This window comes from Triturus cristatus, chromosome 5_1 (assembly GCF_964204655.1).
Source record: "Triturus cristatus chromosome 5_1, aTriCri1.1, whole genome shotgun sequence".
NCBI classification, from domain to species: domain Eukaryota; kingdom Metazoa; phylum Chordata; class Amphibia; order Caudata; family Salamandridae; genus Triturus; species Triturus cristatus.
This window is the reverse complement of record NC_140587.1, coordinates 48,007,161-48,151,339: the sequence shown is the minus strand read 5'-3', so window position 1 is coordinate 48,151,339 and position 144,179 is coordinate 48,007,161. Positions and strand designations below refer to the sequence as shown.

Below are 144,179 nucleotides of genomic sequence, written 5' to 3'. Positions count from 1 at the left end.
CAGCAGGCAGAAGGAACATGAAATGTTGGCTCATTTTGGGCTCGAAGTTCCAAGAGACCTTGAGTTGAGCCAGAGCCCAGCATCTGGATGAAGCCTGGCTCGACCTACAAGTGGCTCACACACCTATGGGCAAATGTTCTTTAAAAAATACCTACTCATGGGACCAACTCTAGATTTATTAATCGGGCAAAGGCCAATGGTTGAAACCAGAAAATGGCACAGTCTCAAAGAGCAGAGTTTGAACTTAAATTATTTTTTAAAACTCTGCCTCAAAGAATTTGACAACAAGAAAAATATGCTAATAGCTTTATTCGGCCTTGCCTAACTCATCACAACATGCTGCATTTCGAAAAATTACCTGGTACAGATCTTTGCGTATCCAGTGCATTCCCGGGCATAATGGCACTTTAAACAACACACTTCTGTAAAAATTAGTAAACTTAAAAAAAAAATCTTTCCAAACTTAAAAATATCACTACAAAGACTGAACTAGTGCTACACAATACATCACACCTTACAAATTTGTAACTCGCCTCTGTAATAGTGTTGCAAAGTAACAAATATCAGAAATGCCTGTAAAATGTTCTTTCTCAAACAATAAATGTAATGCAGCACTCTCAACTAGGTAAAACCAGTAATGGCAAACTTTCCCTCTCTTTCTGCACACAAATAAATGTAACTAACAAATCAAATTCGTTCCTTCATTATTTCAGATTGTAAAACACATTTCTATTGGTTACTCATATTAACCCTTTCTAACTCCCTTTTAAAAGTGCCCAAACTGGTTCTGCACCGCACTGCTGCATCGCCATGGAGCCGCGAGCCCTTACGAGAGTTCAAAAACCTATCTCCAATAATACTACTGGTAATTTTGAACAACACACTTCTTCTAAACATACTACTGATTTAGAAAAACTAACTTTAATAGCTTTTCACTTGATTTTAAATCTGCATTTCATATGTTTATACTACAGATGTTTTAACCCTTCCCCACTCTCCTTAATGCCAGTTTCCATAGTAACAGTTTCTGCAACATTCAACTGCAGTGGCAGGTCAAAAGTTCACCATATTTTTATGTTCAGAACAGTAGCTTCCAAATGCAAATAGCAGGTGTGGTTGATTTTTGCAACAGGTTATCTTATCCTATCTACTGTAGCTTTCAAACATATTTTATTTCCCAATCAGGAACATGCTTTTTCACGAAAGTAACATGCATCCTATTTTTCAGTGCACAATGTTGATCATCACCTAATCAGTTATCATTTTCTCAAAAAAAGCTTGTTGTCCACCTTTTTACATATCTCTGATTCTACCAACTGACTACATCAGCTACATAAATCTTTTGATTCCTTCCAGACATCCCTTCAAAATGCTTACAGTATGGATTGTAGGGCACAGCTATGTTTTCTGGTACAAAAGGTATGCTGAACACAGAGGTATTGACAAAGACCTAGGTTTGCTAAATGTGGATATTAAATGGTAGGCACAGAGAGGATTAAAGTGGCACCAATTGATGCCTTTGGTTGAAAACTTTTTGCATCACCAACCCCCTGACCTCATGATTATGCACTGTGGTGGCAATGACCTCGGCACATTGACCGGGGTTGGGCTGCAAATGTTAATGAAGGATACCTTTGCACAGTTCATGTTCTTTTGCCTCAAACGTTTGCCTAAAAAAAAAAAAAAAGCTGTCTTTGTATACTCTAATATATGGTAAAGACAGAATTGGGAGTGGTCAAATCAATGCTGTCCTCAGATTGAGAAAGCTAGGAAGAATGTCAATAAAGCAGTTTCTGCTTACCTCAGAGATCATAGAATGGGGTCAATCAATAACAACAATCTACGTTTTGATATGGATGATATCTACAGAAGTGATGGGGTTCACTTCAATCAATCAATCAATCAGGTGTTTGTTAAACGCAACTACTCACCCATAAGATTCTCAAGGCGCTGAGCGGTTGGGGGGGTCGCAGGTTCTAGTCCATCAAGGTGGGGTCTGTCGAAGAGCCAGGTTTTGAGGTTTCTTGCAAAGATGGGGAGCGATGTTATCTGTCTGAGGTGGAGTGGAAGGTCGTTCCAGGCTCTGGCCACATTGAAGGAGGAGGAGTGGCCTCCTGTTCTGGTCTTTCTGGTGCGGGGGACCACGGCGAAGGAGAGCTGGGCTGATCGTGTGGTCCTTTGGGGTGCATGGAATTTGAGTTGGCTGTTCAGGTATGCTGGTCCGGTGACGTGGAGGGCCTTGTGAGCATGGGTTATCATCTTGAAGGTGACTCTAGCTTCGATGGGGAGCCAGTTGTGTGTGCACAGGTGCTGGAGATGTGGCAGTTTCTTGGCAGGTTGAGGACCAGTCTTGCGGCGGCGTTTTGATGTTCTCTAGCTTGCGTTTGAGGTTTTTGTTTATTCCGGCATGGAGTGCATTGCCGTAGTCGAGCCTGCTGGTGACCAGGGCATGAGTGACGGTCTTTCTGTGTTCGAGGGGGATCCATTTGAAGGTCTGACGTAGAAGGCGGAGGGTGTGGAAGCAGGAGGACGAGACAGAGTTGATCTGGCGGTCCATTTTGAGCTCTGAGTCCAGGATGATTCCCAGGTTGCGTGCATGGTCCGTGGGGGTGGGTGGACTTCCAAGGGCAGGAGGCCACCAGGTGTTGTTCCAGGCATCAGGGTGTGGGCCCATGATGAGTACTTCTGTTTTGTTGGTGTTTAGTTGTCGGCAGCTGTTTTTCATCCATTTGGCGACGGCTTCCATGCCTTCTCGAAAGTTGTGTCTGGCGGTGTTGGGTTCCTTGGATAGGGAGAGGATGAGTTGGGTGTCGTCTGCATAGGACACAATGTTGAGTCCGTAGGTTCTGACGATGGGGGGAGCAGAGCCATGTAGATGTTGAAGAGCATAGGGCTGAGGGAGGACCCCTGGGGGACTCCGAAGGTGGTATGTGTAGGGTGTGAGAGGAAAGGGGGAGTCTAACCCACTGCGTTCTGCCGGAGAGGAAGGAGTGGATCTATTCGAGGGGCTTGTCTTGCATCCCTGCGTCGTGGAGTCTGCATATTAGGGTGCGGTGAGAGACTGTGTCGAACACCGCTGAGAGGTCGAGGAGGATGAGGGCTTCTGTTTCTCCTTTCACAGAAAAATTCCTAGTTTAATTTTTCTGCAAACAGCAAATTCCTTTATACTGTATGTTTAAAGTAAAACTATTTAGAAATGCATTTTGCTTTATGGTTTATGTATTTCTATCCATATATCACCATACCTTAAATTATTTAAAATGTAAGAAAATATTACACCTTTTTAAAGTTCTTTTACTACACTTCTTTATTTACTAAACTATAAAAACAACACTGATTATCAAAAATAATTACACCTTCAATAAAACTATTCTTATATACATAAAAAACAGCATCTAAAAAGAACCCCCTCCTTCAGCCCTAAGCAACAAACATGTAACTAACTATCCTAATACACACAGTCACCTATTGAAGTACATTATCGCTCACTAAAACTTACATAATATGTAAGAGCTAACACACATATCCAACACTAACCCGCCACTAACAACCATGTCATAAAAAATATAAATTTTAAATAAATGATGCATTTAAAAATTGTTGCGCAATCAGATAAAGTGCTTTGGTGTATCTTCTTAAATTAGTTATTACTCATATCTTGTGTCTATTTAATTTTGGTAAATATATTTCGATATTGCAGAATCTTCTTGACTTGTTCATTTCTATTCTTTTGCCTTTGTCATATTCTTTGTGCTCTATAAGGTTATTGTTGCGCTGCGGGTGGTGGTGGTGGTTAAACGATGTTTGCTCGTGTCTGTCTTTGTTGCTCTCTTGCCTGCAGATATATATTATGTCATCTTTAAAAAGCCTCTTGCCATAGCTGGAGGGACTTGTGCCCCGCGTGCCCGAACGCCCAGTTACATTGGAATTGTAGAATAATTCATTACATTTTCATTCAATACATGTTAATACTTTTTTGATATACATTGTTCAATCCTTATATTTGAAATATTTGAACTAATAGACCTGCCTTTCAAAGTAAATGCTAGATAGACTATTTGTATTTAATTGTTATTAATAAATGTAATATGACATCTTTCTAGACCCCTGTCAATCTAGTTCATGTCAGTCACCAGTGCACCAAATCTGCATCGATGACAATGATGCAGAAACTCATGATGAAAGTTTGTTCTTGGAGGCTCCACTACACGGATCCTACTAGAAGTCTCCATGGTTGTGACGGTGCTTCACATAAATCCTTATAGTAGAAATGGCAAATTCAAACATTACCAAAATAACTTTTAATTTACTCACAACATTTCAGGCAAATATAATCAGGACAGTTACTTTCCCTGCCGTAAAGAGACATATTTACCCTTAAAGTTAAATATTTACTTAATTCAATGTCTTGTATAACATAGATAAAGACTGACTATATTTAAAAGTGACATCTCACCATTATCCATCTCAGCATGTCCCTTTATGGTGATAAATACACTTTACACATACAACAATCAAATACTTCTGTTGTTGTAGATATTTTTTCTAAACAGAAGGGAGCTTAAAGGTTTGCATGATGTCTGTCTCCAAGTAGATGAGTCACAGTTATTGATAGCTCCATTGCTACATAATTCAGGGAAAGATATAGGTCAAAAACAAATTCGGTCTATTCTCCAATGTGGTGTTCCGTGCATGTTTTACACCCATCTAACTATGTCATTTTTTTGAAAAAACACTGAGACCCTCATTATGATGTTGGGCGGATCGCCACCAACTGGCTGTCAGTTGCAGTCCGCCCGACATCTAGGGCAGCAGTCTGACTGGCGGATTACAATACTGGCAGTCAAAGTGCAGAGGGCGGGGGATAGACCGCCGCCTCCGACAGGCTCAAGGAACCCTTCGGGACAGCGGTCCGACTGTGATCTCTACAATGAAGGTGCTGCCTGCACAGGCACACCCATAGGGATTACGATCTCCATTTCCGACAGCCTTTTCATGGTGGTCCCACCACCATGGAAAGGCTGTCAGAAAGGGCGTTTGGGGGCCCCTAGCAGGGCCCCCATCCCCTGTGGGCCACTGCTATGTGGCGGGGGTACATTTGCTGCCCCCCCAAACATCCATGCACCATTCACCAGGCACCACATGGTGCCTTCCACACAGTGCATGGATGTTTACAAACATTCATTTTTCAATTGCAGCTTGTGCTACACGCCGCAATAGAAAGCAGCATGTTCACGACCACTTAAACGGCAGTCGTATCATAATATGGCAGATTGAACCACTGACTACATGTCAGACGAACTACATCCCGCAGCGATGGCATTAGCACGCTCGTCTGACTGCCATCGTACTGAAGCCTTTCATATTTGTGACAAGAGTTCATAATGAATAGTGCTTACATGTTAAATAAAGCAAGTTAACCGTACGTAAGCCCTCTGTTTGAACCAAACGTGATCTCCAAGGTCTTGTTGGCTTGCCTTCTGTTTTTAAAACTCCGGGATATCCAAGTCTTACAACCTGCTCTTGCGCCTGCTCCACTGGAAGTGGACCCAGGCACCTGCTGCAGTCAAATCGACGCATCTCCTGTCTTTGTGTAGCAGAACCGATGCATCATCGCTGTTGCAGGAGCTGAATCAGCGCATCGCACTCGGAACCAGAGCACCGCCTTGAAGAACAAATGCATTGGAACTAAAGCATCACCGCTGCTGCAGTGTGGGAAGATTGATGCATCCTCTCGACGGCAGGAAGAAAGCCGGCACATCGTCTATGGAACCAACGCCTCTCGGCTCCGTGCATCGTCTCAACTGCAGGTTCAACACTGAATCCTCACCCAGCTGAACCCCGCATCTCACTGCTGCGACCAGGATCAAGGTACTTTGATCAGATGGCCTTGAGTGCTCCATCGCAGTCTGCCTGAACTCCTGACTTTGCCCCGGTCCAGCACGTACAGATAACACCAATAGGGGCCTATTGCTAATTTTAAATGTAATCTTTAAAAATTCATATCTCAACTTCTACTTATGGGATGTGTATCATTTTGGTCTTGATTTATTTATAAAATCATTATCTATGTTTCTAACCTGGTGTGAAGTCTTTTGTGGTGTTTCATTGTGTTGCTGTTTAAAGTGTTGCACAAATATTTTACTCATTGCCTCTTAAGTTAAGTCTGCCTGAGTACAGGTTATTTAATGGTGTGTATCTGACTTACCCTGATTGTGGTTTCTGCTTGGACAGGGTGCATACCTCCGTCAACCAGAAACACAATTTGTAACTTTGGGGCTCAGTGGGGTTTGAGTCAGCTGAGAGGACTTGTCTCCGAACTCATGCCTTTGACGCACGGCTGTACGTAGCATGGCACTGAGTACACTCCATACTCTAGAGGGAAATATATTGGGACACATGTGCACACATGTGGATGCAATCAATCAATCAATCAATCAAACAATTTATAAAGCGCGCTACTCACCCGCTAGGGTCTCAAGGCGCTGGGGGGGAGGGGTCCGTTACTGCTCGAAAAGCCAGGTCGTGAAGCAATGGGTTTTAAAAATTGAAGAAAAGCTGTTTCACGGTAGCCAGCGAAGGGTATGCATGTATTGTGATGCATTATTTGCATATGTCATGATGCTCCAGCAATTATTTGTGGGATCTGAGCACACGGGAGCTCTAAATACCAGGCCTGGGTGAAGCATAATTTCCTTTGCATAAATTATGTGAAAAGCCCAAAAACATAGGCAAAAATAAACATTATTGCAGGAAATTCCAGCTTCAACATTTTGCAAAATATTTAGAGGAAATGTGCCCGTGCATCCATTAATGGAGTGAGGACACATTTCTCACAAAAACTGCATAAAATGGGGAGTGCCACAAACAAAACCTGCTCACATTCGATTGATTTGCATTTGTCCACAGTCCTGCAATAGTCTCACTTATGCAATGCAGCATAATGGCGTAATCTTAGGAATTTTGTGTAACAATCATGACGTGAATTGTAAGCAATTACTAATGTTTACGACCAGGCCCTTTAATATCCTGGCAGCTAAGGACGCAGGGGCTGTGTGTGACCATTGGAGGATAGCACCGCAGTATCTCACAGCGCTGGGGCACTGACCATCTCCAGAATCAGAATCTATGTTTAAATAGCCCTTCGACCATTTCTAAGTGAAAAAATAACAGGTGCTCCTGTTACACCATGTGATGTTGTTCAGTTTAAAGACCCCAGAAGGATGGAAGGCTGTGCTGGGAATGTATGACGTTACAACGCATACATTTACAATGCTTGCCTTTACAACGCAGTTTTTACATCGCAACATCCTTTACAACGCATTCTTTTACATTGCATGCCATTACATCGCATTTTTAGAAACTACCTTTACAACGCATTCCATTTCATCGCATTATACCATTACAACGCATACCATTACAAAACATACCATTACATTGCATTTAAGGTAAGTGTTGGATAGTGCAGGGGTAAAAATTACTATTCTAACTCCAGTGAGTGCAACAGTAGGGTAAGTGTTGGATAGTGCAGGGGTAAAAATGACTATTCTAACTCCAGTGAGTGCAACAGTAGGGAAAGTGTTGGATAGTGCAGGGGTAAAAATGACTATTCTAACTCCAGTGAGTGCAACAGTAGGGAAAGTGTTGGATAGTGTAAGGGTACTCTGCGTTGGTATGGTATGCATTGTAATGACTTGCGATGTAATGCCTGCGTTGTAGTGACATGCGTTGTAATGACATGCGTTTTAGTGACATGTGATGTAATGGCTGCGTTGTAATGACATGCGATGTAAAGGATGTTGCGATGTAATGACTGCGTTGTAAAGGTTGTTTCCCCTGTGTTGGTCCTGCCTTGATTCGAACTTGTACCCTTCTGACCACTCCAAATGACCTGCAAGTCGCCGAGCCATCTTTCCTTCACCAGGTGTCGCCCTGTCTGTCTGCCAATCTGTCGGTCTGTCGCCAGCCCTCCTCTAACTCGGTTCTAGTTTCAGACCCTAACTAGAAACGAACCTCAACCTGGGCTCGAATAAATGTAATATCCATTTCAGGTGCAAGTACAGCTCACCGGTAAGGCTTGCTGTCTCTCTTTTGATGCCTCGAGGCCCAGGAGGGGCTCTCTCCAATCACAGACTCACCTTCTTTACGGAAGGGAGATGCCGAGTGTGTTTTTACAATATCAGGGTCTGTAGCAAACCCAATTCATCACACTAAAAAGCTCCTTATTAGTGTCAGGTCATGGCGCTTCCATGACGAGGAGCTCCAGGGCATATCTACCAGGCAGAAGCGCCTCATCACCTGTGCAGAAGGAGGCGTCACCCTCCGCCTCGACAGGCGGATTCATTGATGCATTTGCATTTTTAGGCCCGGCTGTTTGTGCGTCGTAGCATCACCATTAAAAAAATATGTGGAGTGGGCTTTAGATCTACCCTGAGGAGGATATGCCTCTCGCCCCATGCTATTGGCTGTTGGGTGTATGACTCCACCTTTTAGGAAGTGCTTCAGCTGGAATGGATGAGGGACTATTTTATATCTGAAAAGTTCAGCTGATCATCCCTCTCTTTCCCACACTGACTCACTTCTTGATCTCCTAAATGCATTCTAGATGGAAAACAGTGCTGTTTTGCTGCTTGTTGTCGCGCATTGGCAAAGCCAGAGAGGCAGGTTTACATGTGATAAGCAGCATGCATGCCACACCTGCAAGGGCACACACTAGCCAAGCAAGGGTCCAGGGTGTGGTCAGTGGTGGGGGCGGAGATGAGCTTGTGCTATTGGTGGATTTCATGTGTGATTGTCACATATAGGAGGAAGCCCTCACCCCCCATGTCTGAGGTTTGTCTTTGCAGTGCCTGTGGGTCTCACCTCTGTGCGCTCTATAAGTACCTTGACATTTACATTTCCTCAGAATGTGGTAAACTCAGTTTTCAGTGGGTAAACGTTTGACTATGCTCTTGTGGCTGGTGGGAAGGCTTCCAAATCTTTACACTTTGAGGCTCAACCTCTTTAGGTTGTCGAGGGAGCTGCACAGCATCGAATCGAAGGCTGGTGAGCTGGTGAGCTGAGCCTAACATAACATGTGTGCCTTGTAAGGTGCACGTTCACCCTAAAGGGTATCTTGGTGCTTGGTGCTGAATAACAGATGTTTGTTAGCTAACTCAATTGCATTCATTTTATCGACCTCGGAAGGATGAAAGTATGAATGGACCTTCTGGGATTTGAACCTGTGACCGTGAGGTCGAACACAGGCCCCACTGTGGACGAATTAGTCCACTAAGCCACCCAACCGGGTCTGGCTCCAGAACCTGAGCTTGGGTGTGCCTAGTGAGCGCCTGCCGGAGATCACCTGTAAATATGGGAGCTGAGGTTACAGTTTTAAGAAGTGTTGTGCGCAAGTACAGGTGAGAGCCGAAGTAACAGTGTTATACGGATCTGTGAGCACGTATGTTTCACTGTGGGTGCACCTGTACAGGTGAGTAAGTAACTGACAGTGGGTTATAGACCTGTGTGTAGGCACAGCAGCTCAGGTGTGTCTAGCTGCGAGGGCACTTTAGGTGGGAACTTCCATAACAGTGTGGAGGTAAAGCCCCTCCGGTGCTCCTCGGTGTGAGTGTATGTGCACAATCCAGAGCCTCAGTACCAGGGTTGTATAGATGTGTATGCAGTTCAATTCTCTCAGGGGTGCCTCGCTGTAAGTGTGCATTTCAAGTATGAATCCCATTACCTTCTATTGTAGGCCTGTGTACGTGTGAAGCATTTCAGGGAATTCAGAGGGGCGCTTGAGTAACAGTGTTATAAAGACATTTGTGGCAGATTTACAAACATTTTGCACTGAGTATGCACACAACAGTGACACAAACCTGTGCAAATGTTTCTTACTTTCCAGTGCAAAACCTGTTTTACTTTGGAAAGTTGCCTCAAAGTAGGGCAAAGCTGCACAAACCGCTGCTTTGCATTGCTTTGCATCAAGGGGGTGTTCCATGGGTGGTACACAGTGCTTTAAATGGAAACAAATAAGTGCAGGTACTCACCAAAAATAGGCAGTTGATTGGGGTGGAGTATGGGGCGGGGCAAGGGGCGGGACTATGTTTTTTACTTTTCTAAGCTTTGTATGAAGAAAATATGCATGCATTGTAAAAATGTCCAACCATTTACATAGTACTTACCAATAAGCCCTTAATATTAACGAAAGTAACCTTTTTCTAGCAACCTTATTATAATAAAATATTGAGGAAAAAAACAGCACGTTTCCTAACGTTTGCCTTGTAGTTTGCATGCATATTCTTGATGCATGGTCACGCATCACTAAACTATAAGGCAAAGATTGTAACGTGTGACCTGCAGGTAATACAATGATGTCTGCAGGACAAAGAGTAACCAGCAGAGAGCGCTCTCTGTATAAACAACAAATCTGTGATCCTCATGTCGCATGCTGTGCTTTACAGCACCCACATTGATCCTCTATGCAATTGTATGTTCAGTCGAACCTTTGATTAGAAGAATGCACACAGATATTTCCAGCAAGTGCATTAACCACCAGAGTTATTAAAGTGCATTATGCCCGGGAATGTACTGGATACGCAAAGATCTGTACCAGGTAATTTTTCGAAATGCAGCATGTTGTGATGAGTTAGGCAAGGCAGAATAAAGCTATTCGCATATTTTTCTTGTTGTCAAATTCTTTGAGGCAGAGTTTTAAAAAGTTCAAACTTTGCTCTTTTAGACTGTGCAATTTTCTGCATCCAACCATTGGCCTTTGCCCCATTAATAAATCTAGAGTTGACCCCATGAGTAGGTATTTTTCAATAACATTTGCCCAGAGGTGTGTGAGCCACTTGTAGGTCGAGCCAGGCTTCATCCAGATGCTGGGCTCTGGCTCAACTCAAGGTTCTCTTGGAACTTCGAGCCCAAAATGAGCCAACATTTCATGTGGCTTCTGCCTGCTGCATTCGCTGTACCCTTATGCACAAAGTTATTCATAAAACATTAACATCTGACATGAAAAGGAGAGATAAATAGATACCCTTTTAGTGGCTGATATGCACAAAGTAAAACAAGAAAACCTTGGATTTATCCCGGCTTCTCCACTCAACCAAACTCTGTGATCTTAGGCAAATGATGTGTTTTACAAATGTGCCTTTTTCTTCATTATTCCTCAATATTGTATAATGAGACCTATTAATGTCAAAGCTGCACCAAATATGATTTTTTATTTTGAATATACTTTATCCTATTTTAAGTGATGTTTGTTGGATGAATTGCATTGCAAGCATTTCAGGGCTCGGCTGATTCAAGGTCTCTAAGAGCCCAGCCAGACACTTGGCTCTAATTTGCAGGGTAAGAGAGTTCCTAGCCTTTGCCGCTCCAATTACAAAACTCCTTCCACCCCAGTAAGATCATTTAAACCTGAGAGTGTTCTACCTGGGACATACCAGATGAAACAATTTTTAAGAAAACATGGCGGCAAGAGCTAATGCTACGTCTTTAAGTCTGCCAGGACAACTTGCAACACTACACACTTCGAAGCTACAGAGGCAAGTACACGGACTACAACGGACATTCCATCATAGGGGAATATTCCCCCATAATGCATGCAACACCTCAACTACCCTAACCAGAACCTTCTCAGCCACAGCATAGCCCCACACCAGAGATCACACAGACTGCCAATCTGACAACACCGTGATTTTCATACAGAGTCCACCTCGCGAGGAAGTATAGACATGGTAAACAGGACAAAACATCTTGGAAATTCTGCAACCTGTCCTGGAGTTCGCTCACTATACTTCAGATGATCTGACACAGGTACAATTCAGATCCCTGATGGGCAACACATCGAAGGAATCAACAAGAGTCACCTGGAAGAATTGCGCTCTTGCCCAAAAAATACTGGCAGAATCGATGTTCCAGCTCAAGGATGGCCCCTCCTAGCAATGCTTTCCCTAACTTGAGAATACGGTGCTTCTCCCTAAAGAGGCCTGCGGCAGCACAAAGAATCATAGCTGAGCTGTTAGATTCAAAGACTCACACTGGGGCTGGCTAGCTACCAACCTGGCAGGGAGGCATCCAACCTTTGCCTAGTGTCCAGAGAACAAACTGGATGACAACTCACAATAAATCAATTATATCCTGGAACGTATTTGGACTCAAGGCTAACCTAAACAACAGTGAAACACTGAATTTGATGCAGAGTGGCGACCTGCTATGTCTACAAGAAACCTGGACACTATCACCACTACTAATCCCAGGCTTTGCAGAATTCCAGCATCCTGCCACAAAGAAAGATATATTCGGCAGACGATCTGGAGGTCCATCGCTCTATGTTCATTTGGCACTGGCAGCAACTGCAGTAAAAATCAACCTAACTACAGGCTTCACACAAGCCGTACTACTTCTGGGTCTGAAGTTGAAGGAGCACAAAACACCAATACTGTTAATAAATCAATCAGGATTTATAAAGCACAGCTAATCACCCGATCAGCTATCCAAGTGCTTGCAGGCCCCAAGGCTTAATCGAACAGCCAGGTCTTGATGGCCATTTGGAATTCGCGAAGTGACGTGATGGACTGGAGGTGCGTGGGGAGGCTGTTCCAGGTCTTTGCTGCTCCGTGGAGAAGGAGCGTCCTCCACCTCTGCTTCGGTAGATGTGAGGTGTGGGCAAGTGATAGGGAGGCAGAGCTGAGTCTTCTCGATGGTTGGTGGAAGTTCAGGCGGTGGTTAATGTAGCCGGGTCATTGGTTGCGTCGAGCCTTGTGTGTGTGGGTCAGCAGCTAAATGTGGCTTCCTTTCTGTACAGGGAGGCAAGGGAGTTTCCTGAGGTGGGATGAGCTGCTTCAACACCCTCCGCATCCTCCGCAAATCCTTCAAGTGGATCCCCCTGAATCAAGGAAGACAGTCACCCACGCACTCATCACCAGCAGACTGGACTATGGAAACGCACTCTGAGCCGGCATCAACAAGTCCCTACTCTGCAAACTCCAGACAATACAGAACACCGCCGCCAGACTCGTCCTCGGCATCCCCCGACACAAACACATCAGCCAACACCTACGAAGTCTCCACTGGCTCCCCGTGGAGAAAAGAGTCACGTTCAAAATCTTCACTCACGCCTACAAATGCCTACACAGCAATGGACCCAAATACCTCGACGACAGAATCAACTTCCACGTACCCAAAAGAAACCTCTGACCTTCCAACCTCGCACTGGCTGAAACCCCGCACGTCCACAGAGTCAGAGCAGGTGGAAGATCCTTCTCTCACATTGCAGTAAGCCCTGGAACGAGCTACCGGCAGACATCAAACGCGCCCCCTCCCTGAACACCTTCAGGAAAACCCTCAAGACCTGGCTCTTCAGCTAAACAGATCTGCTGACCCCCCCCCGCCATCCTCAGCGCTTTGAGACCCTCACGGGTGAGTAGCGCGCTTACAATCCCCTGATTGATTGATTGAGTGATTCATTGATGTGCGATAGGTAAATGTGTACTTCAACTGCAAAGATAGCCCAAGGCTTGGCAAGATGAGAGAATTGGCTGGGATCCTGGAAGAGCTGTTTCAGGCCTACCCTTCCAGCGAGGGGCAAACATAAGGAGGGATGGGGCCCCGGGTCCGAATGGGCTCCCCGGCCACCAACTAAAGGAGAATTATGCATTCTGGTCCTTCGTTCTTGCCACCCTTTAACTGTCCTGCAGTGTAAATGCCACAGTCCCTGAATCTTGGAAGGATTCGATCCTACCACCTATACACAAAAAGGGTGATAACACGGATCTGACCAACTACAGAATGAATGTCCAAAGGCTTCGTGGCACTGACTTTGACACTATCAAGAAGAACCAAGAAGGTGGAAATGAGACTCATTCTGCATTGAACAACCAGGTTTTCAAAGCCTTCCTAAACATCAGTAGATTAGGCATGGCTCTAAGTTGCAGGGTAAGAGAGTTCCTAGCCTTTGCCGCTCCAATTACAAAACTCCTTCCACCCCAGTAAGATCATTTAAACCTGATAGTGTTCTACCTTGCACATACCAGATTAAACAATTTTTAAGAAACACTGGGCCTTGGTTGAGTAAATGTATAGATGGTACATAAAGCCTTGAAAGTAATTATCTGTCTTACTCGCAGCCAGCGTAATTTCCTGATCGATTTTGACACTGAATGTTATTTTAGGATCTTCAACGATATTCATTTTGCAGCGTGTTGAAGTGTTCGCAAAATTTGTAAAAGCAAATCCGAGAAAAAGAGAAGGAAATTACCAGCTTAAAAATACATCAGGGCGACATTCAAGTTTTACTGTTGGAAAAAGAGGAGGCTAAACAAATGTAGCTAGCATATTGGAGGGTAAGGTCAGAAAGAGATGGGAGGCCAGTAGGCTAGCTCATTTTGAATAGGGGAAGAAATGACCGGATGAGGAATTTGGTTAAGGAGATTAAATGTAAGCACACTGGGGTTGAGCTGAATAGCAAGTAGGAGATTGAAGGAAGCTTCATTAGGTAGTTCGAAAAAGTATATCAAGAAGAGATAGAGCCAACTGAAGAGGAGGTCAGAAATTGGCTAAGGCAGGAACCGTTTGAAGCCTTAACGGAAGAAAAAAGTACGATTTTAAAAGAGAAGATAAACAGGATGGAAGTAGATCAAGCACTGAAGTTCCAGATGGCCTGCCTCATGAAATTTACAATGTACTGGCAAAGTACTGGCAGGAACTCTAGCACCAATCTTAACTAAGGTATTTAATGAGATATTTATGAAAGAAGCTAGCATGCCTGAGTCTTGGAAGGAGGCCATCATCACATACATTTTGAAGCCAGGGAAGTGTTTAAAAACTGTGACTCATATTGACCGGTGTCGTTATTAAATTGTGACTTTAAAATCTTTGCAAAGATTCTGGATGAAAGACTTAATGGGGTTATGAAAGATCTTGTACACGAGGATCAGAAGGGGTTTATACGAGGCAGATCCTTACACAAGCGGACATATCCCTTATCGGTTCCATAGATCTGGCTACTATATATGAACTCCCCTTAGCAGTAATTGCGTAAGACGCTACAAAACCTTTCGACCGTGTAAATTGTATCTTTAAATAAGCAGTTATGAAATCTCTCAATCTGGGAACAAAGTTCTGTGAGACACTTGCTGGAATATATACCTCCCCATACGCAAGGGTTTTGGTAAATGGCTCACTGGCGGACCCTTTTAGAATAACCAGAGGAACGAGACAAGGTTGTCCTTTGTCGCCCTTACTATTTGACCTATATATTGAACCTCTAGCAAGGAAAATCAGAAATGACCCGGTGATTCCTCCTTACAGATTTAAAGTCTGGGAGAAGAAATTAGCCTTATACGCTGATGACCTTTTAATTTATACGACACATCTGCAGAAGACCATGAGTCAAGTTATGGTATTGACAACGGACTTTGGTATGGTCTCGGGATATTAGATTAACAGAGCAAAGACTGAGATAATGGCCTGGAACACGTAAAAAGTAAATGAAAAAGTTAAGAGGGAGATGAGGTACGTAGGGATTAAGTTTATACAGGATATCACCAAGCTTTCTGCAAGAGGGAAATATGTAACTTGATGGCGAATTGGTAACATCTGCCTCTAACCATCTTTGGCCGAGTCAATTTTGTAAAAAAGGTCATTCTTCCAAAGTTCACTTTTTTATTTAATTCAATCCCTGTACCATTCAAGAATGAGTGGTTTGGAAAGTTGAAAGGCCACATCAGTAGTTTTATCTGGTCCTCTAAGTTCGGAAGAAGTTGAGAAGGAAATTAGAGAAAGGGTGTCTAGCGTTACCAAACCTGCAATTCTATTCTTGTGCGTTCTTGCTGAAAAACGGGAAAATGCTCCTGGATAGACCTGTGTGCTCAGAAATAGGTGGAATGCTTGCGGAGATGTTAAAGGATGTGAATGGAGGGGAGTTTAGTTTTGTGCATAAGAATGCAGATCCCAAATATTTTAAGAAGTTCAGACTGAAAATATTACAGGGCATGGCAGAGACATGGTACAGGTTTAAAAAGAAATTTAACGTTACCTTATTGTGGTAATTTGGCCCCAATTTGAGACTCACCTGGTTCCCCGGACTGGACAAAGTATAAGTTAGCGAGTCCACTGAGGGAAGTGGGCATATTGAGATGGGAACATTTAAAGAACGAAGGACATTTGATAACATGGGAAATGTGCAGAGAAAGGACGGCCAACATGGTGTCAAGATTCAAATTCCTTCAAATCCAGAGCTGGTACCAATCCTCCAGCACGATGATAGGGGGACCAAATGAATTTAAAGAGAAACTGATGTCGGGAATACTCATGAAGAAAGAAATATCAGTCTAGTATTGGATGATGATTGACATGACAGATGGGGAGTTCACATTGCCGCTGGAGCTGTGGGGAAAATCATCATAAGAACAATAATCGTATTGCAGCGTTCTGAAGAGTTTGCAGCCTGCTCAGTAAATGCCGATGTAAATTCAGACACAGTCCATACAGTAGTCTATCTTAGTAAGGCCAGTGAACTGACTACCGTGGTTTGAAGATCTGAAGGCAGAAAAGGTAGAATCTTTTTTATGGTCCTTAAAGTATGAGATGAAGAGGATGTCATTCCATTGACTTGATCATTAAAAGTGAGTTTGTTATCGATCACGATCCCTATATTCTGGGCCTTGGTGCCCGGTGATGGCAGAACATCTAAACCCTGCAGACACCCGTTAGGGGTCCAAAAGGATGCATTAGCACCAAGTAACAAAACCTCACTTTTTCCGGAGATTAGTTTCAGGCAGCTCCTACTCATACCTTCATCTAATCTCTTCAAACATATTAACTGAAGTCCACACAAGACAGACTCCCACTCACAACAAGGCCCTGGTCGTGCAACAATACCTCAACATTGGACGATGTGTTCATGAGCATTCCCCTCTCGGAACAACTTCTGGACTTCTCTATAGCACAGCGGGTGTCCAGCGATCACCTCCAATTTACCTCAGTGAGGTCCCTGCAGTCACTCAGCCCTCACACCCTAAAAACTCTGGCCTCCCCACGGGGGAAGAAATTCACGCACTCTTACGAGGAGTGAAATGGAAAAAAACAGACACCTGGAGTCTGGCAGACTGGAAATCAGCTGGCAGTGGGCGAACACCAACTGTTCTGGGGCGGATCCATTCTTCCAATGGCCACCAATAGCAGTACACATGCACCAACCGCTTCAAGGAGGACCAATCAGCATGGACCCGGGGATCAAGGAAAAGGAGTGCAGCCAGCGACAACACTACAGCCAACAGTGAAAGAGGGCACATTAGCTCTCGCAGAGTGAGCACCGCATGCGCGCTGCAACGCTAAGCGAGACCTAAAAACTACAACTAGACCTTCAATGTAGACACGTACACAGCCTCCTGAAACAACACATACAGGCTTAATTCTGGTGATATGTTGATAACCTCAACTGTAACCCTTAAGACAGACATAACTGTGCCCCAGCTGACACATGGATCAAGCACGTCCAGACACTCTATTGTACGTCTTCCTCTAGAGCCACCAAAGCCAATCCTCTAGTGCCACATGACAGCACTGTGCACAATCACTCGCACACCAAAAACAGTCATTCAACAACCCCAACGCACTGGGACCGCAACCGCTTGATTAAAATCCTCCAGAACCTAAGGAGGGATGGGGCCCCGGGTCCAAATGAGATCTCAGGCCACCAATTTAAGGAGGATTATGCATTCTGGGGTTCTGTTCTTACCACCCTTTACATGTCCTGCAGTGTAAAAGCCAAAGTACATGAATCTTGGAAGGATTCAATCCTACCATCCATACATGAAAAGGGTGATAACATGGGTCCGCCAAACTACAGAATGATTGCGCTGCGGGACATTGAAACCAAGACATCGGCAAGTCTCCTACTGAACAATCTAGACAATAGGGCCAGAGATGAGAGCATTCTCCCCATCTATCAATCAGGCTTCAGGGAAGAGGCTTCAACTACAGATAACATCATTGCCTTGGCTTACCTGTTCGAGCAGACTACCCAGTCAAACAACCATCCGCTTTTTGCATGCTTTGTCAATTACTCCGCAGCTTCAGAGGATGTGGATAGAAACATCCTCTGGGAAACAATTGCTAACCTAGGGAATCCCTAAAAAGCTACTGAAGGTTATAATCTCAGTTTATTCCCAAACCCGGGTCTGAATCAAGACCAAACAAAATACGGAGACTGACAAAGTGTTCACGGACCAAGGACTTTAAACCCATGCAGGTAAACTTACTATTAATAAAGTTACTAGAAGTAACGTTACTACTAGTAAAATTAATAGTAGTAACTTACTTTTGTGAATACCTAAAAGTAGTAAAGTTAGACTTTTGGTCTAAGTTAGACTTTTGTTCTAAACTTAGACTTCAGGTCTAAACTTAAACTTCAGGTGTAAAGTTAGACTTTGGGTTATACTTAGACTTCAGGGGCCGTATTATATACGGTGCCCCAGGAACGTAATGGGCGTTTGTGCCCACTTAGCTTGCCCTTGGGGCACTTTGATATTACAGGAGGGGCCGCAGATGCTTGTGCATCCCATCCTGTACTACTGAAAGCGCTGGCGAACATACAGCACCACTGCTTCCTCAGGATGGCGTCCCATCATTTGAATGGGGGCGTGGTCCCATGCAAATGAGGAAAACCGTTTACATTTGCACCCGCGCCGTATTTCCGACGCGGGCGCAGAGGCAAAGAAGCTCTCAGGAGGCACACTGACAGTGCGCCACCCAAAAGGTGGCACACTGTCTATGTGCCCCCTGATAGCAGCCCTCTGAAGGGGGAACGGGGGTCCTATGAACTGCCCAAACATCCCCTTGCACACGGGTGCAGTCACTGACTGCACCCACCTGCAAGGGCATCTCTCATCCCTTTAAAATTGCAAGCTGGTTGCCGCTTGCACAGTGAAACACTGAGCGGCTGCTTGAAAGCTGCACTGTATTTCACTTGAATGCGCTGCCCCAGGGCAGCACGAGTTCACGGCTGCCCTGGGGGCGGCACATTCAGTGTAATAGGACGCACTTTCCCTGTTTGTGCCAGGCGCACATTAAAACAGGAGTGATGGGTGCAAACAAGAAAAGTGTGCCCTATACATAACAGGCCCCCTGGACTAAAGTTAGACATTTGGTTGAATTTTTTCCTTTGTGAACTGGAACAGCTGGGGGCTGTGTCTGTCAGTCTTGTGGTGCATTTGCAGAGCTATGTGTATGTCCAGTACTGGAACAGTCAGAGGTTGTGTATTTCAGTGTTGAGGTGCATTGACAGAGCTAGGGGTGGGTCCAGTACTGGAACAGTTAGAGGTTGTGTATGTCAGTGTTAAGTTGCATTAGCAGAATCCTATGTGCGTGTCCAGCACTGGAACAGCTGCGGGTTGTGCATGTCAGTGTTCAGGTGCATTGGTAGAGCTATGTGTATGTCGCTACTGGAGCAGTTGGACATTGTGTATGTCAGTGTTGAGGTGCATTGGCAGAGCTATGAATGTGTCCAGTACTGGAACTGCTGTAGGTTGTGCATGTCAGTGTCCAGGTGCATTGGCAGAGCTATGTGTGTCTCCGGTACTGGAATCGCTGGAGGTTTAGTATGTCAGTGTTGAGGTGCATTAGCAGAGCTAGGTGCGTATGTCCGGTACTGGAACCACTGGAGGTTGTGCATGTCAGTGTTGAGGTGCATTGGCAGAGCTATGTGCGTGTTCAGTACTGGAACAGCTAGAGGTTGTGTATGTCAGTCCTGGATTGTACTGACAGAGCTGTGTGTGTGTCCGGTACTGGAACAGCTGGAGGTTGTGTATGTCAGTGCTGGATTGTACTGACAGAGCTCTGTGTGTGTCCGGTACTGGAACAGCTGGAGGTTGTGTATGTCACTGTTGAGTTGCATTAGCAGAGCTATGTGCGTGTCCAGTACTGAAACAGCTGGAGGTTGTGTATGTCAGTCCTGGATTGTACTGACAGAGTTGTGTGTGTGTCCGGTACTGGAACAGCTGGAGGTTGTGTATGTCAGTGCTGGATTGTACTGATAGAGCTCTGTGTGTGTCCGGTACTGGAACAGCTGGAGGTTATGTATGTCACTGTTGAGTTGCATTAGCAGAGCTATGTGCGTGTCCAGTACTGAAACAGCTGGAGGTTGTGAATGTCAGTCCTGGATTGTACTGACAGAGTTGTGTGTGTGTCCGGTACTGGAACAGCTGGAGGTTGTGTATGTCAGTGCTGGTTTGTACTGACAGAGCTCTGTGTGCGTCTAGTACTGGAACAGCTGTGGGTTGTGTATGTCACTGTTGAGTTGCATTAGCAGAGCTATGTGCTTGTTCAGTACTGGAACAGCTGGAGGTTGTGTATGTCAGTCCTGGATTGTACTGACAGAGCTCTGTGTGTGTCCGGTGCTGGATCAGCTGGAGGTTGTGTATGTTTGTGGTGAGGTACATTAGCAGAGCTATGTGCGTGTCCAGTACTGGAACAGCTGGAGGTTGTGTATGTCAGTGCTGGATTGTACTGACAGAGCTCTGTGTGTGTCCGGTACTGGAACACCTGGAGGTTGTGTATGTCACTGTTGAGTTGCATTAGCAGAGCTATGTGTGTGTCCAATACTGAAACAGCTGGAGGGTGTGTATGTCAGTCCTGGATTGTACCGACAGAGCTGTGTGTGTGTCCGGTACTGGAACAGCTGGAGGTTGTGTATGTCAGTGCTGGATTGTACTGACAGAGCTCTGTGTGTGTCCGGTACTGGAACAGCTGGAGGTTATGTATGTCACTGTTGAGTTGCATTAGCAGAGCTATGTGCGTGTCCAGTACTGAAACAGCTGGAGGTTGTGTATGTCAGTCCTGGATTGTACTGACAGAGCTCTGTGTGTGTCCGGTACTGGAACAGCTGGAGGTTGTGTATGTCAGTGCTGGTTTGTACTGACAGAGCTCTGTGTGCGTCTAGTACTGGAACAGCTGTGGGTTGTGTATGTCACTGTTGAGTTGCATTAGCAGAGCTATGTGCGTGTTCAGTACTGGAACAGCTGGAGGTTGTGTATGTCAGTCCTGGATTGTACTGACAGAGCTCTGTGTGTGTCCGGTACTGGATCAGCTGGAGGTTGTGTATGTTTGTGGTGAGGTGCATTAGCAGAGCTATGTGCGTGTCCAGTACTGGAACAGCTGGAGGTTGTGTATGTCAGTGCTGGATTGTACTGACAGAGCTCTGTGTGTGTCCGGTACTGGAACACCTGGAGGTTGTGTATGTCACTGTTGAGTTGCATTAGCAGAGCTATGTGTGTGTCCAATACTGAAACAGCTGGAGGGTGTGTATGTCAGTCCTGGATTGTACCGACAGAGCTGTGTGTGTGTCCGGTACTGGAACAGCTGGAGGTTGTGTATGTCAGTGCTGGATTGTACTGACAGAGCTCTGTGTGTGTCCGGTACTGGAACAGCTGGAGGTTGTGTATGTCACTGTTGAGTTGCATTAGCAGAGCTATGTGCGTGTCCAGTACTGAAACAGCTGGAGGTTGTGTATGTCAGTCCTGGATTGTACTGACAGAGCTCTGTGTGTGTCCGGTACTGGAACAGCTGGAGGTTGTGTATGTCAGTGCTGGATTGTACTGACAGAGCTCTGTGTGTGTCCGGTACTGGAACCGCTGGAGGTTGTGCATGTCAGTGTTGAGGTGCATTGGCAGAGCTATGTGCGTGTTCAGTACTGGAACAGCTGGAGGTTGTGTATGTCAGTCCTGGATTGTACTGACAGAGCTCTGTGTGTGTCCGGTACTGGATCAGCTGGAGGTTGTGTATGTTTGTGGTGAGGTGCATTAGCAGAGCTATGTGCGTGTCCAGTACTGGAACAGCTGGAAGTTGTGTATGTCAGTGCTGGATTGTACTGACAGAGCTCTGTGTGTGTCCAGTACTGGAACAGCTGTGGGTTGTGTATGTCACTGTTGAGTTGCATTAGCAGAGCTATGTGCGTGTTCAGTACTGGAACAGCTGGAGGTTGTGTATGTCAGTCCTGGATTGTACTGACAGAGCTGTGTGCATGTCCGGTACTGGAACAGCTGGAGGTTGTGTATGTCAGTGCTGGATTGTACTGACAGAGCTCTGTGTGTGTCCGGTACTGGAACAGCTGGATGTTGTGTATGTCAGTGCTGGATTGTACTGACAGAGCTGTGTGTTTGTCCGGTACTGGAACAGCTGGAGGTTGTGTAGGTCACTGTTGAGTTGCATTAGCAGAGCTATGTGCGTGTCCAGTACTGAAACAGCTGGAGGTTGTGTATGTCAGTGCTGGATTGTACTGACAGAGCTGTGTGTGTGTCCGGTACTGGAACAGCTGGAGGTTGTGTATGTCAGTGGTGAGGTGCATTGGCAGAGACTTATATGACTCTTTATGCAGCAAAAGGTTAAGGAATAAAACAGGCACAACCCAGCATAAGATGTTTGTAAAGAAAGCGAGAAAGGTCAGGAGTTAAGGCACCTACAAAAGGAACCTGCAAATAGACCCCATGCACCATGAAAGAAAACAAGACATCATGCACTATGAAAAAAACAGAAGACATCATACATTATGGGAGAAAGCAAAGCACAGCATGCACTAGGAAAGAAAAGAAAAGGCTTCATACAATATGGGAGAAAGCAAAGAACACCATACACTGCAAAAGAAAACAGACCTCATACACTATGGGAGAAAACAAAGCACCTCACGCACTACGAAAGAAAACAGAAGACTTCATACAATATGGGAGAAAACAAAGAACACCATACACTGCTAAAGAAAACAGAGGACATCATACACTATGGGAGAAAACAAAGCACACAATGCACTGAGAAAGAACACATAAGACATCATACAATATGAGAGAAAACAAAGCACACAATGCACTAGGAAAGAAAACAGAAGACATCATACAATATGAGAGAAAACAAAGAACACAATGCACTAGGAAAGAAAACAGAAGACATCATACACTATGAGAGAAAACAAAGAACACAATGCACTATGAAAGAAAACAGAAGACATCATACAATATGGGAGAAAACAAAGAACACCATACACTGTGAAAGAAAACCAAGGACATCATACACTATGGGAGAAAACAAAGCACAGCATGTACCACCAAAGAAAACATAGGACACCAGACACTATGGGAGAATACAAAGCACAGCATGGACTATGAAAGAAAAAAGAAGACATCACACAATATGGGTGAAAACAAACACACCATGCATTACGGTAAAAAGCAGAAGAGATCATACACTATGGGGGAAAACATAGCTCAACCATGCGCTGCGAAAGAAAACAGAAGACTTCATACACTATGGGAGAAAACAAAGCACAGCATACACTACGAAAGAAAACAGAAGACATCAAACACTATCGGTGAAAACAAACACACCATGCACTACGAAAGAAAACAGAAGACATCATATACTATGGAATAAAGCAAAGCTCAGCATACACTAAGAAAGAAAACAGAAGACTTCATACAATATGGGAGAAAACAAAGCACATACAGAACCAGAGGTACCCCTTAGTAATTGATTTGTGCGGTCTGGGAGAAAAGGGGAAACACAAATATAAATTTATACACAACCTCCAACTCGACCAACATCTATTATGCAATGGCTATATTAAGCTCCAACTGGCTGTCCCTTTGCTATAAGTATCACTAAATACAACAAAGATGCATTAATTCATATTTTTATTTTTAATCTTCCTTTGTAACACACCATGCACCATGGAAGAAAACAGAAGACATCATATACTATGGGAGAAAGCAAAACACAGCATGCACTACGAAAGAAAACAGAAAACATCATACACTATGTGGTTGTTACAAATTAAAACAGCAGTTTTAACCTGCCTGTGATGGCATAATTTATCACCTGTTTTTGTTTTTAAACTTGTGGTTTTTCCTGCCCATGACTTCTTCCATTTAACCTGTTGAAATGTGGGATTTTAAGTTTAAACTCTGTAGTCTTTCCCTCTCATTCCCCGTGACTATCAGTTTTTCCTTCCAAATTTCTCATTTGCTTTGTGCTAAAACCTGTATGTTAAGCAGTGCATCCCCAGCCACCATTTTGTGTTAACAAGTCAGTGAAACCAGTCCCCCCTTCCGCCCCCAGCAACAGGGATATTCTACATCAGAGGGTGCTCTGAGACAGCAGTAATCTGCTGTGAGCTGTTTAAACTGTGTTTAATAGGGACTGTGCACTTCGTTTTTTGGCCTGGAGAGGGAGTAAAGTTTTATACAAACAATATTGTTAGAGGACAAGTTTGTTAGGCCCTTACATGCAGAAGTCCAAAGTGTGGATTGAGCCTGCCTGTCTCCTAGGAGATTTCTGAATAGTGGAGCAGCTTCCAACTACCTGGCTAGAAAATCTTGTCTGAGGTAGCTGGGACCTTCTATAGTCTGCTGATGTTTGGTACATGTGTACACTGATTGGCGGTTGTATCTGATGTTTCTATTGGATTAGGTTTAGTGTCCTTATTGGTTGGGTATTTGAAAGTTCTGATTGGTTTCTGGGTCTGTGACTCAATTAATGTAGGGTTGGGACTGGGGCTAGGATTAGGATTTCTATTGGAAGTAGGAACTAGGGCTTCCTGTGCACTAGGAAAGAAAACAGAAGACATCATACACTAGGGTAGAAAACAGAACACACCATGCACTACAAAAGAAAACACAAGACATCATACACTATGGAATAAAACAAAGCACAGCATACACTACGGAATAAAACAGAAGGCTTCATACAATATGGGAGAAAACAAAGGACACCATAGACTGCGAAAGAAAACAGAAGACATCTATAGGAGAAAACAAAGCACACTGTGCACTAGGAAAGAAAACAGAAGACATCATACACTATGGAATAAAACAAAGCACACAATGCACTGTGAAAGAAAACAGAAGACATCATACAATATGAGAGAAAACAAAGAACACCATACACTACAAAAGGAAACAGAAGACATCTATAGGAGAAAACAAAGCACACTTTGCACTAGGAAAGAAAACAGAAGACATCATACACTAGGGTAGAAAACAGAACACACCATGCACTATGAAAGAAAACAGAAGACATCACACACTAGGGCAGAAAACAAAGCACACCATGCACTACAAAAGAGAACAGAAGACATCATACGCTTTGGGAGAAAACATAGCACAGCATGCCCTGAAATAAAACAGAAGATATCATACAATATGGGAGAAAATAAGGAACAGCATGGACTATGAGAAAACCAAAGACATCATATACTATGGAATGAAACAAAGCACAGCATACACTACAAAAGAAAACAGAAGACATCATACACTATAATAGAAAACAAAGTACACCATGCACTAGAAAAGAAAACAGAAGACATTATGCACTATGGGAGAAAGCAAAGTACAGCATGAAAACTGAAGCTGCCATTAGCCATGAAAAAAACAAAAAAAAAAGAAATTGAAAAAAAAATACATTATACACCAAGAAAATAACTAGGCCTGGGCAACATTTTAATTACACCGGAGTAATTTCAGTAATTAACCATTACTCTTGTAATGCGAAATTACTGAATTTATGCGATTACTCCAGCTTGAGTAATAAGAGTAATTTGGGGCAAATCCTACCGCAGGAGCACAGGAAGAACAAACTAATGGCCTAATTTAGGGGGAATTGGTGTTGGGCAGCGCCGTGAGCCTTCTTGCTGCGCTGCCCTACCCTACCCTAATGTGAAAGGGCAGGAATGCACCGTATTCATGAAATACTGTGCATTCCTGTGCTTTCCCCAGCGCTGGTGCAAACTTTGCTGTGTAGCGCCAACGCAGGCACCATTGCACCATGGTGCAAGCATTGTTCTGTCATCTTCCTGCAGAAACACAGTCCTGAGAGGCATTTTCCTCTTTCCATGTGTGCTGCAGAAGGCAGAACACAAGGAAAAGGGAAACACGAGGAGAGAAATAATATTTCTTCTCACTACACCTGCTCTGGGAGGAGGAAGGTTCTAGCCCTGCCCCAGGTTTACGCGATCAAGTAAATCTGGGGCAGCGTCGAAGCCCACGGGTGTTGCATGGAAACCCACTGCGACGCCCATGGAATGCCTCCCTGGCGCAAAGTAAGTCAACGCAGCGACTTGTGTTGCTTTGTCATACACCATCTCTAAGAGGCCATGCAGAGCCCTCAAAGTGGCTTTGCGTTGCCTCATAGATACGATTGAGAGGTTTGCGCCGCTGGATTGTCAGAAAAATTGATGCTCCGGTGGCGCCAGCGTCTCATAAATACGCCCCTCAGAGTGCGCGCCGCTGCGGTTACAGCTGTTCGTCTCCTGTAGCACTTAGTGCTATGTGCACAAAGTGCACCCTCAGGCCCATTTTGGACACAAAGCTGCATTTTGTACTAAGAAAATAGCGCTACATGCTGGATTGCGCTTGTCATGTCCTTACGCATAATTACGAGTCATTTCGCAGTATTTACGAGTAATTAGGCTGGAGAGAATTACACCCACCCCTAAAAAAGAAGGACACCATGCTCTATAAAGGAAAACAAATGATTTGAGGTTAAAAGTCGGAGCTTATTGGTGAAAAGCTGGCAGGCAGTGGGCGGGCTCTCATACACTGTGGCTGAATGTCTCAATCATGGAGATGTTGAGCTCAGATTGATGTATGTAATTCAGGAAGGGGCACCATTTCCCGTCATGAGGGCGTAAAGTGGAATGTCCCTGGTGCCATCCTTACACCCTTCCTTCCATCATTTTTCTCTTCTACCCTTCATTCCACCCGCCCACGGCCTTGCACCTTTTTGAAATGCAAGTACCCTTCCACCATGCTTTTCCTCAACCCCACCCTTCCTTTCCCCAGCCTCCACCACGCTTTTCATCCGCGCATGCTTTCATCCTCCCACCCTTCCTTTCATCCTCCCACCGTTCCTTTCATCCACCACATCCCTTTCATTCTTCCACCCTTCCTTTCATCCGCCCACCCTTCCTTTCATCCTCCCACCCTTCCTTTCATCCTCCCAGCATGCCTTTCATTCTTCCTTCCTTCCTTTCATCCTCCCACCCTTCCTTTCATCCTCCCACCATGCCTTTCATTCTTCCACCCTTCCTTTCATCCTCCCACCCTTCCTTTCATCCTCCCACCCTTCCTTTCATCCGCCCACCCTTCCTTTCATCCTCCCACCATGCCTTTCATTCTTCCACCCTTCCTTTCATCCTCCCACCCTTCCTTTCATCCTCCCACCCTTCCTTTCATCCTCCCACCCTTCCTTTCATCCTCCCACCATCCCTTTCATTCTTCCACCCTTCCTTTCATCCTCCCACCCTTCCTTTCATCCTCCCACCATCCCTTTCATTCTTCCTTCCTTCCTTTCATCCTCCCACCCTTCCTTTCATCCTCCCACCATGCCTTTCATTCTTCCACCCTTCCTTTCATCCTCCCACCCTTCCTTTTATCCTCCCACCGTGCCTTTCATTCTTCCACCCTTCCTTTCATACTCCCACCCTTGCTTCTATCCGCCCACCATACCTTTCATAGTCCCACTCTGCCTTTCTTCCTATTCTGCCTTTCATCCTACCCCTCTGCCTTTCGTTCTTATACTCATCATTTAATCCTTTCATCCTTCCACCCTTCCTTTCATCTTCCCACTTTTACTTTCTTCCTACTACTCTGCCTTTCATTCTGCTCCTTTGCCTTTCATCCTACTCCTCTGCCTTTCGTTCTTATACTCATCCTTTCATCCTCCCACCCTTCTTTTTATCGTCCCACTCTTCCTTTCATCCTCCCACTCTTCCTTTCATCCTCCCACTCTGCCTTCATCCTCCCACTCTTCCTTTCTTCCTACTACTCAGCCTTTCATCCTACTCCTCTGCCTTTCGTCAGTACACTCTTCCTTTCATCCTCCCACTCTGCTTTCATCTTCCCACTCTTCCTACTACTCTGCCTTTCATCCTACTCCTCTGCCTTTTATTCTTACACTCTTCCTTTCATCCTCCCACTCTGCCTTCATCCTCCCACTCTTCCGTTCTTCCTACTACTCAGCCTTTCATCCTACTCCTCTGCCTTTCGTCAGTACACTCTTCCTTTCAACCTCTCGCCCTGCCTTCCATCAACAGCTGTTTAACTCTGATCCATCTACAAAGCTAACTAACTTTGCTTGAAAAATTAAATCTGCCCTCCAGACCCAAGCCCAGCTCATCAGATGCACTTTTTGTGTCTCTTGATCTTCTCCAATCCGGGTCATTCGGTGCCTCGAGGACTTTTGTTGTTGTTTGAGGAGCCAAACCCTGGAGGTGCGCCTGTGTCCAATCACAAATTCACCCTCTACAGAAAGAATACAGACAACACGAATATATCACGGTGCAGGGTCTGTCACAAATGTAATTTTCCACACTTGAAAGCTGCTTATAATTATCTTGGTTGTGGCACCTCAGAGGCGACCCCAAGGCATCCTCCTCAGGACAGACACACCTTGTGTCCTGTGCAGAAAGAGACGTCATCCTTGGGGCTGTAGGCTGACTGGAGGATGCTCGACCTCTTCTGGGTATATAAAGGACTGTGTCTTGGGTCAACAAAGCATCCCTCTGAAGGAAGAAACATTGTCCGGTGGTGACCTGAGCACTGCTCCAGAACCAGAGAATGGACACCCGAGCATGGACCCTTGTGGCAGTGTGCCTGATGAGCACCTGCTGGAGCTTACCTGTACAGGTGAGACCCCCTTTAACAATGGTATATAGTGCTGAGTGCAGACACAGGTGAGAGCTGCAGTAACAGTGTTATATGTGAGTATGGTTGACTGTCAGGTGTGCATCACTGTAAGTACACCTATGCAGGTGAGAGTAGAAATAATATTGGTATATATGGTATATGGTACTGTGCAGAATCTCAGGTGTGCTTCACTGTAAATACACCTGTGCAGGTGAGAGCCGGACTAACAGTGTTATATATGGATCTTTGTAGGTGTAGACTGTCAGGTGAGCATCACTGTGAGTACACCTGTGAAGGTGAGAGCTGAACTAACAGTGTTATCTATGGTTCCGTGCAGGTGCAGACTCTCAGGTGTGCATCACTGTAAGTACACCTGTGCAGGTGAGAGCCTTACTAAAGGTGTTATCTATGGTTCTGTGTAGGCGTAGACTGTCAGGTGTACATCACTGTAAGTACACCTGTGCAGGTGAGAGCCTTGCTAAAGGTGTTATCTATGGTTTTGTGTAGGCGTGGACTGTCAGGTGTGCCTCACTGTAAATACACCTGTGCAGGTGAGAGCCGAACTAACAGTGTTATATATGGTTCTGTGTAGGCATAGACTCTCAGGTGTGCATCACTGTAAGTACACCTGTGTAGATAAAAGCCGAACTAACAGTGTAATATATAGTTCTGTGCGGGCTCTCAGGTGTGCTTCACTGTAAGTACACCTCTGCAGGTGAGATCCGAACTATCAGTGTAATATATGGTTCTGTGCAGGCTCTCAGGTGTGCTTCACTGTAAGTACACCTGTGCAGGTGAGAGCCTTACTAAAGGTGTTATCTATGGTTCTGTGCAGGTGCAGAATCTCAGGTGTGCATCACTGTAAGTACACCTGTGCAGGTGAGAGCTGAACTAACAGTGTTATATATGGTGCTGTGTAGGCATAGACTGTCAGGTGTTCATCACTGTAAGTACACCTGTGCAGGTGAGAGCTGAACTAACAGTGTTATATATGGTCCTCTGTAGGAGCAGACTCTCAGGTGAGCATCACTGTAAGTACACCTATGCAAGTGAGAGCCGAACTAACAGTGTTATATATGGTTCTGTGAAGGCTCTCGGGTGTACTTCACTGTGAGTACACCTGTGCAGGTGAGAGCCGAACTAACAATGTTATATATGGGTCTGTGCAGGCTCTCAGGTGTGCTTCACTGTAAGTACATCTGTGCAGGGGAGAGCTGAACTAACAGTGTTATATATGGTTCTTTGTAGGTGCAGAATCTCAGGTGTGCATCACTGTAAGTGCACCTCTGCAGGTGAGATTTGAACTAACAGTGTTATCCACGGTTCTGTGCAGGTGCAGACTCTCAAGTGTGCATCACTGTTGGTACACCTGTGCAAGTGAGAGCTGAACTAACAGTGTTATATATGGTTCTGTGCAGGTGCACGCTCTCAGGTGTCTATCACTGTAATTTCACCTGTGCAGGTGAGAGCTGCAGTAATAGTATTATATGGACCTATGTGCACATAAAGCCTCTCAGATGTACCGCACCTGACTGTGAGGGAACCTGCAGACCCATGAAACGCAGTAACCATAATGCATAGGTCTGCAGTGCACCTGTACAGCAGAGTATATGAGTGACAGTATTACACAGCCCCATGTACATGTAATGCCTCTGCAGTGTGCTTCACAGAGCGCACCTGAGCAGGAGAGTGTATCAGTGACAGTATCACACTGCCCTGTGTACATGTAAGGCCTCTCAGGTGTGCTTCGCAGAGAGTGCATCTGAACTTGAGAGTGTATCAGTGACATTATCCCAAGCCTTCAGTACATGTAATGACTCTCAGGTGTGCTTCATAGAGAGCACACTTGAGCAGGGAAGTATGTCAGTGACAGTTTTACATATCTGAGGTCTTCACATCTCCTGCTCCAGTGGAGACGACATGGCGGCCGCAGCTCCTGGCACAGCTGAAGGAGCTTCCTGTAAACTCACAGCTGGGGTGACAGGTCATCGCCACCGACTTTTAAAGGTACAGTTTTTACAGCACTTTGAGACCATGAGACAGGCACTGCAATGTCAGCGGCGTAGCAAGAGTGTCATAGGCCCTAATACAAGCCAGAAAAATTGCCCCTCCTGTGCAGATGTCCCGTAGTATAAGAAGGCAGTAGGAGTAAAGTAGGGCTCTCACCTGTTGACCCTAATGCCGCAGCACCATTGTGAACTACGCCCCTGAGCCAAGTGCCTACACCGAGAGTAATGTTAGAGGCACTTCACAGGCGCAGGAGGGTCTTGATTGATTGATTGATTGATGTACTTTTAGAGCGCAGCTATCACCCTACGGGCATCTTGGCGCTTGCATTGGGAACCCGTCCTGGTTTTTCCCTGTAAGATAACCCGCACTGGGCATCCCCAAGGTGAAAGCCAGGCATCCCGCCGCGGGGGCCGTTGTGGAGATTAAGCAGGCTTGTTGCCCAGAGCTGCATAGTGTGAACTCGTGCTTAGAGTGGGCACCGAAGCGAGAATTATCGAGTCCGTGGACGATTGGGCTCTGCGTCGGGAATCGAACCCAGGTCCCGGGTCTGATCTCTGCTTCAGGGTATGCCTCCTCTAACCAGTGAGCTACACTTCTCCACTCCATGTGCACATCTGAGGTATTGGTCCAGTAGACCGGGGTCACCATAAGGGATCGAGCTGTGATTAGAGGTCACCTTAACTGCACAGGTGGTAAGTGTCAATCAAACTTGAAGTGACTTTGAAAGTATGATTTCCACCTGGGCTTACTTTACAAATCCTATTAGAAGTAAGACTGTGGGAAGGGTGGTCGTAGTGAACCCCCCCAGGACATTTTCCAGTGCCTAGGACCTCATTCTGGGCCTGCATCCCAGCCAGGATTTTTTTTGTGAAAATATTTTAGTGAGGTTTTCCAACCGTCGAACCAATAAACCAATGTTGCATACAATAGCATCCTATATAAGACCCAGTCAGCAATGCACATATCAGGAGAAACCAGATCGTCAACATGTACTACCCTAACTCCCCCCCCTACCACCCTCTCTACCCATCCCAGCCAGAATTGTACATGTCTCTGACTGGGCCGTGTATTTCGGGGAACAACCTTTACAACGCAACTGTTACAACGCACTACCTTTACAACACATTTTTTACAACACATAATCCATTACAACGCATGACATTACAACGCATGACACTACAACGCATTTTTAAAAACTACCTTTACAACGCATTCCATTACAATGCATACTACCATTACAACGCATACCATTACAACGCATAATATTACACTACACTATCCAACACAAACCCTACTGTTGCACCCCCTGGAGTTAGAATAGTAATTTTTACCCCTATACTATCCAACACTTACCCTACTGATTCACCCCCTGGAGTTAGAATAGTAATTTGTACCCCTATACTATCCAACACTTACCCTACTGATGCACCCCCTGGAGTTAGAATAGTAATTTTTACCCCTATACTATCCAACACTTACCCTACTGTTGCACCCCCTGGAGTTAGAATAGTAATTTTTACCCCTATACTATCCAACACTTACCCTACTGTTGCACCCCCTGGAGTTAGAATAGTAATTTTTACCCCTATACCATCCAACACTTACCCTACTGTTGCACCCCCTGGAGTTAGAATAGTAATTTTTACCCCTATTCTATCCAACACTTACCCTACTGTTGCACCCCCTGGAGTTAGAATAGTAATTTTTACCCCTATACTATCCAACACTTACCCTACTGTTGCACCCCCTGCAGTTAGAATAGTAATTTTTACCCCTATACTATCCAACACTTACCCTACTGTTGCACCCCCTGGAGTTAGAATAGTAATTTTTACCCCTATACTATCCAACACTTACCCTACTGTTGCACCCCCTGGAGTTAGAATAGTAATTTTTACCCCTATACTATCCAACACTTACCCTACTGTTGCACCCCCTGGAGTTAGAATAGTAATTTTTACCCCTATACTATCCAACACTTACCCCACTGTTGCACCCCCTGGAGTTAGAATAGTAATTTTTACCCCTATACTATCCAACACTTACCCTACTGTTGCACCCCCTGGAGTTAGAAAAGTAACTTTTACCCCTATACTATCTAATACTTACCTTAAATGTAATTTAATATTATGCGTTGTAATGGTATGCGTTGTAAAGGTAGTATGCGTTGTAATGGAAATGCGTTGTAAAGGTATTTTTTAAAAATGCGTTGTAGTGTCATGCGTTGTAATGTCATGCGTTGTAATGGATTATGCGTTGTAAAAAATGCGTTGTAAGTGCATGCGTTGTAAAAGTGTTGCGTTGTAACGTCATACATCCGTGTATTTCCTGCATCAAACTGAGCTCATGGTAAGCGGTGGTACCCTGTGGTGTGGTATTTAGTGTAGTGTTCACACGATGTATGTCAGGGCACAAGTCATAAAAAAAGAAGTGGGGGGGCTAAGCTAGACCATGACCCAAAGCAACAGAGAAAGACATCCAGAGACAATAGGAGAGAGATAGGAAAACAATGATGAATGCATAAAAGGGGCTGGAAAAAGAACCTGCAAGAATAAGCCATGTTATGGGAGTGAAAGAAAAAGGTTACTGCAACCTTGGCATTCAACAATAGGACCCTAAGAAAAGCTTGGCACAAACTATCCCATGAGGCTATTTGGATGCGTGCTGCAGAATGCAGAGGAAAGAACGAGGAGACATGGATATATTTCTTGCTACGCCAGCCACAGGTAGACTCACCAGTTTGGTGCAAACCTATATTTACCAGTCTTTGTAAATATGGTTTGCATCAAAATACATCCATGGATGCATAGGGACACCCTAGCCCCATCCATATAATGCCTACCTGACGTAAGGTAATGCAAGGCAGGGCAGTGCGTGGAACTGTAAATCCCAAAACAGATTTTGCACCAGGGTTGTGCCAGAAAAGTGACTTAACCCTGACGCAAAATCTGGGCCTCAGCCCTCAACTTATACATTTAGTTTTAATTAAACTCTTCCATAAAGAAAGTGTCAACAAGAAGGAAACTGACAGTAAACCTGCTCTGGTTAATTGGTTGCAAAGACTCGGGGTAGTAAGCGCTATATAAATGCTATTTATTTTGTGTAAATACTGGGAAAGACCAACACATCTGACATTATGACAGCGCGCGCATATCTCGAAACCCGAGCCTGTTTGCATCAGGTGTGAGTCTCCTGACTGCTGCCAGCCAGGAGACTCGAACAAAGGGAGGCCTGATGTCCCCTCAAATTCCTGTGTTATGGGCCCAGCAGGAGTCAGACATGAGAAGGCCCCGTCCCTGCCTGCACGTTGTTGCGGATCGAAAGCAGACAACAACGTGCGGTGCAGGCCCGGCTGAATGTGTCCTGGTGTTTAAAAACTACACCAGAACGAATTCAGCGCATCATTCAGTGGCGCCCAGCCTCTTGGCACGGTGGACGGCGTTCACCCTGTGACAATAATGGGTGGACGCCGTCCACCGCGTGTACCCCTGACTTGTGCCTGCACAAAGTGCTCTATCTTTTGCATTTGGGCTCTCAGAATGCGGGGTGAGGCCTAAATCGCACGTGCTAGAAGATGTCAATATTTTTGGAAACTCAACCATGGGTTTTGGGGAGTGTGCCTGCATGATTTCTGGCACTTTTTACCAGGAAGAAATCTTGCTTGCTAAAATCCTGTGGGGATGGAATTAGCAGGCACATTTGAGCGCAAAGAAGAGTTTGCACCCAAATCAGGATTAGTGCGGCCATTAGATGGTCCTACTTGAGATAGCACAAGGATAGCTCCATAGACACTTCTGTTACATTGAACGAGCTCCTGTACATACTCGAACTCATCTGTGCTGCTGAAGGCCATTTGTTCTTGTGACACTTTTTACCGAAACGTTCCTTCAGTAGTGAAGTCAGCATCCAGATCGGTGCATGAACCACTGACTTCACACTTGACATCTGTGCAACCCTGAGTGCTTGACACAAGGCGCCAACCCATGCCAGGGGCCTCAGTGTTCACCGCCATATGGGCTCCTCAGTATCGACCCGCAGCAATATTGACAGCAAGATGTCAGCTGCACAGTATGCACAAGGACAGTCAACGAGGGGGCAGGGGAACAGGAGGTCCCTGCTCCCCAATATACCCTTACCTTGAGGATATGTGCAAGGTGAGGTCCTGCAGCCCATACCCATGCAGCTCGAGGTCTGTCGTTTCCATGTTTTGACATACAACCCAAAGAACATCTTACGTCATCTTTTTACACACGGCTTCAGGGTTCCCTAAAGTTCAAAAGTTCTCAACTTACATTGACTGATTGAAATGTAATTTTTCTCTTTTGCAGATTTTCTATGAACTGGAGAAAAATCGTAAGTACATTTTTAGTCGGGATATCTTTGCACTTGGGCATAGCTCCTGTACCTAACGAGGCGCTGTACTCTGGGCGCGGGTGGTGGCTGCATCGAGCGCTATCTACTTAATCCCTTTAAATCAGATTGCGTGTTTAAAAAGGGATAGAGAGGAAGAAGTGCGGCCCCGAATGAGGGGCGTCGTGTGCGGGTGCGCCTTGTGCATGATTGTAATGCTGCTTTGAGTCACGAGGTATGAGGATGAAAGGAGGAGCATTCACACCACTGACTGTACAGGCAAAATGAAGTGACCAAGACCGGGAATTGAGAATGGGAAAAACGTCCGCAGAGAAGCAAACCCCTAAGCACCATATTGGCCAGTTGAAAGAAATGGAGCGCTTTATTGATCGACTCGCTCCATTGTGTATTTGGAACCGGTATTTGGGAAAGGATTTAGAATGTCACGCATTTTAAGAGCATCTGACCCATACCAAGGTGGGCCTGCACATTTTCCCAGTTTGCAGCATATTTACAAGCGCCTACATGGCTCTGCGCATTTCTCAAACCTCCATCCACACTGGGCACGAACACTTTTGCGAGTTGGCAGAAATGCACACTTTGTGCACAGACACAGATGTACATTTGGGCCCAGTGAATATTTAATCTTTTATAATTGCTTTCTAAATCTGCCTATTCCTGTGCACGAGCTGCTAATGTGATGCTGGGAATGTGCCTTCTCTTCCAGACACCCGGCACTCAGAGGAGCCCCTGATACCAGACGTCTTCGAGATCATCACCAAAGAGAACCAAGGTAAGAGACAAGCTCGGGCTTCTGGGCGCTAGACTTTATTACACGTGACCCTGAGCCCAGTCGTCTTCGAGATCATCACCAAAGAGAACCAAGGTAAGAGAAAACCGCGGGCTTCTGGGCGCTAGACTTTATTACACGTCACCCTGAGCCCAGAGGTCTTCTATTACACGTCACCCTGAGCCCAGAGGTCTTCTATTACACGTCACCCTGAGCCCAGACGTCTTCCAGATCATTACAAAAGAGAACCAAGGTAAGAGAAAACCTCATACTTCTGGGCGCTAGACTTTATCACAGGTGACCCTGAGCCAAGCCGTCTTTGTGATCATCACCAAAGAGAACCAAGGTAAGAGACAAGCTCGGGTTTCTGGGCGCTAGACTTCATTAAACATTACCCTGAGCCAAGCCGTCTTTGTGATCATCACCAAAAAGACTAGACTTTATCACACGTGACTCTGTGCCCAGACGTCTTCCATATCATCACCAAAAAGAACCAAGGTAAGAGAAACCCGCGGGCTTCTGGGCGCTAGACTTTATTACACGTGACCCTGAGCCCAGTCGTCTTCCAGATCATCACCAAAGAGAACCGAGGTAAGAAAAAACCTTGGGCTTCTGGGCGCTAGACTTTATTACACATGACCCTGAGCCCAGACATCTTCTATTACACGTCACCCTGATACCAGACGTCTTCCAGATCATCTCCAAAGAGAACCAAGGTAAGAAAAAACCTTGGGCTTCTGGGCGCTAGACTTTATTGACAATAGCCAGATATGATGCTGAGCCCAGACGTCTAGCAGATCATCACAAAAGAGAACCAGGGTAAGAGAAAACCTCATACTTCTGGGCGCTAGACTTTATTACACGTCACCCTGAGCCCAGAGGTCTTCCAGATCATCACCAAAGAGAACCAAGGTAAGAGACAAGCTCGGGTTTCTGGGCGCTAGACTTTATTACACGTGACCCTGAGCCCAGAGGTCTTCTATTACACGTCACCCTGAGCCCAGAGGTCTTCTATTACACGTCACCCTGAGCCCAGACGTCTTCCAGATCATTACAAAAGAGAACCAAGGTAAGAGAAAACCTCATACTTCTGGGCGCTAGACTTTATCACAGGTGACCCTGAGCCAAGCCGTCTTTGTGATCATCACCAAAGAGAACCAAGGTAAGAGAAACCCGCGGGCTTCTGGGCGCTAGACTTTATTACACGTGACCCTGAGCCCAGTCGTCTTCCAGATCATCACCAAAGAGAACCGAGGTAAGAAAAAACCTTGGGCTTCTGGGCGCTAGACTTTATTACACATGACCCTGAGCCCAGACATCTTCTATTACACGTCACCCTGATACCAGACGTCTTCCAGATCATCTCCAAAGAGAACCAAGGTAAGAAAAAACCTTGGGCTTCTGGGCGCTAGACTTTATTGACAATAGCCAGATATGATGCTGAGCCCAGACGTCTAGCAGATCATCACAAAAGAGAACCAGGGTAAGAGAAAACCTCATACTTCTGGGCGCTAGACTTTATTACACGTCACCCTGAGCCCAGAGGTCTTCCAGATCATCACCAAAGAGAACCAAGGTAAGAGACAAGCTCGGGTTTCTGGGCGCTAGACTTTATTACACGTGACCCTGAGCCCAGTCGTCTTCGAGATCATCACCAAAGAGAACCAAGGTAAGAGAAACCCGCGGGCTTCTGGGCGCTAGACTTTATTACACGTGACCCTGAGCCCAGTCGTCTTCCAGATCATCACCATAGAGAACCAAGGTAAGAAAAAAACTCATACTACTGGGCGCTAGACTTTATTGACAATAGCCAGATATGATGCTGAGCCCAGATGTCTAGCAGATCATCACAAAAGAGAACCAGGGTAAGAGAAAACCTCATACTTCTGGGCGCTAGACTTTATTACACGTCACCCTGAGCCCAGAGGTCTTCTATTACACGTCACCCTGAGCCCAGACGTCTTCCAGATCATCATCAAAGAGAACAAGGGTAGAGAAAACCTCATACTTCTGGGAGCTAGACTTTATCACACGTGACTCTGTGCCCAGACGTCTTCCATATCATCACCAAAGAGAACAAGGGTAGAGAAAACCTCATACTTCTGGGCGCTAGACTTTATTACACATCAGCCTTAGCCCAGACGTCTTCCATATCATCACCAAAGAGAACAAGGGTAGAGAAAACCTCATACTTCAGGGCGCTAGACTTTATTACGAGGGACCCTGAGCCCAGACGTCTTCCACATCACCACCAGAGAGAACTAAGTCAAGAGAAAAGCTCGGGTTTCTGGGCGCTAGACTTTATAACATGTCACCCTGAGCCCAGATGTCTTCCAGATCATCACCAGAGAGAACCAAGTTAAAAGAAAACCTCAGGTTTCTGGGCGCAAGACTTTATTACACGATAGACAGCTGAGACCCTGAGCCCAGACGTCTTCCAGGTTCATCACCAAAGTGAACCAGAGTAAGAGAAAACCTAGAGCTTCTGGGTGCTAGACTTTATTATACGATAAGCTATGATCCTGAGCACAGACGTCTTCGAGATCATCACCAAAGGGGGAACAACCTTTACAACGCAACTTTTACAACGCACTACACTTACAACGCAATTTTTACAACGCAACATCCATTACAACGCATTCCATTACATCGCATGACACTACAACGCATGTTTAAAAACTACCTTTACAACGCATTCCATTACATCGCATACTACCTTTACAACGCATAATATTACACTACACTATCCAACACTTACCCTACTGTTGCACCCCCTGGAGTTAGAATAGTAATTTTTACCCCTATACTATCCAACACTTACCCTACTGTTGCACCCCCTGGAGTTAGAATAGTAATTTTTACCCCTATACTATCCAACACTTACCCTACTGTTGCACCCCCTGGAGTTAGAATAGTCATTTTTACCCCTATACTATCCAACATTTACCCTACTGTTGCACCCCCTGGAGTTAGAATAGTAATTTTTACCCCTATACTATCCAACACTTACCCTACTGTTGCACCCCCTGGAGTTAGAATAGTAATTTTTACCCCTATACTATCCAACACTTACCCTACTATTGCACCCCCTGGAGTTAGAATAGTAATTTTTACCCCTATACTATCCAACACTTACCCTACTGTTGCACCCCCTGGAGTAAGAATAGTAATTTTTACCCCTATACTATCCAACACTTACCCTACTGTTGCACCCCCTGGAGTTAGAATAGTAATTTTTACCCCTATACTATCCAATACTTACCTTAAATGCAATGTAATATTATGCGTTGTAATTGTATGCGTTGTAAAGGTGGTATGCGATGTAATGGAATGCGTTGTAAAGGTAGTTTTTAAAAATGCGTTGTAGTGTCATGCGATGTAATGGAATGCGTTGTAGTGGATGTTGCGTTGTAAAAATTGCGTTGTAAGTGCATGCGTTGTAAAAGTATGCGTTGTAACGTCATACATCCTCACCAAAGTGAATCAGGGTAAGAGAAAACCTCATACTTCTGGGCGCTAGACTTTCTTACACGTGACCCTGAGCCCAGATGTCTTCCAGATCATCACCAAAGAGAATCAGGGTAAGAGATAACAAGGGGCTTCTGGGCGCTAGACGTTATTACACGATGGTCCGCTGAGACCCTGATCCCAGGTGTCCTCGAGATCAATATTGAACCAGCATAAAAGCAAGCCTCTGCGCACTAGACTCTGTTACACCATAGTCAGCACAGCCCTAGATCACCAAATAGAACAGAACTGAAACTAAGAGATAAGTTCAGACCTCTGGGCGCTGCACTTTGTTGCAAGATAGTCAGCTGGGAGCCTGAGCCAAGGTGATGCACGTGGCCCTCTCTGCAGGGTCACTCCACATGTTTGCCTTCCTCTGCCGTCCTGTTCTGAACTCATTGGCTTTTATGACTCCGCGCACTTTTTCCTGCTGACCAGTGGTAAAGTGTTTCTGCTCTCTCCCTAAAACATGGTCATATTGGCCTACACCTAATTGGCACGTTTAACTTACTTGTACTGGTGCTAGGTGTACCCAGAGCATGTACAATAAACTCTACCTCTGGGCAGCCGCACTCCTTGTGGTGCCCACTAAAGTACCCTTTTAAACATGTTTCGGGCCTGCCACTGCAGCCTGTAGTGCAGATTGAAGCAGCCACCTCAACCTGGTCTCAATACATACTCATTGGCTCACATTTTACAAACATAGAATATCTGGGAACAGGTACCATCCGTTTGAAAACATATAGAGGAGTGGAATAACACACTTAAAAATAAATGCATTCTGGGAAATAAAGTCCTGCTGAATACAATTCAAATTCATAGCATAGAAACATCTGGAAACAACATGCAGAGATGTATCATGTCATCACCACGGAACTACTATTATTAATCAAAGCATACGACTGGCCCACAAAAGTATATATTTTGAAGGATTGTCGGAATACAATTATATCAATGAAAATCAAATAACCTTTGTGTGCTACAAAGTGAGTAAATTGAACCTGCTCGTTGGTCAAGTTCAATCAGTGAATATTCAAATAATTCTAAATATTGGTTAATACTTGTATGTAACAGGGATAATGACGTGTACAGGCCTAATTTAGATTTAAAGACGTAATACAAATGTGTGGAAAAAGAATTACACGATAGGGACAGGGTGAAAGAGCTGCCTCTGACAACATGTGTGACGTCACAGCTGGTGTTTGCTGAAAGAAGTCATAAAGCGCTTAGAAGGCAGCTACCCATCGCAGCTTTTAATCTGATTTTTCTGCCTTAATATTCCTGATCTTATTATGGCAAGTCAGTGAAATGCGTTAAGTGGTGCCATAAATCACTCCGGCTATGACAAGATGACAACACTATAGGAATGTAAGACACAGGAAGCCACCCCCAGTAAACATTCACAGCTGCCATCACTCTCTGTGCATGCCTGTGTGCTGAGGCCTTTTTTCGTCCTTAGGGTAATTCGTGTTCCTAAGTAGGCGCTGAGGCCACGGTTTGGGGTTTGACCGGGAACGACACCTCCTCCTCGGCCACAAATGGTTCTTGTGTTTGTCCTTTAGGTCTAAAATCCGCTTCCTTCCCTTCCGTGTGCTCTTGCTTCAGGCACTGACTACTCTCTCTGTGTTTCACTGTTGTAGGCAGCTCACAGCTGATCCACGAGGGGGACATTGCCATCCGCCCAGGCCGCAGTGCCCTCGTATGTCCAGACAACAGCTGCTTCTGGCCGAAATCCAGTGATGGGACTGTCCCTGTGCCCTACACCCTCGATCCCACTTACAGTGAGTTCACTTTTATACCAAGGCCCAACCTTGTCTTGAACTGAAACCTTTCCAGGTTGCTTCCCCTTATGTCATCCTCTCCTTTCCCCTGTTGTCCCTCAGGTGCTGAAGATGTGGCTACCATTACAAATGCAATGAGTGAGTTTGCAACAGTGACCTGCATCCGCTTTGTGACCCACACGGTGGAACCAAATTACCTGCAGATCCTTCCTGATAGTGGGTAAGAGCACATGACACCCTAAGGACTGACCCTACATTCAGCACCAAACCAGGTAGGGGTCCATCAGATAGACTCATTACCTCCAGACCCTGCCTGTGGATGGGTAAGAGTACAGGACACACCAAGGACAGACCCTACATTCAGCATCACACCAGGTAGGGCTCCATCAGATAGACTCAGTACCTCCAGACCCTGCCTGTGGATGGGTAAGAGTACATGTCACCCTAAGGACTGACCCTACATTCAGCATCACACCAGGTAGGGCTCCATCAGATAGACTCAGTACCTCCAGACCCTGCCTGTGGATGGGTAAGAGTACATGTCACCCTAAGGACTGACCCTACATTCGGCATCACACCAGATAGTGCTCTCGCTGAAAAACTTTCCATGGGCAGTGGACTCTCAGTGAAAGATTTTCCATGGGCAGTGGACTCTCAGTGAAAGACTTTCCATGGGCAGTAGACTCTCAGTAAAAGGCTTTCCATGGGCAGTAGACTCTCACTAAAAGGCTTTCCATGGGCAGTGGACTCTCAGTAAAAGGCTTTCCATGGGCAGTGGACTCTCAGTGAAAGATTATCCATGGGCAGTGGACTCTCAGTGAAAGACTTTCCATGGGCAGTAGACTCTCAGTAAAAGGCTTTCCGGTGGCAGTAGATTCTCAGTGAAAGACTTTCCATGGGCAGTCGACTCTCAGTGAAAGACTTTCCATGGGCAGTAGACTCTCAGTAAAAGGCTTTCCATGGGCAGTAGACTCTAACTGAAAGGCTTTCCATGGGCAGTAGATCTCAGTAAAAAGCTTTTCCTGAACAGTAGACTGTCACAGAAAGGCTTTCCATGGGCAGTGGACTCTCAGTGAAAGACCTGCGATAGGCAGTAGACTCTCAGTGAAACACCTTTCCGATGGCAATGGACTCTCAGTGAAAGATTATCCAATGGGCAATGGACTCTCAGTGATAGACTTTCCATGGGCAGGGGACTCTCAGTCAAAGGCTTTCCATGGGCAGTAGACTCTGAGTGAAAGACTTTCCATGGGCAGATGATTCTCAGTGAAAGGCTTTCCAGGGGCAGTAGACTCTGAGGGAAAGACTTTCCATGGACAGATGACTCTCAGTGAAAGGCTTTCCATGGGCAGTAGACTCTGAGTGAAAGACTTTCCATGGGCAGATGACTCTCAGTGAAAAGCTTTGCATGGAATGGGCAATGGACTCTCAGTGAAAGGCTTTCCATGGGCAATGGACTCTCAGTGAAAGACTTTCCATGGGCAGTAGACTCCTAGTAAAAGGCTTTCCATGGGCAGTAGACTCTCAGTGAAAGACTTTCCATGGGCAGTCGACTCTCAGTGAAAGACTTTCCATGGGCAGTGGACTCTCACTGAAAGACTTTCCATGGGCAGTAGAGTCTCACTGAAGGGCTTTCCATGGGCAGCAGACTCTCAGTAAAAGGTTTTCCATGGGCAGTAGACACATAATAAAAGCCACTTATTGGACCCTATTTTTTCTAACATTCAATCTCTGATTGCCTCTCAACCTATCCCCTTACCCTGGTCCGAACATTTCCTGCTAACATTCACGTGGGTTAGGCAGGAAACAAATCCGCTAGTGAAGAAAACAAATAAGCTCATCCGGACCTGGTCCAATCTACTGTGGAATGTGTGGGAGAATGAATTGGAAACCCCTAGACCCACACTTCATCAGAGTCCCACAATTGCTAATGACTCCTTTAACAGCTGGCTAGAGTCCTCGTTAGATATCATTCTCCCAAAAAAACAGACACAGATGAAAACTGGTTCCAAGAAAACCCCTTGGTACTCTTCGGGACTCCGGAAGCTCGAACAAGAGTGTAAAGTACTCGAAAGGAAATGGAGAAAAGGCTTCTCATCTATCAATAAAGTTATATACAGGGAAGCTATTAAACGCTACAAAGTAGAGATACAATCTGCGCAAAGTAATTACTATCAGGCGAAAATAACATCAGCGGTGAACTCTCCGCGTGAAATTTTCTTGATTGCTAAATCACTTTTGACACCTTCTGCTCCTTCACTGGCCTTAGATAATCCTCAATCTTGGTGTAATCAGCTAGCAGAATTCTTTTCAGTAAAAATTAAAACCATCTATAAATCTTTCCCTATGGAAAGAGATATGCGGCTGGTACATCAAACCGATCCGATGCGGGAGCAAGTTTCACTGGAAGAATTTCCCCTATTGGATGAGGTCTCCTTAGCTGAAATTTTAACTCATCTTAAATCTGGCTCACCCTCTGACTCAGCTCCACCCAATGTTCTTCTTAAGATTAGGAAGACCATTTCTCCAGTCTTAGTTGACCTGATTAATGCCTCCTTCCTTACAGGTATCGTACCTCCCCTTGAAGAAGCCCAATCTGGATCCGGAAGACTGGGCGAATTATCGACCTTTATCCCTGCTCCCTGGCATTAGTAAAATTGCCGAGAAACATGTAAACTCTGTCCTGTCGAGCTTTTTGGAAAACAATGACCTGCTGCATTCCTCTCAAACAGTTTTCAGGTCGCAGCCAGGCACTGAGACCTCCCTTCTGTCTGTTTTGGAGGAAACTAGGAAGATTCTTGACAGCGGAGGCTGCGCTGTAATTATTTTATTAGATCTCAGCGCATTCTTCGATACTGTCAACCAATCGCTCTTGATCAGCAGACTTAGAGGCATTTGGGTTAAAGGTATTGCACTGAAGTGGCTGCAGTCTTTTCTGGAAGATAGAGTTTTTTCTGTCTTTGAGGAAGACTGTACCTCTGATCCGGTACCTCTTACCTGCGGAGTCCCTTAGGACTCTGCATTAAGCCCCACCCTGTTCAACGTCTACCTGAGTTCACTGACTCATATTTTCACCCCATTTGGGGTGCAGATTGTCACCTATGCGGATGATACTGTTAGTCGTGTCCTTGAGCAAAAATGACAACTCAGGGGGGGCTCTTAATTCCTGTCTAGAAAACGTGGCCAGCTGGATGGAAGCCTCCTATTTGAATGGAGCTAAAACAGAAATTATGCTTCTTGGCAAGGCGAACCCTCTGAATATAGACTCTTGGTGGCCTATCAGCCTAGGAACCCCCCCCCCCCCCCACTTCAAAAAAGTCCATAAAAAGTCTAGGAGTCGTACTGGATGTTAATCTAGATTTTAAGCAACAGGCGTGGAAAGTTGCAGGCACCTGCTACGGCCTTCTGAGGATGATCAGGAAAATTCTCCCCCAGAAGACTGTTAGCACAAGCACTAATCCTGTCGAGGCTGGACTATGCGAATGCTATATATCTCGGAGCTCCGTTGTCCACCACTAAAATTCTACAGACTGTTCAAAATTGTGCAGCACGGCTTCTATTAAATGTTCTGAAACGTACCTCAGCCAAATCTGCCTTAGTCTCATTACACTACCTTCCATTCCAAGAAAGGATTCAATTTAAGACTTTGTGCATTGCACATAAATCATTGGCAGGAAAAGGATCCCGGTTGATTCAGACTATGGTTCACCCCTATCAACCCAAAAGAGTCCTAAGATCAGAGGGTAAACACCTGTTAATAGTCCCAAAAGTTAAACGTACAAGATGTGGTGGCCGTATGTTTTCATATTGTGTTGCCAAGCTGTGGAATCAGGTTCCTCTCTATATTCGCTCTCAATTTAACCACTGTCACTTTCGAAAACAGTTAAAAACCTTTCTCTTCCCCTGATATGTTATGAATCGGATCTAGTGCCTATTTAGCGCGGGGATGCCTTCGGGTAACCAGGCGCTCTATAAATGCTTCCTCATTCCTCATTCACTGAAAGGCTTTCCATGGGAAGTAGACTCTCAGTAAAAGGGTTTCCATGGGTAGTAGACTCCTACTGAAAGGCTTTCCATGGGCAGTAGACTCTGAGTGAAAGGGTTTCCAAGGGCAGTAGTCTCTCACTGAAAGGCTTTCCATGGGCAGTGGACTCTCAGTGAAAGATTTTCCATGGGCAGTAGACTCTCAGTAAAAGGCTTTCAATGGGCAATGAACTCTCCGTCATACACGTTCCATGGGCATGGGACTCTCACTCAAAGGCTTTCCATGGGCAGTAGACTCTGAGTGAAAGACTTTCCATGGCCAGGTGATTCTCAGTGAAAGGCTTTCCATGGGCAGTAGACTCTGAGTGAAAGACTTTCCAGGGGCAGATGATTCTCAGTGAAAGGCTTTCCATGGGCAGTAGACTCTGAGTGAAAGACTTTCCATGGGCAGATGATTCTCAGTGAAAGGCTTTTCATGAAATGGGCAATGGACTCTCAGTGAAAGGCTTTCCATGGGCAATGGACTCTGAGTGAAAGGCATTCCATGGACAATGGACTCTCAGTGAAAGACTTTCCATGGGCAGATGACTCTCAGTGAAATGCTTTCCATGGGCAGGGCACTCTCAGTGAAACACTTCCCGTGGGCAATGGACTCTCAGTGAAAGACTATCCATGGGCAATGGACTCTTAGTGATAGACTTTCCATGGGCAGGAGACTCTCAGTCAAAGGCTTTCCATGGGCAGGAGACTCTCAGTCAAAGGCTTTCCATGGGCAGGAGACTCTCAGTCAAAGGCTTCCCATAGGCAGATGACTCTGAAAGGCTTTCCATGGACAGTAGACACTGAGTCAAAGACTTTCCATGGGCAGATGACTCTCAGTGAAAGGCTTTCCATGGACAATGGCCTCTCCATGAAAGACTTTCCATGGGCAGGGCACTCTCAGTGACAGGCTTTCACTGTGATGTGGATTTAGTGGTGGGCATTTCATGGAGTTTCACCTCTCTGTGAGAAATAATACCAAATGTATTTGGACCTCTCAGTGACAGTATATCGTAAGGATCTGTGGACTCTGTGTGATAGATCTGCAGTTCCATGTATTCCCATCTATTGTTTAGGCTCTCAATGCTGTACACTACTGGACTATAAATAGCTTAGAGGGTCTGATGTCTGGGTCCTGTATGTTTTGTTCATTTCCTAGAGATTTCGATGGCTCGATCCTGTGGGCTTTGTTCATTCCCTAGAGGTTCTGATGGCTGTAACCTGTATGCTTTGTTAATTCCCTAGAGGTACTTATGACTGAATCATGTATACATTGTTCAGTCCCTGGAGGTTCTGATGGCTGGATCCTCTGTGCTTTGTTAATTTCCTAGAGGTTCTTATGGCTGGATCCTGTATGCTTTGTTCATTTAGTAGAGGTTGTTATGGCTGGATCCTGTGTGCTTTGTTAATTTCCTAGAGGTTCTGATGGCTGGATCCTGTATGCTTTTCCCTTTCCCTAGAGGTTCTGATGGCGGTAACCTGTATATTTTGTTCACTCACTAGAGGTTCTGATGGCTGAATCCTGTATGCTTTGTCCATTCCCTAGAGTTTCTGATGGCTGGATACTGTATGCTTTGCTCATTCCCTAGAGGTTATGATGGCTGCCACCTGTATGCTTTGTTCATTTCCCTAGAGGTTCTGATGGCTCTACCCTGTGCGTTTTGTTCATTATAGAGGTTTTGATATCTGGATCCTGTGTGCTTTGTTCATTCCCTAAAGATTCTGAGGCTGAATCCTGTATGCTTTGTTCAGTCCCTAAAGGTTCTGACGTCTGGATTGTGTGTGCTTTGTTCATTTCCTAGAGGTTATGATGGCTGGATCCTGTGTGCTTTGTTCATTCCTTAGAGGTCTGATGGCTGGATCCTGTATGCCTTGTCCGTTCCCTAGAGGTTCTGATGGCTGGATCCTGTATGTTTTGTTCATTCCCCAGAGGTTCTAATGGCTGTATCCTGTATGCTTTGTCCATTCACTAGAAGTTCTGATGGCTGGATCCTGAATGCTTTGTTTATTCCCTAGAGGTTCTGACGGCTGGATCCTGTATGCTTTGTTCATTCCATAGATGTTCTGCATGCTGGATCCTGTATGCTTTGTTCATTCCCTACTGTTGTGATGACTGGATCCTGTATGCTTTGTTCATTCCGTAGAGGTTCTGATGGCTGGATCCTCTATGCTTTGTTCTTTTACTAGGAGTTCTGATGTCTGGATCTTGTGTGGTTTGTTCATTCCCTGAGGTTCTGATGGCTGGATCCTGTATGCTTTTCTCTTTCCCTAGAGGTGCTGATGGCTGTATCCTGTATGTTTTGTTCTCTCACTAGAGGTTCAGATGGCTGAATCCTGTATGCTTTGTTAATTCAATAGAGGTTCTGACGGCTGGATCCTGTATGCTTTGTCCATTCCCTAGAGGTTCTGCTGGCTGGATACTGTATGCTTTGTTCATTCCCCAGAGGTTCTGATGGCTGTATCCTGTATGCTTGGTTAATTCCCTAGAGGTTCTGATGGCTCTCTCCTGTGTGCTTTGCTCATAATAGAGGCTTAGATGTCTGGATCCTGTATGCTGTGTTCATTCCCTAGAGGTTCTAATGGCTGGATTATGTATGCTTTATTCATTCCGTACAGGTTCTGATGGCTGGATCATGTATGCATTGTTAATTCCCTAGAGGTTCTGATGGCTGGATCCTGTATGCTTTGTTCATTCCATAGATGTTCTGCATGCTGGATCCTGTACGCTTTGTTCATTCCCTAGATGTTCTGATCGCTTGATCCTGTATGCATTGTTAATTCCCTAGAGGTTCTGATGGCTGGCTCCTGTATGCCTAGTTCATTCCATGGAGGTCCTGATGGCTGTATCCTGTATGCTTTGTCCATTTCCTGGAGGTTCTGATTGTGGGATCCTGTATTCTTTGTTCATTATAGAGGTTCTGATGGCTGTATCCTGTATGCATTGTCCATTCCCTAGAGGTTCTGATGGCTGGATCCTATATGCTTTGTTCATTCCCTAGAGGTTCTGATGGCTAGATACTGTGTACTTTGTTTATTTCCTAGAGGTTCTGATGGCTGTATCCTGTATGCTTTGTTCATTCCCTAGAGGTTCTGATGGCTGTATTCTGGATGCTTTGTTCATTCCCAAGAGGTTCTGATGGCTAGATGCTGTATGCTTTGTTCCTTCCCTAGAGGTTTGTGGCTGTATCCTGTATGCATTGTTAATTCCATAGAGGTTCTGATGGCTGGATCCTGTATGCTTTGTTCATTCTTAGAAGTTCTGATGGCTGTATCCTGTATTCTTTGTTAATTCCCTACATGTTCTGATGGCTGGATCCTGTATGCTTGGTTCATTCCCTACAGGTACTGATGGCTGTATCCTTTATGCTTTGTTCATTCCCTAGAGGTTCTGATGGCTGGATCCTGTATGATTTGTTCATTCCCTAGAGGTTCTGATGGCTAGATACTGTATGCTTTGTTCATTCCCTAGAGGTTCTGATGACTGGATCCTGTATGCTTTGTTAATTCCCTAGAGGTTCTGATGGCTGGATCCTGTATGCTTTGTTAATTCCGTAGAGGTTCTGATGGCTGTATCCTGTACGCTTTGTTCATTCCCTAGAGGAACTGATAGCTGTATCCTGTATGCTTTGTTCATTCCCTAGATGTTCTGATGGCTGGATCCTGTGTGCTTTGTTAATTCCCTAGAGGGTCTGATGGCTGTATCCTGTACGCTTTGTTCATTCCCTAGATTTTCTGATGGCTGGATCCTGTATGCTTGGTTCAGTCCCTACAGGTTCTGATGGCTGTATCCTGTATGCTTTGTTCATTCCATAGATGTTCTGCATGCTGGATCCTGTACGCTTTGTTCACTCCCTAGAGGTTCTGATGGCTTGATCCTGTGTGCTTTGTTCATTCCCCAGAGGTTATGATGGCTGAATCCTGCATACTTTGTTCATTCCCTAGTGTTGTGATGGGTTCTCACCACTAGGCTCTCCGTCCGTCTGTCTATGTGTTCCGGTGTATTTCTGTCAGTGAATCACGTGTCCCTCAAATAGAATCAGCACCAGATGTGTTCCACTCACTGAAGCTCTAACTCTTTAGCTGAAAGAAGTCCTCCTGGACAGTTCTGAGGGTGGCCACTGATGTCTGAATGTGATACTCTTCTTACAGTTGTTTCAATAAACTGTGAAGATTTTAACAAGATTTCTGGGTCAGTCAGTGATTACTGGGCAGTGTCAGTGGTTGGTGCCTACTGTGCCCCATCTTTTACCGCTGGTTTCACTGGACCACAGGTTCCATTGCACCACAACTGAATAACTAAGTTACTCCAGTTGTACCTGTGACTGCTTAAGAGCAGCAAGGCTGAGTAGCCAAGGCTTGCTCCAAGAGGCGGTTGAGGGTTTGGACCTCACAGTACAATAAAAGTGATTGCATATGATAAATGGAAAATCCAGTAAAAAGGCTATTTTGTTAATTTTGAATTGGAATTGTATTTACAGACAGGAAAGCAAGGGTGTTGACATAGAGAGCACCTAAAACACAGAGGTTCTTAGCTGCTCATATGGCCAAAATACAACCTCAAGGAGCACCCTAGCATGCTTCTAGAGTGTCAGTGCAGTTGGAGTCCTTGCGAAGTGTTATCCTATAGGCGATGTTATGCTGGTCTCTGCTACGGACAGGAATGGGTCTTCACGCTGTCAATATGGTGGTGTTTATAATCCTCCTGCTCAAAGGAGCAATGGTGCCAGACTAAGTGCTACAGTGCATCAGCCTGACTTTGATCTGTCTGATGTTTGACTGGCCAGGTCTCTCTATGCAATGTCCATCACAACACGAGCATCAGGGGGTCTCAGGGTCTTAGCGGAAAAGAGATGTACTGTATATTCTAGTCCTACCCATAGATCCATGAGGTCTAAATGCAAATATTCCAGAGGCGGAAACAAGTACACAAAAGATAAAGGCATCCTGAAGGGAATCATCATTTTAGGACACCACTCTCAAGGCATGTGCTTTTACAGGTGCACAACTCACATGTAACATGCCACAAGCAACCAGAACACTGACTGCATTGGAGTATGGATCCCAGTTATGGGGGACTGAGCAGAATTACCCATGGGCAGCTGGTAGATCTGTCCCCCCAGGCAGACAATTCTCACGAATTCAATTAAATTCATGACATTTATAGAGTACACAGCTACCTCCAGGGAGGTGTCCAAGGCGCTAGCGGAAAGCTCATGAAAGTGATGGGAGAACTGTTAGATTACACAGCCATAAGAGAGGTTATCAAACAGAAAGGATTTGAGATTGAGTCTGAAGCCCGATTCCGAAGGGCTACAGCGCAGACTGATGTGGAGTCCACTGGGAGAAAATATCACAGGGTAGGCCAGAAATGAATCAGAATGGTGCAGGATGACACAGCTTTCCTCTAGATGCAAGGTCTTTCATTACAACCTAGACTGCACATTGTCTCTTCCTAGAACCCCTCTTCCCTTGCAGATAGCCACAGTCGGAGAGGAGACACCGAGGCAGATCCCTTGTATGTAGCAGGATTGTAATATTTCTTCTCTAAAGGTGCCATTGCACTAATTTATGGGTCTCCCTGGTCCATCTTCTCCCCTAGGTGCTGGTCATACATCGGGAAGACAGGCGGAGGTCAGGTGGTATCTCTCTCCGGAGGATGTATGTCTAGAGGAACCATCCAGCATGAGCTGAACCACGCCCTGGGCTTCTACCACGAGCAGAACCGCAGCGACCGCGACAACTATGTGACCATCATGACGGAGAACATCGCTCCCGGTCAGTGTCACTCCGGGGCTCTGTATACCACTGAGAGGGAAAACTGAGTACAACTCAGATTCCGGATGGGCACACCTTGGCACTGATTTAGACACCCGATTGGTTCAGCTTAGGTTTGATCACAGATACCCACCCGTTCTACCAATCTGACACTTGGTTACGGTGACCAATATTTGTTACCGTCACAATCTGGTGTCCTTTTTGGAAACGCTACCACTGCTGAGGGCATTAACTGGAGCAATGCTTCATTTGAAACTATATATTCTTTGCCCGCATAAAGATTGCCTGGCACAGGATAAATGGTGACCCCTGTTTAAAATGCATTTTTCTGAAATCGATAATGAGGATCAGAGACTCCCAACAGCAGAGCCCGCTTCAGAGACACGGGGTCCAGATTTACACAGAAGTGTTCAGCCTGAGTTGCTGGGCTGCATTGTGTGAGTGAAATACTATGAAGTGGCGCTGCTGTGCTGCCTCCCAGCGTGGGTGGCAGACTTTAGGCAGGCATGAACCAACACAGAGACCCTTGCACCATAGTGCTAGAATGTTTTCATTGTCTGAAGCACAGTCTTTGTGCTGAAAAGGGTCCCTTTCAATACAAAAACTATGCTTTAAGACTTTTCCAACTTTGTACGTGTGCTGTACAATGCAGCAACATGCAAAGTGGGAAAAACAAGAAGAAATTAAAATATTTCACCCTGTTACGCTTGCCTTGAGGAGGCACAGGATTTTGGCCCAAATCTCTGTTTACAGTGTTTTGTAGATATGGATTTATGTCAAAACCCATGGGTGATAGCATTGTAACACCTGTTGATCACCCATAGAACATCCCCTTGACGCAAAGAAATGCAAGGCAGTGCAAAGCATGACTTTTTGTTACTTTCAATCAATCAATCAGGGGTTTATAAAGCGCACTACTCACCCGTGAGGGTCTCATGGCAATGGGGGGGGGGAGCTCCAGATCAGTTGAAGAGCCAGGTCTTGAGGTCCTTCCTGAAAGTGTGCAGGGTTGGGGAGCATCTGATGTTCACCGGGAGCTCGTTCCAGGTCTTGCCTGCGATGTGGGAGAAAGCTCTCCCGCCTGTTCTGTTCTTGCGTATCCGGCAGACCTCTGCCAGGGCGAGGTCGGCGGACCAGAGGTTTCTCTTGGGTACGTGGAAGCATTCTGGATGGTCTGGAGTCTGTGAAGGAGAGATCTGTTGATTCCAACGTATGAATGGGTGACGGTCTTTCTGCAGTCGGGGGGGATCCATTTGAAGGTCTTGCGGCGGTTGCGCAGGCAGTTGAAGCTAGTGGAAGCAACGGCGTTGACCTGGCAGTTCATGGAGAGGGAAGAGTCGAGGATGATGTTGAGGTTGCGTGCGTGGTCTGTAAGAGTGGGTGGGTTCCCAAAGGCGGAGGGCCACCAGGAGTTGTCCCAGGCGGAGTTGCAGGGTCCGAGGATGAGGACCTCGGTCTTCTCCGAGTTAAGCTTAAGGCAGCGGTCCTTCATCCAGGTTGCCACGTTCTTCATTCCCTCCTGGAAGCAGAGTCTGGTGTCGTCGGGATTCTTCATGAGTGAGAGGATGAGCTGGGTGTCGTCTGCGTAGGACACGATGCTGAGCCCATGCTGTCTGACGATGGCGGCGAGGGGGGCCATGTAGATGTTGAAGAGCGTGGGCCTGAGTGATGAGGCCTGGGGCACTCCGCAGTTGATGTCAGTGGGTTTGGAGAGGAAGGGAGGGAGTCTGATCCTCTGGGTTCTGCCAGACAGAAAGGATCGGATCCAGTCAAGGGCAGCTCCTTGTATCCCAGCGTCATGAAGTCTGGCTGCAAGGGTGCGATGAGAGACGGTGTCGAAGGCTGCAGAGAGGTCAAGAAGGATGAGGGCCACGGTGTGTCCCTGGTCGAGTAGCATGCGGATGTCATCTGTGGCAGCAAGGAGAGCGGTCTCGGTGCTGTGGTTATTGCGAAATCCGGACTGGGAGGTGTCTAGGATGGAGTTCTCTTCAATGAAGGTGGTCAGTTGAGCCTTCGGTGACTTTGGCTACAAAAGAGAGAGAGATAGGCCAGTAGTTCCTCAGGTCCGTTGGGTCGGCCGTGGGCTTCTTGAGGAGGAGTTTAACCTCTGCCCGCTTCCAGTCGTCTGGGAAGATGCCAGACGTGAGGGAGGCGTTGATGGTCCGTCCAAGTTCGGGTGCAATGGCGGTGCCCCTGTGTAATATGTGTGGTGGGCAGGGGTCCGTGGGGCTCCTGAGTGGGTTTTATGCATGGTCGCGGTGATGTGTTCGACGGACGCGGGCTTCCAGGTCGAGATCATTGGCTGATTGGCCGCGATGAGGGGGGGTTATGTCCCTCGTCGGTTCACTGAAATTGTCGTAGAGGTCCTTGATCTTATGGTGGAAGTATGTGCTGAGCTTGTCGTAGAGTTGCTGGGAAGGAGTGACGTTCGTGGCTTCGCTAGGTGGCTTTGCTGGGTGGCTTCGCTGGGTGACTTCGCTGGGTGGCTTTGTGAGCTGCTGTATGATGCTGAACAGTTCCTTGGCGTTGGTCGCGTTGGCCTGGATTTTGTCCTTTATGAAGGTCCGTTTGGTGTCTTTTATATACTGGTGGTATTCCTTCAGGGCACTCCTGTGGTTGTTCCGTGCTTCCGTGGTTTTCTGGTTTCACCAGGTTTTCTCTAGGTGTCTGCATGTGCATCTGGCTTCCTGTAATTTAGTGGTGAACCAGGCGGCCTTCAGCGGACGTTGCTTGGTGGGGTTCCGGAGGGGTGCGAGTATGTAGGCGCAGCAGGCGATCCAGCGGTGGAGTTCTGTGGCTGCGGAGTAGGTGTCAGTCATGGCGCTGGATTACAATTCAACGCAAATCGCATTTTGCATTGGATTGTAAATCTCACCTGAACACTTTGATGCGGGTTTGAATTAGAAAAGTAACATAAACCCATCACAAAGAATGCGTTGTTAATTGGGCCCAGGGCTGGTTGTGATGTACAGCGCCTTGAAACACCACTCTTCTTACTCCACTATCCCACATACAAATAATGGTGTTTCTTTCTACAGTTTTTTCATCCTCCGATTGCACTGCACCACAAAAAGCCTCCGCTGTATTCCCAAAAGTGCATGAAAAACTCCCCTCTCCCTTTCATTCGAATGACTATCTCCTTATTTTTCATAATACGCATGTCTCCTCTCTCTGAGCACAGCCTACTTTACGTCACAGGGATGTTTGCCTTAATCTTTATTATTGCATTACTGCTAATGTCATCATTTTCTTCCAAATTTTGAACTAGATCTTCTTTGAAAGTCATACCTGCAAACTAATAATGCCAAACCTCCTCTCTCAGGTATTAATCCCAAAAATCATCTCCATGAACTCACATACTCAATCCACTTCCTAAATGATCACCACTAACCTCAAATCATTTTCTCTTCCTCAAAGAAACTGTAAATGCTTGGAGTGGTTTTCTCGAGAGCACAAGATGTATCCCAATAACCAACAACCACTGGATTAACCACTAAACCTTGGGTGCCTGGAGCAGCGTGCTCTCCGGCATTAAGTGCTTCAGTGCCTTGTCAAGGATAGTAAACGCTATATAAATGCAGATACAATTCAGTGGTGCTTTTCTTTAAATAGGATTTAAATTTAGAATTTTACAACTTCTTATTACTTGCTGAAGAGATTAAGGGGGATATTCACAAGAACGTGTGATAACTACCGCAAGAGTAGCGTAACGCAACTCTCAACATTGCAGCCTATCGCGGGAAAACAACCCCGTGCCACAACGAGGAATTCACAACAAGGCGGCCCCATGCGATAGTTTTCTGAAAACCGCGGCCAATGCCCGCTATACAACCACCTCTACGGAGATAAAAACACAACGCCAAAAAACCTGCGATGGGCCAAAGCGCGATGAGGAAATCAGCAATAAGCAGCGCCAGGGCTGCAACACACACCTGGCAGGTGGGAAAAATCACCATAAAAGTAGAAAAAACACCCAAACACAAACTGACCAACACCCAAGCACCATGGAGGCAGCTGGAGCAGGCGCAGAGGACGAGTGCAACACCACAAGCACCCCGGACAACCAGCTCGGAACCTCGGGGACAGGGAAGGGCAAGGACAAGAAAAGGAAGACGAAGTTCAGTCCGCAGGCGAACAGGGTCATAGTCACGGAGGTGATGGAACCATTAACAACTGTTCATCACCTCTAAAGTGTCATTGGGCAACAAAACTGGAATATGGCGGGACATCGTGGACAAGGTAAATGCCGTCGGAGAGCACAAGAGGACTATGGATGAGGTCAAGAGGCGATGGAATGACATCAAGAGAAAGACCAAGGAGAAACTCGCAGCCAACCAGAAGGCAGCAATGCAGACTGGAGGTGGGGGCCCAGCGCCACAGCTCGTGCTGGATGACATGGAGGAGCTGGTTTCTACAGTCATCAGTGTGGACACTGTGGCCGGAGTCGGGGGACCGGACACTGCTCAACAGGACACAGCACAACCGGCCACCAGGTACGGGCGGGACGGGTGGAGATGGCCACGATGGCACACATGCACAATCAAGCAGAGCACACCCTCAATTTCTCTGGGTCATCGCCCAGATCAATAGACTGTCACAATGTACAATGCCATGCTGTCTGAATGTCAACATGTACCATGCGGCTACATACATGTGGACACATTGCAATACACCATCTCCCCTTCACATTGCAGGGCCACCGTCAACACCCCCTGCAGAGCAGTCCCAGCCACTCTTCACTCATGACGAGGAGGACAACCCCAGCATCGACGCACAAGCCCTCCCAGACATCATTGACATCATCCGCGACTCACCTCCAGGATCAGGGCTGACCAACTGCATCGAGGAGACTCCACCCACCACACAAACCACCAAGCAGGAGGCACCCACGGCCCCAGCAGTCTCCGAAGACCCCCAGGAATAACACACAGCCTTCCAACGCCGTGTGCTGGAAGCCCAGAGGAAGATGGCTCAGAAGGTGCGGGTGGGGTTCGACCTCATGGCCACCAAACTGGACGCCATCCATGGGTGTCTAGGCCCGCTCCATGGTCTCCAACAAGCCCTGACTGACATCGCTGGAGTCCTGACGTGGAGAGAAGAACGCCTGTCCGCTCAAAGGGGCACCAGCGATCCCAGTCGTGAGCTGGCACACATGCGGAGGCTCATGGAGGACATGGTGCGGATGGAGGCGGAAAGGATGGCAGCCACCGCTGTACATCAGCAAAATGTAGCTGGGATCTACCATGCCATGTAGATCATCATCATGGCATTGCTGCCACAAGGCGTGGTGCAGATGAATGCTGCTGCCCCCACACCATCCACATCTCCGCCCCCTGGCGTGCCATTGTCTCACAGTGAGGCAGACGTATCCACTCCGGCACCCAATGTGTCAGTGGCACACAGTGCCTCAGCCGGTATTGCAACATCCACAGGTGGGGCAGAGCACACATCCGGGGACAAGGACGTGGATGGGTTTGTGATCAGGAGGCACTAGCATTCATTTACGCCACCTGGCTTGTTTTTGCTTGGTGCCGCACATGGCTTCATGACTATCCACTGACCCCCGATACACTCCGATGCACTCACCTTGGACAGCGACATGGACTGCCATATCCTGTTTGATGACCAATGACACGGCGATCAGACTGCGGACTGTACCCTCCCTCTTCCGCAGTACTTGTCATCCCCGGATGGACTCTGGCTGGCACTCCACAGGCCCATATTGTGTAGTGTGCTCAGCATTGCCCTGTCCCGCTCCAGAACTGCACTGGATGTGCAATACATATCCAGTGTCACACTGCTGTGTCATGTCTTTCATCATTCACGTATGAATGTGTGGATGAATGTAGAGACAGTGATTTCCCTTGCGTCAATGATGCTCATCCTGTGGGATGCCAGTCAGAGGTTGCCACATTGCATATTGTGTACCGGGTCCCGTGAATACTACAACAGGGACACACGCATCAGTCACTTCCATGTCCAGACATGGACTGAACCACGCCAGAACCCACGAGTCATTTTTGCAAGCCCTGCGCTGGTCCAGCGTACGGCAGGCCAGACCACTCTGCTTACATTCCTAGGGGGGCCCTCATTGCTACCTGTCGCAGGCATACACACTGGTGGTGTGCAGGTCACTGGTCTAGTTGTCCGCATGTCACAGCCACTCCCTCATGGCAGGTTTGTGTGCACACCACACCCATCCGGCACAGGCGTCACAGCCATGTGACTCCGCCAACATAAGGGGCCGATGACGTCACATTCCCCTCTGCCGGTGTTGACTGGATGACGGACGCTCCACAGTTCTCAATCATAAAGGCCACATGAGTTGTTGCGCACAAGGTTAGTGGCACCCGAGGCCTTGCGGCCTGCATGGGCTACCACCACGTGGCGCTGACTGGCGTTGCACAGGGTTATTGGCACCCAAGGCCTTGCGGCCGGCACAGGCACCCCACCACGGGATGGTGATTTTGGGTGCACTGAGTCAGTGGCACCTTAAGCTGCTTGGCAGGTGTGCAGCCTGTGATGATGCCCTGTCCTGGCGGTCCGGACAGCTCAGGTGTTTTGTGCCCTGCTGGACCTCAGTGTAGGCCAGGGCCAGCGGGCAGCGCGGGCCTACCGCCATGTGGCATCGCTTCCGGTTTCCCAGAGTTGGTGGCACCCATTGGGTTGAGCGGGTGTGCAGCCTGTGATGATGCCGGGTGCACTGGTATGTCCTCTGCCATGGAGTAATCAAGACCCAGCACCAAACGTGAGACGTGGTGGCCTGTGGAGCGGGCCTGCATGGTGTTGGGGGTGCCATGTCCGTGGGCCCCGGGTTTGTGGCTTACAGCGGCACGTGGTGGGACCTCCTGTCTACGCATCGGTGGCGGAAGGTGAGCAGTTAGGCCTGGGTGTGCATGGGCGGGCATGCTCCGATGGGCGGCGGGAGGGCCTGGGGTGCCTTTGCCAGGGTGTACATGGGCGGGCAGGCGATTTTGTCTTGTGCAATTGTGTGTACTGTGCCAATCGTGTATCTGGACTCTGTTTCAGATAAGGGGTCTGTCTCAGATGTGTGGCCTGGTGTACTGCTATACATACCGGCAAGTGGTTGGAGACACACCTGTGGCAGCAGGTGAGCAGTGTGGCCTGGGTGCGCAGGGGCGGCACTCTATCTCTCCCTCCCCCTCTCTTCTTCTCTCTCTCTCCCCCTCTCTTCTTCTCTCTCTCTCCCCCTCTCTTCTTCTCTCTCTCTCCCCCCTCTTCTTCTCTCTCTATCTTCCTCTTCTTCTCTCTCTCACTCTCTCCCTCTCTTCTTCCCTCTCTCCCCCTCTCCCTCTCTCACTCTCCTCCTTTCTTCCTCTCTCTCCTTAACTCTCTCGCTACCTTTGTTGTGCGCAGGACACACCTTCTCATCATGATTTTTGTCTTGCAGGCTGTGACCTATGGATTGTCCAGCGGGTAGCCGCCATGTGTCTTCATTTCATTTCAGTGTTCATGTTAATAAAGTTTCAATTGTTTCTTCGAAAGTGAATGTGTGATGCTCATTTTTGTGATGACACGTGCATGTCACCAGTTGTGTTTGTGCGACATCATGCGGATTATTTTGGACCCGTTTAGGTGTAGCTGATGTGGCATGTCTTTTGTCCGGGGAGTGCTGGGGAGGGGGGTCCTGGGGGTGGTGGCGGCAGGTGGTGTTGACCTTTTGGGCCTCCGGGCTGCATGTTCAGTTGCCCGGGTGCATCTATTGCCCTTCCGATGTGGCTGTGGACTGTGCTCCCTTTTGTGGTGCAGGCTGTGGTCCGACTTTGTACCAGGTCAGAGCAGGTGTTATTTTCCTGCAGCTAACGCGCCTTATCTCCTGTTTTGTGTTCTTATTGCAGTTCTGTCTGGTCGTGGTGAATGTTGTGGAGTGGTGTTGTTGCAGCTTTTGGCACGGTAACGCCTACTCTGCATCTCATTAGCGATAGTTGCAAGGGGCATCGGTGGCGATGTTTTTTGCAGTTGCTATCGCTGGTAAACTGGTGATGTGGGCTGTTTGCACCGGCTTGTGAACAGGGAGGTAAATTTATCACGACTTTGGCTGCGCTAAAGTGCCGTTAAATCGGACATAGATCCTTGTGAATATCCCCCTAAGTGATTAACCTCAAATCACATGCTTTTTGATCTTGTGCCGAGGCCCAGATTTGAACCCCCTCCCTCATGTTCCAAATTCGACAGCTTAGCCATTAGACTACTTTTAACCCCTGCTATGTCACAAGGGAGCACTGCTCACTAGTCTGCTGGGACCTTCTCTTGAAATGTGCCTATCAGACTCAGGTCTCACTAACTCATCTTTACCGTTTGTTCATCTCAACAGACAACCTCGGCAACTTTAACAAAAAGAACACCAACAACCTTGGCCTGGAATACGACTACTCTTCTGTGATGCATTATGGGATGTAAGTCTCCGATGCTCAGCTAAGAAGAGATTTTCTGTTTAAAACTCTGATGAAAGGCTGTTATATATAGGCAGTAACCAGTCGCGGCTGGCATGATTTGCGGGTGGGTGGGATGAGTAGGGGGGAAGGGTGGAGCGGCTTTTGGAGGTTTCGGTGAGGGGCATCACGTGGGTGTTCGCGCAGGGGGCTGTTAAAAAAAACTTACCTTAATGGGTCCCGCGCCACCACCGCTCCTGGCCAGGTTCCACGTTCAGCATAGTAAGAGGAAGCATGCATCCTCCCTCCCCTCCCCTAAGCCAATCACGACGCTGCAATGTAATCTTATGTTACTGCGACTTATAGAGGGTTACAGCTGCCCGAGCAAAGGGATGTCCCGGCGCTAATACCAAGAAAGACTGACATAATCAGATGGAATAGACACGGACTATGGTGCCAGGACGAGGTGGCTCTTGATGGCCCTCCTGAATTCTAGATAGTTGCTAAGGCCACAAATATGCCCAGGAAGTGCGTTCCAGAGGATGGCCGGTCTGCTACAAAAAAGCGGCCACCAGCACGAACCCTTCGTATCTGGGGAACCACCACCAAGTGCTGATCCTGTGAGCAAAGATGTCGTGAGTGGACATATGACAAAAGGAGGTTGGCCAAAATAGAGGGAGTGGTCAGCTTCAAAGCTCTGAAGGAGATACATAAGGCTTTGAATTTAAGTTGCAGCGATGATGGTTACTTTGATTATGCTGGGATGGCTGCTGTCCTGAGGTCATGTCTAAACATGGCGCTGGAGTACTGTAGGGATGGCTTTGATAATGTCCTCCGCCACCCCCACAATCCTCCATCCATCAAACCCAAAATCACACCCAGTGATTCTGATCACATTTTGATGAGATCTTTTTAATTAGCACTGAGATGGCTGGAAATCGGAAGTAGAGGGTGGTTTTTATTTCACCTTTAATTGGGGAACTGCCATAGATGATGAGGGCAAGAAAGTGAAGTTAAGTCATGGCTGTGTCAGTGAACATGATTGGTTAAGATGGACGCTCTGTATGTGAAGCGGGGAATGGAATGATGGCTGTGTTGGTGAATATGGGCACCACAGTGTGGAACTGCCGTAGATGATGAAGTTAGAAAGTGAAGTTGAGTCATGGCTGTGTCAGTGAACATGTTCAAACAGAGTGGAATGTCCATGGATGAGGAAGAGAAGTGCCATCATGACTGTGTTGGTGAACAAGATTGGTTAGGATTAGCGCTCTGTATGTGAAGCAGGGTACAGTATGATGGCTGTATTGGTGAACATGATTGGTTATGATCAATGCTCTCTATGTGAAGCGGGGTACGGAATTATGGCTGTGTTGGTGAACATGATTGGTTAGGATCGATGCTCTGAATGTGAAGCGGGGTACGGAATAAGGCTTTTGTTGGTGAACATGATTGGTTAGGATCAATGCTCTGTATATGAAGCAGGGTACAGAAAGATGGCTGTGTTGGTGAACATGATTGGTTAAGATGGACGCTCTATATGTCAAGCGGGGTACAGGATGATGGCTGTGTCGGTGAACATCATTGGTTAGGATCGATGCTCTGTATGTGAAGCGGGGTACGGAATGATGGCTGGGTTGATGTACATGGGCACCACAGTGTGGAACTGCCGTAGAAGATGAAGGTAAGAAAGTGAAGTTGAGTCATGGCTGTGTCAGTGGACATGATTGGTTAGGATCGATGCTCTGTATGTGAAGCGTGGTAGGGAATGATGGCTGGGCTGGTGTTTAGTGGGCACCACAGTGTGGAAATGCTATAGATGATGAAGGTAAGAAAGTGAAGTTGAGTCATGGCTGTTTTAGTGAACATGTTCCCACAGAGTTGGATGTCCATGGATGAGGAAGAGTAGTACCATCATGGCTGTGTTGGTGAGCGGCATTGGTTAGGATTAACGCTCTGTATGTGAAGCGGGGGACAGAATGATGGCTGGGTTGGTGAACATGATTGGTTAGGATCGATGCTATGTAGGTGAAGCGGGTTACGGAATGTTGGCTGTGTCGGTGAACATCATTGGTTAGGATCGATGCTCTGTATGTGAAGCAGGGTGCGGAATGATGGCTGGGTTGGTGAATATGGGCGCCACAGTGTGGAACTGCCGTAGATGATGAGGGTAAGAAAGTGAAGTTGTGTCATGACTTTGTCAGTGAACTTGTTCCCATAGAGTCGAATGTCCACATGGGAGGATGGGCAGGTGAACGTTTTCTGAACTGGTGAACAACTCGATTTAGAGTGAAAGATCCACTGTTGATGAATCGCATGAGGATGGTACCTCAGTACTAAAGCCAGCCTCTGTCACAAGAGGAAATGTCATGAGGATACCCTAGAGACATTTTTCAAATCAGTGCTTTTTAGGATCTGAGATGCTGAGTGTGAGTGAGGGCAGTAAGGTGAGTGTGTGTTGCCTACATGGATTTGAGGCTCATGAAAAGGAGAACTGAGAAATTTTAGACTGAGCTGGGCACGGTCTGCTGGAGGCTAGTTCTAGAAAAACATTGAGATTGAGTTTAGATATTCATCGTTTTAAGCCAACACCAAATATTTGACCCTCACCTGTTCCCGCAGTGGACTCACCTGGACTCGCTGTAGGTTTCTTGGGGTGAATTATGAATTATAATGGTGCATACACGGTGGGCTTTACCTGTGAGGTCTTTCTTTCCCCAGGTACTCTTTCACTACCACATCTGGACAGCCGACCATCGTCCCCAAGCCAAATCCTAACACACCCATCGGACAGAGAAATGGGCTTAGCAACCTGGATGTTTCCAAAATCAACACCCTGTACCAGTGTGGTAAGGAGTGTTTGCCTGCAGATAGATACTGAAATGTCATAGCAGTTACAGTATCTTTTCCTTGTAGGCAGTAATATTATCTTTTGTAATGATTCCAGCTCAACTTCCACCAATATCTTCCATCATGGGACAATTGTATTTTTCTAGTTTATTTGTAGAGTGCTCCTTATGAACTTAATTATTGTGTTTAGGTGCCAGTGTCCTTAACTAACTAGTATACAATGCCATATACATGTTAGTGCTGCAAAAAGAGAACACAACTGGAATGTTGTAAGGCTTTCCTAAATGTAAGCAGAGTATTTATATTCTTAATATCCAGGTGCAGGCAGTACATTCAAAATCTTTGGGCCGATGAGCGAGAATCTGCAGTTTTCCTTTCCCTAAATGTTAGTTCTTCCATCACTGAGAAGAGATAAGCCACAGGACCCTGGTTACAGGAGGGACATGTCTGATGATTTTCTCTAACAAACAGGCTGATGCTGTTGCCTTGATGCACTTGAGAACAACAAATGCTTTGTTGAAGATCATGACCTTTGGATAGGGCTCTTGGATAGAGACCACTGAAGTCCAGCCTGCTGATATGTGACGATATTGCCATAGTTTTAAAACAAGTCATGCCACCACGTCTTGTACATGTTGCATCTTAGCAGTTTTATTTTTGGAAGCCAAGTCAGAAAGGAATTGGCATAATCTGGGTTTGAATCAGTCAGTGAACCAGATAGGATTTTGTGATATTTGTTTTGGATGTAGGGCAATGTCTGTTTCAGTTGTTTTATGCTGAATAAATTTAAACGCACTACAGAGCTGATGTGAGCCTCAAAGTTCAACTAGGCATCCCAGATGACCCTCACCTTTTTAGATTTCTTAGTCAAGGTGGATGGGGTCTCAAATAACTCCGGGGGCTAAGCAAGGTTATTCAGAAGTCTGTGACTTGAGACTATACACAGCATCTCAGATTTTCTCCATTTAACTCAAGCCCACTTTTATTCATCCCCATGACCTACAGGTCCAGCACGGGCATATGATCTGAATGTCATCAGCAAATAAGCATTATTCAGGTCTCTGGCCCTAAAGAATAGAAAATAGTACCTTGAGAAATAAGAGAGAGAGGAGGAAAGGGTGAACCCTGGGGTACTCAACATTCAACCGTCCCCTCTGAGGACTTGAAGAACTCTAGTTTGACCCTTTGTGTCTGTCCTCTTAGAAAATCATCAGAACCATTCTAGAGCTGTATCCGACACAGTAGCCATCGTTCACCACTGGCCAAGTAAATAGATCTAACAATATCAGCCAAGATCAAGAGGTTTCACTATCATCAGCTATGGCAGGCATCTAGATCTTAGGTCTTATTGCCCTGCTGAGAACTAAAGCCTGCTACCGATAGTCTCACTTTGTTCTTCCTGCTGTTACGATGAAATTTCAGCATTTATCTCGTTATGAGATCCCAGCATTTATCCTCTGATAGGATCTCGGCACTTGTCCCCAGTGGGTTTCCAGCATTTTTTCCAAAGGGGACCACAGCATTCATAATAAGACTTAATGCCAACATGTATCTCCCGATAGGATCCCAGTGATTGTCACCTAAGAGGATCCCAGCATTTATAATTTATTGGTCTGGAAATTATTGCCCAATGGAATCCCAAATTGCATTGCCTCAGTCAGTTCATGCATGTATTCCCTGAATGGATCCCAGCATGTATCCCCTCATCGATACTATCATTTATCCCGTTATTTGATTCCAACATTTATCCCATAACTGGATCCCAGCATTTATCCCGACTGGATTCCCACATTTATACCCTGAATGGATTCCAGCATGTATCCCCTCATTCCATACTAGCATTTATCCCGTTATTTGATTCCAACATTTATCCCATAACTGGATCCCAGCATTTATCCCCTGACTGGATTCCCACATTTATACCCTGAATGGATTCCAGCATGTGTCCCCTCATTCGATACGAGGAATTATCCCCTGATTACATTCAAATATTTATCCCATAACTGGATTCTAGCATTAATCCCCTTATTACATTCCAGCATTTATCCCTTAATTAGATTCCAGCATTTATCCCCTTATTATAATCTGGCATTTATCCCCTGATTGGATTCCAGCATTATCCCCTGATTGGATTCCAGCATTATCCCCTGATTGGATTCCAGCATTTATCCCCTGAATGGATCCCAGCATGTATCCCCTGAATGGATCCCAGCATGTATCCCCTTATTAGATTTCAGCATTTATCTCCTGACTAGATCCCAGAATGTATCCTTGGTGCGATGTCAATATTCAGTTCACGATGGTATTCCCACATTTATTCCCTTATGAGATCCCAGCATTCATCTCATGGCATAGACTTAGGGGTTTCTGGATATTGCTACTAATTGGAGCCCAGCCTTAATATGTAAATAGGATCCCACTATTTATGTCTGGCTGCAATGTCAGCTTTAGGTCTACTGAAAGGATCCTTTCTGATCTGCTGAGAAGACATATTTCGTACTAGGATCCCATTATGTATGCCTTAGTTTGACTGACACCCAATAGAATCCTAGCATTTATATACTCATCGCATCCTGGCTACATCCACCGATGAGACACCATCATTGACCTTTTATAGGAAGCAAGCATTCATCTACTGATTGAGTCATAGCATTCACGCCCTCGTTACAAAATCAGCATTGTTCCAGCAGCATATTTACAAGGGGATAGCGCCACCAAATCGCCACTCTTAGCGAAGTTCTTGTGGTGATAATTCCTTCTCTATGTTTACAAAGCGTTGTTAAGCCACTTTTTGTGACTTGACGCCACCTTGTAAATAAGCCCCCTTTACATGCATCATGTAGTGTGAAAGGGGCGGGCAAAGGGTATTGCTGTGGAGATTCCACCACAACACCCATTGCTTTTGATGCTGCTCCTGATTTACAAGGAGGTGTAAATCAGAGGCCGTGCCAAAACTAACGCCATGCAAGAACAAGGAGAAATGCTTTTATTTCCCCTTGTTTTCGCTTTTTTATATGTGCTGCATTCTGCAGTACACATAGAAAGAGCAAAATGCCACTAATGATTATTTATCTGCAGAAAGGGACACCTTCCTGCACATAAACAATCCTTAAACAATGTCGATTTACTACTTCTGTAACAGTAACAAATCACCATTATGGATTGTTCATGTGCAGGAAATGACACCTTCCTGCACATAAACAATCCTTAAATAATGACGATTTACTACTTCTGTAACAGTAACAAATCACCATTATGGATTGTTCATGTGCAGGAAATGACACCTTCCTGCACATAAACAATGCTTAAATAATGACGATTTACTACTTCTGTAACAGTAACAAATCACCATTATGGATTGTTCATGTGCAGGAAATGACACCTTCCTGCACATAAACAATCATTACCTGCAATGCAGGCACCCTCGCACTATGCTGAAAGGGTGCCAGCGTTGGGGCTAAGCAGCTAATGTTAGTGCCACCGCTAGGGAAAACACAGGGGTGCCCGTGTTGTTGTCAATTCAGCGCAATCCTGCGTTCTGGAAATGTCGAAGTGAGGCGATGCCAAATTCTGCGCTGTTCTGCGCTCCGACATTTCATTCTACATGTCCCCCGTAGTATCCACTCTCTCATGCGATCATCACATTAATCCGAAGGTGGGATCCCATTCTTGGTAGGATTCCATCGTTTATCCTGTGACTGGGTCCCAGTATTCATTACCTGATGAGTTTCAAGCACAATCTACTACTTTATGGACTCATGTTCCTCTTATATTGGAGTTTCAGATGGTTTTAATGTTAGAGTCCTGCTATGCCCCTGTTTGTTCCCTTTATGGAGCTTTACCTTTGGGTTCCTAGGTTTGAAGATGTCCCCGCCGTTGGATTCCATGTCTTCTTCACATTGGGAGTTTAATGGCCTTATAGCTATAGACCAGGGGTCATAGTGTAGTCACTGTTTTACAGGTATAACATTTGCTAGTAGCTCAGGAAGACTTTCCTTGAGCAGAAGTAGCTCTCGCTACAGAAAAGGTTGGTGACCCCTGCTATACATCATGGGCCCGATTCACAGAACAAACTTAAGACTAAATCCTAAACTTAGTACCATTCTGGTATTCACAGAATGCACCTAGTACTTCTGGTATTCACAGAATGAACTTACAACTTTTGCTATTCACAGAATGAACTTAGTACTTTTGCTATTCACAGAATGGATTTACGACTCCTAAACTTACGTCCGCACTCGGGCCGGAAATTCCGGGCCGGAGGCGGAGCTTCCGGGCCGGAGGCGGAGCTTCCGGCCCGGAGGCGGGGCTTCCGGGCCGGAGGCGGAGCTTCCGGCCCGGAGGTGGGGATTCCAGCCGATTTAGCTATGGCTGAAATCTCCACCTCTGGGCCGGAAGCTCCGCCTCCGGCCCGGAAGCTCCGCCTCCGGGCCGGAAGCTCCGCCTCCGGGCCGGAAGCTCCGCCTCCGGGCCGGAATTTCCGGCCCGAGTGCGGACGTAAGTTTAGGAGTCGTAAATCCATTCTGTGAATAGCAAAAGTAGTAAGTTCATTCTGTGAATAGCAAAAGTTGTAAGTTCATTCTGTGAATACCAGAAGTACTAGGTGCATTCTGTGAATACCAGAATGGTACTAAGTTTAGGATTTAGTCTTAAGTTTGTTCTGTGAATCGGGCCCCATGTATGTTTCTATGACCTGAACACACAAGTCACTGCAGACCAGTAAAGGGAAAGAGGAGTGACAGAAAGATTCTGTTCTTGGTCCAAAATGTATTGCTTTTGCCGCGTTTCATTTTTATCGATGTCTCCAAAGAAATCTATCCTACCTTTACTGCCATTTTACCTGCACCAGGGCAGTTTGTGTTGAAGTTCAGTGTTCCCAGTGTAGTTTTTGGTACCTACTTATGTTCTAGTTTGTGCTTTCATATCATTGCTCAGACCTGCACCCGCCACAGAGATCAATACTAGTGAACCTAACTGAGAAACTCTGAGTAGGAGCCGTTGGGGGAGGAAGCTCTACCTGTCGGGGTCATTGTGCAGCTTCAAGACAGTCATATTTAAAGAATTGTTATTTTCATATTTGGTTGCAGGCGTTTGCAGCACTCTTTTATCTGGCCCGAGCGGCACCCTGACGTCTTCCAATAACCCTTCCTCGTACCCAAACAACGTCAACTGTGTCTACCTGATCCGAGTGCCTTCCGATAAGGTGAGCCTTCCCAGAGAAGCTGAGGGAGCTAGTTGGGCTTGCCTCTTCCAGAGCAGTGTTGCCAGATTTTTAGACCCGTCCCAAGCCCAAAGCCGCTCAAATATAAGCTCAAAATAAGCCCAACCAGACCAGTTTCAGCCCAAAAACCAGCCCAAACTCGCAACTCTCAAATTATGCAGAACTAGTCATCAGAAACCACTTATTTGAGATTATTATATGGCAATAGCTAGATCCAAAGTTATCAGAGCACTTTACAACAGCAAATGTTCACATAAAAGATAACAAGTCGATACAGAACATCTGATTCAGAGTGCTTTACTTATCATATAGCACTCATTCCTACTCTTACTATAAATGAACTTACTTCAATTTGTGCTTGACAATATTAATGAACAGTGTAGCTGGACAGAGTACCGGGGAGCACAGAGATAGGTGTTGCCCCCGAGTGTACGGTACAAGAATAATGAGTTTTGAATACAGTGCTACAAATAAATCTTGGCCAAAATATCAGCTACAAAAATATTGTCAACAGTCAATATATGTATAGGTAACTATAGACTTCCAATACTTAATTCACATTTATCTTGAGAATATGTAGATGTGTGGCTTCAAGGAAAGGTGATGCGGAGAGCAGTAAATCTTTACTTAGCTATACACACTCAGGATGTTGCGATAGTTGATATTCTGACTACAATGCTTTTGTGTGATATTTCTCTGGTCGATATTCTAACGTTCAACCCTTACACAATGCATGAGTGTCTGTTCCCAGTGTGGAAATCCTTTGTGAGATTTCATCTGAGGAGCTGCAGCCTTCTTCATTCCATGGTCTGCTGTTGGGCATCACTCACATTCAAAGGTTGGACACTGGTTATTGGTAATCCAGAGGCAGTGCCCTAGGGAGGTGTAAATCCTTCCTTAGGAGCCCAATGAGGAGCTATATGTGCCATGTGCCTTGAAGCTTACACCAGCTTAGCTCTCTCGTTGCTCCTTTAACTTGACTGACAGTCCTGCCTTAGCACAGGCAACAAGAACCCCGTGTGTAACTTTTTCACAAGAGGCACCCAAGCTTCAGAACATGTTTGGCTCCAAGTAGAGGCAGCATGAGAGAAGACAGGAGGTGCAGGGACAACATAAGGGTGCCATGTCTCTTTGAACACACAAATGAAGTTTAGGGATGGTGGCGATGGGGGCTGGAAACAGAACAAGTCATTGAGTTAAAGAGTTGAGGTAAAGTGATGCAGGTATAGTCTGAGAGTCAATGCAAAATCACCGACTGAGTGTAGTCTGTGGATAACTTTCAAAAACTGAAAATTCAGTCCTTTTTAAACAAACGATGGATAGAAAGTTATAGACACCCTGGAGATCATATGTCTAATTTACTGCTCTTTCTTTTTAGATTCTTCTGCAGTTTGATGCCTTTGATCTCCAATCATCCTCAAACTGCGCCTCCGACTACCTCACAATTTACGATGGCAACAGTAAGGCAGCCCCAGTCTTACTCAGCAAAGCGTGTGGGACCGGACAGCTCCAGCCATTCATCTCTTCTGGAAATACGATGCTGCTGGAGTTTGTGACGGACGACTCCATCACCGCCAGTGGGTTCAAGGCCTCCTACAGCAATGGTACGGTCCTTGGTGTCAGGCCACTCTCAGACAGGGAAGGGAGGTCGCATAGGCATCCTACATCAATGGTGCAGTTCTTGAGCCAGCCCACTCACAGACAGGGGAGGAAGAAAGCTAAGGCCTTCTACAGCAGTGGGGAAGGGAGGACGCAAAGACCTCTAGTTGGGACCCGTGAGCTGTACTCCCAGGATATCTGGGAGTGTTGGCATAAGGCCCACTGCAGGAAGTGCTTGTTTCTCAGAGTCGAGAGAGGTCTCACCATGGAATACAAGATGTCATGGGCCCAGTACACTGACAAAATCCTGTTGAGTCTAGGAAAAGAAGCTGGGGATGGTACACATGGTTCAGCAGTATTTTGTTTCTGATTTCTCTGTCCGTGAAATCTTGGCCACCGATGAGCAGTGTTGGCAAAGATCACATTGTGCACAAAATATATGGGAACACATATGATAAGTGACGTGGCAGAGTACTGGCAAGCATCTCTGAAAGTGGGGGACTTCTATTGGCAGAACCTGTCCCTTGAAATGAGCTTTATTATTTACCACACTGACAGTAAATTTGAACTTTATGACTGGCACCCCATGCCATGTCTGCAGTTTCTTGCCAGGTGCCACTATTTTTGGGGACATGTGAGCTGAGGCACAAACAGCCTGCAGGGGGCATCAGGCAGACCCCTACTCCTGGCTCTGGTTTGGCACACAGTTGTTGAAGGGCTGAAGCTGAGATGCTGTTCTGTGTTTTGTGCATGTGGACTTTGTACACTTGTCACCAGTACGCAGAGTACTAAGAAGATTCTTTCTTCTGTTTGACAGTGAAATGTGGCGGCATATTCACCAGCTCTGATGGCACCGTCTCATCCCCCAACTTCCCCAACGCTTACAGTTCCAACATGGACTGCGGCTACTACATCATGGCTCCAGCTGGATACAAGGTAAGTACCGGAGCTACCCAATGTCATTCTAGTACTGAGAAAAAAGAACACAAGCCTGGAATCATGTAAAACCTTCTAGAATTTGTGGCCAGAGAGGGCGGTACGACATCATGACTTTCTAGAACAGGGCATCAGAGCCATGTTTAAACAAGCATTAGTAAATGTATTAGGTTTCGCCTATGTGATTAATAATAATCTTTTTTATGATGTGAGCTTTAGTTTGCTGAGTAGCTGTAAAATATAAGTTACAGAAAGTCTGATAAAGGGTTAGCACTTGTTTTTGTACAAAAAGCAATATATTGTGCTGTTACAAGTATTATTATAAAGTGGGGAGACTAGGTAAATGGACAAACGTAAAAAAAAACATGCACCTGATAAGTAGACTTGAAAATGCTGCAGCTATGGGGAGCATAGGTAACAGGTGGATGAAAAAACATACAAGTACAGCGGAAGCACTGTCTTTGGAAAACCCAAAAAACAAGATTATGAAAACTAGATAAAAACTAGGTGTTGTTTGGTTATTGCCCATTGGTAAGATAAACAAATGAAAATTAACCTTACATTTTTAGATCTCACCTAGCGTTGCTGCGCACATGCAGAGCTCGCTCGGCGAGATTTATTGTAAATGAGGAGTTTGAGAAAAGGGCTTGAAGCCCCGCCCCTCATTTCCATTGGCTGGCGTCACAGTTTATGTTAAACGGTGGCCTGCCATTGGAAATTAGGTTTTTGGGTTGCCTCACTTTCTCTTTTTGTGCCGGCCCACCCGGACTGGCTTGCCTGCTTTGCTGCTGTCGCAAAGAACTTTCTTATCTTTATGGGGCCATGTGTTTCTAGTTAGAAACACATGGCCCCATAAAACTAAGAGATCGATGCTTGTTTTTTACAGTCTAGAAGTGAATGTACTGTGTCTGCTGGTGCACGTGCTCTCAAGCCCAGCCTCTCTGCTCCTGCAATGCTGGAGCAGCGCTGGAGCTTGTTAAAGTGAGCTGTATGTAGCGCGCATCCACAGATGAAGACTTGCATTCCTCGTAGCACGTGTCCACGCTGGGAAAACAGTTCACGACACTTCCTAAATGTGTTTTAATGCGTTTCTATATTTTATTTTATTTAAGCTGCTGTGGGTATGAGATATACAGGAAGTTGTCTCTTCGTGGTTCCTAACACTTGAAAAACGATAGCAGGGTTGCACTCAAGTGTTGCTTTCACAAAATGTACATACACTGAGGGGCTTGGCAGTCAGTGGTGCGGCTGGTGCAGAAGCACCAGGAGCCCAGGAGTGTGATGGGCCCGGGGAAGTGAGGGGACCACTGGCCTCAGTTTTGGGTGTCTCATCTTATGTGAGCCCATTGTCGCAACCTAGGATACTGACTGTCCCACTGTGTACACCCCCCACCCCGCCACGAGAAGAGTTGTCAAGGAAAGGGGCCGTGCTCCGCTTGTGTAAACACTTGCCTCGCAGCGCTTGCCTGAGCCGTATGAGGCAAGTGAACGGGCCCTGCACACAGCGAGAGCCGAGACAGCCCGGCTAGGCCAACCGCCAGGAGTGCTTGGGATGCGATGGCACACCGGCCGCATCGCTGGGCAACCAAGAGGGCATGCTGGTCCGGGCAGATAGATTTAGACATGTCACCTAAAAGCAGTGGTCGAAGTGGGCGGGATCAGAAGGGCACGGCGTGCCCCTACTTCTTCAATTCCAAGGATTCCGTTCCCCTACTTTTTTATTTTGAAGATGCGTCCCAGGACACAAGAAATCACCATCGCCTTTAAATAAGCTCAGCGTTTCCTGACGTTTGAGAACGGGCGGCAGAGAAGTAACAGGACTCTGTCTTTTCCTTCTTGCTCAGAGAAGAAAAATACAGTGTCCACTTCTGCTATGCCACTTCAGCTGCCCCCCCCACACTCTTTCATTCTTCCCTCTCTTTCTGTCTAGCAGTTCTTCTCTGAAAACCGTGACTTCAAGATGGAGTTCTCACTCTCTTTCCTCTCCTTTCTTTTATTTGCTCTCCTGTGAAATAGATCCAAAAAAGAAAATCATTTTTGCTGGAAATGTCGTATTATAATTCCAAAATGCAGCATCTGGAATAAAAGGTTAAAAAAATGAAAAGTAACTAAATAAAGTAAGACAGTGGTAGCAAGCTGGCCAGATTGATTTAATTCACACCCAAACACATTAGCGCCACTTTTACAGAGTTTGCCAGTGAAGCGCTATTTTTGTTTTCTTGTCTTTGTTATCCCTGGGCTTGCAACTAGTGCGCCAATCTTGGAGGTACTGCAAAGTGTGGATTGGAAAACAAAATGCGTACTGCGGCTCTGCGTCCAGGGATGTGGTCTTTTTACCATACTTCTAGCGTTTTGTAAGGATATCAGCAATGGACATGGAAATGGGTCCATTCAAGGCCCTGTAGTCGCGTCCTTACCTTTTCAGGCAAAAGCACTCACTGATATCTGAATAGTGAGTGTAAAAGCGTTAAGGTAACCATGTTGTTCCTGCTTACATTTCACATGGTTTGCTAAATTTTGCATTCCCTATGAGTGTTTGCTTTTTCCAAGATGTTGTTACTTTTTCTTTGCAGGCCGCATATTGCTCTTGTCTATTGCGTCATTTAAATTGCGCCGCATCAAGGTGTTTATAGCCGGCAGCAATTGGGTTGTAGTTGAAGGCAGTGTGAGTTTTTCTCAGTGGGGCAGTATGGTGTTCAGTGGGGGAGAGGATGTGGCACTATGGCCAGAGCTGCTGAATTTGAAACTGGGGAACCAGGTTCAGCCTTAATAACCAGTCCACCAGACGACTCTCCTGCGAGAGCACAATCCCATTTAGAAGGCTTCGCAAGACCTTAGAAGCGCTGGTGTCTTAGCACCAGCAGGTGGACCCTTGCACTGGCAAGTCTGGGTTTACCTTCAAGGTTTGTCCACCACAATCCATATTGAAGTTCACCTCCAGTCTTGCGAGCAGGCCTATGAAGCAGCACAGCCAAGAACAACAGTGACTCTGTCACTGAGGTCACAGGACCCTTGAGAAGGGCCAGCTCTAGGGCAGTGTGACCGGGCGCTGACTTCGGGTGGAGGCATTATGTTTGCAAGTATATTAAGGTTTTAAAAGTGCTTGCTGCCTCCTTCCTGGCCTCCAGCAATTTTCGGCAACAATAAAAATGTCATGACGACTCTGGTGTTTAATGTTCTTCCTAGAGAGAGATCGGAGTTTTGTCTAGTGGAAGTTTTGACTCATGGATAGGTAGCACAGAGGGTTAATGTGCCTGCTGCAAAGAACATGTATCAAGCAGATCACAAAGTGCACATAATGTAAATAGGTCAGTGGGTTACAGCTTTTGTCAGAGAAATCCTTTCGTTGCTTTCAGTTTATAAGTGAAAATCCTAACATAGAACAGTGCGCTATTAACTGTCATCTAAGAGCTGCATACAAACTGCAAGATGTAAATTAGAGCATTGTGTTTTTTCCCCCAGTCTTTGGTTATCCTAATGTTGCAAAAAGTGTTCTTTTGGACAGAAATCAATACTGATTATTAAAGTATTACGTTTTAAATTCGGAGTTTGTGTTTCTCCAGACCAATCACTATTAACCTATATGGTCTACTAGTATGGTTGTCATGTGACTCCTACACCTTGTAGTCCTTAGTCTTATGTAACATTATCACTCGCTGGGAGATTAATGACGTCTCACAGTACCATTGACAATTTGTGAGTGGTTTTCAGAAAAGTGGTTTAGACAGAAGACGCCGATGTGAGCTTCACTTTGCCACTTCTAGGTGGCCAATAGCACAGATGATTTTTTGTGGGTGTTTCCTTTCCGCAAACCTTTCTCTGTGTTTGTCAGGGCCGATATAGGCATTATACAAATTCTGAAGTGACTGTACTGTTTTGTTTTTGCATACAATGCAAATCAGCTTGATTTTTACATATTGTAATCTTGGTTTAGCGTGACACAATCACGCACATTTTCTGTACACCACGAACATATTTACGTAATGGTGGATTATTTGTGTTTTCCTGTTACTGGCGAACAATACTCTTATTGCTATTTCCTGTGGTCGCTTTCACTTAGTCAATGTCAATTTTGGTGACATATTTTATTGCTAAACTTAGATATGATACAGCAATTTAGACCTCATTGACTTTATCATAAATTTTTATTTATTTATTTATTTGATGCATTTTTATATAGCGCGGACTTTACCCAAAGGTGTCAGAGCGCTGTACAATAGAACCAGTTACGTTACATGAGAGAAATGGTACAAAATAGAACGTTACAAAAATAAACAAGAGAGGTAGAGTTAAACCATATGGGCAATAGCACAATATCAGACACAGCAATCACGGGTGTGGAATAAACAAGAGGATGTTATAAATTTACAGTGATGAACTAACTTCCTGGAGGGGTCTGAGAATGAGGGTATTAGTTCTGAAAGTGTCTTAGGAAGAGAAGAGATTTGAGGTCAGCTTTAAAAATCTGGATGGAGGCGATGGCACGGAGCAATGGTGGAAGCGAGTTCCAGATTCTCACCGCATTACCTGAGAACGATTAAGCCATCAATCTTTCCTTTTTGAAGGAGGGGGGCTCCAGCAGAAACTTTTCCGCATTCCGAGAAGGTCTCAAACCTCCTGACAATTTCAGTTTATTCGCCAGGTAATGAGGGGAAGAAGTGTGCAAGGCTTTATGGGTGATGCAGGCAGTTTCATAAATGGATATTGCCTCGATGGGAAGCCATCGAAGAGAAGACAGGCTAGGAGTCATTTGGTCATTTCGTTTGGGTCCTGAAATAAAGCGAGCTGCTGAATGGAGGACGGATTTGAGGGGGGAGAGGTGAGATTTGGGTAAGCCAGTCAGAAGAGAATTGCAGTAATCCAGTCTAGAGAGAACTAGCGATGGGACCAGTGTTTTTAGGTCTTTCTCTGGGAAGAATCGACGGATCCCCCACAGAAGTCGCAGCTGATAACGTGCGTTCTTAGCAATGGAGTTGATGTCGGAGGTTAGGTTGAGTCTTTTGTCAAGTATGACACCTAGGGATTTAGCGCTGTCGACAATGACGGGTTTATTGTTGAGTAGATTCAGCTGATCCATCCAGGATTGAACCGGAGGAGTGGAGAGAGAGGTGGATAGGAGGAGGAATTCAGTTTTGGTGGGATTGAGAATGAGTTGGTGAACTAACATCCAGTTGTGAATAGAGTTGAGAGTACAGTTGAGTAGTGAAAGATCGTGTGCTAAGTGTGTGTGTGAAAACACCTTGAGGTAGATTTGGGTGTCATCCGCATAGAGATGGTAGTGGATCCCAGATTTACTTAGAAGGTTCCCTAACGGTTCCAGATAGAGATGAAACAGAGTGGGTGCAAGGATAGAACCTTGAGGGACACCTTGACCTACCACCAATGGAGATGAAAGACTGTTCGCTATCTTGATCATTTGGGATCTGTCCGAGAGGAATGAGGCAAACCATTTAAGCACTGTGCCTTCCACGCCCATTCTCTGTTGAAGAGTGTTAAGGAGGGTGTTGTGATTAACAGTGTCAAAGGCTGCAGAGAGGTCAAGAAGAATCAGCAGGCACGATTCACCAGAATCATCAATCACTTGCAGCAGGGCTGTTTCAGTGCTGCAATTTTGGATGAAACCAGACTGGAACACGTCAAGGAGATTATTGTCCATAATATGTAGGGAAAGTTGTTTCGCAACACATTTTTCTGTGATTTTAGAAAGAAAAGGGAGTTTGGTGAAGGGGCCGGAAGTTGTTGAGGTCATTCGCACCTGCGTAGGGTTTTTTAGAAGAGGGGTAACCTGTCCTGTTTTGAGGGCAGCAGGGAGGGAGTCTTCACTAAGGAAGAGGTTAACTAGCCTGGTCCAGTAAGAGAGAGTATTGGTGTAGAAATCAATGGAGATTCCACTAAGGATGGGGTCAGAGGAATGGTTGAAGGGTTTGGTTTCAAGGATGCATTTGAGGAGGTCATCTTCCGAGATGGCTGCAAAGTTCTACCAAGTGACTAAGGAGTTTCGTTCCTTAATGGGGGTGGGTGACCTGATCAACTAGTGATTTTACCTTTTCTTCAAAGAAAAAAGCGAATTATGTTGCTTTCTTTGAAGAATCCTCAGGCTTGATGATTTGGGGAGAGCAGTTTGGGTTTTTGATGAGGTCAAAAAGTTTTTTGGGTCTGTTTTTGGCTGAGTCGAGGAGGGATCTGAAATGTGATTCTTTTTCATGGAATATGTGCTTGTGGTATTTGGATCTTGCCTAACGTAAATGAGAGAGATTGGTGGTGGATGGAGAGTGTCGCCACTGTTTCTCCAGGATTCTAAGGTTTTTCCTTTCATCATGGAGAGCTTTATTGAACCAAGGTGCTGAGGGGGTGGGTCTTTTCTTTTTGCTTTGGAGTGGAGCGACTATATCGATTTCGACTGCTAGGACTGAGAGGCAATGGGAGGTGAGATCGTTGATATCCATGTTAGGGTCTAGTCTAGGAAGTGATTGCAACGCAGAGTCACACAGAGTGTCAAGATCAATGTTTTTAGTGTTGCGGAACCAGGTAGTTGCCCTTTTGGGTTGGCCAAATGTAATAATGTGCGATAGATGAAAACGGAAGGCAATGAGGAAGTGGTCTGACCAGTCTACATGGACAGGGGGAGCAATAGTGAGCAGGTCTGCTTTGGATATGACAAGGTCCAGAATTGAGCCCTTAGAGTGTGTAGTTTCCGAGCAGTGTTGGAAAAGATCATTGGCTGAGAAAAATGTGGCAAGCTTGTTTGCAGCCGAGTCTTCCAAAGAGCCCCAGTGTAGATTGAAGTCACCCTGGAAGCTCTGTATGTCACTTTGAGACAATTGGTCACTGATGAAGTCGGTGAGTTCCTCCAAAGAGGGAGAGCAGTTACCAGGTGGATGTGCTAGAACGCCGGAAGTCCTAGCACAAACAAGTATCAAGCAGCACAATTTTTTTTTCTAAGACAACTGATTTTGCAATAGCGCCCTGAAATAGACAACACTTTACCATGAAATTCAATACCATCAACATTTTTCTCTAAATTTGACAGCAAGCGAACGTGCTGTTACAATAAAACTAGTGGACGGAAACACCAGCCAATCCAGAACAGCGACACAACAATACAACCACTGTGTCTAATATATATAATATCGACCCATCACAGAGTCCCGCAAGAATAAGATAACTACCAGTCACAGTGTCGGATCCAGTCGCAAGCTCAGCCAATCACGCTTGCCGAGACATGTGTAACACAGTCAGAACCGCCTCAAAATTGTTTTAAAAAGAAGGCGTCTAAACTAAAAGCCATCTCTCTTCTGCAATTTGCTTCTTAGAGCTCACTGGTCTGTTGTGCCTGCTAAGATGCATGGGGGCGGAGGTTCTGCAACTTCGAATGGTTGGCACAGCCATTCGAAGCGTTTTCCGAGGAAGGTTTGCAGCCTAGTTAGGATGTATTCATAAACACCCTAGGCGTACATGCCAATAGACCAAATTCAGGCGGGGAACTCCAGATTTATAACGCCTGGAATCAGCACTGAGCACTCTTCTCGGGCTCAGTCAGTTAAGGCATACACAAGTCATGCTGGTCTCCTCACTCGCAGTCAGCTCCCCTGTAGCAATGCATCCGGATGACTATTTGCAACTTAACTCACAGTAGAGGGCACACCGGCACGCCGGACCCGTGGGAGGTCGCTTATCTTGAAGTCCAGCCAAATTGTCAAGCACCAAACTGTGAAAGAGGATCACTCTGAAGGGTCCTGAAAGAAGGGACCTTCAGTAGTAGTTGTTCTATCTTGGAAAACCCTTTACTCACAAACACACGCTCCCCTGTACCTCTGTCCCTCATACGTGCACTATTTGCCCTTAGTGCCATTATCAGCAACTTCCCCCACCCACAGTCTGAGCATGCAAGAATGAATAAATACACAAGACAACTTTTGTTCTTGGAAAATATTGCTGCAGGTTTATTCCATACAAGAGTATGCAATATGTGGGTTATCTTACAGGCGATCCAAGGGTGGGCGGCTGTACCAACCTATGCTGCCCCCGCCCGCCAGATGAGCCAGCACTGTGGGACACCCAGTCAGTTCTACCTTTTGATGATCCTCTCCCGGATCACGTGACACGTTGGTCTCTTCTACTCATGCCCTTTTCAGGGCGGAGCGTAGCAGGACAAACCCCCGGTTGGTCAGGCCCCCACCCGCCCGAAGGACTAACGGGGCGCCATTGCGGTTTTCCAGGAAACTGCCTTGAGGCTCCTGGTCTTTGGCTCTGGCACCCCTACTGTGCCGCGCAGAGTTACCCTTACTGTACCCGTCTGCCGCAGAGGTACCCTTGCTGTACCCGTCTGCTTCCAGATCGCCCTGTAACTCCGCCACAGCTCTGGAGCCATCGTCGCCAGAGCCCCCCACACACAAGCTATAATGTCACCTGCAACCTGCCATTTCCAGAGCCTCCTGCAAGTCAAGCAGGAACAGGTCCATCCCCACAGGAGATAAGTGGACCCCATCCTTCTCAAAGTATCCCTCGACTTTGGACTGAATCAGATCATGCCTGATGAAACCCAGACCCCTCGGGTCTGTGAACTTACACATGGAACCATTGACCCTCTTACGAGAATGTGCCAGTTTCTGCAAGGGATGATTTCAGACCACCAGAGTTTGCTGATTTCCCCCAAATAAGACTTCAGGGTTTGTAATAGTGCCCTCCTACCCATGGGAATAAGGTCGTTGCCCCCCAGGTGGATCACCAAGATGCTGGGGAGGGCGCCCCCTAGAGCCAGTCATTGCTCTAGTCTGTTAGTGATGCTGCTCCATCTCATTCCAGGGAAGCCCATCCAGACAAATTGCGTTTGTGTAAACCCCCGCATCCAATTCCTGCGTGCAGCCCACTGAGCCATCCTTGCAACAAATGAATGGTCGTTCACCCTTACTCAGGAACCTGGTGAATAAACGGACGCCATCTTTTACAAACTTGTTTAATGTCTATTGAATCACACTTTATCAAGATCACTACAGACCACTGCACTCAATATTATATTTACATGCTGAGCCTTCATGGGCGAATGTAACGCTCAAAGCAAGGCGATTGCCAGGCCCCAACCCTCTTTATGCCCTCTGGCTCCATGCCTGCCTTAACTGCGCTGTAGCCGCCCCAATTCTAAATGAGTGGCTGAAATACTTTTTGTTGGGGAAAGCAAGGCCCGTGTGAGCTAGGCAGGCGCCCATGATCCGGTCTATCTGGAATTTTGTCAGGGGACCCAAGTCTGCATGTATCAGGAAGTACCCCTGTGCCCCAGAGCGCACGGACGTATAATCCCTAACTGTGGCCACTGGGCAATACCTTGGGTCCCCTCGCGGTTCCAGAACTACATCAGCCTCTGGCCTGCCTGATCTGTCTTGGATTTCCTAATATGTATCACTAGCTTTTCCGTTAGTTTGACATCCTGGTTGCTTAAGGCGTCAACAGACACATCTGTTTTTGATCTGGATACCAATTCACCCATCCTGAACGCCCCAAAGAATGCCAGACAGAAGGCTACCGAGAAGAGTTTGGCCTCAAATTGCGATTGGGTGACCTGATGTACTACATCTAGCATCCCCTGGAGGGTGGGAAAGTCAATGAGGCCCCTGGTGTCCGTGGTCCTAACCTCATCTCTGGCCCACCCCTTGATGGCCGCTCGGATCAACAAGGACTTGGTTGGGTCCTGCTACCCCTTCAGTTTGGCGTCATGGCTCACCGCCGCCAGGTGGCCACAGACCTAGGAGTGGCTCTTCCCCTGATATTTGGCCCCAGTACAAATGCCTGAACCTTCTGGTCCAAGGCAAGCTAGCTTGTGCTCAGAGTCTCTGCGATGCTTAGAAATGTGTCAAGATGGGCCTTGTACTTCTTCCTGGTCCCCGGTGCCATGGAGCGTTCCCCCAACGATCTCAACCGCTGCTCCACTGCAGGATGCGCTATAGGTGTGCTGGGAAGGGTGTCATCTCCGCTCTCACTCACGGCCAGGCCTCCCGGAAACGGAGCCACTGAAAACGAGAGAGAGTGTCAGCTGCTACATTTTTGACCCCCTCGATGTGCCTAGCCCTAAACTCGATGTTGCAGCGCAAGCCGGCCCTGACCATTTCTCTTAAGAAGCACAGCACCAGGGGGCACCTTGCTGTCTGGCCATTGATTGCCTGCACCACCGCCATGTTGTCGGACCATAAAATTACCTTTCTGTCCACCAACGCCTTGGGCCACAAATGCAGGGCAATCACAATGGGGAACAGCTCAACTACCGTTATGTTCAAGGTTATCTTACGCTGATGCCATGCATTAGGCCACTTCTGCGCACACCATTCCTCCCCGATTATGGCACCGAAACCCTCTCTCCCTGAGGCGTCTGTGAAGAGGCACAGTTCAGGGCTACCTGCCCAGGGGGCTCTCCATATAACTGTCCCATTAAAGTGCAGTAGGAACTCAAACCACATTAAAAGGTCCTCCTTCAGCCCACTGCCCAGCCTCGCCAGGTGATGTTTCTTATGTACCTTGGCCGTAGCCCTAGCTAGCCTTCTGGAGAATACTCTCCCTGCTGGGATGACTCTTGCTGCGAAATTCCCAGGAGACACTGGACCGTGCCCAGGGTGGCCTTGTCCTTGCCCAGTAGCGCCTAGATATCCTGCCGCAGATCCTCAACCTTCTTGGCAGGGAGCCTGGACTCACCCTTGATGGTGTCCAGTTCGATGCCCAAAAACATGAGAACCTGGGCCGGACCCTCAGTCTTACCCAGTGCCAGCGGGACCCCCAGATGCCCCACCAAATCTTGGAAGCACTGCAACCCCTCACTACACTCCTGAGTCCCTAAGCCCCCGATGAACAGGAAGTCATCCTGGTAGTGTGTCACTCCCTCTATGCCGTAATCCCAGGAGAGCGCCCACTGGAGGAAAGAGCTGAAGGCCTCAAAGTACGCGCAGGACACCGCGCAGCCCATGGGCATGCAGCGATCAAAGAACACTTCGCCCTGCCATTTGAACCCCAGGAGGTGCTGGCTATCCGGGTGAACTGGGAGCAGACGGAAGGCACACTCAATGTCGTCCTTGGCCAGCCAGGCCCCATTTCCTGCTCTCCTTACCATGTCCACTGCCATGTCTAGGGAGCAGTAAGAGACTGAACATGACCCCTCTTCCAACCAGTGGTTCACAGAGTCGCCCTCAGGGTAGGACAGATGGTGGATCAATCGGTAGGCCCCAGGCAAAGGTTGGTATCTCACCTTCTTATTCTCCTCTTTTCCCCCCATTTTCCTAGTATCTGCCCCTGCTGCCCATGCATTAGTAAGGTCAGGATATCAATAAATTCCCACCTCCATATCCCTTCTTTGGCCACCTGGGGCACTTGCCAAGACAGTGAGCAACGCCCCAAAGCCAAGGGTGCCACAGTAATGGGTGTCAGGGGTGCTGTCACCGCTGCTGATTTTGGGGGCTCAGTGGGGGAGGTGATGGTGCTGGACTGTTGTGGGGTGGTTGTCACCGTCCCCGGGCTGCTGGTCGGCGGGGGAACTCAACATGGCCACGTGATTAGCATTTGATGAGGGTGTCGCCAGTTGGTTGTCCCCCTGACCCGTGGCAAAAGTGAATGGTGCTGCGTTGTTGGTGAGCAACGCTGCGTCGGCCCCTGTAATGGCCCCAGACCCCACCGCCCTGACAGCTGTTTTTGCGCAACTTGCCTGGCCCCCCCAAACCTGCAATACTGTGGGTGCCCCCGGTGCCGCGGGCACTGCAGCCGGCAACAGAGGCATTGGCGCCATGGCGTCTAACCACGTCTGAAATTGCCCCATCAAAATCAGCATATTATCCATCACCTTACCTCTTTTTTCAAAGTTTTTGGCGCCTGCTGCGATAGAGTTCAGTACGGCCGCCGGTACCCCTGCGGACCCTGGTTCTTGCAGGGTGATCACTACTCTGACTTTCGCTTGGGGCGGGTCCATAGGAAAGTCCTTGTTGGTGGGCCTGCGCACACGCTTAGATCTGGCTGATCCCTGGTCCACGAGCCCCGCCTGTGTCACAGGTGGGATGTCAGCCACCACCCCGGAATCCTCCTGCCCTCGGGCGTCTATTAATCCTTATGCCCATTCCGCTCCTTTGGCCTTGGCCATGGTCCTGAAATTCTTGCATAGTGTCTCCTGCGATGTGCTGGGCTGGGACTCATCTACACAGCTGATTTGTGAGAATAATGGGGCAGGAGTTCCCTGGCTGTCCATGGCTCCGGATTGTCGAGTCGACTGTCTAGGCGTGCCCTGGGGGAGAGAAAATCGTAAATACTTGCCCCCCATCTTCCCTGAGGTTGCCTTCACACTGCTGGGCCGCAGGGAGCCCCGTTTCCCAATCCCTGGGGGTGTCCAACCCACTCATGCCCCGGTACTTACTTCACTTCTTGATTCCTGACAACCTAACCTCTTGACCGGTCGAGGGATGAAACGGATCGGAGCGGTGGGTGGTCGGCGCACTTGTGGGGGCGAAGCATCCACGACAACGGAACCAGGGGTGATTTGGTTGCTGCAATTCAAATTGTAGAATAAGACACTTCACCACAATCCAAGCCCCTCCTTTAAGGTTCATATTGCCCCACCGGCCCCCTGCCCAAATGTTTTCGCCCACGCTTTGTCAGGATACCTCCCCTGCCTACTGCCTCTCTTTTCACCGGCACCCAGTGCGGTGGGCGCATTTGAGGCGTAGGGTCAGCCTGACCCTGCCAACCAGCTTAAGACCAGTAGGCCATGTGCTGCCATTGTGGACCCCCCGCCGACGCGGCCCGTGCCAGGTGGCCAGCTTACAGTAACATACATTTACCCTGACTGCTCCAAACCACAGGAGCCTCACGATGACCTATCCGCCGGTGGGACCCTGTAATACAAAGCATAAACATTAGCAGGACACGAGGAATGGCACAGCGGGGGCACCTGTCATGCACCTGGTACTTGCACTCCCAGGTTTTAGCTTTCGGAGATGATGACACTGAGGTGTAACCACACCACGTCTGAGGCCTGCGATGGGGACAAATCTGATGGCATCGTTATTTTAACCCCTTCGGTGCTCATGACGGAACGGTTCCGTCATGACCACGCCCGCGCAAGATTCCGTCAGCACAGCGGCGGAATTTGCGCAGCATGGAAGGGGTTAATTAGTACTTTAGCAATTGAAAACAAACATTAGACAGTATACGGTTACAGCCTGATGGCAACAACTACGGTACTCCCCTCTTCCATAACGTGAGGTGGTTAAGATCAGGACAACAAGTGACCCCGTGCCAGCACAGCACGTGACATTGCAAAACTAAATACCTGTTGATATGTCAATCAGAGAGGAGCTGCTCCTTTCCATTACAAGCGTGCAGTGAATTGTATGCTTCAGCGCGTGCTTGAAGGCGCCTGGCTCCCTGCCCACGAGGTGAATAGGTACCGGGAGAGGGAGGCGACCCGCGGGCGACAGCTCGTGCGGTGCGGCTGGAGCTCGCTGTGCCCTCGGGGAGGTCAGAATCCCTGCACTGGTGTTACTTTTAGGGAAATGGTTTATGAAAAAACACACAGCTGCTCCAGATGAGGCTCAAACTCACAACCTTGGCATGGCTCAGGGCAAGTACTGCTGTAAAACCGATTGCACCACTGGAGCTCACACCGTGAGGCCTGGAAGGTCATATGACCGTGTTTATAATCGAAGACTCTGCGGCAGTTGTCTGGTGCTGTAATGTTATGCAGAAACTGTCCCAACGATAAACGAAGTTCAACTATCCCTTTAGAGCACCAGGGAGCATGCTCATGTAAAGCAGTAGTAAAATAAAGAAATATTTTTTTTTTAGAGGAGTTATGACAACTTTTGGCCCTGGTGCCACAGCGCCTGCTACACCATTTCAATCATGACCCTATTTCCTTCAAGGTAACTGCACTTATGACCGCCTGTTTAGTAGTATAATATAGCAATATTAGGTGTTTCGAGGGAAAGATAACAAAATGTAAACAGTAAACAGTATGCAGCGTTAACCAAAAGAAAAATAAAGTTCAAACCACATACACGGATGCGAATGAGTAGTTAGGCCACAGGAAATTGATAAGAAAGACACCAAAGGGAGAACATGCTACCACATATAGAAACGGAGAAAAGTAAACTGGCAAGCATATGGACAAATAAAATGTGAAGATGGGTTGTAAGCCGCTTTTAAGTTATATTAAAAACATGGCCAACAGCCCAAGATTTATTTATTTGAAGGGTTTTATATAGCGCTGACTAGACCAGGACGTATCACAGCGCTTTACATGAGGATTAGCGTGTTACATAAATTACATCAGTTACTGGAGCATAGCATAACATAGGAAAAAACTGTGCTACACCGTTACATGAGTTACTAGAGCATAGCATAACATAGACACAAGTCCTATGGGGCATAAAAGGTAGAGGGGGAAAAGTAAAAAAAGGGTTGGAATGTAGATCCATGGCTGGCTAGACCCGGAGGTATCAGAGCGCTTTACATAAGGGAGAACGTGGACAGTACACAAGTTACATAAAATAGATACATACATCAATGCCCAACACTCAAAGTGCAGCTGAGTAAGGGAAAGATCACAGTTACACTTAGCAAAGCGGAGAGGGGGATCGTGAAAAAGGCAGACAGTAGAAGGAAGGAGAGTTCAAGTCCAGTAGACCGGCACCAACAAGGGGGGACCCGAGGTCAGTCCATCCTACCGGGCACGAACATAGGCAGTCCAATATGAAACAGGAGAGGAACCCACAGGAGGGTTTCAGTCGAGACACAGCAGCGCAGAAGGAGGCATTCAATCGCTGCGCCGAAAACAAGCAAACCACTGTGAGGGCCTTTAGAGGGGGTAAAATGGCCGCCTTGCACCCGCCATCACCGACCAACAGGTAGCAGACGAGAAAGCGGAGGGGGAGAAAGAGTGGCACATTGCAGTTGAACGCTGGAAGCGGGACAGGCTGCAAGAGTTGCTCCCGTTGAAAAAAAGCCTCCCAACTCCAAGATGGAGGACTCGGTCAGTGATCGCCAGACCCAAGAAGAACCTCAGCCAAAATAACGTAGAGTAGGGACCCCTAGCACCCCTAAATGACTCACCAGTGAAGAAAAGGCTGATCCTACACCTGGACCATACAAGGGACAGCCAGGAGGGGTGATAAAAAAAAGGCTGATGACTGTAAAACGAGAGCTCTCTCTCCACTCCGATCAAGTGAGATCATCTCGGTGATCGCAACGTCTGCAGCAGGAAAATGATCAAGGCCATTGTCTTGAGGGAGATCCAGGTGATTAAAATTCAGTGAAAAAGTAGTTGAGGCGGGATGCGGATTCAAAGACTAAAAGTGGCCGGGTCGGGAAGGTAGGTGATAGACAGGAAGAAAACCTAAGCCTGTCTCATCTCAGCTGCAATGAGTAGCTCAACTGGACGATCAGCCAATTAACTAGGATTCCGATTGGAAGGGTTGATTCCCCACTCCAATCGGGGGAAATTAGGTTTTGTTGATGAGCTTCTTGTTGGAGATGCCTACCCTAAACTAAGCAGACAGCTGTTAGTGATTTCTCCTTCTGAACAGTAAGTACCTTGGCAACCTCATATCCGGGGGCAATACAGACCTCAAAACATCCCCCAGAGATCCTCAGGCACCTGGACTAATGCACTCCGTCATTGAGGCAGGCTTTTTGTAGAGTGCAGTAGAGCAACGCCTCTCAGAGCAGACTGACAAGGCACTTCTCTCAAAGTGGCAAAAAGCTCTTCCAGCAAGCTGTTTGATTAGGAGCACAGCCAGACACCCATGGAGCCCTGCTCCCTCCTGTAACTCAAACCCTCCTCTACTATGGTGTGCAGTCCACCATGGAGTTAAGAGCGGTCCAGATATTCACCTCCACAGCTGACCAGTCAACTCTCTTGCTCCTCCAATAATATACTGAATGGGCCCTGATTGACCAGTCCATGCCAGGTACATGGACAACACAAGCCCTTCATAAACTGGTTCCAACCAGCTCAGGTTCTCATATTTATGGAGTTCCAACTGGTTCCAGCCAGCTCAGGTGCTCATTTTTTTGGGTCCAAAAACAGGCCACATTCTTTCAATCAGATCAGGGAGAAGGTGTGGAGCTGGGAGAACCCTCACAGGAACTCTGCAGGCAAACGGCCAACAAAGAGAATAAATCCCCCACCCCGCCCACAGGACACCAGGGAGGAGAAGGAATGTTGCCCAGGTCAGCAGAGACCTGAACAGCCTTGAACAAAGACTGCCATCAGCTTAGGATGCCATGCACACACAGGGAGGCCAGCATGGATTCTTTCTTCCTGCTCTCTCTGGCAAACATGCACACAGGCTCCAAACTCTTGGTACAACCTCAAGTAAGCACCTTCCTCTGAAAGAGAAGAGCTAAACATCTATGTCCCTTCACTACAAATTGAATTGCCACCATCTCCAGAACGAGAAGGGCAGCAGAAAGGCAGCAACCACTTTATAAGAGAGGAGACACTTTGGATGCCCGCATTGACCTTAAGGTACCACTCTGTGGTCTCAGTCTAAATTAACAGGGAAGCCCCAGAGGGAGCTCACATGATTATTGGGCTCACTGATGGGAGAAATAAAAACAAAATGGTGGCACAAACATGGAAAGGAACAGAGTAGGAAAAAAGCACAGCAGAGCCAAGCATGGAACTTTATGGGACTTTCTGTACTAACACCTAAGAGTCAGAGTGGGGTTTCAAAGCTGCCACATTTTCATTGCCCAAGACCACACTTCTAAAAACATAACGCCTTTATTTTCATGCTGAATGGAGGAAAAACAAGGCAGTCCAGTGTATGCCACAAATATAGAATACATTGCACATATTGTTTTCTTTAAGGTAGTACTTCTACTTCCAAAGGTTCCAATGGTAGGGGCAGCCCAGAGGCGTGAACGAGAGCTTCCCAAAGCAGTAGTATAGACTTTGGAAATGAAGAGCTGACACCAGCCTTTGAGAAGATCTTAGGATGGTAATCAAGGCGAGGTATGCAGATCACCAGGATAAAGTAACTCTGGCACCTTGTTGTCTGGACACCATGCTTCTAGTTCTGGTCTTTTCAGCTAAAAAAAAACATTGCCATCAGGTTGGTCAGTCCACCTGGATCCATGGAAGCAAGCCATGACTCAACTCCCAGAACACATTCAGGTGTCAAATGAAAGTTCAGCCTGGAAATACCGATTCCTTACAACAGGAAATGAGGTTGAGATATTGTCAGGGCTGATGATGGGTGCACCTGGGGCAGGAGTATGGTACTGACAAGGCCGAAGGCCGTGCACCGCAACACATGCTGGGAACATGCTGCTGGAGTGGAGGGGCCTCCCGGTATCCAGAACCCACAGTTTTCCCTGGCAGACTCCTCTTAGATAAGCTTCTCTGTGGCCTCAGAGAATCTACAGACAGCGTACAGAAATCTCTTACTTGTACTGGGAAGTCACTGCAAGATGGTACCTTCTTCTCTCTACTTTGGGTAGATGGGAAGTTAAGCCAAAAGCTGGTGTCTTCTGCCCCTTATCGTCCCAATCGTAGGATTGGTATCTCTGCCCTCGTCCAATAGTGCATGATGCATTGCCAGTTTCAGTACAGGGCATAGCATGAGACACATGGCAGAAGGCAAAGGTCTGCTTTCAGATCAAGCTCGGCACCACAACTTGACTGCAGTTCTCTCCTTTGGTCCCCGACACTCTAACAGTTTCTTGGGCAGTGAGTTTCCGGAAAACTGCAGGAATTTGAGGCTGGTGTGGAAACAACCACCGTTGGCCAGAATAGTGGAGATCAAGGAGAGGCGCAGTGATGGATGCAGAGGCTTTGGCAGTGGAGTGAAAGTCTGAGTGTGTCTTTCAGCAGTGGTTTTGTTGAGTCCAAGGCGGGCAGGCCCAAGACGCTGCTTACATCTAGTCCATAGCATCCTCATAGGGACCAGGATCGGGGGATGGGGTCAGCCGTCAATGTCCCAGCTGAAAAGATGATGTTTCACCAGCATGTCCTGCACACCTTCCTTCAGCGGTGGTTTCTCCTTCTCCTCTTGCTTGACGGGAGGCTCCCAGTCCTGGGATAGGCTGAAAGCAAATTTACACAGGACCCTGGGTTCGCATTTTATCTGGACCCAGCCAGGGCTGCGCAGGAACGACCACGGTTGGTACCACTTCTCGACGGTCTGCAGGCTGGAGCAGACCACCTCCAACCAGAGATGCATCACCTGCTCATTGAGCCCAAAACTGATCAGGGATCGCAGCTTGACGTCCATCTGGGCATGTTCACCGACTGGACTGCCCGATAGAGCAGTTCTTCTGGCCTCAGAACTTTTCCATCTTCATCCAAACAGCGGGATTTGGTCATTTTGGGGCCACAAATCATTATAAAAGTTTTCTTGTAGTTTGGCTCTAGCCTCAGGTCCTTCGTAAAACAGACATAACTGGCAATTCGTTTTTTTAGGCCATTCGAAGTCCTTGCAAGGAGTACAGCCTTATCCACATAGAGCAGCGCTGGCACGGCCTTTTACTCCACTTGTGGGACATTAGCCCCTACTGAAACCAAGGTGTTCTCCAATTCATTAGTGTAGAGGAGAAATAAGATTGGGGCAAGGACACAACCTTGGAGCCCCCGCGCTTGATGTTAAACATCTCTGAACCCTCCCCGGCAATGCCATACCTCTCTGAAGCAGAAAGATTGTGATGAAGAAGCCTTAGTAAAGAGACCAGGCCCGTGTCAACTCCCATGTTAATTAAAATGGCCCACAGCTTAGAGCGTGAGACATAGTCAAACGCACTGGTCAGGTCCAAAAAAGCCAGATGAGTGGAAGCCCCCTTTGCATATTTATATTTGGCCAAAATAAGGTGAAGATTAAGGCACTGTTCAATTGTTCCTAGGCCCTTCCTAAAGCCATACTGGCTGGAGGCCAAGATGTGGTTTGCGTTAATCCAGTCCAGTAGGCGATCTAGCACAACTCTCCCGATAATTTTGACGGAAGAATCCAAAAGGGGAAATTGGTCGATAACATTTGGGGTCGTGCACGTTACCTTTTTTTAAAATAGGCACAATGACTGATGAGCGGCAAGACTTCGGCACTCCCTCATTACAAACGGAATTAAAGACTGCAGTAAGTACCGGAGTCCAGAATACTGGATCTTCCTTAAAAAGGTCCAATGGGTTTCCATCTGGTCCTGGAGCCTTCTTGCCTTTGCTACACTCAATTGCCTTTCAGACTTCCTCTTCATTAAAAACAGGGCATTTGACATGCTAGGTTTGACTGTACTGACTCAACTGTAACAGCAGAGTCAGAGGAAAGAAGACCAGCGTAGTGCGTCACCCAAGTCTCGGGTGATATATGGAAAGTTACAGTATCGCCTGGTAAGGTAGGAGATAAGACTGGCCAAACGGCTTTTCAGAAAGCGTTGCGATCTTTGGAGTGACAAGTGCCCACTATTAATTCCCACTTCTTCTCCTTCAAAGCAGACTTTCTCTTTTTAGTGGCAAGTTTGTACAGTTTCCTAATTTCCCTAATCAAAAATCAAATCTCTGGGTTTTTGCTTTAGAGCCCTGCGTAGAATGTTATTAGCTTCTCTGCAGGCATTGTCAAACCATGGATGTGCTTGAGTGCGAGGCTGGGTGATGGGTCAAGAGAATTTTAAAAAAACTTTATATAATAAGTCCACAAAACTAGATAGGATACAGGCTGAGTCGTGTGGCATGCAATCACAACGATGCAGCGGGTCTGAACTGATGGGTATTACCTGGGACATTATGCTGTTCATGTTTGCTGAGCGCCATGCCACCCTGCGGCCTGCGTCCTTGGTGGATAATAACTGGGTGGATGAGGGCTTGGGCCTCTGCCGCATGAGTGGGAGTGCTATCTTCTCAGAGATCGGATTGTGGTCGCTATAAGACGGAATAAGGACCTCGCAGTCCTTAATAAGGGGAACCATACTCCTGGTGACTAAAATATAATCAATGATAGTTCCTGCCCCCGTCCTATAAAGGTGGGAATGTAATGATCTGTCAGTATGGGGGCCCATTAACTTTACCCCTTTCTAACAAGTAGGAATATAGGACCCGCCCCCTAGCATCCATCACATTGAGATCCGACTCTTGGGCAATTGGCTCAAAGGTAGTTGGAGAAAAAGACGGAGGATACCCCAATTTTGCATTGAAGTCCCCCACCAACAGCAGCTTAAAGGGACAGTCCACTCCAGCTTCTCTCCCCGCAAGCATATCAATTAACACGAATAGGCCGTGGGAGTCCCCCTTGGAAGAAAAATTGTTATTGTAGAAATTGACCAAATACAGCTTATTACTATCATTCCAGGTAAGGCAAAAGGCCCGTGCTTCCCCCTGTTCCTGGGATACTTGTACGATCAGGCCAGCGATTTCCACTTTAAACCAGTCCGACAGGCCCCCTTTAGCTCTACCTGCAGTAGATGGAATAGCGGGCAGGCTAAAACAAGTAAACCCATCGAAAGTGATATCCTTGCTCTCCCAAGTTTCTTGCAAGAAGACTATTTCAGAGGTCAAGATAAAAGATCGCCAACCATCCAATTTAATCTTTGAAGCTACTCCCGCTATATTCTAGCTTAGAATTTCCAATCCTACGTTGTCTATTATTATTTTCTATAACCACGCACACACTGGCCCCTAGACGGGAAGGGTTCGTAAAGGGACCGGGGGCAGTTGATGGACAGTAGTTAACCTAGCAAGGACCTCCTCAGAGTTCTCGAGGTCCAGTACTGCATCCCGCGGATTATCTGAAGAGGAATTATTCACTTGTACAGCTGGGATAGAGTTACAAGGAAACCCAACCTTCTCCATAGGGCCAGACACCATGGGCGGATTCGATGCCGGGGGGAGGTTGGAAATTGGGTAAAAACTAAATTATCAGATAGCCTATCCACCTCCTGGAGATCAGGACACACAGTCACATCCTTGAAACGTCAGTCAATATCTTCCAGTCCGACCAATGGAGCAAATCTGTTTGTCAAATGGAGAGATACAGAAGGAGGGGGTCTAGGCGGCACAGAGTCAAAAAGAACAAGGCTATCCAGAGTGCGAAATTGATTGGCAAGATGCTGATTAAAATAGCCAAGTGGGACTATCTTGATGGACCATTCCCGTGCAAGCTTTGTTCAATATTTCCTTTACTAATGTCGGAGTACGAAAATTAATCACAGTAACATCTCCATTATTACCATGTAATACCCCCAATGCCTCCCACCTTTCTAGCCATCAAAATGTCTTTTGATATGTCCCAGTTACCAGCGGCGTTATTGTTCAGCCAGTGAATGGATTTGTTCATCAGGCCTCTAGTCGTTTCCATGTTGGTAGCTGTGAGCCTGGGCACATTAGTCAATACAACGACGTACGGGGCGAATGCTGGGGGAAGATCTATTACCGGAAAGATGGCCTGGTTGGGGGCAGGGACTGCCTGATGAGTGGCAGGATGGATATTATGTAAATTGGCATGTGGCTGAACACCAGCATTGCTCTCGGTGGAAATGGTAGGAGTAAAGTTAGAGGCTAAATGCTGGGTACAAGAGGAAGCCATTAGATACGACGATTTCACCAGGTTGGATTACATTTTCACTAGAAGATCAAAAATGGGCGTAACTTGGAGTCCAGGAGGTCGCCAAGGCATTTTCTGAAACCGTACCAGGTGTTCTCATTAGCCTCAACCAAGCCACCGGTTGGGACTCCATTTGGGTCCTTATTCTTCGGGTGAATTTTGATGGTTCTAGCACAGTTTTTTGGCTTGGTGGATTTAACAAATTTTCTGCTCCGCTTGGCTCTCGGGTGGTCTCCCCTTCAGAGTCACAAAGCTGAACACCACCATCTGTGCCAATAAGACCTGACACAGGACCCCCTCCTGGTACTTACCCCGAGCAGACTAAACCCTCACCCTTGTTGTAGACTAGCGAGATAGAACAAGCCTGGCTCGTATGAGCCACAGGGGAGCATGTTGCACTGATATACTCTGGGTTGCTGGCACACTGCGTTGGCTTTGATCAATAGGTGGATAAATAGGGTCTTCAAGTGTGAGGGAGAGACGCGCTCTACCAACCAAATCTCATTTGTGATCATGTCCACAGCTCGGGTGAAATAATTGTCATTAGTTGAGCGGGTGCGGGGGGGGGGGGTATCTTACTGGAGACGCTTGGGGCAACCTTTCTCTTGCCCATTGTAAAGTTTTATCTGGCTTGGGACGTATTCCGATAGAAATGTCGGGAAGCCTCGTTGCAGGTCTTAGGGGGGTGGCCCAGCCCAGCTTTGTCCGGGCTTTGACGGGCTCAGACTGGCCCGCCCTTGGCCCGGGCGCATCCGCGTGCGTCTCGTGCGTCTCGTGCTGCGGAACCCGTGCAGGTGCAGATTGGCGGTGGCGGCAACGACCGCGAAGCGAAGGCACCTGGGGCTTGTAGGTAGTCTGACCCCTTCTCTTAGGACACAAAAACGGGCAACCGTTAATACATATTTGTCTGACTATGGCTTCCTTGGCGTTGGTGGAATGGGAAGCTTTTAAAGTGGAAGTGCATGGAGCCTTGATTGGAGCAGTGGTGGGTGCTAGGCACGAGGTCATTAGGGAACTCACAAGCTTAGACGATGAATGTGATAACCTGTAAAGGGAGGCGATTGAGAATGATAAGGCAGCAGCTGAATTGTGTGAAGCAAGAATCACACAAGCTGAGCTGTTAGAACACGTTTGACTGATTGACCAAAGAGCCTACACTCAGAGTACACACACACAGAAGCCGACAGTGTGGCACCCTCCTGGCTCAGTTAATTAGTGTGGAACCGTCTTCTAAGCCTATATTATCGATCAACACACTCACACAGAGACCTGTGGTAAGACAACTGGGGATCAACACAGTGTTCCAAGACCATTGCACCACTTTACACTACATGACTCTGCAGCCTCCAGACCCTGTAGAACTATCAACACCAAGCAGCTCTGCCCAGGGTGCCCGCACGGGAAAGCGAAGAACTTGCTGCTTCGATCAAGGCGAATGAGATTCGTGGCACCATCAGATATGGCCCACAATAAACACACAGCTCTGATGGAATTCTGTTGCAATTCTATTCCACCTATGCCGCAAAATTGGTGCAGAAGCTGGAGAAATTATATATTAGGTCCCTAGATATAGTCACACTACCCCCCCCCCCCCTACTAGGGAACCTCTCACAACATCCCTGCTAAACCCCAGTATCGTTACTGAATACAAAATATAACATTCTCAGTAAAATGCTGGCCCGCTGACTGCTCCCGTTACTCCCGCACTTGAGCCACAAGGATCAATGTGGTTTTGTACCCCAACGCATCACCTCCTTGAACATAAGGGTCCTGTTTGGAATAATGGACGTAGCCCGAGACCACCCATATGCCAAAGATTCCGATACCCTAGACTGGGAGTCCATGCTTGCTGCTTTGATTCGCTAAGGGATACCCCCTGCTTGTATCTGGTGGGTGAAACCACTATATTCATCACCTACATCCAGAGCCAGAACTGCTCCCTATGTCTCAGATCCCTACCAAGTGTCAAGCCGCGCTCAGCAGGGTTGCCCTGTGTCCCTTCAACGCTTCATATTCGAGGTCGAGCCAATCGCATAGCGGATCTTTCCGGTGGCGGACCACAGAGGGGTCCCTATAGATGAAGTGGTGCATTCCGTGTCTCCATATGCCGATGACATGATGGGAGGGCAAATTAGAGACAGCCCAGTTGCTGTAATTGTTTGGCCACTTGTCAGGCCCGCATATTAATGCAGATAAATCTTGGGCTTACTTCTTTACTAATACCTATACAGAGACCACATTTAGATTCGGCGACACACAACTGCAAACAGCACCAAGCACCTTTCGCTAACTTGGGATTCAGATGTACCGAGAAACACAAGGAGCTGATTCACAGAGGTAAACTGAGACAAGAGTCTAACTTTACGACTTTAGGTATTCACAAAGGGCATCTACAAGTAGGACAGTAGGACTTTTGTCTCAGTTAGACTTAAGACCAAAACGCAAGTTAAACTGAGACAAAAGTCTTACTTTACTCCTCGTAAATGCCCTTTGTGAATACCGAAAGTCATAAAGTCAGACTTTAGTTTACCTTTGTGGATGGGGCCCCATTATCTATTGGAGGGTAACCTCATACAGACGATTAACACGCTGCGATCTCAAGTGTCGTTTGGGTCATATTAAACCAGTTGATAGCGGGCCGTCTGTCCCTGGTGAAAATGGTGATGTTGCCACGCCTGCTGTACCACTTTGTGAATTTACCGAGGATAATACCGGCATGGGCGTTTAAACTGTTGAACGCCATACTGATTGATCTCACATGGGAGAGGGGGCCCCACAGAGTCAATCTACATAAACTGCAGTTACTAACGTGTAGGGGTGGCCTGGGGGCTCCAGACTTCAAAGCGTATTGTATAGCCGGACAACTATAGTGGCTATCTTGCTGGCTGATTGGGCGTAATTTGACGTGTTCGAAATAGGATACACAGCGGCCCTAGTTAGTCAGGGGCGATTACATAGGCTGGTGTGTTCCGAAGCCTCAGCTCTGCACATTGGCTCACTTTTACCGTGCATAGCCCTAGCCTACTGGAGACTGGCGCTGAAATATGCCATTGCACGGGCACCTTATGCACCAAATATCCCACTCTGGGGCTTGCCCACCCCCTCAGGCATATTGACGGCACGCAGGAGGACTCCATGGAACAGGCAGATGCCAAAGAACCCATCACTTTTGAATTACTCCAAGCACTACATATTGTGGGACACGGGAGGCACTTAAAACGATGGCTCTACCGGGGACTACAGGACACCTCACGACACCACTCACTTCCCTGAAAGCTGAATGGGAGACTGACCTGACTAGGGAGCTCACGGATAAGGAGGGGTCCTGGTTACTAGAATACCCCAAGAAAATATCACGCAACTCAAGATTCAAATGTATCCAATACTCCATATTACATAGGGCATTTTCAACCCCACACAAAATCCGCAAAATGTTCCCAATGGCCCCCTTGACGTGCCCACGCTGCCGCGCCCCGGAAGCTGATCTAGTACAAATGCTTTGGACTTGCCCTTCCCTGATTGGTTACTGGGGTGGATTTCAGCGGCACTAACACGCCTGACTGCCCTGCATCAGTGGAACAGGCCACAGCACTGTATATTGGGGTTACCCCCGCGGCCCAGAAACTCTAAAGTGACACAGCGCTTCACGGGCCTCTCTCTGCTCCTGGTCAAAAGACTGCTTACGAAATGCTGAAAGTCCCCACAGGCTCCTAGGGTAGTTACCTGGCAGGAGGAAGTTTTGCAATGGGACTTGGCAGAAAGTAAGGCTCTGAGGAGGGAAGGATATAGGGGCCTACATAAGAAACCTATATCGTTGAAATGGGACACACTAATGGAAGGCTTCCAGGAGCAGACTTTAGAGCCCTGAAGAGTAGGGAGGCCTGCTGGGACTCTGGGTACCAAACTGGGGGACTCTCTGCGTGGGCGGCACCACCCCCATTGACTTCCGGGTGGACCTCTTCCTTCCTGAACCGGAAGTCGCTAGGCAGTCCGCAGCGTAGCAGCATATATCTCTTGGAATCCGCCTACTGCACACACATCTCCTCGATTATAACTCATCCATTACATGATACGTCACTGTTAACAGGGTGGGAGGCTTGGGGGGAGGTTGCGGCTTTTTATATATAGCATATTTCATGACATGTCGATTGCTTCTAATACAGACTATTTGATCCCTGTATGTATATTACCATCTACGTATGTTAATTTATTAGGTGGCTTAATGTGCTGTATTCTTACTGTGTAACAAACATGTAATAAAGTTTGTGTTAAAAAAAAAGATATATTAACAGCAATGGATTTCAAAGCACAGCGCAAGCGCCATGCTGGCGACACTTAAAAATTGACCATGCCGCTATTCCACTCAGATGATGGAATGCCGCTTCTGTGTGATGAAGGTGTCTAGGCACTGAACTGTGTATGTAAAAGCTCAAGTGCCCCCTGCTGGCAGGACAGTGATGGTAAAAAAAGGGCTAACTTAATATTCTTGTTCCGTATGTCACACTGCCCCCTGCTGGCAGGATAGTGATGGCAAATAAGGGCTAACGCATAATTCTAGTTCCGTATGTCACACTGCCCCCTGCTGGCAGGATAGTGATGGTGAGTAAGGGCCAGTGCACACTTCTGTTTCCGTAGGTCATACTGCACCCTGCTGGCAGGATAGTGATGGTAAATAAGGGCTAACACATAACTCTCGTTCCTTATGTCATACTGCACCCTGCTGGCAGGATAGTGATGGTAAATAAGGGCTAACTTATAATTCTCGTTTCTTAAGTCACACTGCCCCCTGCTGGCATGATAGTGATGGTGAGTAAGGGCCAGTGCACACTTCTGTTTCTGTATGTCATGCTGCGCCCTGCTCGCAGGACAGTGATGGTAAATAATGGCTAACGTATAATTCTCGTTTCTCGTCACATTGCATCCTGCAGGCAGGACAGTGATGGTAAATAAGGGCTAATGTATAATTTACGCTCCTCGTCACATTGCACCCTGCAGACAGGACAGTGATGGTAAATAAGGGCCAGTGCACACTTCTTGTTCCTTACATCACATTGTCTTGTGCTAGCAGGACAATAATAATGGGGAGTAAGCGGCAGTGCATACTTCTCGTCCCTTTTGTCACATTGTCCCCTGCTGGCAGCACAGTGATGGTAAATAAGGGCTATTTATGCTTCTGCTTCCTTATGTCAGACTGTCCCCTGCTGGCAGGACACTAATGGTAAATAAGGGCTAAAATAAACTTCTCCTTTCTTATTTCACAATCCCCCCAACTGGTAGGTTAATGGTGGTAAATAAGGGCATTTGCACTGCTACTTCCTTATGTCACACTGCCCCCAACTAGTAGGACAGTGATGGTAAATAAGGTCCAGTGCATACTTCTTGTTCCTTACATCACCTTTTCTTGTGCTAGCAGGACAATACTAATGGTGAATAAGCGGCAGTGCAAAATTCTCGTTCCTTTTGTCACATTGTCCCCTGCTGGCAGGACAGTAACTGTAAATAAGGGCTAACGCATAGTTTTTGTTCCTTATGTCACACTGCCCCCTACTGGCAGGACAGTGATGGTAAATAAGGGCCAGTGCACACTTCTGCTTCCTTATGTCATACTGCCCCCTGCTATCAGGACAGTGATGGTAAATAGGTGCCAGTGCATGCTTCTCATTCCTTATGTCACACTGCCCCCTACTGGCAGGACAGGGATGGTAAATAATAGCTAGTGCACAATTCTGCTTCCTCATGTCATACTGCCTCCTGCTGGCAGGACAGTGATGGTAACTATGGGCCAATTCGTATTTCTCCGTCCTTATGTTACACTGCCCGCTGTTGGTATGTTAGCAGTGGTAGAAATGACTGTCACGTAGTTTTAATTCGTATGGCACACTGCCTCTTGCTGGCATGCCTGAGGTACTATTTAAGGACTAACACATACTTCTCATTTACACCCTGCAGGTCTCATTGACATTCATATCTATTGACCTTGAACCTAATCCTACGTGCGCCGCTGACGCCTTGTCTGTTTTCGATGGTGCCAAGACCACATCCCCGCTTATTGGCAAATACTGCAGATCCAAGCCAGGTGCACCAGTGACCTCCACCGGGAGCTCCCTTCTGCTCCAGTTCCACAGTGATGGCTCATTGAACATGAAGGGATTCCAGGCCACCTACACCTTCGGTAAGTATATCTGCATTAAAGGGACCTACTGGCTCTTCATCACGGAGGCTAAGCACAGCAGGGAGGCGTCTGTTCTTATCTGGGAAGAAGTGTCAGAAGACCTCTGTGGCACCATGGCATGCGCTCTAGTTTACTGTGCATGGGGTTAGCCTGTACCCCCTAGATGCTGAGTCTGCGCAGAAGAGATACCCAATGCTCTAGCAAGAATACAGTGTGTACAAACAGCACACATTGCCCTGTAGTCCATCCAATAACCACAGGGGTCATGAAGGTGCCTTTCTTGCATTAAGGGTCAGTTCAAGATATTTATACAAATTCTACATGGAATGGATGTGAGGGTGTGACCCAAGTGTATTGGAAGGCTGAACCACTCACATGTCCACTAATACTCAAACAAAGTTTCAACACCTGGGGCCTTACTTTGTGAAAGTCCTGCCTGGGCTGTCACATGTGATGTAAACTAGTGAAAGGTTGTGCAATTTAGACCAGAGAGCAAGACTCAATGAGTAGGGGAGCGGGGCAGAGAAACTTTAATAGCAAGTATAAATTGACCTTAAATAGTCAGCATTCAAGGTCAACATGTGGAGGATTGCACAGGTCTGATCAATGAGCACCACTCGGTAAGTGATTGAGATTGGTGTGGTAGCAGCAGGAAAGGATTAACGTACATGTATACTGTACACGTATACTATATAAAAGAGCAATCTTGAATTCCTGAGTGCTCTGAAATAGTTTTCCACTCACTCCTGAAGTCAGGGTGTGGGATTCAGATACACTTTCAGATACAGCTGTGGCCACTGTTGGACCATTTCACATCTCCCGAGGATACCCATAAGAAAGGGCACTAGTGCCAATTAATAAATAGCCTTGTCTCCCACCATCTAACTCTGGTAGTAGTGACATGTCGAAGGGCACTAGTGCCAATTAATAAATAGCCTCGTCTCTACCATCTAACTCTGGTAGTAGTGACATGTGCTGAAGGGCACTAGTGCCAATTAATAAATAGCCTCGTCTCTACCATCTAACTCTGGTAGTAGTGACATGTCGAAGGGCACTAGTGCCAATTAATGAATATCCTTGTCTCTCACCATGCAGCCCTTGTAGCAGTGACATGTATCAAAGTGGCAATTAATAAATAGCCTCGCTTCCCACCATCTAACTCTGGTAGTAGTGACACGTGCTGAAGGACACTAGTGCCAGTTATTAAATAGCCTTGTCTCCCACCATCTAACTCTGGTAGTAGTGACATGTCGAAGGGCACTAGTGCCAATTAATAAATAGCCTCGTCTCTACCATCTAACTCTGGTAGTAGTGACACGTGCCAAGGGCACTAGTGCCAATTAATAAATAGCCTTGTCTCCACCATCTAACTCTGGTAGTAGTGACATGTCGAAGGGCACTAGTGCCAATTAATAAATAGCCTTGTCTCCACCATCTAACTCTGGTAGTAGTGACATGTGCTGAAGGACACTAGTGCCAGTTGATAAATAGCCTCGTCTCTACCATCTAACTCTGGTAGTAGTGACACGTGCCAAGGATACTAGTGCCAGTTAATAAATAGCCTTGTCTCTACCATCTAACTCTGGTAGTAGTGACATGCGTGAAAGGGCCCTACTGCCAACTAATCAAATATCGTTCTCTCTAACCATCTAACTCTGGTAGTAGTGACATGTGTCATTGCCTTTTCCGTGTAAGACACAGGGGGTTATCTAGCAGTTGGTGGAGTTGCAGTCCTGCTTCTAATTGGCATTTCAGGGGCTGTCACGTCTCCTGTGGATGCCCAGTACAGACGGGCACTGGTGCCAATTAATAAAAAACCTCCTCTCCCACCATCTAACATTGTAATATGAAGACAAAGGGGACCAGCGTTTACCGAGGGGGGTCCTGTTGTAAAGTAGTGGGGTACTGCTCTGGGAAACCCTGAGTCCCCCCTCTTATTTGGAGTTGGGCAGCTGCTGATTGACTGCTGGTGCAGCCTCCAGTGACATTAAGCCATCTGCCTCAGGTCTCTGCCTTTGATGCATCATTAAACCCACTCAATGTAGGGTGGGGTCCCAAAGAAGATCCTCCCTGCCTGTGTCTGCCATGAGAGACAAGGCGAGACCGGGCAGGGAGAAACAACAGTGGCCTTCAGGGGCTGCGGGAAACACCCTGCAAGTCAGGGACATTGGGTTTGTCTGTTTTTTGTAATAAGTCCCTGCTTTGAGGGTTTGTTTGTGAGAATAAAAAATAATTCTGCTGCACAAGTTACATCTAATTAGTGTGGGTGGTCTGTCTGCCAGGGCATGGCTGGAGACAGTACCCCTGCAGCCCCAGCAGCCTCCATGCACTGACTGCTGGTGTCTGAATGACCCCCAAAGTGCTGCTGACCATCTCTATCATGGGGCCGGGCTCGATTATTTTAATAAACAGTACAATCCAGACATATTTTATATAATCAAAGGATATGCAAATAATAACCACAGTAACTTTGCAATGCACATATTCATTGGGTCTCATGAAACCCGAGTGAATTTTGCCATTCAGTCGGTGGAAGAGTCGTCTCGCACTTCAACAACTTATATGTGGTTTCCCATATTTATTTGCAGTGAGCGCCTAACCCAGGAGAAGCTGACATGCCACAGCTTTACAGAAGGTCATGACCCCGGAAGTACATCTGTTCCACGTGAAGAATGGGTGGATGGTTTAAGGGCTGCATTTGTTTCTCTCCGAGTCTCAGTTTTTGGTCGTCCTGCTTCTCTCTCTTGTTGAACATGATGCATTTGTTCCGTTGCTTGCTTGTTGTCACAGGTAGTAAGCAGCTCATCACCAACACTGGTCGCCAATTGTGAGTCGAGTGTTTGCAACCTGCCCGTCATCTGGCTCCTACGTTGCCAGTGGTTTATCTGATGATGAATTGTACTGAGTGTGAAATGTTGTGCAGATGTGAAGTGAAATAAAGGCATTAAATAAAGTGGTGACTCTTTTGCTGAGCATGTAACATAGAACAAGCTGTATATTGCAGTAGCGGCTGCTACTCGACAGGGGTGGTGAGGCGGGGAGTAAGAGTAATGTAAATAAAATTAACCTACCTGGAATGGCCGGACGGCTGCTGCCTCTCCTCAGACCTCTTCTATCTTCCTTCTTCCTGTCTTGGCTGGCAGCAGGAAGCCAGCTGGCACACAGGCTCCCCTGAGCCAATCACAATGCTGCAATGAAGCATGGTGATTGGTGTGAATGCCGTTGTTCGGCGCTCAGACGGGGACAGGGAGCCTGTGCATGTTCCTTACCAGGCTGTGTAATGCTGCCTTGTGGGGAACATGCAAAGTGTGCATGACTGTTTGGCTGGTCCAAGACGGCTGGCCAAACAGTTATGCCCACTTAGGTAGTGCACACCACTACCCCATCGATCTGGCCAGCACCGCCCCACCACTGACTGCAATAGGAAAAATAAAATAATAATAACAATATTTATTATCATTTTATTTTTCCTTTTGAGGAGGAGCCCCCACCTATATATTGGTACATTCGGCCCCGCCCTTCTGATCGTGTCTTCTATTTTGGGAGAGAGAGAGGGAGAGAGAGAGAGAGAGAGTCTGTGTGTGTGTTGTGTGTTTTGGGTGTGTGTGTGTGTGTCTCTCTCTCTCTCTCTCTGTTGGAAATTGGGTTATTTGTAGTGGTAAATGTGCATCTACCACTGGCAATAAGGCCACTAACACAGTCTCGGGCTCAGAATAGGACTCAGAAAATTATTCCCATTCACAACCCATGGTAACTTGGCTGCGAGCAGGCAGGCTTAGCTTCAGAGACAGGTATGTAAGGCAGTTACAAACACCAGTTCAGTAAATAATTAAGACACAACACACAATAAAATCCATACCAAGTTATAAATATAGGAAATATTTTTATCTTTAAAATGACACAAAATGAAAACAACATCCAACGTAGGGAACCAGAGATATGACTTTTTAAAGATTAAACACTTTCTAGTGCTTAGAAACCAACAGTGCCACTTATGGACATTTGGTCGCCACTGACCGGGACAAAGTCAAAGTTTGAGGCCAACCGCGATGGAGCCCTGTTCGGATACACTAAGCGGGAGGCCCTGATCAAGATTTTACACTTAGAAATGTTTCTGGAGGATTTCACTCCAGACGTCGTGCAGCCTCCTCCAGCAGGCCGGATTCGATGAGGGTTCACTGGATTGCCTTTCTGTGAGGGTCTGGTCACCTTCTAGCGCTTTTTCACAAAAGTTCACCAAACTTTTAAAACTCTGCCCTGAAGTTCCTTGTGAGGGTCCAAAGTGTCCAAAACACAATCCAAGGGTCTGGAATCTCCATGATGGTCCTTGAAAGGTTTAGGCCATAATTCCCACAATGCAACTGGACAACACCCTTTACGGTCCACTGGATACACTCCAGGCAGGGTACTCTTGGTGGAGGCAAGACAGGTGAGCTCTGTTAACCTGTAGCTTGCAGGAAGTCCACTCTTTTTCCCTCTTGAAACAAGGTGCATCCAAAGGGCTGTAGTTCCAGATAATGCATCAGGCGCGGTCTTGCAGAATGCAGGGCCTGATGGTGCAAATCAAGTTTCCAGCTTGGCATGCCTTCTTAGTTTCAAGCAGCAGATCTGAGAGGCTCTGCCCCTCTCAGATACTTATTCAATGTTCTTTGGGGTCAAGCATGAGGGCGCTCCTGTCCAAAGAGGTGCAGGGCAACACCCCACAGCATGACCATTTCCTCCAAAGTATGGTGCAATGGTCTCCCAGAAAGCACTATTCCTCCAGAATTCAACATGGCTTAAATCTCAGCAGAGCAGCAAGAGCTAGTTTAACCAACCTCCAGTGTGGCTCATGTCCATGGCTTTCGTGCCCTGGCATCTTAAAATTCCTTCCTTAAGCCTGCTATCTGGTTGGGTCATAGGGCATGGGGGATGATGGGCCTGCTCTCTTCTGCCTGTCCCATCCTCCCTTCGAAGCTGATGCTTTACGACCCCCTCCTCCGTGCTCTGACATTCCTGTGGGGCAGAGCTAATTCAGGGTGAACCACTTATCACTTCATCAAAGCAGCCTGGCTAATCCTGTTAAATCTGGCAAATCAGAGGTGACCTCGGGAAGGTTGAATTTTGGCTTACAGACAAGAATGTCTTATAACTTATTTTCTGTACACTTTAGGATAAATTCAACAATATCAATTTGGATTTATCAATACCATTTTCCTATGTCCTTAAATGATATTTTCCTTTGGTTCCTATCTATATTTATGCATTCATAAAGTATTGCAATGTAATCCTATGGGGCTAGGCATCTACAATGGGAAAACTGCAGTGTACAATTTCACCAGCCTCAGGGCATATAAAACATCTATAATAAAGGCCCTTCTTATAGTTACATGCCCCCTATCCCTGGAACACATAAGGGAGACTTTAGGCGTCCTGAATATGTACACATTATGCAGATCCTCACTTCATAGTGGACCTAGCACCAAAGTTGATTTTGGGAAGCACTTTACTACAATGCGGTAAATGAAATGGGAAATTTCTATATCCCCAGGGCATATAGAGCATCATTCATAAGGTCCCTCCTTATAGTGACAAAACACCCCCACCCCAAGCGGAGACCCTGGGGGTACCTAATAGGACAAAATATTGTAGAATATGAATGTTTAAGTGCCCCTAACACCAAAGCCGAATTTGAGAAAAGTTTACATTTAAAAGCAGTTCGGCAACACAGGGCTGCATTTTTAAATTGACCTCAGGCTCTCTGCAGTGCACACATGCAAGTGCAAAAAGGCTGCTGGCCTCTAAACTGCCATGCCTTATTATATACTATGGACTTAAAGGTAGTTTCGAGCCCCCTGCCCTCTTATGTACAAGGTCCTTATAGGGTAGGTCATGCCAATTAAAAATGTACCCTAATAAATAGTGTACCCTAATTTAGGTAGGGGTTTCCATTGTATTCTCAATGTGTTTTCACCATAGCACTGCTCCTGGGCCTGCCAAGCAGAGCCCAAGATATAGTCAGAGTCACTTACTACCAGAAAGCAAACAATGGGGGTGCACAGAGCATACAGGAGGACTTTCCAACAGAGCCCCCTTCCCAAATGAAAGGTGATTGGTCACTAACTTACACCCTGGTAGTCCTCCTCATAGAAGTGAAAAAACCTAGAAAGTCGATCCGCATTGGCATAGGCTACCCCAGGTCTGTGTTCTACTGTAAAGTCCATTCCCTGTAGGGACATGAAACAGCTTGGGATTCTCCCCTCTAATCTGCCTGAGCCATCTGAGAGGCATGTGGTCAGTTCGAACACGAACAAGAGTCCCAAACAAATATGGTCGCAGCTTTTGCAGGTACCAAACCACAGCAAAAGTCTCTCTCGCAATGGCACTCCTCATCTGCTGTCTGGTAAGAAGTCACCTGCTCATGAAGGCAACTGGCTGATCAAGGCCCACTCATGTACCTGCCACAATCCCTTGCTGTGAAGCATCTGTCTGAACCACAAATTCTTTTGTGTAGTCAGGGCCCAGCAACACTGGTGCTGAACACATAGCAGCTTTCAGAATGTGAAAAGCCTTCTGAAACACTGGGGTCAAATCCAACTCATTGGGCCTCTTCTTAGAAGGCAGTTCTGTCAGGGGACCCCCAATGGTCTCACAATTTTAAACAAACCTTTTATAATACACTGTCAGTCCAACCAGTGCCCTGAGTCTGGGTAACAGGATCTCTCCAATCCAAAATAGTTAGAATTTCGGCTTGGAGAGGCGGTACATGGCATCCACCTACCAGGTGGCCCAGGGACACCACAGAACTCTGCCATATTTGGCGCTTACTTGCCTTAATAGTGAGGCCTGTCTGCTGCATGACCTGAAGCACTTCCCTCAGGTAGGTAAAGCGATCACCCCAGGTAGAACTGTATACAGCTATATCATCCAAATAAACTGAACTGCTCTAACACAGGCAATACCCTGTTCACCAAACTTTGGAAAGTGGCAGGTACATTCTTTAAGCCAAAGGGTATTACCTTAAACTGATAATGCCCCTCTGGAGAATGCTAACCTCTCCTTTGCACCATCAGTGAGGGCAATATGCCAGTAACCTGAAGTCAAATCAAAAGTACTCAGGTACTTAGCAGCCCCTACCTTGTCAATGAGCTCATCAGCTCTAGGTATAGGGTGAGCATCAGTCTTTGTGACTGCATTAAGTCATATGTAGTCCACACAGAACCTTAACTCCTTTGGTCCCCCCTGGGGATTAGGTTTGGGCAAAAGTACCACTGGACTATCAGATGCTTCAAATACCCCCAACTCCAGCATCTTAGCTACTTCAGCCTTGAAGCTGGCTCTGACATGGTCAGAAAGCCTGTAAAGTTTATTTTTGACATGTGGGCTGTCACCAGTGTCAGTGGGTGCACACACTACTCAGTGATACCTGGGGTCAAGAGAACACGCCAGCAAACCGCTCCAACACCTGCTTGTAGTTTCTGTGCTGCTGGTCTGTCGATTTGGGAGAGAGTACAAACTCCTCCACTGACCCATCTTGCACTTATTGTAGAGGAGGTCGGGCACTGGCTCAGTTTCTTCCTCCATTCCCTCGTCGGTGACAAGTAACATGGTCATATCTATGTATGCAACAAGTAGGCATGGGAGGAGAGTATCCAATTTCCTCCTGAGTTTCTCAGACAAACCATTGATCATGCCATTCAGGGTCTTGTGGAACCCCTCCACCAGACCATTTGTCTGAGGATGATATAGGATAGCGAACTTCTAGTTAACACCACATTCATCCCACATCGCAGTTAGCTAGCGGGACAGAACGTTTCTGCCCCTATCTGACACAAATTCTTTCTGGTGAGCACACCACGCAGCGCCTTATCCACTGCAGGAGCACTGTAGGGAATATACCTATTCCCTGATGCAGTGGGTAGGTCCAGGCAGGGGACCAATAATGGCCATACCCACCAGATCCCAACCACTGGCAGTGGTATCAAGGGAGCCTTTGTCTTGCCCCTTGCCTTGCCACTGGCCAGACACATGACACAGGAGCTGCAAAACTCTTTTACCGTTTCAGACAAATGGGGCCAATAGAAATGGTTCACCAACTGGTTCCATGTCTTTGTCTGTCCCAAATGTCCTGCCAAGGGTATATCATGACCCAACATCAGGATGAACTCTCTGTACTTCTGGGGCACCGCCAACCTCCTGGTGGCCCCCCTCCCTGATGGTTCTGGCCTCAGTATATAGCAGGCCATCTTCCGAGTAGATTATGTAAAACCAGCTGTCATTCACTTCCTCCTGCTTAGAGGAAATCTGACTCAAGCTCTCAAGGGTGGGACAATCTCTTTGTCACTTCCAATACTCCTCTCTGAAGGGTCCCCATGCTTCTGTCAGCTCTGCCAAACCAGACAGCTCTGGCAGGGATGGAGTCTCTCCCTCAGATACCAAATCTTACCAATCAAGGTCAGATTCCTCCTGCACCTGGCTCACCAGGCCCAGTACCCTTGTCCTTTGATGCTTGGCCCTTTGTTGCAGGATCCAAGTGTCCAGCCTTTCCCTTCAGGATAATCTGTGTCCTAATCACAGCACATACCCTCTCAAAGAGCTCCAATATTTTCATATGAAGACCCCTTTCTTCTTCTGATCACTCAGATGCTTCAAGATCATTGCCCAGCAAACTCTGGACTGGGAGCACGGGAGATACAGCTACCTTACAAATCCACCACAGCCATAGCATGGAGTTTGGTAGTGCTGTCTGCATAGGTTGCCTGGTGAAACTCACCTGGTAGCAATCTCTCTTTGGCACCAGCTTGTTCAGGACCATAATCACACTAGTGCCTATGTCTCTGATAGCCTCAACCTCAGTCCCGTTAACTGTAGCCATCTGCCTGTACTCTGTACCTTGATCCTGCATCTACCTCCTGCACCGTGCACCCACCCCTTCATCTATCCCCTGCATCCTGCTGCTGCATCTGCCCTCTACACCCTGTCCTCAAACCTGCATCTAGCCTCTGTACCCTTCCCACATCTCTGCATCTATCCTCTGTACCCAGATCCTGCATCTGTCTTCTACACACTGCTCCCACACCTGCATCTAGCCTCTGTACCCTTCTCCCATCTCTGCATCTATCCTCCGAACCCTAACCCTGCATCTACCGCCTGCACTGTGCTCCCAGCCCTTCCTCTATCCCCTGCTTCCTGCTGCTACATCAGTCTTATGCACCCTGCTCCCACTCCTAACTCTACCCTCTGCACCCTTCTCCCATCTCTCGATCTATCCTTTCTACCCTGATTCTTCATCTATCTTTTGCACCCTGCTCCCATCCCTGCATCTATTCTCTGTACCCTGCTCTCAGCACTGCATCTATCCTCTGCATCCTTGCCCCACTCCTGCATCTCTTTTCCATCTTGCTTTCAAGCTATGTCTATCTATTCTTTCTGTTCTTACTTCTGCCTCCATTCCTTGACTTAGTGCCCAGCCCTCCATCTAGCCTTTCACCCTCGCCTATCCTCTGCAGTCTTCTTCCTCCATAGTATAATCTGTGTACCCTGCTTACCACCAGCATCCATCTATCTACTTTTTATGCACCTCTGTAATATCTTTTCATTCTACTCTCAATCTTGTATCTGTATTCACCATGGGCCAGATGTGCGACCATGTCATTTAGCGACTCGGAAATTGCGCTCAATTGCAAGTCACTAAATGGCATGTAAAACAGTGTCTGAGACACTGATAGCGACTCCTAATGGGATCCCAAATTGCATGCCTCATGCATATTAATGAGGCACTCGCAATTTGTGACCCGATTAGGAGTGGCTGGCCCTCCCAGGTATGGTGGCCTGTTGGGCTCAGCAGACCTCCATGTCTGGGACTGCTTCTAAATAAAGCAGTTTTATTTTTAATGCAGCCCGTTTTCCTTAGCATTTAAAAAATGAAAAATTATACGTTTTAGTTTCATTTTTTAAGGGCAGGTAGTGGTCTCTGGGACCACTGCCTGTCCCTAAAAAATATTTTCCCCTGCATTCGCAAAGGGGAAGGGGTCCCCTGGGGATCCCTTCCCATTTGCGAGTGCTTTACCAACCTTTTAAAGAGGGCGGTAAATTGCGAGTGTTTTGCGACCACAATAGTGGTCGTAAAACATTCATACATAGGCCTCTGACTCGCTATTAGGAAGGGACGCCCTTGGAACGCCCCTTCCTAATAGCGACTCGCAATTCCTATTTAGCGAGTCACAAACAAATTGTGACTCGCTGCATAGGGATTGTACATGGCCTTATTAGATTTGGCATGCGCAAACGGGTCGCAAACTCGTTTGCGCATGCAAAATAGGGTCGTACATCTGGCCCCAATTTCTCACCCCTGCATATATCCTTTCATCTTACTCCCACCACTGCACCTATCCTTTTACCCTGTTCCCCCTCTCCTGCATCTATCCTTTCACCCTGCCTTTGTCTTTCATTCTGCTGCAATCCTTGCATCATATCCTTTTACCCATCTCCCACTTGCTTAGCCCACTTCCATCTATCCTTTCACTCTCCTCTTTTCCCTACATCTGCAGTCTGCACCATGTTCCTACCTCTGCATCCTTCCTCTCCACCCTACTTCCAGTCCCTGCATCTTTTTTCTGCACCATATGTCTAGTCCCGCATCTATAATCTGCACCCTCCTTCCAGTCCCTGCATCTTTCCTCTGCACCCTGATGCCAGTACCGCATCTATACTCTCCACCCTGCTCCCACCCATGCATTTATACTTTGCACCCTTCCTCCAGTCGCCGCATCTTTCCCCTGTATCCTGCTTCCAGTCCCCGCATCTATACTCTCCACCATGCACCAACCCATGCATCTATACTCGGCACCCTACTTCCAGTCCCCGCATCTTTCCTCGGCACCCTGCTGCAAGTCTCAATATCTATACACTCCACCATGCATCTATAGTCTGCACCCTACTCCAAGTCCCCCCCATCTATACTCTCCACCCTGCTCCCACCTATACATCTATACTTTGAACCCTACTTCCAGTTCCTGCATCTTTCCTCTGCAACCTGCTCCAAGTCCCGCATTTATACTCAGCACCCTACTTCCAGTCCCCACATCTATACTCAGCATTCTACTTCCATTCCCCACATCTTTCCTCTGCACCTTGATTCCGTCCCCGCATCAATACTCTGCACCGTACTTCCAGTCTTGCATCTTTCCTCTGCACCTGCTCCCAGTCCCCGCATCTTTCTTCTGCACCCTGCTTCCAGTCTTGCATCTCTCCTCTGCACCTGCTTCCAGTCCCCGCATCTATACTCTGCACCTTACTTCCACTCCCCTCATCTATACTCTCCAGCCTACTCCCACCCATGCATCTATACCCTGCACCCTACTTCCAGTCCCCGCATCTTTCCTCGGCACCCTGCTGCAAGTCTCAATATCTATACACTCCACCATGCATCTATAGTCTGCACCCTACTCCAAGTCCCCCCATCTATACTCTCCACCCTGCTCCCACCTATGCATCTATACTTTGAACCCTACTTCCAGTTCCTGCATCTTTCCTCTGCAACCTGCTTCAAGTCCCGCATTTATACTCAGCACCCTACTTCCAGTCCCCACATCTATACTCAGCACTCTACTTCCATTCCCCACATCTTTCCTCTGCACCTTGATTCCGTCCCCGCATCAATACTCTGCACCGTACTTCCAGTCCTGCATCTTTCCTCTGCACCTGCTCCCAGTCCCCGCATCTTTCTTCTGCACCCTGCTTCCAGTCCTGCATCTCTCCTCTGCACCTGCTTCCAGTCCCCGCATCTATACTCTGCACCCTACTTCCAGTCCTCATTTTTCCACTGCACCCTGCTTCCAGTCCCCGCATCTATACTCTGCACCTTACTTCCACTCCCCTCATCTATACTCTCCAGCCTACTCCCACCCATGCATCTATACCCTGCACCCTACTTCCAGTCCCCGCATCTTTCCTCTGCAACCTGCTTCTAGTCCTGTATTTATACTCTGCACCCTACTTCCAGTCCCCGCATCTATACTTTGCACCCTACTTCCAGGTCCCGCATCTTTATTCTGCAACCTGCTTACAGTCCTGCATTTATACTCTGCACCCTACTTCCGGTCCCCACATCTATACTCTGCACCCTACTTCCAGTCCCCGCATCTTTCATCTGCAACCTGCTTCCAGTCCTGCATTTATACTCTGTCCCTGCTTCCAGTCCCCGTATATGTCCTCTGCACCTGCTCCCCGTCCTGCATTTATACTCTGCACCCTACTACCAGTCCCCGCATCTATACTTTGCACCCTACTTCCAGTCCCCCCATCTTTCCTCTGCACCCTGCTTCCAGTACCCGCATCTATATTCTGCACCTTACTTCCAGTCCTGTGTCTTTGCTCTACACCTTCTCCCAGTCCCTGCATCTTTCTTCTGCACCCTACTTCCAGTCTTGCATCTCTCCTCGGTACCTGCGTCCAGTCCCCGCATCTATATTCTGCACCCTACTTCCAGTCCCCTCATCTTTCCACAGCACCCTGCTTCCAGTCCATGCATTTATACTCTGCATCCTGCTTTCAGTCTGTAGGAGAGTAGGATCTGCTTCACATGGGTACCCCCACTTTTTGCTGGTGTTTCACTGTTTTTCGACCTTAGTCTGGCTGTGGCCCTGCTAATCAGGACCCCAGCCTAGCTGCTTCCTCTCTAAAATGGTTTCCATGAACATTAGGTATATTTCTAATTGGATTCTGGAGTGCCTTATAAGCCCCTAGTATATGGTATACTATGTACCTAGGGCATAGGTACCTCAGACGCCTACCAGGGGCTGAAGCATGTATTATGCCACCCCTGGGGAGCACTCCAAAATGACACCACAGGTCTGCTACTGCAGCCTGGTTAAGGTGGTGCTTGCACCCCTAACTGTGGTATAGGCTACCTATATCACTACCACTGCACACACATATAAAACCTATAAGTCACTCCTATGGCAGGCCTTAACAATCCTGATGGCAGAGTGCTTGGTTTTTATGTGAGAGGGTGCCCCTGCATGAGCAGAGTGCCTCTGCAGCGTTCGGAGTACCTCCTCTGATGCTGTTTGTGGTGCAGCCTGACCATATACTCTTAAGTGCATTATAACCTCGCGGTAAATGCTAACTTTGAACTGGCTGCACGGAAACATGTTGTGTTTGGTGTCAAACGCTTTGGAATACCACCCCCACCCGCCAGTTCTGGCGGCGGGAGTAGCATTCCACCATTCTAGAGGGAGAGACATGTTCACACTGGTCTAACCCGGTAAAGACTTTCTACGGCCCTGGCATCACAAAATGGATGCCACTGCCACAGACACAGGTCTGGCCTCCTACTGCCGACAGAAACTCCGTCAGGGGAGGCCTGGACAATAGGTTTCCTGTCCCAGGGAGGTGTAACCACCTCCCCAGACAGGCAGATGTGTATTGGAGCTGGGCGGGAGCACTCTCTGGTGCTTTGAAGTCCTGCACTGGGGGCACACTTGGGTGTCCCTGTGCATAATCCAGTTCAAACCGGTTGCAGGGGACTACCTGCCCCTGCTCTGGCGCGAAACTGGACAAAGGAAATGGGTGTAACCACCCCTCTTTCCAAACCCTCCCATAGGTGGGTCCCTAGAGTATGTCCAACCCCCAAACTTTGTATAAGTATGTGAACCCAGTCGTTGCGACTTTAGATTACCCTGGACAAAACTCTGCAACATATATTCTGGACCTTCGACTCTCTATCACGACTAGAAGACTGAAGAAATCTCCCTTGGGGTCAAGGAGTGACTCCCCTGCTTGGCTGGCACCAAAGAACCAACTGTCCGGTCTGCAATTCTGAAGCTCCTGCCGGACGCCGAAGTCTCTGCATCCCCAGAGGTGGATTTCCAGACTTCAGAGTCTACCCTGAGTCCACAGCAAAGCTGAGGCCCGAGGCTATCGTGGGTGACGTGAAACCGTGACCCCTGCACGCCATGAACTTTTGCAGCTCCATCATCTTCCTGGTCTTCCTCGAAGTTGTGCTTTAGGCTCCAAGTAGCCCCAGCCTTGAGCACCTCCTGCACCGAAGATTGCTGGCCTCCACTCCACGAGTGACCCGTGGGCCAGTATCAAGTGCGACCGCTTGAGGCTCCTTTGCCATCGCTAGCCCGTTGGCTAGTGGGTCCCCACGAAGGCAACTCCTCTTCTGATTGCACTTTCCTGGTTGCTCCAGACGTGACTTGACTTACCCTCGCTGGGTGAGTCCCCCAGACCTTGCTGGTCTGCACCGACGTCCTTTCTCTTATTCCAAGTGACTTGCCGTTGCCAAGGCTTGTTGGGTCCAATCTGGTCGCCGACATTTCACCACTCGACAGACTTCGTGGGACAGCTCCAATCCAGCTCCTGGTCATCATCGGCACCTCCTGGACCTCGTGGCTGAAGAGTCAAGACACCCGTCAACTCACCTGAAGCATCAGACATCTGTGGGCATTGGCCCATCGTGCCCCTGGTCACTGATAAGTGACCCAGACTCTGTCCCCTCTGCTTTCAGGTTCCTTCCATCCTAGATCCGGGCTTGGATCGCTTCAGACACTTCTCCTCTTCACGGCAGCAGCACTTCCTGAGCAGCTTCCATTGAAATCAGCTAATCGACCCGACACCATTTGGCACCTATGCACCCAGCTTCCCTGGGTGAGGTAACTCGAGTACTCCGGTGCTCCCGTGGGTGTTGGCCCTAGACACCTCTAAGTCCAAAAGGGTTCGCTCGTAGATATCCTCTAAGTGTCCTTAAACTCTAAATTTCCGACCGCGACTTTCCCCATAGAAGTAAACGGCGTTTCATGGCTGTGTTCTTACACTGCACGTGTACCCCATGGGTCCCCTGTGTCACTACCTTGGGTTGTTCCTTGTGGTCCAAGCACTTCTACAGGCTCTAGGCCTTGTGTCTAGTTCAGTAGTGTTTCTTATACCACTTTATTGGTATATGGTTTGGTACGCCCCTAGGGTCCAAACGTGTATTTGTGCTAATACTGTGGATTACTGACTTGTACCTTAAGTACTTCGAACTCCAGCCTCATAAAGGGACTAGAGGGGTGTGTTGTATCTTAAATACATATATTTTAAATATATACCTGGTGTGGTTTCCTTTTCATTTGATCATTCAAGAGATTATAGACTGGTAAAACAAGCTGCTTTACATTCCTTCAAGACTTAGCCTGAAGGCTGTTCTCCATAGCTACCACTAGGATAGCTTTCAATAAAGGTTGTCTTTAACCTATCACCATAAGGGGTTGTTTGGACTGATAAAAGGTGCCCACTAGAACTAGTGGACAGCATATATCAGGCCAACTTCTCACACAGTCTCAGCATCTTTCCTCTGCACCGGCTTCCAGTCCCCACATCTTTCCTCCCCACCCTGCTTCCAGTCCCCACATCTTTCCTCCCCACCCTGCTTCCAGTCCCCACATCTTTGCTCCCCACCCTGCTTCCAGTCCTGCATCTTTCCTCTGCACCCTATTTCCAGTCCCCCATCTTTCATCTGCACCCTACTTCCAGTCCCACATCTCTACTCTGCACCCTACTTCCAGTCCCCCATCTTTCCTCTGCACCTGCTCCCAGTCCTGCATCTTTCTTCTACACCGGCTTCCAGTCCCTGCATCTATACACTGCACCCTTCTTCCAGTCCCTGCACCTATACTCTACACCCTGCTTCCAGCCCTGCATCTTTCTTCAACACCGGCTTCCAGTCCCTGCATCTATACTCGGCACCCTTCTTTCAGTCCCCGTGTCTTTCTTCTGTACCCTCCATCTTTCCTCTGCACCCTACTTCCAGTCCCACATCTCTACTCTGCACCCTACTTCCAGTCCCACATCTCTACTCTGCACCCTACTTCCAGTCCCCCATCTTTCCTCTGCACCTGCTCCCAGTCCTGCATCTTTCTTCTACACCGGCTTCCAGTCCCTGCATCTATACACTGCACCCTTCTTCCAGTCCCTGCACCTATACTCTACACCCTGCTTCCAGCCCTGCATCTTTCTTCAACACCGGCTTCCAGTCCCTGCATCTATACTCGGCACCCTTCTTTCAGTCCCCGTGTCTTTCTTCTGTACCCTCCATCTTTCCTCTGCACCCTACTTCCAGTCCCACATCTCTACTCTGCACCCTACTTCCAGTCCCACATCTCTACTCTGCACCCTACTTCCAGTCCCCCATCTTTCCTCTGCACCTGCTCCCAGTCCTGCATCTTTCTTCTACACCGGCTTCCAGTCCCTGCATCTATACACTGCACCCTTCTTCCAGTCCCTGCACCTATACTCTACACCCTGCTTCCAGCCCTGCATCTTTCTTCTACACCGGCTCCCAGTCCCTGCACCTATACTCTACACCCTGCGTCCAGCCCTGCATCTTTCTTCTACACCGGCTTCCAGTCCCTGCATCTATCGAATCGCTGCTTGACTTTGATTTAAAAAGGGTTGAATCGACCTGCCATGGAGGCGCATATGGTGACGGTTCGCTGGAACCGAAGCGTGCCAGGCTGTGGATTTTTTACCTTGCCTGGAATGAAAGCATCTTTTTACCGAAGCAGGTCTGGTGAGCCTGATTTTGCAGCACTGATGTGGTGCATGTTCTTTCGTTGGAATATATATATATATTTCTTTTTTAAAGAACCTGAAAAAAAAATTGCAAGTTGTGTCCAAAACAAAAACACCATCAAAATGTTTTGCTTGTTGAAGTCGGACCCATAAAATATTCTCATACATTATGACTGATAGGTGACCCTGTACACTAATATGGATCCCTTAGTGGCGTGCTGCTCGCTGAAAAAGTGCTTCAACGTCTCATCAGGGGTAGCAAGCGCTATATAAATGCAAAACTTTTTCCCTCTTCTGTCCCTCCGCTATCCTTCTCAATTCAAATAACTGACTAATATACCCACAACTATCATTGCTTTTGTTTTTTTACAATACTAATTCACCACTAACCCTTTATGGGCTCCGGAGTAGCGTGCTACTCACCGAAAAAGCACTTCAGCGCCTCGTCAGGAGTAGTAAGTGCGATATAAATGCAATTAGAAAACAATACAATATATGAGAAAGACAATGATTCATCAGTATTTACACCCAACAATTTCCAGTAATTCTGCCCCCAATCTCTCAGGCCTTCAGCGGGTCCAGTGCCCATTCAATGTTTGGTTTTACTGAGCTCTTCTACCAGCAGCCACCCCTTCATGTCACACGTTGACCCCTCAAGGGATGGGCCCACGGCCAAGAACCAGTGACTGGAGATGCATCTCTCTAGAAGTAGCAGGAATAACACCACTATTCTGCAGCTCACCTTGCCTCTCTTATGGCTCAGGTGCAAAACTAGCACGTAGAGTTTCAGTGCCCCATCAACTCCTTCCCTATCGCACAGATCCTCGTGCCAGCTCCCCATTCAACAGTTCTCTTGTCCGGCGTACCCGCAGTCCGCTACCCTCTGCTGCCCGTCTACCTGATACCCTCTGTTTGTGCCCCTGCTCGTTTCTTGCTCTGTTTTGCCTTTTCTGCTCGTTTCTTCCCTCTTACCACTGTTTCCTCAAGATCTGGCTTTTGGACGGAGAGCTGCACCCCAGCGCCCCTATGCCCCCAGGGGTGACAGTGCTGAGCTCTACAAATGCTGATCCTACCCTGTTCCAGTAGACCCACACTACGGACTGCACCAGTCCTGGCAGCCTCTGGGACACTTGCTATGGAGGATGACCAGGGTCTAGCAGGTCCTGTGCAGGAATTTGTTTATCGAAAGATAGCAACACTGCTTCTCTGGTTAGCAGCAGTGACCCCGGATATGTAATCCCCATTCACTCTAGGGGTTCATAACGCTCGTCGATGGGAACCCACATCCTTGTTAGTTCGTGGAATGGCTCAAGTTTCAGCGCAGGGGCAATTTCTGTCCCCTTAATCCATATTTGTAAAGCACAAACATATCTCCCCTTAAGGTTTCAGGGCGCTTTGGGGCGTCGGGGAGGTTAAGTGAGCTATTGCCCAGAGTCACATGGTGCTGAGCTGAGGTGGGATTGAACCGTGAGCCCCGCGTTTCGCAGTCAGTCGCTCTGGCACCTGCACCACACCTCTCCCATTCAGAAACTCACTTCAGAGCTACAACTCACATATGTGCAACGAAATGAAAGGAAGAGGCTAATTCTCAAAATTTCTAAATCCAAAAAAGTGAAAACATTAAAACAGACCTTCTTCTGCCCTGCTCCAAAACTATGGCACTCCATCCCAGACTCTGTCAGACTTCAAACGGAACCACTGGCTCTTCATTGAGAACTAAATGTGCACCTCTTCAAACTACAACTCACAGGGATTAATGGAGTCATCTGCTATACTCTCCTTCTTTAGCATATTTTTTTTAATTCTTTACTTTTAAAGTTTTCATTTAAAACAATACATGTCATCAACAAGTGTCGTACAGGTTCGTAATGCAAATCACAAAGAGGATTGGTACATTTAACCTAAGAGTGGTCAACAGACTCACTATCTGAGCCATCAGTCAACAATCGATGAAATGAAATGAAAAGACAATCTATTAAGCGCGATAGCTACTCTCAGGCGTCCTAGCGCTGCAGACAACACATGCAGGGATACAGTTGGGAACTATATAGGTTTGTTGAAGAGCAGAGTTTTTAAAAGCTTACGGAATGGGAGCAGATTGGACTCTGACCACAAGTGGAGGGAGAGACAGTTCCAGAGTTTGGCCGAGTTATAAGCAAAGGAGCAGCCACCACATCTAGTTCTCTTTATCCTGGGTACTATGGCGAGGAAGGAAGATGCTGATCTAAGCTGTCTGTTCGGGTGGTAGGGGTTAATCAGCGATCGGTTAATGGCAGAGTCTGTCTTCCAGAAGGCCCTGTGGGCAATGCACAGGGCCTTAAATGCAATTCTCTCCCGAACTGGGAGCCAACGGAGGTTTTTAAATCCAGGATTGATTGGGAGTCGACGGGGGATCTGAAGGAGTGTTCGGGCTGCGCAATTTTGGATGACCTGGAGCTTGCGCAAAGTGGACTGAGGGGCCCCTAGATAGAGGGCATTCCCAAAGTCCAGGCGCGATAGAATGAGACCCTGGACCATAATCTGTCTCGCCTGGAATGGAAGTAGGGGAAGAATTTTTTGAAGTAGCCTCAGTAGACCATAGCAGGTTGCTGCAAGTTTAGCTGCTTGATGGTTAAAGCTGAGGGAGTTATCCAGCCAGAGGCCCAAGCTTTTGATTGTGTCATTTCGCGCTGGGGCAGGACCGAGGCAGATGGGCCACAGTGAGTTTATAATGAGCTTGGGGGTATTACCTAAGAGCATGAGCTCAGTTTTGTCTCCGTTCAACTTTAAACAGGAGAGTGTCATCCATTTGACCACCTCCTCCAGACATCCACTCAGGTTGTTATGGGCGGTGTTTGACTGGTTAAGGGCCACCACTAGCTGAGTGTCGTCGGCATAAGCGATGATTTTTATGCCGAAAGGACAGACAATCTCAGCTAGGGGGCTCATATATATGTTAGATAGAGTGAGGCTCAGGGAGGAGCCCTGAGGCACACCGCAACTCAGTGGCTTGCTGGGGGAGGTGATTTCGCCCTCAAAAACCTGGAAAGAGCGGTTTGCCAGGAAGGATTTAAACCAGGTGATGGCATTTCCTGAAACTCCTATGTTGGTGAGTCGGTGTATTAGTATGTCGTGATTTACAGTGTCGAATGCGGCACTTAAGTCATGGAGGATGATTGCTGCAGAGCCTCCTTGATCAAGGATCTTCCTGGCCTCTTCAGTTACCGCGAGAAGGGCGGTTTCGGTCCCATGCATGGGACGGAATCCTGTCTGTGAGAGATCGAGCAGATGGTTGTTCTCCCGGAACTCTACCAGTACTGAGTTTACATATTTCTCCAGGATCTTGCTCAGCCATGTTAACAGGGAGATTGGCCGATAATTACTGGGGTTGTCTTGATCTAGGTTAGGTTTTTTCAAGAGGGCCTTAACCATGGCGCGTTTCCAGGGGGGAGGGACGATGCCAGAGGAAATGGAGGCATTGAGCAGGTCAAGTGTGGTGGGAAGAATGTTGCCAATAGCTGGCAGCAGGGCACGTGGGGGTGCCGGGTCTTGGGGGGAGCCAGATTTCACCTGGTGCATAATGGGTTCTAATGTGGAGGGATTGAGAGGGGGCGGGTATCCAGGGTGGCTGAAGGTCGGGGTTTCTGCATTTGAGAGATTGGCTGAGGTTATGTCAAGCTAGATGGGTGAGAAGGTAGTGTAGATTGTTAGTATGTTTTGGAAGAAGAACTCTGCAAGGTTGTTGCAGCGGGTTTGTGCGTCAATAGTGTTTGGTGGCTTCTCAGGGAGTTTGAGGAGAGGTTTTGCGACTCAATAGATTTCTTTGGGCATGAAGGCAGCTGCTTTAATTTTTCCTTCGAAAAAGGTTGATTGAGAGGCTTTAATTTCATGTTTGTAAGTTTTTATTGCCTTACTGTATGTGATTTTGCTGGAAGGGGAATAATCCAGGCGCCATTTCCTCTCTAATTTTTTACAGTATCTGGGGGAATACCAGGGTGCAGTAGCGGTGCTGCGCTTTGTTTCGGAGCATTTCATGGGGAGCACGGAGTCTGGGGAATTGTAGATCCAGCTATTGTATTCCTCATTGGCTAGAATGGGATTAGGGGTTATTGGGTGGTCTTGAGGTTTCAAGGGTCGTCAACCAGCAGTCCAGGGGAAGTTTAGACCAGTTCCGTTCCCTACGAATGGTTGTGTTGGTGGGGAAGTGGGAGTCAGGGGTGACCCAGGAAAGAGGGATCAGGACGTTATCCGACCACGGGAGCGGGGAAGGGGTTCCCGCTGTGAGACCAGCACAGTTACTGAAAACAGGATCGAGTAAGTGGCCTTTGGTGTGGGTGGGGTTGGACAATAGTTGTTTAAGTTGTAATGCGGAGAGACTCATGGTCATTCCTGTGGCGATGTGATCCGAGCCATCGTCGAAAGGGATCAACCATATCTGAGTCATACAAATACATTCAGTTCACGAAGGAGTGAATCTTTCTGCTCTCCGTCCTCTAGGGTGAGTACGTACAAGAGACCATAAATCTTTGGGGCACGAGGTGCACGGTAGCATGGAGGAGTAAGCATCCATCATCCCTGCAGTATAGGAGGTCTTCAATTCAGTCTTTGATAGTGGCTGTGGGTCCTCTGCCCCAACTCATAGCCGTTCTACACTTGGCGAGTAATAATGCCAGGGCTGCATATCTTCTGGTTTGTTCAGGAAGGTCTTTCCCAGAGCCTAATAGGGCCTGGAGCGGGGAAGAGGTCAGTGTGATGTCCAACATTACGGAAAGAGTTTCAAAGATGAATTTCTAGACTGACAGAATCGGGGTTTCACCTGTTTGACCAGGTGTCTTGTAATAAGTTACTTGTAAGTGCAGTGATGCCTTTGTGGCTTAGTGTACTCTCTAAAAATATTACAAATAAATACATGTTTTATGTATGTTAACATTAACATTGGTAAATTATGACCTTGTCTCATTATCTTACTATCTACCAAGAAAGGTGGCAAAGTCCTTTCGATGGTGGTCCGCTGTGCAACGGATGATTATTTACCTATGGAGAGACATGGCTATTTCTGAAATGATCACATCTCTAAAGTAGGACGTCTTTGCTGTGGTACCGAGAAGCCGTGGGTTTAAGTAGGCTCTATAAAGCGTAACCCATCCCCATCATAGTCAACAATTCTAAGATTCGCCTCCTATGGACCCTTGAAAGATGAGAGCCTGGGGTCAGGCGTGCTGGGTTTGGCTGCACCCAGCCTGCTCTGCACCCTACGACACATGGCACAAACCTGTTAGGACTCACTGACCTTGGGTTGCAGGAGAGCAGATCTTCACCATGCCTATTGCTGGTCTGCGTGTGGGGGTTGCATTTCTACCCCTGCTCTTGCAGGTTAGTTGCACTGTGCTCAGTCCTGACATGACTATCACAAGGAGCCAGATGGTGGTACCATGGAGGTAGAAGGGAATATCATCTTCAGACATGATCCTCTGCAAACAGGAACTCATGGTGACAATGGACCACACACCAACTGTTGCACCTAAAATTCCCTTTGATGTGTTTTCTCTCCAAAGGCTGCACAGAGGGTACAGTTGCAGGTTGTACCGGGTCAGCAGCGGAATCCCTGAAGAACACTTAAGATTTCTGCACAAATGGCTTTTACTAGTTTAAATGAATCATGTAATGGTTCGTTCTTCTGAAAAGTCCTCTTTTTGTGCGGCCATGCTCTAACTGTACTAACTGGTTTAAATTGAAGTGTACAGCAAGTCTGGAAATGGTTTTGACATTTGTAATGATGGAATAAATTATAAGCATTATTGACCATTTGGCCCCCAATTACCTCTAAATTGCTATGCTTTTTCTAATCATTATATAAAGCGGGGTAAGAGATTTTAACTAGCAACTTGGAATTATGCAGCTATAGCATGACACATTGTTTATGGCTTGTATTTCACATTATGCTGGTTTTTAAACTTAGTTTACATTTTTCTGTAGTATTATTCATGACAATTAGCACATTTAAAGGGTTCCTTCAGTGCAAGCATTGCAAGGTGAGGTGGCTTTCATCCCAACTGTTATGGAATCTCTAAGGATAAACATGTGAAGACCATTTCATATCTCCTCAGACATGTTTACTGAAAGCCAGGTCTGGTGGCTTGGTGGACTAACGCACACGCCTGTAGAAGTCTGAGTTTGACCTCATGGTCTCAGGTTCAAATCCCGGTGAGTCCTATCATCCTTCTGAGGTCGATAAAATGAGTTCCATTAAGTTGGCTAACAATAAACATCTGTTATTTAGTGTCAGGATACCCTTCTGGGTGAACGTGTGCTTTACAAATACACGTTATGTTATATATGAATCCTTTACCACACTGTAGTGTAGTTTATCTGTGAAGCAGAATGTTTCACAGAGGCATATGTGTTCCCATATGTGGCACACCACAAGTAAGTAGTCTTGCAACAGAAGGTGTGACTTTGTTTCATGCAGTGCTAATCTCTAATTTGGAAGGGCTATTTTTGCTGCTTGCCTTATGTTTTACATGCCATCTCTGGTGTTGCTTAAGTGTGTGCGCCAACACAAAGTGTTTCCCACATTCAGTACAAGGGTGGAGTTTCTCCCCAGTATGGATCACCTGGTGTCTGCTCAAGCCGGTGCTCTAAGTGAAGCTTTTCCCACATTCTTTGCACTTGTACAGCTTTTCACCAGCATGGATCCTGCGATGAGCTACTAACGACCATCTGCAAGTGAAGCTCTTCCCACAAACTGTACACTTGTGCAGTTTCTCCCCAGTATGGATCCTCTGATGAACTAACAAACTCGATTTCTGAATGAAACCTTTGCTGCATTCTTTACACTGGTATGGTTTCCCCGCTGTATGGAGTCCCTGATGATAGACCAAATGTGAGCTACGAGAGAAGCTTTTTTCGCACTCGTTACACTGGTAGGGTTTCTCCCCAGAATGAATCCTCTGATGGACTAGCAGGTCTGATGTGTGAGCGAAGTTGTTGCCGCATTTCATACACTGGTACGGTTTCTCAACAGTGTGGACCTTATGATGCCCTTCGAGATCAGCTCTCCTAGCAAACCCTTTGTCACACTTTGTACACTGGTGCAGTTTTGCCCCAGAGTGGACCAACTGATATGTTAGCAAAACTGTGCTATTGATGAAGCTTTTTCCACATTCAGTACACTGGTACTGTTTCTCTCCTGTATGTATTCTCTTATGATACAACAGACATGAGCTTTGAGAAAAGTTTTTCGCGCATTCCTCACACTGATTTGGTTTCTCCCATGTATGAACCCTCTGATGTGCTATTGGAGACCACCTTCGAGTGAAGCTCTTCCCACAAGTAATACACTGGTGGGGTTTCTCCCCAGAATGGATCTTCTGATGAACTAACAGATTTGACCTCTGAATGAAACTTTTCCCACATTCTGCACAGTTGTATGGTTTCTCCTCAGTATGGATTCACTGATGTTAGGCCAGATGCACCTTTCGAGAGAAGCTTTTCTCACATTCAGTACACTGATACGGTTTCTCTGCAGTATGAAGTCTATGATGTTGTAACAGATGTGGCCTCAAAGTAAAGGCTTTTCCACATTCGGGACATTGGTATGGTTTCTCCCCAGAATGGATTCTCTGATGCTTGCCTAGTTTTGACTTCTCGGAGAAGCTTTTCCCACATGCCGTACAATATTATGGTATCTCACGTGTATGGAGCCACCGATACTTGCACAGTTGTGACCGCCGGTTGAAGCTTTTTTCACACTCCAGACACTGCAGCAAGTTCTCCATAGATCAGATCATCTGATGCGTGAGCCCAATACTTGACACTGTCTTTCAAGGTCTGTACGCAAACAGCATTTCTCCAATATAAGGGATCGCCGATGCATAACACTGTACATATGCATACCAGAGGTGAAATTAACGGCAGGAACGTGGTTATATATAGTTGGTTAGGGTTTGTTCTCCACTACTCACCAGGAGGCAGTTGCAGAGGTCTCCTCTGCTTGGGGTACTCCTAGTCTTTTGATCTGCTACTTTCGGAGCACACTGGGAATTTGAATTATTAGCACACAAGGGTGTCAAATGACCCTTGAAAAGGGGAAACCAATTTTATTCAAACAGGGTCTCGGAGTCTAAAGACGAATATTTCAAAGTGGCAGCCAATGTTTATGTGTTGCACAGCACATTTAAGAGGGAAATTATGTCCATTTCTGAGCTGAAGAATTATCCCAGAAAAAGTAAGATAAGAAATTCAGGTTTTCCGGCAACTAATCCCAGAATGTAGATAAAACACTCTAAAGCTTTGTGAACAGTTTTTAAATTCTTGCAATGTCAATAAATTGTGCGTGGAACACCAATGACAATGTACCTCATTTTTTACTTGACGGTGTGGTCATACTTATTCTAAGAGGCATGCTTCCTACAGCCTTACAGCCTGTCGAATTGGTCTATTAATTATGCACCTGCTGAATTTACTGATTGTTCTGTAACAATCATCAGCTGAAAAGCCCGTGCTAACCTTTTTGCTATTTCTTCCTCAGTATGCCGTCTGCAACCTGAGGATGTCGGTGCCTTTTATGAGATTCACCTTGTATTATAAAGTCATATGGCCTCATTTATACTGTGCTGGTTTGAAATTTTAGGATTTCTTTTTTTTGAAAATAGGATTTTTTGTGCTGAGCTATACTGTTTTGTGATGGCAAAGCTGAATTGATTTTAGAGGATTCAACACACCCTATTTGTATTTTTTAGGCTGTGATTCTTAAGAAACAATGGGAACCCCTTAAAGACTACGTTATCACAGAGGCTTTTTCCTAGGAAGGCCACGGCCTAGTATCACACTGCCCACTGCTGCATCAAGGCCGTCAGATCAATATAACACACAATCCCACAGCCATTTCAAGGCATTTTGCACCATGCCCTCTACACTGTCAAACCCTTGCAGTTTTCTCTCGGGGTGGGGTAGTGGATGAGGCACCTGCTGAGGTTCAGAGACATGCTCAAACTAAGGAGAAGCAAACCACTAGGGTGCAAAAACATAAGGTGTTGTAGAAAACAGTGAGAATAAATAGTCATCCATGGGGTTCGCTTTTTGAGTTCCGGTAAGTTGGAAGAGCTTGGTTGTTAGAACACTCAAGAAGTCAAGATGACTGCCGATGTTCGTTAGTTAAGCAGTAATCAATTTCCAAAGATAAGCAATCTTAATTGATAAGGAATCTCAACCAGCAGACGCCTTTTGGATGGAAGGGATAGTCAAGAATGAGACTAACTTAACTTGGTCCTCTTTGGCAGTAGGTACAGCTTTTTTGCTGTGAAAGAGTTAGCATGGAAGAAATAAAGGAGCAGCGCGCGCTGCTTTAAAATGAATACATCCAGCTCTAGGCAGCAAGCAGAATAACTAAAGCACTGGCAAATGCAAATCTGCATATATAGATTTAAGGAGAGGTCCTGCAGCTGCATTCTGGATTGTCTGACTTTTCAAAGGGATATGGGCTGCAAGATATACACTGCTGGCGCAGTCTAGACTGGAAAGTTAAAAGGCCAGGGTGGACAGTTTCCTTTGAAGGAAACTGAAGTAAGGGAAATTCGGTGCAAGGATCTCATAATGTAAAAGGATCTATTGGCGGCGGTTAACCGCCACAACTCACCTCAAGATTGCTCACTTGGTTTCAATACTTTAATATTAAACAAAATTATCTTTCCAGGAAGGAGACAGATGACAGTAGGTCCATGAACTGCATAATAGTGGGGTGATTCTCAAAGCGCTAAGCTCGAAGTGCTTTGTTAGCATTCATTGGTAACTTGCTTGGAAGTAGAGATGATGGCTGTTCAAACTTTAGTGTACTTGGGATACAATCGGCAGAATGTAGCTGTTGAGGCGGAAGGAGGAGATGAGGCCAAGGTAAACGTCTAAGGTACCTTTTAAACAGAAGAAAGAGAAAGGGTTTGTGCTATGATGAGTGATCTGTGAGAACAAGGAGGCAATCCAGTGTAGGGCAATGGCATGTACTCCTATGCTGGAGTCTTTGAACCGATAGAAGGTGACAAGCAGCACCAAAAGGAGGTAAGAGATCCAGTACAGAAGTGCCCCAAGCTGTAGTCTCAATACCATCACATGTGACCATCAATGCAGCTTTCATGGCACAATCAGGTCAAAGTCCCATTTAGCAGTTAGAAAAAATATATATTTTCAAAGCCAGCAAATAAAAATTTTATAAAAGTGATGGGAGGAAAACTTGAATTATTGTGTCATTTAAAATTGCCCAGGCCTCATTTCCAATCCGTAATTTTTTAGGTATTCTCCAGACAGAGGCAGACATAGTAACACAGGGTGCAAAGAAAGACGGCCTGCAACGCGGCTTGAGTAATGATCAGTGACTGAGATTAATTTTAGCATCCCATCAATCACCTTTAGTTGTGCTAGTGTGACACCATAACTGCACCAGCACAGGTTCCATTCTCAGTGAGTCCCAGGGTCAAAGCTGCACCTGGATGATGACACCAAAATGGCCGGCGCTGGTCTGGGACTGCTCATTTTCTTGTCTGGAGGGGTGCGGCTTGGCAGTTCAGGATGGAATGTTCTTATTGGAGCAGGATCAAGACTGATTTACACATTACTGGGCTCTGTCTGGAGGGGCATCGTGGATAGAAAAATACTGAATCCACTTGGTAATGGTCTGTATTTTAAGGAGCGGTTTGAGGATACTCTGAGCAAGATGGCTGCTGATCGATTAATAAAGATGTCTGTGAATCTATATGCCAGGCATAGTTCTTCCTGAGGAGCCACAAACTTAGGTAAGACTGGAAATGTCATCTAGAAATAGAGCGTTGAACTTGGGTAACTTAGATTATTGTCTAGGTTGAAAGGTCAACAACAAGGCTAGGTTAATGTATTTGTCCTCTGGTTTTTGTGTTGCGATACTTTCTAGATCTTTATCTTTGACATTAGCAGGCCCTGAGAATTCTACTCGCCCACTCACTATGGCGACTCAGATTTGTTCAGAGAGAGCTATTTCTAGGGTTGACTGGCCCGTTTTGGCGAGCTGACAAAGAACAGGAGTTATGTTCACTCAGAAAGTGAATGAGCAATAAAGATGCCATTAAATCTTGTTTTTATTTTGTCACATGCCAGCTCATGTGTCCTTATAATTTGCTGCTTATTTTATCCTGGAGGTTAATGTTTACTTTTATTTATCTGACTTCAGTTAGAGGATTTGTAAAGTTGTTAAATGGTAGCGGCAGTTTCAGTCGATAACCTTTCAAGTATTTGCCCGGCGGTAATCGCCTCTCATACCACTCGATAATTTACCAATAAAAGAGGCAGGCGCCGGAGACTGGAAGGCAGGAAACAAAGTTTTATTCCGTCGGAGCAGAACACATCAGATCAGACAGCAAGGTATCGTCACGAGGTGCTCTAACTGCATCTCTGAGACCTGGTCTCTTATACACTGGTTTATTGCTTTATTACACATAGTACATTCTTGAGATTCCCTTGATGTACGGGGGGAATATCCCCTGAAGCCCCGGTTCAGATCCGATCCCACACATAGATACAGTAGGAGTTCCCACCCCACCCACAGTAGGAGATGGCTATTGCGCAGCAGGGTATTCCGCCAATTCCTGGGGGGGTGTGTGACCGGTCGGGTCTCAGGGAGTAGGGGCTTTGATCTACTGTAATCCCTTTGATGTGGGGTGTTTCCCTTACAGTAGGGGCAATAAACTGCATCCGCAGGGCTAGGTGATGGCCTGGGACCAGTTCAGACAATGGGGCGCAGAGGAAGGGGGTTATCAAAGGAGAGGCATGACCATGTATGGGTTGTCGGTCGGAAGTGGTTCCGTAGCAGGGTCGCGCAGAAAGAGAGGGTTTATGGCCTGTACGAGAGAGCGGGGGTGGCCAGCGCGCGGGGGATGCTCGCAGCGCCAAGGGGACCGCGCTGGCGATTGACAATGAGTGGGGAGAGAGTGGGGTGCCTAAAATGGCGGCCGTGCATTCGCTGTGCGTGGCGCTGGGGAGAGGCAAGATGGCGCAGATAATGTTCAGTTTGCAAGCTAAATTTCCACAGTCCTCCCTTTTAACATATCTCGCCAGCTTTGAACACAAGTTGGTCGCACACTGCTCGTCACACCAGCAAGTTGCCCCAAAGGACTGTGGTGAATGTAGTGGCGACGGCGGGTACGCCTATGCCACGATGTGTAAAAAGAAAACAGTATGTGTTGCATTTAGCCATCCCTGGACACGTGTTTAGAGGTAGTTGCCTCTCGTCAGCAGGGAGCAGGACAATGTAAAGGGGTGGGGGAGGGGCTAGCGGTGTGCGCTCCATTGCGGTTGTTCTAAAAATGGCTCCCTCGAGCTTCGAGCTGACGAGCTCCTGGACGACGCACCTGCGTGCCTGTGCGGGCACTGAGGCCTTTGACGGTTGCTTGGCGGCCCTCTCTTCCACCCCTGACTACTTTCTCTACTGATGAGGGAAGTTATCCCGAAACCCGAGCCATGTCTCGGGCGATATTTTAAAACCCGGGACATGTATCGGGTCTAGAGATCATCAGTCTAACAAGTACTTACTTGCACCCACTGGGGTGAACCACCTGAGAACTTCATGTACCAGCTTCCCTTGGGGCGACCCGGAGGAGGGGCTAGCGGTGTGCGCTCCATTGCGGTTGTTCTAAAAATGGCTCCCTCGAGCTTCGAGCTGACGAGCTCCTGGACGACGCACCTGCGTGCCTGTGCGGGCACTGAGGCCTTTGACGGTTGCTTGGCGGCCCTCTCTTCCACCCCTGACTACTTTCTCTACTGATGAGGGAAGTTATCCCGAAACCCGAGCCATGTCTCGGGCGATATTTTAAAACCCGGGACATGTATCGGGTCTAGAGATCATCAGTCTAACAAGTACTTACTTGCACCCACTGGGGTGAACCACCTGAGAACTTCATGTACCAGCTTCCCTTGGGGCGACCCGGAGGAGGGGCTAGCGGTGTGCGCTCCATTGCGGTTGTTCTAAAAATGGCTCCCTCGAGCTTCGAGCTGACGAGCTCCTGGACGACGCACCTGCGTGCCTGTGCGGGCACTGAGGCCTTTGACGGTTGCTTGGCGGCCCTCTCTTCCACCCCTGACTACTTTCTCTACTGATGAGGGAAGTTATCCCGAAACCCGAGCCATGTCTCGGGCGATATTTTAAAACCCGGGACATGTATCGGGTCTAGAGATCATCAGTCTAACAAGTACTTACTTGCACCCACTGGGGTGAACCACCTGAGAACTTCATGTACCAGCTTCCCTTGGGGCGACCCGGAGGAGGGGCTAGCGGTGTGCGCTCCATTGCGGTTGTTCTAAAAATGGCTCCCTCGAGCTTCAAGCTGACGAGCTCCTGGACGACGCACCTGCGTGCCTGTGCGGGCACTGAGGCCTTTGGCGGTTGCTTGGCGGCCCTCTCTTCCACCCCTGACTACTTTCTCTACTGATGAGGGAAGTTATCCCGAAACCCGAGCCATGTCTCAGGCGATATTTTAAAACCCGGGACATGTATCGGGTCTAGAGAGCATCAGTCTAACAAGTACTTACTTGCACCCACTGGGGTGAACCACCTGAGAACTTCATGTACCAGCTTCCCTTGGGGCGACCCGGAGGAGGGGCTAGCGGTGTGCGCTCCATTGCGGTTGTTCTAAAAATGGCTCCCTCGAGCTTCGAGCTGACGAGCTCCTGGACGACGCACCTGCGTGCCTGTGCGGGCACTGAGGCCTTTGACGGTTGCTTGGCGGCCCTCTCTTCCACCCCTGACTACTTTCTCTACTGATGAGGGAAGTTATCCCGAAACCCGAGCCATGTCTCGGGCGATATTTTAAAACCCGGGACATGTATCGGGTCTAGAGATCATCAGTCTAACAAGTACTTACTTGCACCCACTGGGGTGAACCACCTGAGAACTTCATGTACCAGCTTCCCTTGGGGCGACCCGGAGGAGGGGCTAGCGGTGTGCGCTCCATTGCGGTTGTTCTAAAAATGGCTCCCTCGAGCTTCGAGCTGACGAGCTCCTGGACGACGCACCTGCGTGCCTGTGCGGGCACTGAGGCCTTTGACGGTTGCTTGGCGGCCCTCTCTTCCACCCCTGACTACTTTCTCTACTGATGAGGGAAGTTATCCCGAAACCCGAGCCATGTCTCGGGCGATATTTTAAAACCCGGGACATGTATCGGGTCTAGAGATCATCAGTCTAACAAGTACTTACTTGCACCCACTGGGGTGAACCACCTGAGAACTTCATGTACCAGCTTCCCTTGGGGCGACCCAGAGGAGGGGCTAGCGGTGTGCGCTCCATTGCGGTTGTTCTAAAAAATGGCTCCCTCGAGCTTCGAGCTGACGAGCTCCTGGACGACGCACCTGCGTGCCTGTGCGGGCACTGAGGCCTTTGACGGTTGCTTGGCGGCCCTCTCTTCCACCCCTGACTACTTTCTCTACTGATGAGGGAAGTTATCCCGAAACCCGAGCCATGTCTCGGGCGATATTTTAAAACCCGGGACATGTATCGGGTCTAGAGATCATCAGTCTAACAAGTACTTACTTGCACCCACTGGGGTGAACCACCTGAGAACTTCATGTACCAGCTTCCCTTGGGGCGACCCGGAGGAGGGGCTAGCGGTGTGCGCTCCATTGCGGTTGTTCTAAAAATGGCTCCCTCGAGCTTCGAGCTGACGAGCTCCTGGACGACGCACCTGCGTGCCTGTGCGGGCACTGAGGCCTTTGACGGTTGCTTGGCGGCCCTCTCTTCCACCCCTGACTACTTTCTCTACTGATGAGGGAAGTTATCCCGAAACCCGAGCCATGTCTCGGGCGATATTTTAAAACCCGGGACATGTATCGGGTCTAGAGATCATCAGTCTAACAAGTACTTACTTGCACCCACTGGGGTGAACCACCTGAGAACTTCATGTACCAGCTTCCCTTGGGGCGACCCGGAGGAGGGGCTAGCGGTGTGCGCTCCATTGCGGTTGTTCTAAAAATGGCTCCCTCGAGCTTCGAGCTGACGAGCTCCTGGACGACGCACCTGCGTGCCTGTGCGGGCACTGAGGCCTTTGACGGTTGCTTGGCGGCCCTCTCTTCCACCCCTGACTACTTTCTCTACTGATGAGGGAAGTTATCCCGAAACCCGAGCCATGTCTCGGGCGATATTTTAAAACCCGGGACATGTATCGGGTCTAGAGATCATCAGTCTAACAAGTACTTACTTGCACCCACTGGGGTGAACCACCTGAGAACTTCATGTACCAGCTTCCCTTGGGGCGACCCGGAGGAGGGGCTAGCGGTGTGCGCTCCATTGCGGTTGTTCTAAAAATGGCTCCCTCGAGCTTCGAGCTGACGAGCTCCTGGACGACGCACCTGCGTGCCTGTGCGGGCACTGAGGCCTTTGACGGTTGCTTGGCGGCCCTCTCTTCCACCCCTGACTACTTTCTCTACTGATGAGGGAAGTTATCCCGAAACCCGAGCCATGTCTCGGGCGATATTTTAAAACCCGGGACATGTATCGGGTCTAGAGATCATCAGTCTAACAAGTACTTACTTGCACCCACTGGGGTGAACCACCTGAGAACTTCATGTACCAGCTTCCCTTGGGGCGACCCGGAGGAGGGGCTAGCGGTGTGCGCTCCATTGCGGTTGTTCTAAAAATGGCTCCCTCGAGCTTCGAGCTGACGAGTTCCTGGACGACGCACCTGCGTGCCTGTGCGGGCACTGAGGCCTTTGACGGTTGCTTGGCGGCCCTCTCTTCCACCCCTGACTACTTTCTCTACTGATGAGGGAAGTTATCCCGAAACCCGAGCCATGTCTCGGGCGATATTTTAAAACCCGGGACATGTATCGGGTCTAGAGATCATCAGTCTAACAAGTACTTACTTGCACCCACTGGGGTGAACCACCTGAGAACTTCATGTACCAGCTTCCCTTGGGGCGACCCGGAGGAGGGGCTAGCGGTGTGCGCTCCATTGCGGTTGTTCTAAAAATGGCTCCCTCGAGCTTCGAGCTGACGAGCTCCTGGACGACGCACCTGCGTGCCTGTGCGGGCACTGAGGCCTTTGACGGTTGCTTGGCGGCCCTCTCTTCCACCCCTGACTACTTTCTCTACTGATGAGGGAAGTTATCCCGAAACCCGAGCCATGTCTCGGGCGATATTTTAAAACCCGGGACATGTATCGGGTCTAGAGATCATCAGTCTAACAAGTACTTACTTGCACCCACTGGGGTGAACCACCTGAGAACTTCATGTACCAGCTTCCCTTGGGGCGACCCGGAGGAGGGGCTAGCGGTGTGCGCTCCATTGCGGTTATATCTCGCCAGCTTGTCTAGTTCGGATTTATCCCCATAATACTACGGACCTCCACCTCATAAAGGGCTTTCATCCGCTCTGTTTCAAAGTTCAAAGTCTTAGGGCAGATGCAGTTCATAAAAAGCGAACATAAAGGTGGCAGACACTGAATCCCCAAGCAACATCCACATAGTATCACAATCGGTATTAGGATAAATGAAAACAGCCTCCATCCCCAACTTTTAATAGCGTCCCAAAACCAACTCCCCAGCGACCATTCTTCTTGCTCTTGATGGACCTCTGTGGACAGTCTGTGGAGGTGTTCAATTGCTTTGTAGACTGAGGGTGAGTTGTCTGGTACGTAGGTACAACAGCTGGATCCAATGATGCGGCATGCTCCTCCACGATCAGCCAGAACCACATCTAGAACGAGGCGGTTCTGAAGGGCCACTAAGCGGACGGCCTGGAGCTCGGCGGTGTTGTTGGCGAGGGCGCCAGCTGTAATGTTCATTGCCGTTTCGACTGCCTGGGTTAAGTGGCGGATGGCACGGCTGTTTGCCATTGGGCCCCAGAGTGGAACAAGGCCTTTGACTGCGTCCATGAACTGTGCTCCGGTGGAGTCGGCCTGTACAATGTCTTTGGCCCGTTTCTGTCGGTGATGGTTTGCTGGGGCCACATACGTCGGAGGAAGGACAAAGGCGATGTAGCAAGTGCCTCCCCAACCTCTCGGGAGCCAGGTGTAGGCCTTAGTACCACAGACGAAGTACATATTCGGGGAGGCAACAAAGGAGGGTGGGTCAACTGAATCCAATGTTCGGGTGATGAGGCAGGAGCTGTGGCCCACCAGCTGTGCCCCCAGGCCTTCGAGGCATACAGATCCAGTGATGTTGATGACGGACAGGGCCACTGTTAGGGTGGCGGCCGTCCGTTTTCGGAGGTAAGAGAAGGTGGGTCTGGCTGGATTGTTGAACACTTGCATTTCAACTCGTTCTTTGGCAGGGATGTCCATGTGAAAGGAAGTGTTCGATCTCAGAGGGCAGAAGAGGGCGGAAGTTCTACCAGTTTTGTTCATCCAGAACCCATGGTAGAAGTGTGACATGGTTCTGCCGGAAGTGGCATTGTCCTTGTAGCTCTCCTGTAGAAGGATCAGCCAGGCGAGGCAGGAACCATGGACAGAAAATGGTGAAGGGATGAAAGGGATTGAGTGCCCAGTGGCATGCGGTAGCAATCCACAGATCCAGCAGTTAGTGGCGTTGGTGGCAAGATTGTGTTGGTGGAGCAACTGCACAAAAGAGTTATTCCAGAACTCCTTACGCCTTTCTCGGAGTTGGGGTGAAAGTGAGATCAGATGGTGCTCCTTCGTGGTGGTAGGTTGAACGGTGGTCAGCAATGTCTTATGAGCGGGTGTGTTCTCCTCCATGATCCAGAAGGTGACCATGAGGAGAAGGCAAAAGAGAAGGGTAATAAAAAGTGTTATAGTCTTAAAGCTGTGCATTCGGTCAGTCTTTGGGTTTCTGTAGGGGATCTTCGGACGTCCGGTTGCTTCCATCACCTTCATGTCGGGCGCTTCCATCACCTTCGAGAGACTCGGTAGCGGGCAGAACCACAGTCTTTGCTTAGTTTCTCTCCTGGTGGCCTTTGAAGTGACTAGGCTACCGCTCTGAGATTTCCACTTAGCCTGTGGTCTGCTTAGCCGAAGTTCTCTCCTTTCGTCGCAAGTTATACCCTTCTTTGGATGGCACAGTGGGATCGGGATATTCAATCAATTCAAGTGTCTCTGTATCCGGGCAGCGGCTCAGGGATGGTCGGTCTTTGTTCAGGAGTTCCTCTTGGGCGGTGACGTTGTCCGTGGTTGTCAGGGTCGGTGATATCTTCTTGCAGTGGTGTGCATGCAGCCAATTGCGTTTCCCCTCCACTCGAAGAGCTGTTCGGGTGGTGATCAGGACTTGCAGGGGGCCCGTCCACCGGGGCTCCAGACTCTTGGTGCGCTGGAAGTTACGCACTAAGACGAAGTCACCTGGTTGGATGTCGTGCCCGGGGCCCCTGGAAACATCGGGAATGGCGTGCAGCACCTGCTGATGGATGATAGACAACGTTTTAGTTAGATTGTACAGATAATCAGACATGAGGACGTCCGGGACGTCGTGGATGGATGTTGGTTTTGGTGCAGTCCAAAGGTTCATGGGCCGCCCGAAGACGACCTCGTAGGGGGTTAAGTGGTGTTTGGTGGGGGTGGAACGCATTGATAGCAAGGCTAGTGGGAGAGCGTCTGGCCATCTTAGCCCTGTGGTGGCGACTATTTTTGCTATCTTAAGCTTCAATGTGGCATTGTGTCGTTCAACCAGGCCTGCAGATTGGGGATGGAAAACCGCATGGAACTTCTGTTTTACACCCAACCCTTTTAAGATGAGTTGGATAACTTCGGCTACGAAGTGGGGGCCATTGTCGCTCCACAAAATTCGACAAAGGCCGTATCGGGGGAAGAATTCCTTCAGTAGTACCTTTGCGGTAGTCATAGCGGTGTTGTCATGGGTTGGGTAGGCTTCCACCCACTTGCTGAAGGCACACACAATGACGAGTACATACTTCAAACCTTGGCACCTTTCTAGCTGGACATAGTCCATTTGTAGGACTTCAAAGGGGTGATTGGGGACCCCAAACCCTCCCCGGGGTACAGCAGTTCCTTTCCCAGGGTTGTGTTGGAGGCATACTAGGCATTGTTGGACTAGACGTTTGGCCGAGTCTGGTATTTTGTCGTTGTGCCAGACTTTAGAGATGAGTTCGATCATGGGGGCAGACCCTATGTGTGCGGGGGAGTGAGCCATGGTCAGCATGGGGATCAAGTATGAATCTGGTAACAACCATTTGTTCAAGTCTTTGGTTCGCCAGCAACCGTCATCGTCCTTCAATCCCACCCGGGCCCATTCAGTTAACTCGTGTGGTGTGCTGGCTAGTTGGATATCCCTAATTGTTTCCCTAGCATCCTTCCATTTCTCAGTTTGTGACCTGGTCACGTACATACGGGTCGTGGACCTATTCTCGGCTGTGGTCCGGGCAGTAATGTCAGCTAGTGCATTTCCCTGTCCTATAATGTCTGTCACCTTCTTGTGTGCCTGGCATTTGATCACAGCTAACCGTGTGGGGAGGAGGACTGCTTCGGTCAGGGCAGAGACTAGATCTCCATGCAGGATGGGTGTGCCATGAGAAGTCAAGAATCCCCTCTCTTTCCATAAGAGCCCAAAGTGGTGAACTACCCCGAAGGCATACTGACTGTCTGTGTAAATGTTTGCGGTTGTCCCTGCTGCCAGGATGCAAGCTCGTGTAAGAGCAATTAGTTCCGCCGCCTGTGCGGATCGCTGTGTGATGCGGGCTGTCTCAACAACTGTTCGGGCTGTGGTGACTGCATAGGCAGCCGAGGTGGTGCCATCGGGGAGCTTGATGCATGAGCCATCCACCCACAGTTCTCCGTCAGGGTCCGGGAAGGCAGTATCCCGGAGGTCAACCCTACTCTTGGTTTGTTCGTCGGTGAGGGTCACGCAATCATGTATAGGGGATGCATTGGGGTCAGCGTCAGGGAGAGGCAGTAGTGTAGCTGGATTCAGAGTGGTGCATCGTTTCAATGTGATGTGGGGTGCAAGCAGAGTCAGTTCATAACCGGTCAGTCGTGCGCTAGTCAGGTGTTGAGTCTTGGTTTGGTTCAGGAGGGTGTCAACAGCATGGGGTACCAATACCGTGAGGGGGTTCGAGAGCACGATCCCCTCACTTTGTCGGATAGAGACAGCAGCGGCGGCTACTGCTCGAAGACAAGCGGGCAAAGCTCTGGCTACGGGGTCGAGAGTGGCAGAGAAGTAGGCACAAGGGCGTTGCTTAGGGCCTATGGACTGGGTTAGGACAGACAACGCACACCCCTCCCTTTCGTGGGTGTAGAGGGAGAAAGGTTTAGTGTAGTCTGGGGTTCCTAGGACTGGGGCCGAGCAGAGGGCGTCTCGTAATTCTTTGAAGGAGGATTGACATTCAGGTGTCCAGGGGAGGGGGAAGGGGACATCCTTAGCCAGCAGGGAAAGCAGAGGTTTTATGGTAAGACTGAAGTTTGGCAACCACTGTCGACAAAAGGAGGTGAGGCCCACTAGGGATCGTACTTGCTTCTGAGTTTTGGAAACGGGGGTTTCTAGGATGGTTTGAATTCGGTCAGGGGTAAGTTTCCTCCCGTCTTTGGATAGTAGGTGGCCTAGATACGTTACCTGGGGCTGGCAGAATTGCAATTTCTTTCTGGAGACCTTGTGACCGTTCTCCGCAAGGAAGCGGAGGAGGTGAATGGTGGCTGTGACGGCAAGAGGAGTGGTGTCGGCCGCCAAAAGAATGTCATCGACGTACTGTATCAACACCACTCCATCGGGTAGTTGGACTGCATCCAGTTGTCTCTTGAGGGCTTGGCTGTAAATACTGGGACTCTCAGTGTAGCCTTGGGGTGCCCTGCAGAATCTGTACGAACGGGCTTTTAAGGTGAAGCCGAACAGGTAGCGGCTGTCTGGGTGGATGGGGATGGAAAAGAATGCGTTCTTGAGGTCAATAACAGTAAAGATGGTGGCAGTAGATGGAATCAGGGTGAGGATGGTGGTGATGTATGAGACTACGGGGTACTTGGGTATGACTACTTTGTTAACCTCTCGCAAGTCAACAATGAAACGGTAGGCTTTCTCATCCCCCTCGCCTTGCTTCTTTACAATGGGTAGGATAGGGCTGTTGCAAACATTACTGACTACTTCTTCTACCACTCCTGCCTCGACCAGGGACTCGATGATTTCCACCAATGCCTTCTCGCCTTCGGGTGATATCCGATACTGTGGAAGCTTTGGGAACACTGCATCCGGTCGGACGGTTGTGTACCGGGTCGATCACCATGCGCCCTACATCTGAGTCGGTTTTAGCCCATAGATGTGAAGGTAATGTGTCGAGTAGGGACGTATCAGCATCGGTTATAGAGAGCATACGTCGTGTGTGACAGGGTCTGGATAGATCTGGGTTATCGTGTAGGATGACTCGAACTCCGTCTGGGGAGCATCTGATGGTGGCTCGAAAATGTTTTAGCAAATCGAGCCCCATAATAGCATCGGGGGTGTTGGAGGAGAGCAGAAAGGTCGTGTCAGTGGTGTTATCTTCTAAGTCAAAGGAGATTGGTGCTGATAAGGGGTTAGTGGAGGGCGTTCCGTCAAAGCCTATTGAGGTTACGTGTGAGCCAGACAAGGGTGCCCTAGGAATCAGTCGTTTAGATAACGCACTACGTGTCGCCCCAGTATCTACCAGGAATGGAGATTTTGTGCCCAAGACCTTAGCGGGGACGTAAGGACCTTGCTGGTCAACACGGAGTTCGACTGGATCCCTCCCTTGTCCCTGGCGGTCCTATGCGAAGTCCTGGGTGCTCTCGTAGTCGGACTGCTGATACTGGTTTTGTCGGGGGCGATCAAAGGTGTTCGGTCTGCCTGGCCTGTCGTTGATGGTGTTGTTCGTGTGCCCTCGTCCCTGTCCTCTATTTCTGGGGTCATAGGCTGTGTCTCTGGGGTCCCTATTCTTGTTCATTTCCAGAAGGGCCGGGCACTGGGACTTCCAGTGTCCGAACCCTCTACAGAACGCACATTGATTCCCATCTAAGTCTCTCCGTCCGTTGTAGGGTGTAGGTGTATGGTCTCTAGGGGGTAGCTTTCTAGGGGCGGTTGGTTGGTAATTCTCTTTTGGGGGTTCCCTTCCTATGGTCACCCCTTGCAACTGTGCTATCATCACCCTCTCCTTTAATTCCTTTTTCTTCTTCTCTGATGCCCTATCGTTCTCGTTCTTCTGGTTTTCGTAGTACTGGGCCATCTGGAGAATTGCTGCGGGTTTGGAGGCTGCCCAACTACTCTCGCTGGTCTGTAGTTTCTGGGAAACTTCTGGCGACAGACCCTTTACATAATTCTGGACAAAGAGGTGATGTCCGGTTGCGGTGGTCATGTCTTGGCCACTGTAATCGGAGAACACAGTCTCGAATCGGGAGAAGTATTCAGACACATCCTCCTGGGGTTTCTGGCGGCAAGCCGTCACTATCGACCAGTCTACCTTTCTTTCTGGGATTAGAGTCTTCAGCTTTTGTACAATCTTGTCTGGGAGCTCTAAGATGGCCTTCGGGGGTTTCTGTCCTGGTTCTCGCTGTTTATCTATGGTATCGAGTTGTACCCAGGTATATCCGAACGGCTCAGCGTGGTCAACTTTCCGGATTTTTTTCCACACATCAGCCGGCAGGCATAGCCCAAAGAACAAGTCGATATCTGCTAACGTCATTATCGTTGAGCCTAAGGCTATACCCAATTCAGTGTAGAAGGCAGTCGGGTTCTTTCTCAAGTCGGGTAGAGTCTTTCTAAAGGTCAAAATATCTTGCCGGTCCCACGGCTGGTAGACCCAGTTATATACAACCCTTCCCTTCGCATCTTGGTGGTTGATGTCGTCGTGTGTTCCCTGACCCCGTGGGGGGACCCAGTAGGGGGCAGCTTCTTTAATGGGCATCATGGCATCGGACCTTCCTCCCTGGGGCTTAGTTGCTATGGGGGTTTCTGTTTTGGTGGTCTGTCCATGTTCTTTAAGGTGTCGGTAGACCTCGAGTGTACGAGTGAAGAGGTTCGCTACATCGCCCTCTCTTTCTTCCCCAATGTCTACCTTCCTATATAGGGCCGCTAAGCCTTCGGGACCTTTATCGTGGTACCTATCCTCATATGCATTCAGGGCGTGATAACAGAGCCGTACGACGAAGTGTCGTCTGCGGCTGTCGGCGTATGAGTTATACACGTCTGTTATATACTCCTCACTTTCTTTTCGTTCCACCAGCGTCCCTACTATCTTGTCAATTCCTGCTCGTTCATCCTTAGTTAATCGATTCATTCTGGTGGACTCTTTCTTTCCTATCTCATGGTCGTCTAGCGTTGTAGTCGACGTTGGGTTCGGCACAAGAGGCTCAGCCGGCGCGGAGGCCGTGAGGGCCGAGGCCCCTGTACTGCTTTCGCTCGTGTTCGGGGGTTGTGGGTGTTGCACTATTGATTGGGAGGGTGCATACGGAGGGGGCATGTAAATGATCGGGGGACCTAACAGTAACTCGTCATTCGTTCGCTGCTTGGAGGACAACTCAGGGTAGAGCAAAGAAGGGGTCCTAACAGCGTACTGGCCTGAGGTTTCGGGCTCCTGTCTTAGTTTAGTTTCCCTTCTCTCCTTTATGTCTTCGTCTAACTTTCTAGCGGCAAGGTGAGCTGCCTTTCGTAATTCCTTTTCTGCTTTTACTTCTTCCCTCTTTTTCCGTTGCGTCGCTTCTTTGCGCCACATGCCGATACTGTCAAGCATAGTAGGCGTCGTCTTGTTGCTACGCAGAGCTATTTCTAGCGCTTCTATCTTATGGTCGTCGAAGGATCCCATCAGTGGCCACTGACTTTCGGGGTCCTTCTTGGTATACTTATGCCACAGTTTGCTATAAGCTACGGCAACTAGTCCATATTTAGTGAACATGTCCTTATTAGGGGTGCCTTCCAGTGGAGCCGGGGGGTTCACCTCTAATAAGCGGTCCGGGCAGAACCAACTACCAATCAGTGGGGAGAAGATAGGCATGACGGGTTTCAACGGGGACAAAAGTCAGCACTACCTATCTTTTCACTGCTTGCAAAGACTAGACAGAATATCTCTATTCTTCGTTATTTGTAAGCAGAGAATACCTCCAAAGAACCAATATCGAACAACTAGTGTTCGGACAATCAATCAATCAATCAATGGGGAGATAAAGATAGGCACGACGGGTTTCAACGGGGACAAAAGTCTGCGTTACCTACCCTTCACTATTTGCAAAGACTAGACAGAATATTCCTATTCTACGTTATTTGCAAACAGAGAATATCTCAAAAAGCACTATTCTTCAAAACAATCAATGTTCGGACAATCAATCAATGGGGAGATAAAGATAGGCACGACGGGTTTCAACGGGGACAAAAGTCTGCGTTACCTACCCTTCACTATCTGCAAAGGGAGAGAGAGAGAGAGTATTTCTACTCCTCCCCGTTTGTAGACAGCGAATATCTCAAAAAGAACAATCAATGAGCAATACTAGTATTTCCAAAGCATCAAACAATCAATCAATTATTTCTCAATTTGTCGTGTATCACGACCTTACCCGGACCGCGTGGACAGTTTCTCGTCTTCCGCCTCCAGCGCCCGATCGTCCTCTACTCTCCGTATTTGCCGCGGCACTCCTGATGGTTCCCAGTCAGGACCGTAGATCACTCGAGAGAGGTCTGCTCGGAACCAGTGAAGTTCGGATGATCGGCTGCCAGACGAGGGTCTATTGGGCAGGAGCTCTCCCGATCGTTGCAGTCGTTCACTCTGTCGTCGGGACCTCTCCCACTGGATCCACGTGTCGCTGATGGGCCCCACGTTTGGGACGCCAATTGTTAAATGGTAGCGGCAGTTTCAGTCGATAACCTTTCAAGTATTTGCCCGGCGGTAATCGCCTCTCATACCACTCGATAATTTACCAATAAAAGAGGCAGGCGCCGGAGACTGGAAGGCAGGAAACAAAGTTTTATTCCGTCGGAGCAGAACACATCAGATCAGACAGCAAGGTATCGTCACGAGGTGCTCTAACTGCATCTCTGAGACCTGGTCTCTTATACACTGGTTTATTGCTTTATTACACATAGTACATTCTTGAGATTCCCTTGATGTACGGGGGGAATATCCCCTGAAGCCCCGGTTCAGATCCGATCCCACACATAGATACAGTAGGAGTTCCCACCCCACCCACAGTAGGAGATGGCTATTGCGCAGCAGGGTATTCCGCCAATTCCTGGGGGGGTGTGTGACCGGTCGGGTCTCAGGGAGTAGGGGCTTTGATCTACTGTAATCCCTTTGATGTGGGGTGTTTCCCTTACAGTAGGGGCAATAAACTGCATCCGCAGGGCTAGGTGATGGCCTGGGACCAGTTCAGACAATGGGGCGCAGAGGAAGGGGGTTATCAAAGGAGAGGCATGACCATGTATGGGTTGTCGGTCGGAAGTGGTTCCGTAGCAGGGTCGCGCAGAAAGAGAGGGTTTATGGCCTGTACGAGAGAGCGGGGGTGGCCAGCGCGCGGGGGATGCTCGCAGCGCCAAGGGGACCGCGCTGGCGATTGACAATGAGTGGGGAGAGAGTGGGGTGCCTAAAATGGCGGCCGTGCATTCGCTGTGCGTGGCGCTGGGGAGAGGCAAGATGGCGCAGATAATGTTCAGTTTGCAAGCTAAATTTCCACAAAGTGAACTGTCTGACAGTCACAACACACATTTAAATTCCTTTTAAACAATTGTACGTACATTTCAAAATGCATTTCAGTAGTTATGAAACCACATTTTTTAAGCTGTGTGATTAAAAAACATTGTTAATAGTATCAAAACAAATCAAAACACTTTACTTGGTGATATGCAAATGATAAATATTTTATGAAACTATTTCCATTGATTATTATGTATACGCCATATAGTTTCATCAGTAAAACTGCATGTTGGTCGGAAAGTGTGTGGCCATTTCAATGGAAATTGATCTGTCTATATGTGATAGTGTGCTATCACATCATGCCTTAGTAATATATTAATTACAAGTGAATTTTCAAACATAAACTGAGAAACATTCCAGCCCCCGCCCTGATGCTATTAGCGACCTCAGAGGGAAGTCGGGGGTCATGTGTACCCTACATATGGGCCAGATTCTTATTATACATGCAGCAAAAGTTTAGTCTATAAAGAAAACAAATTTGAAGGGGCTCTTGCGTGTGATTAATGAAGGAAAAGGCGACTCTGTAAAATAAACTATTTGCCCTAGGATCACACAATTTCAGATAAATTTATGGGTCAAGTACATCACAGTTAGGTCGAGTACATTATTCCAGTCACTAAACTTGCAGGTCTGGTAACCTTTTTTATGATTTTTTTGAAGCCTGATTAGGTGATCAGCAAAGAGATTCTCATGAGGTTCTAGTGAGTGAGGGACATTGGAGAAAGAGTATTCCAGTTTCTGTAATTCAGTACTTATCTTGTGGAGTTACCTTGAGTTTGTTATTATGTTTGCAAGTTTTCTTGTAATCTCTTTCTAGGATTCTTTCATTCTTTTTAGGGACTTTAGTCCAGGTGTCTGGTCATTATGAGAAGCTTACGGTTTTGGATGGGGGATGCTTAGTGTGGTTAGATGTTTGCAAAGGTATAACAGTTCTGCGGATCCCAGTGTGTTATTAGGAACGGAAGTGGTAGTTGAAGAATGGAAAGAGTGAAAGTTCAGTTGCTTCTAAGATATGAAAGTTATTTTAGGGTCACATTCACTGAGATGAAGTGTTGGAATAAAACTACATGATGGTCTGACCAGCTGATGGGATGTTTTTGTCACTGTGATAATGTTATGAGGAGCGACTATTGCATCAAGAGCACACTCAGCTGTTTGAGTTGGAGAGGATATCATGGTTAACATGAGTGATTCTAGATTAGAGGAAATTAATTTAGTCTACCACTGTTCAAGTTTGTCTAACCAGGTATCGAAGTTTCCTGGTATGAGAGGTGCAGCATCATCCCACTTGTTTCTATCAACTTCCAGGGCACCAAGAAATCGACAACAGGTATCCTCAGTAAAGCGACCAATCCATTGATGACAACATCAGACGACCTCAGAACTCTCCTCGACTACACAGAAACTGTGGCCATGTTCCTCTGCGACCTCTCAGCGGCGTTCAACACTATCTCCCACAACACAATCATCAACAGACTCACCAACGTAGGCGTACAGCAAGACGCCCTCAGGTGGATTGCCTCTATCCTTACAGGACGATTCCCTGAATAACTGCTGACCACCGTCGGGCAACCCTCGATAGGCAACGTTGCACCTGAGTCTGCTGGACCCGGGGGTGTCATCTGAGTCCAGATTTGTCACCAATTCAGACATCAGCCTTCACCAAAGTAAACCGCTTGACCCCCGGTGTACAGAGATATATGGAGATTGATAGCTCAGCAACATCTGGCCTTTTGACTCAAAGAGAACTACGAGGGATACCAAACTCTGTGGCCAAAGTCTCCCCACCTTACCCGTGGACCAAGGAATCAACCACAAGGACACCCCCCGTCGACTGCACAGCACCCAGAGCAACCTTCAGCATCCTGCATAAGGACCACTCCATTGAAGTCTATGGCAGTTTTTATATAAAGTGGGGAACTGGACTTGAGACTGCTTTGGTGACCAGGTAACTGTCAAATACTCTGTTTTGTCCCCCCTGACCTCCTCCTGGTGGATTGGTGGCACTACTTGGGCTAGAGTAGCTGAACATAACTCTTTCAAACTTTTTTAAAGTTTCCAAACTTTACGCTTTCGAATGCTTGTTTACGCTCTGGACTAGGGAATTGAGATTTACGTTTATTTTTTTAATCTATATCTCTGGAAACCTCTAGTGGATTTTGCTCACTGTGGCGTCTAAAAGTTCATAAAAAGATAATCCATTTATATAAATTGGTGTTGGGTTTCTTTCCTGTTGCATGACTTTCTTATTTTGGTGTTTGGTGCTTCTAAATGTTTCACACTAGTTCCTTTGTTTAAGCCTTGCTGCTCAAAGCCACAGCTACCCAGGGTTGAGCTCAAGGTTACAAATGAGCCTGACTGGACCCAAGATAGTTTTGCAAGTGTATTGTGCAGTAAGGTCACACATCCATGGAATAGAATACACCACAATCCACACATTATGCCGTCTGCGTTTTTGACTTTTTTGTTTGTGTTTATTGTTCATTTACCATCTGGCTGCTGCTGCTCGAGATCCCTGCTCTTTGGTGTCCTGGGGATTAGCTCTGGTTGACATCTGGAGTACCATCACTGTCTTTCTGTCACCGCACAAATGCATAATGACAAGTGCATCATTACACATTAGTGTGTCTATGTGCCCACAAAAGGACGAAAGAGACATTTTTATGTACCAGTCCAAGATGAATGCTTCCTGGATACCCATTGGAGCAGGGAGGCCGCTGTCCCCGTACAGGTTTTATTTTCGAACCACAACCTGTGCTCATTCTAGCTCGGACTACCAAATATATCAGTATACATGCGCACAATAGTATAACGCGCAGCAAGAACATGAATGTATATGCAGTCATCTTACATGAAAGGAAACCGCTCCGATAAAGAGAGTTTTTATAAATCCCCCTCCGTACCCAATAATGCAAGAGGGTGGCTCTAAAGGGTATAAGAAAAGAACATACATCAATAGAGGCCCTATTTAATGAGGCAATAACGGTGGTGAGATATCTAACCTCTAAAGATGATGTAATTGATCAGACATAATCCACCCAAATAAAAAGATTTTATGAACAATTTTTTATATACACACAATTAGATTGTAACCTAAAATGGGAGGAGTGTGATCAATGACATATGTATAAATATGTAATGTGATTTTTATTTAATAAATTCATCTTTTTCATATATCTGTAATTTGATAGAAGAGTTTTTTGAGAAACTGTATGCTGTACTGTAATACTGGAAATTGTGGCAAGATATAATAGGTTTTAGAAATAGATATTGTTAGGGAATTGATATCTCAATAAGAAATAATACCATGTTAGTCCTTGTGCCCAGAGAGGGATTTGCCCTTTTAGATACCACACTTCAGGGAACTTGAGTCTTTGCGATCCAAGATGGATCAGTAAGTGAAAACAATTAAACAGAAATAGCGCAAAAGCTTTTTATGACAGAGGGGCCAGCCGCAATTAGCTGCCTTGTACTCCCCCAAAAATATAATAGAAAAGAACCCATTAAACTAACCAAAAAAGACTGCGGGGGAAGGACAAAGGAGTAGTGAATGTGGGGGAGCTGAACACAGAAGTGGGAAAGACAGTGGAGTGGAGGAGAACCAGACGAGGAGAATAGCAACAAGTACCGCAGGTTGGGGGGATTTGGGGAGAAGCACAAGGGAGAGAGCTTGTAACATGAGGGTGATAGCAACACAGTGGGGGTGAGAGGGACTGTTGTATCCAACAGAATGGCGGGAGAAGAAGCTGCTGCATAGAGCATCTGAGCAGGGGAACTCAATGGTTGGAGGAGTGAGGTTGGGAGCGGTATTCCGTTCTTCGAGGCGCTCTCTACGCCTGAAGATAGCCTCCCATGAACAAACCTTGATCGACTTGGAAGCTTGCTGCTGATTGTTCAGAGATTTCATTTATGACCTTCTTATGAATCCTCCCCTCACACACACATTCTGTTTTTGACCCTGCTCCTTCTCTGATCTCTTTCCTTTTTCTTTTTTGATTTGTTCCAATTCCTTGTCGCTCAACTCCATACCCCCATGCCTAGACTACTGTCCCACAGAACCCGGACTAGCAACAGGTATCTTTCCATCTGCACGGAGAGGATCGTATTTGCTCTGAAATATACTTTGAAATGGCTTCACACGTTTTAAAATGCTAATCATCTGCTTGATCTGGTGGAATAAACATGCATAAGGGGCCCACATATAGTTATGAGGCTTGACATTTATTCAAGTAAGGTACTAGACATACAGAGGAAAATGGCTTAGACTAGTAAGTGCAAAACTCAGCTGCGTGGGTGATTTAACAATAGTGATTCTAAATGCCCAGGGACCTCCACAACCTGATCATGGGAGAAATGCTCCTGTGCAACCTACGGAAGAGGAACCGTGACCTAGCCCTGCTATAGGAGATGCACATGTCCCAGAAGGAACACATTAATCTTAGGCAGCCATGGCCGGGCCA

The 144,179-nt window shown here is 47.3% G+C and overlaps 1 protein-coding gene and 1 pseudogene across 2 annotated transcripts; one reads left to right on the top strand and one right to left on the bottom strand.

Annotated features, from left to right (window-relative positions):
* The first annotated feature begins 28,513 nt into the window (after nucleotides 1-28,513).
* Nucleotides 28,514-100,567, top strand: LOC146830132 (embryonic protein UVS.2-like). 2 transcript variants are annotated; one of them, XM_085604364.1, is made up of 13 exons: nucleotides 28,514-28,658; nucleotides 34,997-35,021; nucleotides 35,746-35,811; nucleotides 40,956-41,096; nucleotides 41,199-41,316; nucleotides 50,719-50,894; nucleotides 59,230-59,311; nucleotides 62,006-62,133; nucleotides 67,222-67,337; nucleotides 68,734-68,959; nucleotides 69,772-69,890; nucleotides 97,391-97,613; nucleotides 100,202-100,567. In XM_085604364.1, exons 1-13 carry the CDS (start codon nucleotides 28,590-28,592, stop codon nucleotides 100,210-100,212), a joined length of 1,500 nt encoding a protein of 499 aa, XP_085460490.1. In that variant the 5' UTR covers nucleotides 28,514-28,589; the 3' UTR covers nucleotides 100,213-100,567. The 2 variants fall into 2 exon arrangements, with proteins under 2 accessions (XP_085460490.1, XP_085460491.1); XM_085604365.1 differs by lacking the exons at nucleotides 28,514-28,658; nucleotides 34,997-35,021; nucleotides 35,746-35,811 and adding an exon at nucleotides 37,452-37,477.
* A 20,022-nt stretch (nucleotides 100,568-120,589) lies between these two features.
* LOC146830131 (uncharacterized) lies at nucleotides 120,590-121,906 on the bottom strand (annotated as a pseudogene).
* Between the last annotated feature and the right edge of the window lie 22,273 nt (nucleotides 121,907-144,179).

Excerpts from the sequence above, each read along its gene's own strand:
- LOC146830132 (XM_085604364.1), top strand. The coding sequence starts at position 28,590 with ATGGACACCCGAGCATGGACCCTTGTGGCAGTGTGCCTGATGAGCACC. Across the intron at positions 41,317-50,718 it reads CAGATCCTTCCTGATAGTGG|GTGCTGGTCATACATCGGGA; the intron begins GTAAGAGCACAT and ends CTTCTCCCCTAG. Across the intron at positions 62,134-67,221 it reads CAACACCCTGTACCAGTGTG|GCGTTTGCAGCACTCTTTTA; the intron begins GTAAGGAGTGTT and ends ATTTGGTTGCAG.